We start from the raw sequence: 108185 nt of genomic DNA on the forward strand, positions 1-108185 counted from the left end.
CTGCAAAAACATATTTGAAAATGCAAGCCTCAATACATTCAGTACATCTTGGGCTGTCCGTGCTCCTCAAACTGAAATTCACTCAATCCATGAGCTGGTGTAGATTTGTTTGAAATTTCTGCGACTTTTTCGGCATAGGTTATAATAAAATTTGTCATAATTTGGGCGGCCATGTCACCTTGCATTAGGGCCTCATTCACACGAGCGTTGTTGTGCACATGCGTGTGTGTGCGCACACATTCGCGCATCCACAAAGCTGTGTGCCTATTGCCGTCAACCAGGCCGGCGCTGCTGCCAGCAGCTCCATTGAAAGCAATGGGCTTCCGGCAACCCCCGCAGTGATTTTAAATATAAACCCTTCCCTGAAAATCATTCCTAGCTGTAGTAAAAAGTAAAAAAAAATATATAAACTCACCTCTCCACCGCTGTCGGGGGTCAGGCTCGTCTTGTCGCTTGGTCCCTAGCACTGTAATGAAGTTCTTTCAATGAATGGCCGAGCGCTGCCTGTGATTGGTGAGCGCAGTGACCAATCACAGGCAGCGCTCAGCTGTCATTCATTGAATGGCTGAGCATTGCCTGTGATTGGCTAAGCAATTTAGCCAATCAGATACAGCCCTTTCAGCAGGTGGGGATTTTAAATCCCCACCTGCTGAAAGAGCTTCAGAGCAATGCAGGGAGGCAAGCGGCTAGACGCGGCTGAGAGGTTTGTATATATATATATTTTTTTTTTTACACATGCTAGGGATGATTTTTAGGGAGGACTTATATTTAAAGCCTTTCACCGAAAATCCCTGCAGGGGTTGCTGGTAGCCCATTGCTTTCAGTGCTGTCACAGTGTTGAGTGACAAGGGGACTCCCCGCGGGGGAATATTGATGCGCAGCACGGACCTATGGTGTACACAAGTCTTAGGTTTTGCAGGTGTGTAAAACGCAAACATGTAAACACACCATAGAGAACCAATGGTTCTAATAGATGCACAGTTTTGTGCGGGCGTAAACACACTCGTGTGAGCGAGGCCTAAGCCCCATAACATTCCTAAAAAAAGGGTTGAAAAAGGCAAAAAAATGAAAATACAGATAAAATAACTGCAAACTTTGGTTCAAATTTCTATTCTACAAAACTGGCACATTTCACATAATCAATATGCAATTTACAGGGGGAAACCCTTGCGTTGTGTATGTATAACTCTTCTTTATGGATGGTCTTTTTAACATCTGTATGGACCGAGGGAGCCTCTTTTTTTGAGGAGGTGTGATAAATTATGTAGGGAACAATACACACTATTTGATTTTTGTATTTGTATTTTCTGCGGACAGGGTATATTAAAAGGGAGGAATACCCCTTTAATTTCATTGGACAAGTCCTTTAAGCAGCATCACAGACTTTCCTGTACTGATAGCCAGCCCTACTAATAAATGTGTATTTCTCAATGTGTATTTCTATATGTATACCACATCACAGCCTAAATCGTGACTACATTACTCTCAGTGCTAGATACACGCTCAGCCATTTTCGTCCACATGGAGCAGGACAGTTCTGACTTTAAGCTGCTAACCTTTAGGAGAAGGTCCTTGGCCTGTAAGGACCCCGCATCGTCCTAGTTTCCTGTCCCCGACGCTGGTTTCAAAGCAGCTGTAGGAGTATATCCCACTGGTTTGAATCTTCTCGTCCTGCTCTTCCCCATGTTCCTTCAGTAATAGAAAAAGTGAGCAGGAAGAAATCTTAGCATCAAAATGGTGTCTAATAAGTATCAGACAGGAGGCTGCACTGCACTGAAGTGACTGCAATATACATAGGAGACGTCCAGAGTGTGACAGGCAATCAGGTGAGGTGTGCAAGGATGGAATAAATGTGTGGAGTGCCCTTTAAAAGGGCAGACAACTATTCACCACAAAAATAATATAGTAGTAAAGTAGCACCACGTCTCATTGTATATGGCCTAGGAGTTTAAACCAACGTTATCTTTGAATGGAGTACTGTGGAGATGACCCTGAAGGCATTATATATTAACAGCTTTGGTAACTTGTATGTAAAAACAGCCACAGAGAGATCCAGGTCTACATTTCTCATGGTGCAGAGCTCTAGTTTTACGAAGAAGAGTATTTTCTGCCAGTGATCCAGAGTCACATAAGGACAATCGATAGTCTAAATAGTCAAAAAGATGTATGTACACCAAAATTGTACTAATAAAGACTAAAGCTCGTCTCGAAAAAAAACAAGGTCACACAGCCCAATCGATGAATAAAGAAACAAAAATACCGGTATATATATATGGGTCTCAGAATATAAAGGTGGAAAACAACTGTTTCTTTTTTTTGTTGTTTTTTTTATAAAAGTTCTTTAATTTTTTTTAAAGTAGTTGTAAAATTTGGTAACAGTGCAATCGTACTGAATACAGTTCACATGTGATTTCTACTCTCCCCCAAAAATGGTGCAACTGCAATTATTTTAAAAAAACGTCTACCCTCCACAAAAAGAAGATAGGTCCCAACGGTCCCCGCATGAGTGAAGCAACGGTTGCACATACATGTCTCTGCAACCTTTCATTTCAATGACAGCACTGGAGATTACCGAGAACTCGCACTCAGCAATTTTCGGTGTAGTCATTGAAATGAATGGAGCGGGGGGCTATCATCAGGACGATGCAGGACGTTACAGCATCAAACCCCCACCATTCATAAAATTAACTGCAACCCTGTGGATAGGGGAGGTTTTATTTTTGGACAATGCCTTGAAACCATGTAAAAGAAGATTTTAAAAATGGAGGTCATTGTTCTATAGATCAGACACAGATCTCGCATATTTACAGAAGAGCGGTTAGAGCTGGTCAATCAGTAACGGCAGGAAGCTGGTCGTGGTACTTTCAGGTTGTCTTTTTATTGATTCAGGAGTCTGTTGGCTATATTGACCTTATTAGCCAATACCACAGTGCAGAAGTTGGTAATAAACTGATACAATAACTCAATTATGAAATAAAATCTCATTAAAATCAACAATTCTTAAGATTTATCCCTACATTTTTTGAGGTATACAGACTATTCCCAGTTATCCGGGATAGACTACAAAGAAGATAAAAATGGAATGTGCTTCAAGTATCTCTAGGCCTTCAGTACTCATTTCAAGCATTATTGTTTTACTTATAATTAGTATTTTCTTCATCTATCGGTAATTGTGGTTGCTGCTCATTGGTTCATATTCAAAATGCAATGAGGCACGTGAGAGACTCAACAGATTTCATGGTGGGTAAAGCTCTTACTGCATTTTCAGAACCATAGCAGGGTCTGACATACAGTGCTGTTACATCTTTCACAAGTGTACTCGAGGGTCTGTATGGGATTTGCAGAGAGGATTAGATTTAGAGGCTGAGACTGCTCTCCAACTTATCCTCCAGTTTCTGGATCTTCTCTTCGGAGCCTCGGTCCGGCAGCAGGACTTCTACGGTGTAGCTGACCTTCTTGGCATGTATGTAGCTGTATGTATTATCAAAGCGAAGTACATCTGTAGGCAAGAAGAGGGGTGTGAATAAGAAGTGATCTGTGTGGCTCATTTAGTGCATTAATTAACAAACATAATATTTAGAATCATTTCCATTGGAAAATATATAATGCAATAGATGCACCTTTATTAATCAGCTACAATGCAAAATTGTAAGAGCGCTGTCAAATCAGGGGGAACGGACTCTATAGTCGTGGGGAGAGATGACCAGCTGCTAAAAACATCTTAAGGCCCATTTATACGTAATGATTATTGCTCAAAATTCATTCAAACGACGAAACTGAGCGATAATAGTTACATGTAAAAGCAGGCATCATGCAGTTTTCATTTGAACGAGGATTTTAAGGTGAACCTAAAATCCATTGTTCTGACACTAAGAGATAAAGAGTCTCTCAAGAGACCGCAGGCTGTTCTCCTCCAGTTTACAATGTTTTCTGCCGACTCTTGCAGAGATAACAAAGCAGCTGGGCGTGTAATTAATCACACGCTGGGCTCTGCAAGCAGCTCCTGGAGGTCCTTTTACATGCAACTGAAGATTTTAAAGTGTTAATGGCCATTAACACCTTATGTAAAAAGATCGCTTAATCTTTTAGTTATTTGAAAGATTATCTTTGTGTATAAATGGGCCTTTACACAGCTACCAGGAATGATTCTACCTCTCATGTTGGGCAATAGTCTACCACCCCCGGTAGATATCAGGTTGTTAATATTAACTACTGAAATAGATATACATGGAAGGACACCTTAGGTTATCTTTACATTGGAGGACTATTGGAAGAGTAATTGCTCAAAAGAGCAAATTTAAACAATAGTCATTAAGTGTAAACACGGCCACATTATAAGGTGATGAGCGAGAAGTCACCAATTACATCTCAGGTTACTAAAAAAAATTTGCTGGTTGATCAAAAGCTGTGTGGTGTAAAGAGACAATATTTGAATGTAGATCTCCTCTATAAACTAAGTTCTCTGCGAACAACTAATGAACAATCATCGCTCTGTATAAAAGCAAATAAACGACTGTTTGTACGCTGCAAGGACTTTTCTCATTGACTCAGTGACAGCTGCTCTGTGCAAGGGTACCTTTAGGCAAAATGATATATTGTAAGCCAATACAAGAACACTAGGGGGCAGTATAAGAATGCACATTAATCTGTCAAATGAGGATTTGATTTTAGCAGGGATGGTCAGCAATCTAAGAAAGGAGCTGCTCAAAAGAAGAATTAAGCATGTTGAGTTTTAATATAACCAATCCCTTAGTTTCCTTGGCAGGTAAGTCGCTGCCTGGTAGTAGCTTATGTTCCCTATACCCAATCCTAAACTGATGTGGGAACATGTGAGAAATAGAGATGAGCGAGCATACTCGCTAAGGGCAATTGCTCGATCGAGCATTGCCCTTAGCGAGTACCTGCCTGCTCGGGAGCAAAGATTCGGCTGCCGGCGGCGGGCGGGGGAGAGCGGGGAGGAGCGGAGGGGAGATCTCTCTCTCCCTCTCTCCCCCCCCCCACTCCCCACTGCTGACTGCCACAACTCACCTGTCACCCGCGCCGGCAGCCGAACCTTCTCTCCCGAGCAGGGAGATACTCGCTAAGGACAATGCTTGATCGAATAATTGTCCTTAGTGAGTATGCTCGCTCATCTCTAGTGAGAAAGTATTTCAAAATGGTGTTAATAGTTTGATAGGTTGTAAAAAAAAAACAAAAAACTTATATTCTATTATAGTCACATAGTTTTGGCTACAAGGCTTACATTTCCTTTTGTCACTTCTATGGTTATAAGCATTTGTAAGAACAGTACATGGAAATGATTTGTCCTGTTGCACTTACATGTGCCGGCCTCAGTGCAGGTCAGGGTTCCATCCTCTGGTACCATGTGGGAATTGTATCTCTCAGTTAGCAGCACCTCATCCATCTCCCCAGCTTTTTGTCGCTCTCCTGCCTTTGTCTTCCTAAAAACTCCAAATCCAATGTCCCCGCCATCTGTCTGGAATTGCCACCTAAGTAAATAAGACAGGGTCCCTATGTGACCAGTTTGCAGTGTAATTCAGAAGTTTGGGCAAGGGCTCCAATGTAAGAAGATGTGCCTAGGGCATTATACAGAAGGAGTTTTGATCAGCCATTCATTACAGTGAGCACAAAAGGGACATACAAAGTCCGCTACTCCCTACAAGAAACCGCTAAAAAAGTGGTATCAATGAGATTCTACAAGATGAGATACCGCAGACTCTCAGAAATCCAGTGATGGCACCGGACATGGATCTGCTTTTACGAAGCAGCCAGGGCCAATTAAACACAGAACAACTGTCGTCTAAAAGAGCGCGCGGTCGGGTGACGTCACTGTTGGTTGTTGGCGCTCGTGCAGAATGTTTAGATAGACCGATCATGGCTAAGAATCGTTTACTTCTCGCTCAGTGCCTCACATTCTATGCTAAACCCTGAGCAGGAGCGTTTACACGCAGTGAGGAGTGAGCGAACCAGTGATGACTTTATGCTGGTTGAAACTGAGCGACAAACGAAAAGTAAACAAATAGCACATGTAACGATTATACTGCATTTTCGCTTAAACAAATTTTGCGTGACATTCGTTACGTGTAAATGGCCCTTAACTTATGGTGCCATCAGGCGAGGTGACAGGGAGCCGATGCTATATATATTCTATATAAAAAATGTTTTATACTCGCCCGTTTCCTGGTTCCAGCTGCTGAAGTCCGAGCACCAGATGAAAATCTTACGCTTGTCCTGTGCACGCACTTTCCTATACAAGTCTATAGAAGAGAGCGATTTTCGTCTGGCACATAGATTTTAGCTGCTTGAGCCAGGAAGTGGGTTGTATTTAAAAAAAAACAAAAAAAAAACACAGCATTCGGCTCCCTGTACCCTAACAGCACCATAAATTAGTTTAGAGTACTTTAGGCAGGTGACAGGTTCCCTTTAAGGCCGCCTGTCTATGGGCGCTTTTGCATTGCATTGCCCGTGGCGATAATCTGGCTGCGGGGAACGCAGTGCACACTTTCCATAGCGTTGCTATGGAAAGTGCAGCCCCCCTGTCCACAAGCAGAGAATCATAGAGATTCTCCACTCGCGGGCAGCAAATCGCAGCATGCTGCAAATTGCCACGATTCTCCGCAGTGAGCCTATCTGTCAGAGAGATCCATCTGCCGGCTCCTGCTCCCGCGGCGGAAATCCACCGCCGGATATTGCAACGCCCGTGGACAGGCAGCCTAAGGTGAGTCATTAGGGAGTTTGAAAGGCTTCCAGGTGAATAATTCTAGTAGGATACACTTTCTTACATAAGCAGTGGAAGAACTAATATAGTATTGATGTTCATTCTAACAGTGTGTGCGAGTTTGGGAGAAGCATTGGTGTGATGGTATTCCAGTAGTATGAATCCATTACCCTTTCTAAGGACTTGCTAAAAGTTAGGATGCGGCTCTGTTTGCTGCAAAACCAACCCGATGGTGAAGCTTATGGTTCCAACATGAAACCAATAATAATGAAACCAAAGCAAATACTTTGTTAGTCATGTGACTGAACTCTGTGTGCGCAAAAAAAAAAAAAAAAAAAATATATATATATAGCGTTACACCCATCCTGGCTGCCTAGGACAAACCCCAAAAGAGCTCAAGTGCTTACCTGAGTACACAGCCTGGGAACAGAATCTCATACTCCATTTGTTCACTGGAGCCTCTGCTGACATTTGCACTTTGCTCATAATTCTGTTGCACTTGGTCCCGCAAATAGTAGGATTTAGGGATGTCTCCGCCATAATTTATCTGAAAAACAGTTGTTAGGATCATACAACGGAGTACAAGCGGTCTGCTATCTCCAGCAGTCCCATAGAAATGAATGGAGCACACACACATGACCACCGCCCCACTCATTTAGGGACACTTAGGGCACCCGTAGTCCTGATCAATGCAGGTCCCAGTGGTCAGACCTGGCGGATCAGATGCTTATCAAGTATCCCGTAAATGGGTGTTTAATTATTTTTGCGGCACAAGCTCTTTAATAATAATTGTATCTAAAGTGTGTTGTGAACATGCACATGTGTTAAGTCCCAATGATAAAATAGACTGGGTAATGTTGTTTCTGTCAGTACCTTGGATTTACATTTTATATCACCATCTGGGTCTATTTGGGTTCCTCCATAGTATTTGGGGAGTTCTTCTGCTGGAATGTATTTCTGAAGCACTTCTTTCCAGTTGTCTAGAGAATATAAAATGTCTTAATGCTCATTCCACTAGTACAGCCAAAAGTTGACAAATACCGAGCAAAGAATGAAAAGACAAATATTCTAATACTTAACCCTTCCCAATCCAGTGTCGGACCTTGTCAGACATTGTAATTTCCCTGCATTGCCCTGCTGTTGGACAGGGTCCGACACATGTTTCTAACACTACGCAGAAGAGAGCTGCGATGTAGGAGCCCTCTTCTGTATGTATTACAGTATGCAGGAGAGGGGGCCAACGTCACAGTTCTCTTCTGTATATTACAGACGAGAGCAGCGATGATGGACCTCTCTCCTGCATAGTGTAATATACATATATAATAATACTATATATAGTGTAATATACATAATAACTCACTTTTAAGATCATTCCAGTTCATTTGTAGGTATCTGTTGAGTAATTCCAAGGAATCCACCCAAAATAAATAAGAGCTGAGGAGTGTGAGGGTGGCAGAGAAATTGGATTGGAAAGGGTTACTAAAGAGGTTGTAGAGAAATTATTATAGCCCTTGTCCATATGCCCTATTAGGAGATATGGATGTAATAGACAAGGTATTTACCGCATAGTCCCCCCTTATTAACCACAGTGGAGAGATGCTGCAAACAGCATCTCTTGCTATGGTGCACTTGGCCCATTTATTTATCACACGGACAGTTAGTCATTTAAATGGCTGCCATGATATACAACATCTCACTTGCCAGCCACGACAGGGTGAGTTTATGGGCAGTCGTACCCGTTATAGCTGGAGGTTTATGAAGCCAAGCACACAACACTCAACGTATCACGAGTTTGACTGCCACATAGAAAAGGCTTCTCATTTCGGAAACACTCCCTTTAAAATGAATGAACTTTAACAGAAAGGACCACAAAAATATTTCTCTTTTTGTCTCTCCACATTGCACTAGTCATAACTTTTATATTATTATGACTATATGGCTATTTGAAGCCATATATTTTGCAGGATGAGTTGTACATTTATAGGTGTTATTTTGGAGTACACATAAGTTGCTGGCTGTTTAACCCCTTCCTGCTCCATGACGTACCAGAACGTCATGGAGCGGCGGGGTATGTATGAAGAGAGGTTGCGTGGCAACCTCTCTTCATACAGTGCGGGCATCAGCTGTTTATAACAGCTGACACCCGTGGGCAATAGAAGCGATCGGCCGTTCGCGGCTATTAACCATTTAAATCCCACATTTAAATCCCGGCATTTAAATCCCACACGGCCCCCCCGCGGTAAGATCGGGGGAGCCGTGCAGGTGTCATGGCAGCCGGGGGCCTAACGAAAGGCCCCAGGGCTGCCTTACCAGACTGCCTATCAAGCCATCCCCGTGGGGTGGCTTGATAAACTGCCTGTTAAATTGCAGTATGACGTAATGCTACAGCATTATGTTATACTGCTGGAGCGATCAAAGCATCGCATGTTAAAGTCCCTCAGCGGGACTTCAAAGTAAAGTTAAAAAAAAATCAAAGTTTTGGTGTTGGCGTCCCCGTCTCCATGGCGCCGACCGAAGCCTTCTTCTCCCTCGATTAGACGCGCTTGCGCAGTCTGCCCTCTTCTGTCCGGCTCCGGCGTGCTCGCGCCGCAGAGGTCTTCTGCGCATGCGCAGAAGACCTGTGCGGCGCGAGCACGCCGGAGCGGCCCCATTCAACGGGACAGAAGAGCAGACTGCGCAAGCATGTCTAATCGAGGGAGAAGGCAGCTTCGGTCGGCGCCATGGAGACGGGGATGCCAACACCGGAGGGGGTAAGTGTATAACTTCTGTATGGCTCATATTTAATGCACGATGTATATTACAAAGTGCATTAATATGGCCATACAGAAGTGCATAACCCCACTTGCTTTCACGGGACAACCCCTTTAAGATTTAGATGTTTATTTCTGCCCCCACAACAAATGCACCCTGGTGACCTACCTCCTACCACAATGATCTTCCTCCTTGTATCTTCACTCAAGAAATGTTTAACAAGGTTATATGCCACTGGGAAAAGTTTGGGAGCTGCAGTGAGAAAATATAAATGTTCCATAGAATAATGTATATCGGTAACTAGTGCTAGATATATAGGATAAAATGATTTTAATGAGGAAACATATATACAACAAACATGCAGGTAATAACGATACCCCGATATAGTACTAGTGATCTCTTTAACCCATTAAGGACCAGGCATAGTAAATATACGGCACCTGGTCCTGGGCTTTAAGCCCTGCTGTATGTAAAATTACGGCGGGGATTTAAGCCTCAAGCAATCAATCAGAGACAGGACAGGTTATCAGCTGTTAGTAACAGCTGATAACCCAGAGGAGAAGACAGGAGGGGTTTTTAACCCTTTCTGCCTTCTCCTTCCCTGAGTCCCTTGTACTGAAAAGTGAAAGTGGAAGGGTTTCTTCCACTGCGGGAGCCTGGGAGCCTGGGAGCCTGGGAGCCGGGGGTGGGAGGTGGGGTCATGTGACTGCCAGGATTCTCTGTACTAGACCCTGACTAGCTCTGCCAGTGACTGTCTTGATTTCCCCTGTAACTGGGGCTCCTATGTATATGCCCCAGCTGCAATGGAAAAGTGTAAAATAAAAAAAAAAAATGTGAATGTCTTACATGACATCACGGCGGACACAGATAGTAAAAATCATAATTACATAAATATGTAAAACAAAATTACAGAATAAAACAACAATATATACATAAGAAAGAAAATAATCCCAAACTGACGCCAACCAAAACCGTCGCTATAAGCGCCCTGTAATCCCAAACCATACATATTATATATCAAAACGTCCGAAACAAAATGAGGAACCCGTTCCCATACTTTATAATAGCATAAATATAATAAATTAAGAAGAAAAAAAAACTAGAAATGTTAAAAAAAACATATACCGTATATACCGGTGTATAAGACGACTTTTGAACCCCAAAAAATCTGCTCTGAAGTCGGGGGTCGTCTTATACGCCGGTAATACAAAAAAAAGAAAGTGTCAAAAAAAAAAAAAATCATTACTCACCTCCCCCGGCGTTCTGCGGCGCTGCTGCAGGCTGTCGCTCCCTCCTGGTCCCCGGCAGAGCATTGCTTTCTGGACGCAGGGCTTGAAATCCCCGCCTCCAGAAAGCTAATACTGTGATTGGCTAACACACGCTGTCAGCCAATCACAGCCATTCAATTACATTATTGAATGACTGTGATTGGCTAACACACTGTTACCATACAGTGCGGCATGGGGTCCCGCGGTCGGCGCGCGTCGCTCCGGCGTCGGCTCCGGCGTCGGCTCCAGCAGCCTGGAGCCCTGTGTCGAGGTCATCCCAGCAGCTTGGGTTGGCCAGTGGGCGGCGGCGTGGGCGTGCCCGCCCGTAGGGTGCCGCCCGCACTCCTCTGTGCTTCTTATACAGCAGTGGGTGGAGTTGCCTCCTCCCACTCTCCGCCCCTGGGCGGAACCTTGTGGTTAAAAGACTGGCAGTGAAGTGAGCTCATTGCCAGTTATTGGTTCTGCATGCACCTAGCCAGTCTGTCTGCGGTTCGCCTCAGCCAGTCCCTAGTTGTCGGTCAGCTCCCTCTGGTCCCCTGTTACTCTGTCTGTTTTAGTTGGTTCTGTTTGCCTCTAATCTAGTCTGGCCCAGTCAGCACTAGTTGCTATCCAGCACCCTGCCAGTTTGCCTGTGAGTTCCATCTCCAGCCTTGTCAGTTTTGTTGGTCTGATTCATCTGCCTCCTCTGTCGGCACTCTGTTCCCCCCATTAGGTAGGTTCCTGCTTGTCAGTCGCCAGGTCCCTAGCCAGGGCAGGGACCGCCGTCCAGTTGTCCGCCTGGGGTTAGCCAGGGCCGAGGCAAGTAGGCAGGGACAGTGGGGGTGCGGGAGATCAGGGCACCCCCGACTGGCGCTCGGGGGGCAGAGTGCCGTAACACACACGTGCGCCTTCAGCCAATCACAGCCATTCAATGATGTAATTGAATGGCTGTGATTGGCTGAAGGCACGTGTGTTTTAGCCAATCACCGCCATTCAATGATGTCATTGAATGGCTGTGATTGGCTGTCGGCCCTGCGTCCAGAAAGCAATGCTCTGCCGGGGACCAGGAGGGAGCGACAGCCTGCAGCAGCGCCGCAGAACGCCGGGGAAGGTGAGAAATGATTTTTTTTTTTTTGCTCCACTGTATTCCTGGCGTATAAGGTGACAGTTGGGGGGTCGTCTTATACGCCCCGTCGCCTTATACGCCGGAATATACGGTATGTATATCCAATAAAACTAAAAAATGGTAAAAGAAAATAAGTGAAAGATAGTTTAAAAAAAAAAAATCACCCTATATCTCACACAGCAAAAATAATTTTGATAGCTTAAAAAAAAATAAATAAAAAAAAAAAAGGACAGTAAAAAGACCACATGGGTAAAATCCTTAAAAAGTGCCTGGTCCTTAAGGGGTTAAGGCAAAACAGAAAGTGGCATAGATACAAATTCTCTGACATTAATGGTATATCCACCTCTGGGACCTGCACATTTTCAAGAAAGGAGGTAATCTGTCCTGCCTGGTTGAGGTGGCCTCTGGCTGCTGCGCTTGAATGCAGAGGTGGCCGGGATTACACAAGTAGGCAACCCCATTGTGCTACGCCATTTCTGTAACTCCCATAGAGGTGAAGGTAAGGTATGGAAACCGTGTATCTGGTTTGAGGAAAGACTCGGTGTCTGTTTATTGCTCTCACAATACAGGCAGCAATAGACTGAATGAGCCTACTGACAGAGCTGGAAGGGAGTGTAAGAAATCTAGGTTTCCACTGCAGCCAGTTACACAAATAGTAGGAAATTGCCATTTTAGCAAATATATAGGTCCGGGGACGTAGTGGAGACCACCAAGTTGGGGTGAGGAGACTTATAGGACATGCAATGTTCCACTGCGAAATAAGGTTATGCAAATTGAGATGGTACAATATCTCTGTAGTGCCACCTATTGGAAGGTAGCTTCCCTACAAGTCAATGTCTGACCATCTAACAAGCCATACAACATGACTAAAGATGTAAACCAAACCAAAGTCTTCACAAGAAAAAGCCCCCCATGTACAGACAGCGGTTTCAGGGTTCTTGCCCCTCCTCGGTGCACAGTAGAGTGCTGCTTCTGGGTGAGAAGCCAACTCCATTTGCATAGAAAAAGAATGGCGCAGTATATGATATTTTTAATAAATTAGCTGGTGTTACATATAATAAACATGAAGAACTCACCTTTAATGACAAAGAGCCTTTTCAAAGCCTCGGGATAATTATCTTCAAACATTTGTAATACCTGGAGAAAAAAAATTTCTTTCATTACTTTACAATGTATGAGCAAATAAAACAGTTTGCCTTTCAGCGAGTATGCCACTAACACATCCGTTTACTGCGATAACCGTGGCGTTTTTAATACTGCGGTAATTACGTTACAAGGCTCCCAATGATTTCAATGGAGCCTTGCAGACTTGCGCTCGATCGTGGCGTTTTGTAAAACCGCAATTTTTGTGCGCTGCCTGCTCTATTTTGCCGCGATTAATGCACCACCTCATCACCTGTCAGAATGATGGGGTGCGTTAAAACTTATTGCTGAAGGCAGGAAGCTGTGTCTGAAAACTAAAGTAAAATCGCGGCAAAATGTGGACATGGCATGTGTGAGAGTGGCCTAAGGGTGGCTTAACACGAGCGTGTGCGTACATAGGTGCGCATCCTTGTATGCGCAAAAACACGCGTGTATGCAGGTGCACATTGTCTGCCACATGCGGCAGATGTTTTCTTCATCCCCGCGGGGAATGAAGAATTCCCTGCTACACTTGTCACAGTTGTGAAAGATGTGGCAAAGGAATTCTTCATCCTTGCGGGGAATAAAGAATTCCCTACCACAGCTGTCACAGATGACAGCTGCGGTAGGGGATTCAGCTGCCGGAATCCTTTAATTCCTTAATTGTTTTTCAGGGAAGGGCTTTAAATATAACCCCTTCCCTGAAAAACAAGGCAAACTAGTGTAAAAAATAAAAATAAAACCCCATACTCACCTTTCTTCAGCTGCCGGGGTTCAGCTGCGTCCTGTCTGTACCGTCCCCGGCTCTGCAATGCAGTTCTTTGAGCAGGCGGGGAATTAAACTCTCCACCTGCTGAAAGAGCTGCTTCTGATTGGCTGAGCACCTCAGCCAATCACAGGCAGCTCTCGCCTATCATTCATTCAGCGCAAAATGTCCTCAGTGGAAATTCCGTCACAAATTCCACATCCAAAATAGAGTTAAAATCCGCACTGTTGATGGGTATCTTGACTCGAAATCTGCTGCATACCCGCAGCCGATTTCAGAAGATACAGCGCTCACCTCTGAAGTCTTCAGCTTTCGGCGCTTACTTCACCTGGCACTCGGCAGCCTGTAGTGAGTGCCCTTCCCTGACCAGCGGCACTGCGCTCAGTACAGGCGCCCTAAGGTTGCGTTCACATGTCGCTGGTTTGCTGCAGATGATTTCACCTTTTCAATCTGCACCAAAACCCACACCCAAATCTGCAGCAAATCAGCAATGTGTAACACTGCAAGCAGCATTGTATCTTACCTCACAATATAAATCTACAGCTGGTTTCCACAGATGCTTTAATCCCAAACCTTCAACATCATAGATCATCACAACCTCTTCAACCCTTCTGCCCAGCTGCAAAAAAAACAAGGAGCTGAAAACATAATTTACTTAAATAATATGTATTTTCACCATTTTTGTATCAGGCCATTTGACTGTTTATCACAGCATGTAACAGCTGCTGCACCATAAAGAGGTACTGCCAAGATCAACTCATCTGTTCAAGTCGGATTCCCAGAGAACGGTCGCCCTGTGTCCCCCTCTCTGCAACCCCTGCAGTGAGGACATGCTTCAATCGCGGCAGGAGGATCACGGAGTTCTCCTATCACTTTGAAAACAATGGGCGCTGCGATGCAAGATCACGCAGAAGGATAGAGCATGCTGTGATTTGTTTCCTGCATAGTATCACGATGCCATGCAGGAAAACATCGCTTATGTGTATGACCACATTCAAAAGAATCGGGTTCATATTTGTGCGTCTCAAAACGCACAAATCTTGCGCAATTTTAGTGTCCGTGTGAAGGCAGCTTAAGTGGGTACGTTTTCTTATTTTGAAGATACAGTCTTATTTAAAAGCACTGTTTAGCGCCCCTTTTTATTTAGCGGCACGGCATGGAGCATACTTTATTCATGGGGTACCATATGTACCATTTTTTTACAAGGAAACGGTGTGAAAATGTGCTGCGAAATCAAATAGCAGAAGACACCTGAACGCTAAACTCTGCAGAGACGAGACGTGACTGGAAGACGTGGTCATGGCGGATGAAGGAAGAAAAAGGATTCCACTCAGAGAAGGTGAGACCCTTCAATTTAAATGTTTAGTCTCCCTCTGCGTCTGATCAGTGCTGTAGTCACCTGTATGGCCAGGATACCCTTACCATTGATAAGGTTCTGTTGGGAGTTTTAAATGTAAGAACTTACATGCCAGGGATTAACCTGATTTTGCAATTGCTCCCTGCACTGTGGTTGGTTCTGGTGCTACATTTATGTTATGAGCTTGGTTCTGTATTTGTGTACCGAGGTTATTTTTGCTGCTGCATTTATGTTACAGAAGGTGGTCGTAAACAGATGCTGGGTGCTTGCCCCTGTTGGCAGTCCTATTGAAAATGAATGGAGTGGCATTGCACATGCTCAGCCGCTGTTCCAATCAAGTGCTACTCACTGTAGGGGAATTCTCGCAGCGGGATGCAAGCTGTACCCCTGCAGTGACTCGGCACTCACCTCCTCCCAGCGTCTCACTCTGCTCTGCGATGGGTATCGCACAGCCGTGCATGCGCAGACCACAGACCAGAGCTATCGCGTCACTAATGATGTTTCTGTGCGGGCCTCTGCGAGGCTCGCACAGAGATAGGACACACTGCAATTTGCGTACCGTGCGAGTTTTCATGTGGTCAAATTGCGGCTGTCTGCATAGGATTACATTATCTAATACAATCCTATGGCAGCGGGCAAGGGCGGAAATTCTGTGGGAAATCCTGGTGCGGAATTTCCGCCATGTGCATTCGGCCTTATCGTGTATCATTCACCTAATAAAAAGTATGAGAGATTTAAACAAACAAACAGAATTAAGGTAGAACTACAAATCAGTAGCAAAGCCAGGCTTCAAATCCATAACCAAGCATGCTGTACTAGGTTGACAAAAGTATTGGGGCATACATACAAGGTGATGAAATTTGATTTTATTCACATTTTTCAATACAGTTTTGGGTCGCGTTTGGGTTCAATGACTGGAGTAACCCTTCTAGACAGGCTTTCCATCAAATTCCGAAAGAGATGTCGAGGGATTTGTCTCCATTCCTCCAGGAGAGCTTCAGATAGCAATACAGGGGGTGATGGGCATTTTGAACAGACATATATACAGTGTTATAGTTCATCCCAAAGATACTTAATGGGGTTGACATCCAGACTTTGGGTGGACCAATGAAGTTTGCAAATGTTTTGCTCCTCAAACCAAGCCTCAACATTGTGTGCTGTATGACATGATGCTCAACCATGTTGGTAGGGATATGGAGCTGTACCAAAATAATGAGATAGTAAGGAATGCCACATTGTCCGGAATGTGTCGGTATCGATTGGTGTCAGCAGTGGACTTCACAATAACCAATGGCCCTATTCCTTACTCCCAGAAACACCCCACACCATAACAGAACCTCCTCCAAACTTCACTGTTTGCGAGATGCCTTAGCAGCGCATACAATATTCACTGTCTGTATTCTGTCAGTTTACAAGGTCCCCGAATATGGCTGCACTGCACAAACACCAGATGTTTTCGGTTTCCGAACAACATTGCCAACAGTGGACTTTGGAATGTCCAAAAGCGCTGCGATCTTCCATATCGATTGGTTGTTCAGGTGACATCCCACCCTCATACCTCGTTAGAAGTTTGTCAACTAGAGATGAGCGAGCCACTCCCCCCGCCGCCCCTCCGAGCCAGCTCGGACCCGTAAGCAGTTACTCGAGAAGAGCGATGCTTGCTCGAGTAACTGCTTTATCCGAGCGTGCTCGCTCATCTCGATTGTCAACACTACACCTGGTGGCATTCTGATGTTCTCTGTACTGGGATATGCCTGGTGATACTCTCCTTTATACCTAATGTTCACATGTCCAATTTGGATATTCCCTTCACCTGACAGCAGAGGATTGGTGGAAGGCCAATACTTTTGTCAACATAGTGTATGATAAACAAAAATCTTCAAGTCTTTTTGTGACCCTTATGGAACAATTAGTTGTGCCTTAAATTTTCCCAAACAGCAAGTTAAATCACTGTTAGGTAATGCAAAGAAAATGACAACCTGCAACCTAACCAGTGGTGCAGAATTCCCCAACTGGATTAAGGCAAAGTGCTAAACATTAAAGCATGTACAATAAACCCCTGGAGGAGGGCCTATTCAGGTACTACCTATGGTATTGCAAATGTGAACTGCTATTATGCTTGGTCCCGGATTTTGCAACCCCTGTAAAGAGGTAAGAGGACCCTCATTAAAGGTCAGTCCCCGACCCATGCCTCCCCAGCCTTCTACCTAAACCCAACCCACCCCATGTACCCTCTATATTCCTCTATTCTCGTGATAGTGACGGAGAACCTCCTAATTTTAAACAGCTGACTGTGGTGTAACATTAGGACTGCGTAAGATGGAAAAACAAACCATAGGAAAGGAGGAAGAAAGGGAAAAAAAAGGGGAAATCAAAATCTAAAAAGGAATGGAATAGAAGGGAGAAAGAGTACATCGTAAAGCATAGTCTTACATTTGTCCCCATATTATTTGGCAGGACCTTGGAGCACTGCAGCATCCCTATCTGAACTGTACTAAGGGCATAATTCTTCTCTCTAGTGCTCTTATGAGTTGTATATGTTACGGAATTCCCATTAAGTTTTTTATCTCTTCTGCCTTAGGGCCCTTTTACATGGACTAATTATCGTTCAAAAAAAAGGAGTACAAGAGTTCTGATTATTAAAATTTACAAAACACTGCTGATATCTCTTCCTATACATGTTTGTATTACACTGTATGAGAATGCCCAATAAAGGTTTCTTTAAAAAACAGGCCAACAGTTGGATGACAAAAACGATTCATTAGCTCGCCATTCACTTTATGCAAACATTACAAAAAAACATTGTTGAGTCATTCACAAGTCATTACATATAAAAAGCGATCGTTTAGTCGTTCCCATTCACTGTTACAGCCCCTGGAAGATCAACGATCGAGTGAACAAGCAAATGATGAAAAAAGGTTGATGATTTTCTGTGCATAAACGAATAGCATTTTAAAGCAAACGACTCTTTCATCATTTGTTTGCTCAAATGATTTCTCACTTCGTGTAAAAGGACCCTTCGTTATTTACAATCCTAGAAACCTTAGTAAATCAGGCGGTCACCTTCTCACTCTGCTTACGGCATTCCTGATGCATTCTCTCACAGTCTCGCATTTTGGTCTTCATGAGGTCCTGCTTGGAAGCAGAGAAGAGCAAACCCTTTGGGTCTAAAGGCCCGATTACATCGTACCAGATAGGGCAGCCTTCCCGGTCATAACCGCACAGCCCTCCGGACAAATACTTCTGGACTACCTGGAGAGGACACAAAGATGGTCAACAACAGCATCATGTAGAGTGGAGAAGCAAATCACAGGATGTGGAAAAGAATGTGCACCATCTGTAAGGAAACAAGTGTACAATTATATCATTACAGGATTCATACACAGGCTACTAACATGGTATGGTAGGACGAAGAAAGACAATGGCCAACCAGTTTAGCCTGTTTCCGCCTCCCATGTTGATCCAGAAGAAGGCAAAAAACCCAAAAGCAAATGAGGCAGAAGTCAATTACCCCACCCCGGGGGAAAAAATTCCTTCCCTACTACATAAAGTTAATAATAATATCCTTCTTTGCCTTTAGAATTTTTGTTCTTTTTCACCCATTTAGAGTTTCAATAAGCATAAACAAGAAAATAGAGAGGTCCAAATTAATAATCAACACTAGCGCTTTTCAACCCATAATACTATCTGAATTCCCTGACACCTGCAATAGAGTTAAAGGGGCTGCGCCAAGATATAATGTTATTTCTTAACCACAGGGGATAACTTTATGATCTGTGGGGTCAGATTGCTGGGACCCCCACCAATCCTGAGTACAGGGGTCCTGAAGGTCCCTGTATGAATGGAGCAGAAGACACGCATGCATGCAGCTGTTCCATTAATTTCAATGGAAGCACTGGAAATTGCTGAATCTCCGTTTCGGCCATCTCCAATCTCCCACAAGCCATTGGACGATGTGACCATGTGATGTAATGTTAGTACACCCTGGGGAATTTTGACAGCAAGTACAACACATACTTTAATTCTAATATTTACTTAATAGCCTAATCAAATTTTAAAAATGCTGCAAGATTTTGACATTTAATGGGCAAAGGCCATTATTTACCATATGCACAAGTTATATTTATTTAGATAATAAATGTATACTAAAGTTTCTAGGTTTGACAATATATTAATGGTGTAGTTAGTTCATTGTCAAAGCCCGATGTCGCATAGGCGTAAGCACATTTACGAATGCATGCGTGTTTTACTGTACTTCTTGCGCATGCAAATCGTGCGCATTTGCAAAAAACACGAAAGCATGCGTCTAATTAGTTCAATATGCGCCCTTTCCCTGCGCAAATGTTGAGCCCCGCACCTATCCTGGTTCTGTGTCCACCCTCCTCCTCTCTGTACTCCCCACAGTAAGGAGGAAACTGAATGTGAATGGGGTGGCAGTTGCACATGCATGGTGCTGCTCCATTCATTTTCAATGGGACCGCCACAGATAGTCGAGCACTGGTACTCACCTACTTTTGTCAGCACCACTGAAATGAATGGAGCCGCATCACACGTGCCACCACTGCTGCCTTCAATCTGACATCACTACAGGGAGGCAGGCAGCCGGCAGTGATAGAAGAGGGGGACATGTGACCCAAATTCTTGCGATCGTGGTGCGAGACTCTCACTGATCAAACTTTTATCACCTATCATATAGATAGGTGATAAAAGTATTTTCTGCTACAACCCCTTTAAACAGCAGTGGTGTTGTTGGGCTATTGTGTCACTCGCCTTATGGATGCTATATTGCATGGCGGTCTCCATGCAGTGCTGCACCAGGGATCCACTCAATACAGGTCACCGTGAAGTGGCTAATGGGGTTATACAATTTGATCAAAATGTATATAAGACCCTCATGTTCGTGTTTCTGATTACTACTGAGAAGCCATATATCAATGTGTAATATGTCTCCAGGTTCATGGAGCTCAAACCACAGGCAGCGTGAATCTGGGACAGACATGTCCATTCAGCCCATGTAGGTTTTATTCTGAAACACTACAGCATTACAGAAGAAACATACTTAGAAGGCGAACGTATGGCACACGTGCCAGAGGGGGCACTCAAAGCCCTCTCTCTAGGCAGGCGTGCCAACTTTTGGCCACAATTAAAGGGATTACCAGTCAGGGTGCCACAGTTCTCAGGCTGGTAGTCACTCAACGGCACTGTTATGGGTGCACAAACAAAGGGCAGTGTGTGCATCCAGTTTCCTGCTCCCCTGACCTCTCTTTCTTGGTTCCGCAGGAGGAAAGGAGAAGGGAGGATGAGTCCAGGCGCACACACTTCCGCCCACAGCAGCGACGAGCAGAGGAGCTTTGAAGAGATAAGTATATGGGTTCTAGGGGAGCGCTATTACTACTGAAGCCACGGTGGTGGTCACTATTACTACTGAGGCCAATATTGCTACTGAGGCCACTGTGGGGGACACTATTACTACTGAGGCCAATATTGCTACTGAGGCCACTGTGGGGGACACTATTACTACTGAGGCCAATATTGCTACTGAGGCCACTGTGGGGGACACTATTATTACTGAGGCTAATATTACTACTGAGGCCACTGTGGGAGACACTATTAATACTGAGGCCACTGTGGAGACACTATTACTACTGAGGCCAATACTACTGAGGCCACTGTGGGAGACACTATTACTACTGGGGCTAATATTACTACTGAGGCCACTGTGGAGACACTATTACTACTGAGGCCAATACTACTGAGGCCACTGTGGAGACACTATTACTACTGAGGCCAATACTACTGAGGCCACTGTGGGAGACACTATTACTACTGGGGCTAATATTACTACTGAGGCCACTGTGGAGACACTATTACTACTGAGGCCAATACTACTGAGGCCACTGTGGGAGACACTATTACTACTGGGGCTAATATAAGGGACACTATTACTACTGGGGCCACTCTGCCCGTGGCAGCATACCTCAAGCTGACTTAGGGTATGCTTACATGTGGCGGAAATGCTGCGGAATGTCTACAGCTGAAATTTCCGCTGCAAATTACACAGCATTTCTGCATCCAAATAACAGTCAAGATCTGCACCATTGGTGGAGATTTCGACTGCAAAACCACAGCTGATTTCATGCTATGCGGCGCTCCCCCTCACCTCCTCTCTTCCTCTCTCTTCCCCTCTCAGTGGGTTGCAATGGGAGAGGGCGGAACTGGGGCGGAGCTAAGTCCAGCCCCCTACCCATGTCCATAGCCGGCAATGGACGTGGGCGGGACAAAGCAGAGCTTAGCTCCGCCCCACCCCCTCCCGTTGCAAACGCCAGACTGGAGGAGAGAGGCAGAGACCTGCTGTAAATAAGCTTTTAAACTCACATTTGATCAGAATTTTTTTTTTTTTTTTTAAAGCAGCGAAAAACACCGCTGGAAGTGCAGCAGTGTAAAATCAGCCTAATCAAGGCAAAGGATACATATACCAAATACTAAAAAAAAAAATAAAATCTACTTGCTATATTTGGTTGTTGATGCTTCTGTGTAATTTTCTGGTGTTCACGAGACTGAAGAATGGATAAAATTGTACTAATTGCTTTGATAGTTAATTAAATAAAGGGCGCCTTTTGCACTGAGCTGTACATCATATGCTACCATCAGGGGTGCAAACCTAAATTTTCTTTATTTTCTGTGGTAATTTATCCAAAAGGTTAACGGACAGCCAACATTTTTTACGGACACATTGGTGAGACCCTCCCGAACGATAAAGATTGTAAGTGATACATGTTTATTGGTGAGATGCAGATATTAACTCATTACTGGTGTTTACAGGATGATAAATACAGTCATAATAACCTGCTCAAGTACCATCAGCCTTTAAACAACTTCATGGACGCATTTAATAATCCCCTTGTATTTACGGACCGTGTAGGAATTTCTGGACGGTTGGCGACCCTGGTTACCGTGTATTTTATAAACACACGCCTATAAATGAGGCATGTCCATTACACATATTTGCTTCTTGGCACATACAAACAAGGGTATCACTAAGGGTTATCACTAATCTGACACCTTTCTATATCCAGAACAGGTTTTACTAGCGGATCAGTGTAAAGGATTTTGCAGGTCTGGGTTTCAGCCAGATAAACTGCTCAGCTAATGAGGTCTATTAGATAAACAACCTTTTACTTGTATTTGCATATATTCCCACGAATGAAAAGAATATAGAATGTATCCATAATTAACCATTTCTACTCCGTATGTTACACTAGAATGAATTCTAAGTATTTAATAACCTAGAGATCAATCCGCTGTAGAGCGTGTAGTGACAGATTAGTGTGCCAAGCTCAGACTCTTCCCATATGTCTATGTGGGATAAGTGGTGTTACATCCTTATTGTTTGCATTAATTGGCAACCATGGTCGTTTTTTTTTAGTCGGTGATCTATATTGTCCTCATTCCACCTTTCTCACGTGCTGCAGAACAGAAGTGTGCTTTAGCCTCTAGCCGCATAGAGCATTGCACACGCTCTACATGTTATATGTAATTGCAGATACATTGGTCCAATGTTATTATGTTATAGCACATTTGTAGTGATGTACCACAGATACTCTTCATAGAGGAGGCTCGCCGTATGCTGCTGACAATATATGTACCCAGTACAATTGTTAGCAGGTAACTGAAGTACTTGAAAAGGTTAATGAATAAATATTTTCACCAGAAATGATAAAAAATAAACAAAAAAAAAAACACACAGTAAATACTCGAATTGGTATGTTACATTTCTAATGTCTACGGTTCAACCAAAAACATGCAGAATGGAGGAAAACGAGCATGCTCTCCGTTCTACTCACTTCTGGTGGCTGCCACTTCTCCAGCACGTTGTCCGAATCTATGTGCTTCCGAAACTCCAAATGCTATAGGAAATAAAAAATTGAGAGAATTAATAAACAGCATTTCTTATTAATGTGAATAGTAGTGATTTAAAGGGCCACGCCGATAATTTTTTTTTTTTGTCATTTATTCATTATGTAGCTATCCCCCATTATATATAAGTGCACTAGTGTTACCTTGGTTAGTTATTTCTTTCTGTCTGAAACTCCTGGCCTTTTCCCCTCAGATGGTCATGTAATCTCAGTTCTGACCAGCTCAGATCTCTTTGGGGGTTATGGGTCCATTTTCTATTCAGTTTCTCAGACTGTGGGATGCGGTTGCATGGATCTATCACTGAATCTGTGTTGAGGGGCAGACAGGCATTCCTGTCACAGTTACTGATGATGATCACACAGGTATAATAGAGGAGATCACAGCTTATTTTCCTGTCTGCATACTTATGGTTGGTAGCTTATTTAGGGGGAATATAAAAAGTAAAGATAATTAAACTGTGCTTCCAGCAGACAAAGATGGTATAGCCTTAGCTAATGTTAGGCAGAAGCATCATGGGACTGATTGAAAAGTAAAAAGGTAAAATTAAATCTTACTATCAATATGGTGGCTGACAGGGGGCAGCAATGCAGGAAAGGGACTGGAATACATAGAGACTCTCACAGTGCGACAGGCAATCAAGTTAGAGGGGCAAGCATGGAAAAATGTATTTTAGCCAGAGTGGCTCTTTATGGAATGGAAGAATTGCCATTGTTTGAGATTGTGATTAAAAGGCGTTGCCATGCTTTCTTTAGTGTATAATTTTGTTTCTAGGAGGGGCTTGGAGGACAATATCTGTTTTTAGACTATCTATTTTTTCTATTGCATATGTTGTGGGGATAGCTCCAGATTGTTGGGGAGTTTGACGGTGACTGGCACAAACTTTGAGAGCACAGGGGCGTGAATACACCCAGCGGCTCACGTGGGTCCATTGCTAGCCTACATAGAGTGGAAGATTCCTACCAATAAGTCTATTAGGTTATGAGCATTGTGTTAATAAGAGAGTATCCAGCTGTCAAGATGGAAATGATGCAGTTACCCAGGAGCACTGCCCTAACTATAGGGGATGCGTCTGAACCCGGGCCCAGGAGCTTTAGGAGGTTCATAAGGCCTCTCCTTTCCATATAGGGATCCCAGTACTAAGAATAAAGCATTGTAATTGGGGGCCTTGTTACAGGTTTTGCATTAGGGCCCAGGAGCTTCAAGTTATGCCTCTGTATTAAGGGGTTAAGAGAAGTTGGGGGGCCCATGAGCCTTTAGCTAAGCCCCTGCCCAGTAGGGTTAGCTGCTGCCAAAGCAATCGTGGGCATACACCCTTGCTCGCGCACCTTCACTATGGGGTTGCTGGTGCAGGAGAGAAAGAGGAATGTACACAGATTATGACCAAGTGTGGGTTTGAGGAAGTTGAAAGGCTGAACATTGTTGGGACTGTAACCAGGACTGTGGGCAAAGAGTCTGGGACAGTACAGACAAAAGTAACCACCGACCAGGCACCAAGAACTGCGTTTAGCTGAAGAGGAAGAGATTGGGTCAGACAATAACCCTGAAGACTAGAGATGAGCGAGCGTACTCGGAAAAGCACTACTCGCTCGAGTAATTTGCTTTATCCGAGTATCGCTGTGCTCGTCCCTGAAGATTCGGGTGCTGGCACGGAGCGGGGAGCTGCAGGAGAGAGCGGGGAGGAACGGAGGGGAGATCTTTCTCTCCCTCTCTCCTGCCCGCTCTCCCCTGCTCCCCGCTGCGACTCACCTGTCAGCCGCAGCGGCACCCGAATCTTCATGGACGAGCACAGCGATACTCGGATAAAGCACATTACTCGAGCGAGTAGTGCTTTTCCGAGTACGCTCGCTCATCTCTACTGAAGACCATTGCACTGTGCAACCTGTGTAGCAACTATTGTGCCTCTACTACCGAGGAAGAATGTGATCTGACTGCACTGAACTCAAGTGACCGCTCCCGAATGGCGAAGTATAACAATGAGAGAATATGCCCAAAGGGCTAAAACAGGCTTGTACTCTCCCAAGGGTTGGTCGATTTATGTTGCCATTAGTTTGCATTGCATGCTACTGCGGGCACCCACGTGGGAGACAAGTGTCTCTAAAGTGTCTGATAATGTGTACACACAGACATCACCGAAAACGTGAGACGTGCAGTTTGCAGTTTGCTCACAATGTTTAGAGTTTTAGTACAGTTGCAGAGGTTATCATTTTTACTTGCAGGTATAAAGTCCTCACCTTTCGAAGCATACTCTCTGATTTCTGCAGGTTAAAGCATCGGGCTAGGAGATGGGGCAGAGGGGAGAAGAGATTAGACAGAGATTATAGGGATATTACATTACAGACACATAATCCATAATCCTTAACTCTATGGTGACCAGAGTGCGTGCAGCGAGGAGGAAAATAACTGCAGGCTTATCCGGCTGCAAAAAAAATAACCAGTCAAGTATATCAGCCATTCATGCATTACAGCGACTCCGAGACGGACACTCTCACTGTAACCTGTAGCATTGTTCCCGACCTTTAAAAACTGTTTAGATTAAATACAATCAAATCAAATTTTGGCATACAAATATAGATTTACTGTATGGCTGGGTTCACAAGATTTAAAATAGTTTTTGATACTTTTTTTGCCTTTTGAAGAATGACGGCAAAAAGTTTATTATTTCCTGCCATTAGGAAAACTTTTTTTTTAAAAGGATCAAATACTACATGAATGAAATGCTATGTGTATACAGTGAACACAGCCTCAGGCTACAAGGCACACGGCTATAGTTTACAGATCCGTAGATTTCACATAATCTACGGATAGCGCGCGGCCCCACTATAGCCTATGAGGCTGTACACATGAGCAGTTTTTCATATGGACCAATGATCTATAGGAAAAAAACAAAATTCATGGTATGTAGTATTCCCATCCGTTTCCATAGATGAAAATAGGACTGTGCATTTCGGGGAACACGCAGACACCGATGAGTTGTACCAGAGTTTCTTAGTTGCAACTCGCATTTCCGGCCGTATGCCTCTAATACCAGATAATACATTATCAGCAGAAATTTGTTGTGACAACTTTTATAAAAACTCAGTCTGGAATTGACCTCTGCCCGCAAAATTCAGAATCAATGGTCCTGTGCCATTGTAGAGGGAAATAATGACGTTGGTATCTAACATTAGTATCAGAGCTCAGACTGAGCTGTCATCAGGGAGACGCCGAACCCCATCATACCGAAATTGATTTAGCCAACCTTGTGTGCCCTTGTATCAGACAGCTGAACAGAGCCGAGAGCAGGCTGTGCAGGCATAGACAAGCCAGCTGCTCATTACTGCTGCCGATTGTCTACATTTTACATCTGTTTATGGAAAAACATGCGATTTATGTCCCTGTGTTTTGGCTGTGTACACATCTGTGTTGTAGGCCCCATTCTGCAACACGCTGAACTCTTGTGTATGGGGAAATGTTGTGTGGCACGATGGAAGCCCGAGGGACCGCAGTCAATTAGGTCCGTGGGTGACTATTCATTTCCGTCATAGCTCGGATCTGTCCCCGGCTGGAATTCCATTTTCCTTTCCCCGTGATGAAACGAGTAAACAGAATGTCACAACGTAGATGTAAACGAAGCCTAACACTTCACTTGTTCTATCTGTAGTTGGGATTATATATATTATATTTAATATATATTAAATTTAAAGGGGTTGTCTCGCGAAAGCAAGTGGGGTTAAGTACTTCTGTATGGCCATATTAATGCACTTTGTAATGTACATCGTGCATTAAATATGAGCCATACAGAAGTTATTCATTTACCTGCTCCGTTGCTGGCGTCCCCGTCTCCATCTAATTTCGGTGTCTTCTTGCATTTTTAGACGCGCTTGCGCAGATGGGTCTTCTCCCTTCGGCTCAGCTCGTCAGCATCGGCGTTTTGGCTCCGCCCCCTTGTACGCGTCATCACGTAGCTCCGCCCCCGACACATGTGCCGATTCCAGCCTACTGATTGGCTGGAATCGGCACATGTGACGGGGCAGAGCCACGCGATGATGCGTACAAGGGGGCGGAGCCAACACACCGATGCTGACGAGCTGAGCCGAAGGGAGAAGACCCATCTGCGCAAGCGCGTCTAAAAATGCAAGAAGATACCGAAATTAGACGGAGCCATGGAGACGGGGACGCCAGCAACGGAGCAGGTAAATGAATAACTTCTGTATGGCTCATATTTAATGCACGATGTATATTACAAAGTGCATTAATATGGCCATACAGAAGTGTATACCCCCACTTGCTTTCGCGAGACAACCCCTTTAAGTTAATTTATAATGATCTAAATCAATAATCCCAAAACAAAATTAAGGCTTATCATAGGGCACCAAGTTTCAAGGCTGCTAATAAAGTATGATGACAATCATTGTACTGCAATTTCCATATAAATCTCATTTACAGGTCAGATAGTTTATCTTTCAGCTCACTTATCAATAACTGTCGGTTTGAAGTCTTTATATCATTAGACTAGTAATGATATGGGTATCTGACTCTGGCATATCTGACTTTAATGTTACCAATCTGATATCCACATTCAAAGTGGAAGGTCCAGAGATGATTGATAGTGAAGTGCCAGCTCGACTATCACGTGGAGACAAGAATCCACTCTCCAGCACCTCCTGGTTTTAATCTAGTCTATCCTCCAACTAAAGGGCTTTGCTGATAACAGTTATTACCACCGAAAGATACAAAATTTATTATTCTAAACCTTGGTGCCCTATCACATTATTGGGATTTCCCTGGTAATTATTTCATATCTTTCTTACCTCGAAGAAAGCGCAGCAGCATGTAGTCATCCTGACTGTACGAAGGGAACTGGGGCAAAATGTCTTTGACATTCTCACGGAACTGCAGACAAGGAAAAGGAGCCTTAAAATACTTGTTACAGTAAGGATCTTCTGAAAATAACAAATGGACATTTCATATAATAGTGACTAAAATGTATCAAAGACTTGAGTATATTAGTAATCCTGGTGGTAGATATGAGATAATGGGTAGGATCAGTTCAATGGTTCTCAACGCTTGGATTTTTACCTTTCCGGTCCTTTGTTTAGCCAACACAAGCACCCTCTACTATAGGAACAATCATTAGGCTGAGGTGAACAGGCATGCCAGGGAAGATAACGGTCATCCTACTATCTTAAGCCTGTGGTCAGCTTAGAATGGTTAGGGTCCTCTCCTCTTTTATATCACCAGTAACAGATATTTTAAAAGGATTATCCAAAATTGATTTTTATCACAAATCCATAGATTAGGTGATAAAAGTCTGATTAGTGGTGGGCTCACCACTGAGATACCCAGCAATTCTGAGAACGGGTGTCCTGTGTCCCCCTGTCCTCCTCACTGCACCCCCTACATTGAGGAGGAGATTGAAAAGAGCAGTGGTTGAACAGTCATCTCTAATGGGACTGCTGGAAACAGCTGACCACTTCTACTTGTCTATTTCAGTCAGCCCATTGAAATGAATATGTAAGCACCATGTATGCTAAAGCTGCTCCATTTAAATTCCAACTCATTGTTGGGGGTGCAGTGAGTTCACAGTGAGGTGGAGAGCGAGACATGAGATCCCCATTATCGGGATCAGTGGTGGTCTCAGCAGCAAGATCCTCACTGATCAGACTTTTAGCCCTTATCCTGACTGCTCTCACATATGGTCTCGGCAAAGAGCTGCAATTTCATTTTCGTTTTTGGAAGCAGATTCCTGCTCCGACAGCAACTTTTATCACACCCCATCATTGATGAGGTGCGCTATAATGAAGAAAATAGAGTAGACAGCTCTGCATTCGAGCACGTCTGCGAGGATCCATTGAAATTAATGGGAACGATATACCGCAATTACTGCGGCATTCAAAACGCTGCAGTGATCATGGGGGAAATAAATGGATGTGTGAGAGTGGCCTAAGGATAGGTGATAAAAGCTGTTTTTATGAGAGTATCTTTTAGGCTTTAAATTGTTTTTATTGCTATTAAGGGCTCTTTGACATGGCTGTTGGCGTTTTTACGTGTGCCTGCTGGTGCCTTAAAAACACGTGAAGGGGCAGACAAATGTAACGTTTGTTCGCCCGCTCAGACGACAGGGGCACAGCACATATTCTCCAAGCCTACAATGCCATTGGGTGGGGGGAGACAGTTTAGCTCTGCTAAGCTGTTCTCCCCTTACTCTCCCCCTCACCATCTCTCTGTAAGAGAAGGAGGCGGGACAGGGCGGGAGCCTAGCACACTAGCTCCCACCTCTTGCCACTCCGCCCCTTGTCAGCAGCCAGCAATGGGAGGGGGCGCCCTGTCCCACACCCTCCCATTACAAGCAGCCGGCAAGGGGCGGAGAAAGGGAGAGAGTTTAGTAATCATGCTAAACTCTCTCCCACCTCCCCTCTCCGACAGCTGTTATAGGCTCCCATAGGAGTTTATGGTAGCGGCCATATTCTGGCCGGGAAAGATAGTTCCAGGACTATCTTTCCTGCCCGGCGTAAAAGCGTCCGGTGCTATATTGTTTGAATGGGTATACGGACACTTAGTGCTTCTAGCTACGAGAGAATACAACTAGCTACAAAGTGCCAGAACAGATAAATAAGTTTCTCTGCACAACTTGCTAGATCACACAACTGATTATCTGATCCCTTCACATTATTATAGACATGTTAACCATTCCCCTTCCTGGGGAGTACAAAGAACACTCTGATACATTTGTCATTGTCCTGAAGAATATATTTGGTGGAGGCGATTGGTGCTAAAGAGGATCTACAGCCTGTTAACCCCTTAAAGACCAGAGTGCTTCAGTCATAAAAAGGACCAGACACTTTTTAGCGATTTTTTTAAATTTTTATTCTGTAATTTATTTTTGTAACTTTTTTTATCATCATCTATATTCCACATGACATCATATAAGACTTCTGGGAGACGGTCACATAATATTCCTTTTTTAATTTCACACTTTTCCACTGTAACTGGATCATCCATAGGAGCTCAAGTTGCAGGTGAAAAAATCCCCCTAGTGTGACAGTAGTCACTGTCAGAGCTGGTCAGATGTCTGCTAGCCCAGAACCCAACCAGGTCCTGCTAGATTGCAGGAGCTTTAACCTTGCAGCGTATATTTACTATCAGCTGGGATTAAAGCCCAGGACCAAGTGCTGTATAATCATGGTACTTGATTTTAATTGGCTAAATTCAGGGGTTCCCTTACTTTTTCTCCCTGCACTGTGGATATTTACTGAACATGCTCAATAAAAGGGCTTCTGCAATTAAGCGGATTTCTGACATGTTTTACACGGCGGAATTCTACGGCGTGCCCCGCCGTTATTAGGTTCTATTGAACCTAATAGCTCAATGTTCATGCTGTGGAATTCAGCGGCGTGAAAGAAAACGCAGCATGTTCTAAATGCCGCGGGGATATGTGCAGCCGCTTTCTATTGTAGTCAATGGAAGCCGGCTATCACACTAGATTTCCGCTGTAGCACTGCATCATCTGACACTGCTGGCGCATCATGCGCTGTACTGCGCATGCGAGCCGGCACTTCATGCGGGACGTGTACACCAGATCCGGAGTGTAAAGTATGGTGGTTTTGGTTGGCGCTGTGGCAGGTGCCGTGGCGGACTCCACTGCGGTATTCCACTGGCGGAGTCAGTCATGGCCGTGGGCATGAGGCTAAAGACATGAATGGTGGGTCTGTTTAGAAGTAATTACTTAGATTGTGTTGTCTGTAATTGTGATCTATAGCAATCTGACCACATTTTATTAATGTAGCATGCAGGTCATTCCAGAGGACTCACTTATGTTTCCTTGCAACTATATATGTACATCAGTAACTTTATGGAGTAGAGTAATGATACGAATTCCCAGGAATTTAGATTGTACACCATTTGGGTACTTATTAAATGATTTAACCCTTTTTTGTCTGCGTTTTCTAAATCTAATAAAAACCTAAGGGCTTATTCTCACAAGTGTATATCGGCCGCCATTTTCAAGGCCGGCCGATATACACTACCATCTGAGCTGTCTTCCCCTAACCTCCCCCTCGCCAGCTCACCTCCTCTCTCCTCACCTCCGGCTGTTTGCAATGGGAGGGGTGAAGCTAAGCTTAGCCCCGTTCCCTCGCATTGCTGGCTACGGACGAGTGGCGGGAAGGGATCTTAGCTCCACTTGTAATGGCCGTATTTCGCTGCGTGCCACCCACTGGAGACATGTGCGTAGCACGCAGGAAGTATGCAATAAGATTGCGTATTTGCTGCACACCACTATTTTTCTTTCCTGAATGTTTTGCGCAATTCATGTGAACGGCAACATGGCTACCTCTGGAAGATTAGTATAGCATATTTCGTGCACAAAAACCCAAACGCAGAATATGCTATACCAACACGCTCGTATGAGACAACCCGAAATATTTTTCTAAAAAAAGGTCTTTAGTATTTTCCCCGAGTGCATAAACTGCATTTTTGCAAACCACCTTTTCTTCCTATAATGCTGAAAGTGAGATTTCAATAAAATGAGAAAAGCAATCAAATGAAAGAAGCCTTGTAAAAGCCGCATATTATCTTTTGGTTTATATTAGAGCAATTCCGGCCACAAATTGTATTACAGCGAAGCTCTGACAGCAAGAGCTAGATCTGTGCTGGATCCCCATCTGCCCGGCTCTGGGGCGGCTGCTATCTAGCCCTGTGCATTAGTATTCCCCACCACCACCTCTAGTGAATGGAAGTGACAAATACGGTCTTCAACATATTTCAGCCCAAGCAGCAAACAGGCGGAAAACGACTACTTGTTAGGGAGCCTTTGAATTGCTCTTCTTGCCATAGGATCCAATTCTTTAGGAGGGACGGCGTAGTATCTGTTAGTTCTGTCAAGGAGAGCGGGAGTTGCACTTTTACTGTGACACAAAAGCCAATGTGCCTAGATATTGTCTTATGGTGCCCATCTTTCTGGGTTGGTTTTCCTTGAGGTGTAATGAAATTTCTTTAGCTGGGCCACTCCAATGTCAGGATTCTTCTGGAAGGGTTTTGGCCATTTGTACATGCCTGGAAGATACAGCTTGATATATTACAATGGAGAAAGTACTGGGATAGATGGAAGCCCTGACATAGCAGCACAACAGCTAAGCTGTAGCAAGTGCAGCATAGCTGTTATAGCCATCTGTTCATTGGAATAGATACAGGCAGATACAATGTTTCCAGAGCGCCACTCACTTGCTGCTGTCATTTTCAATCATTCTGGTGTAAGGTATCACATTCTGTGATAGGTCTACATTGATGACCTCAGAGACATTGAAGGAGTACTTAAAGGGGTTGTCTCGCGCCGAAACGTTTTTTTGTTTTTTTTCAATAGGCCCCCCGTTCGGCGCGAGACAAACCCAAGGGATGGGTTAAAAAAAAAATTATATATATATTACTTACCCGAATCCCCGCTCTGCGACGACTTCTTTCTTCCTTCTCCAAGATGGCCGCCGGGATCTTCACCCACGATGCACCGTGGGTCTTCTCCCATGGTGCACCGTGAGCTCTGTGCGGTCCATTGCTGATTCCAGCCTCCTGATTGGCTGGAATCGGCACACGTGACGGGGCGGAGCTACGATGACGACGCGGGACCAGCTCTCCGGCACGAGCGGCCCCATTCACCAGGCAGAAGACCGGACTGCGCAAGCGCGTCTAAAAACGCCAGAAGACAGCGAATTTAGACGGATCCATGGCGACGGGGACGCTAGCAACGGAGCAGGTAAGTGAATAACTTCTGTATGGCTCATAATTAATGCACAATGTATATTACAAAGTACATTAATATGGCCATACAGAAGTGTATGACCCCACTTACTGCCGCGAGACAACCCCTTTAAGGCTGAGCTCACACAGGCAGATTTGGATTGCCATCCACTGTAAAAAGCAGCCTCCCACTGCGGATAGTGCGGACTCTGCTTCTAAGCCTGCGCCATCCATAGGGCGTAAATGTACACACATTTGCAAGAAGTGCTTCCCACCCCATTTACGGCCTGGGGCAGGAAGGGGTTAATTTAGTTGCAGTTTGAAAGTGCTCAATCTCCGATATGTCCTATCATAAGCACTCAGGCAAAATGAGAGAGCAAAAAGTACCCGCACTAAGCTGGTGCAATAGTAAAAGACACTCATGGGTGTGTAGGAAGAAAAACCAGTATGAGAATGTTAGTAGTAGAAGATGTTGTGTCTTATAGGAGGTGCAGCGGGGGCTTAGAATGAGCAGCACACGGCCACACTAAGTGGATGCGGATTATTCATCATTGTTTTATATGCAACATCTGGCGGATCCAGCATTTTCTGTGTAATAAAACTCATCAAATGCCAGAAGTGGACCGGCCTCAGAAGCTCAGAGCTTGGAAGCTCGTTTTCTATTAATCCTCAAAACACGAAAAATTCCATCATCTTAAGTATATGTAAAAGAGTTCTGAAGCACTTAGGAAAGTCAGACAAGTGGCAATTGTACCTCTCTATCAAGAGCCACGTGACGAATGTCCCTGTATCAGGTGAACGATGGCACTCCGGTCATAAACTCTATGGCTTACGCAGTCAAGGTCTCTACTTTGCTCTATGAACCTGATTAGATAAATCAGTTGCACTAACTCTTGGATGTCGGCCAGCTTATGCATATAATAACTGTACTGGTTGTTACTCTCTGCCAAGGCATGCATTATATTATATATTTACACACACTCTTTGTAAAAAGAAACACTCAAAAATCAAGCCCCTAGAAGAAGTTGTCGTTTTGGTGCAAAACTTGGCATACAGTTACATCTCAGGCAGATGTGCAAATGATTAGAGTTGTGTGATTAGATGAACAGTCTTGCCAGCTGAGGCCCTAAAAGTGGTTCTACCCTTGGCCTATAAAGGCTCTCAGAGGCTCCTTGTGTGTAGGGACCTCTTCTTCTGCTTGTGTAGAACTTGCTGACCATTAGACATGCGTCTATGATGGAATCAATGAGATTTTGCCCAGTTAACAGAGTTTGGGAGGGGAGCATTATTGGGTTGTGACAAGCTGGATGGTCATATCGATGAATTGCCCACCACCTGGGCTGTTTTCACCAGACTATTAGGAAATGTTGGGACCAGTGGATGCACAAGGCCACGCACAGAAGGCGACCGGGCTCGGGACACCCTCGACAGACCACCAGTAGAGAGGATTGTCTGTTCTACTGAAAGCACAAGCAGCTCCAATAGTTTCATTTCCCACCATCCAGAGACAGGTGGCATCATTGTTACAGGCCCCTGTGTCTGTTGGACCCATTTTCAGACCCTTGGCTGAAGGATATTTTGTCTCACAGCGCCCATTACAATCCTGCCTTTGCTGTGGAGCGGCACACTGCCCCGCACTGCCGGTTTAATGGTCAGGGGGGCCATCGTATACAACAGTCGGTCACCCCCTAGTAGTGGTTCGTGGGACAATGGCTGCTCAGTGATATGTTCAGGACATCCTGCAGCCACTTGTGTTCCTCTCATGGCGGCTTCCGAGAGGCATTTTTTCAGCAGGATAATGCTCAGCTGCATTCAGAGAGGACGTCACAGGAATGTCTCCACAATATTACCACACTTCCGTGGCTGCCTGGTCACTAGATTTATCACCAATAGAACATGTATGGGACCATCTGGGACGCCAACTTCAACAGCCAATGAGTTTACATGATCTAGAGGCTCAGTTACAGCAAATGTGGACCGATATGCTGCAGGATACTATACAGAACCTGTATGCCTCAATGTCTGCCTGTATCACATCTTGTATCCAAGCTAGAGGCAATACAACAGGGTACTAGAGCCTCCATGTGGGCCTGTATCACATCTTGTATCCAAGCTAGAGGTGGTACAACAGGGTACTGGAGCCTCCATGCCCACCTGTATCACATCTTGTATCCAAGATAGAGGCGGTACAACAGGGTACGAGAGCCTCCATGCCCATCCATATCACATCTTGTATCAAATCTAGAGGCAGTACAGCAGGGTACTAGAGCCTCCATGCCTGTCCATATCACATCTTGTATCCAAGCTAGAGGTGGTACAACAGGGTACTAGAGCCTCCATGCCTCCCCGTATCACATCTTGTATCCAAGCTAGAGGTGGTACAACAGGGTACTAGAGCCTCCATGCCCGCCCGTATCACATCTTGTATCCAAGCTAGAGGTGGTACAACAGGGTACTAGAGCCTCCATGGCCACCCATATCACATCTTGTATCAAATCTAGAGGCAGTACAACAGGGTACTAGAGCCTCCCTTCAAGTGTATCAGTTTTACACAATCCTTTTGCTCTGATACTGTAATCACTTATATTAATGTTACAGTCACACAGAGAAAGTTTCATCTGATTCCGACAATTCCTTCTAGATGATTGATTTTTTTGTCAGTGATTGTATTTTCCTGTCCTGTAGGGAGCCGTAGAGAAACTGCAGTACAAGATTGCATCTAGTGTTACATCTGAATAGCACATTCAGCGTGTATTATCTAACACCTGCTAAGGGATAGGATATAGTAGTTGAAGTTAATATGTAATAGTTGAGTGTGAGGCCGGTGATACACTGATGTATTCCAGCCGCATTTGTGTGTCTGTAATACGGATAAGTGTCCCGGCCTGACCACAGGTCTCTAGACCCCGAGCATCATAGGAGTCTAAGACGCTCTGAGTTTGGGTCAGGAGACCGGTGGTAAGACCAGGACACTTGTCTGTATTAAGGGCACATAAAGGTACGCAGAATGTGCTGCTGTATCACCGGCTAACAGCGAGTTCACACACAGAGGAATCACAGCAGAAATTGGGCTGCTGCATGCACACCAGAACCCCACTACAATGTAAGTCAATGGGGTTTTTAAGAAACCTCCTTCACTCACAGTGGAAGAAACCTGCATTGTAGCCCAGCCATACTACAGATGTAACACGTTCTGCATTGTAGCCCAGCCATACTACAGATGTAACACGTTCTGCATTGTAGCCCAGCCATACTACAGATGTAACACGTTCTGCATTGTAGTCCAGCCATACTACAGATGTAACACGTTCTGCATTGTAGCCCAGCCATACTACAGATGTAACACGTTCTGCATTGTAGTCCAGCCATACTACAGATGTAACACGTTCTGCATTGTAGCCCAGCCATACTACAGATGTAACACGTTCTGCATTGTAGCCCAGCCATACTACAGATGTAACATGTTCTGCATTGTAGCCCAGCCATACTACAGATGTAACACGTTCTGCATTGTAGCCCAGCCATACTACAGATGTAACACGTTCTGCATTGTAGCCCAGCCATACTACAGATGTAACACGTTCTGCATTGTAGCCCAGCCATACTACAGATGTAACAAGTTCTGCATTGTAGCCCAGCCATACTACAGATGTAACACGTTCTGCATTGTAGCCCAGCCATACTACAGATGTAACACGTTCTGCATTGTAGCCCAGCCATACTACAGATGTAACACGTTCTGCATTGTAGCCCAGCCATACTACAGATGTAACACGTTCTGCATTGTAGCCCAGCCATACTACAGATGTAACACGTTCTGCATTGTAGTCCAGCCATACTACAGATGTAACACGTTCTGCATTGTAGTCCAGCCATACTACAGATGTAACACGTTCTGCATTGTAGTCCAGCCATACTACAGATGTAACACGTTCTGCATTGTAGCCCAGCCATACTACAGATGTAACATGTTCTGCATTGTAGCCCAGCCATACTACAGATGTAACACGTTCTGCATTGTAGCCCAGCCATACTACAGATGTAACACGTTCTGCATTGTAGCCCAGCCATACTACAGATGTAACACGTTCTGCATTGTAGCCCAGCCATACTACAGATGTAACAAGTTCTGCATTGTAGCCCAGCCATACTACAGATGTAACACGTTCTGCATTGTAGCCCAGCCATACTACAGATGTAACACGTTCTGCATTGTAGCCCAGCCATACTACAGATGTAACACGTTCTGCATTGTAGCCCAGCCATACTACAGATGTAACACGTTCTGCATTGTAGCCCAGCCATACTACAGATGTAACACGTTCTGCATTGTAGCCCAGCCATACTACAGATGTAACACGTTCTGCATTGTAGCCCAGCCATACTACAGATGTAACACGTTCTGCATTGTAGCCCAGCCATACTACAGATGTAACATGTTCTAGCCGTTTGGGAAAAGCAACAGATTTTTGTCACACATTTCAGTCTCTACAATGTGAAACCCACAATAACATCATGTGCGGAAAATTTCTGTTTTGTGTGAATTCACCCTAAAAGACTGAGCAACTTTAACAAGGGCCAAATTGTGATGGCTAGATGATTGGGTCAGAGCGTCTTCCAAGGTGTTCCTGGCATGCAAGGGTCAGTAACCTACCAAGTTTGGTCCTGGGGAAGACCACCATCACAGAGATATGGCTGCACAAGACTCACTCAGGTGTTTGGGTATCACGGTCTGATCATTGGATGTCCAACCGTAGGAACCAACGGTGATCAGAACAACAGGGGTCCCGTGTCCCCTCAGAAGAATGTCAGTCCCCTTCATCCCTAGGGGACCGCCAGAGATAGCTGAGCGCTTGTACTTGGCCATCTCCAGCAGTGGCTAAGAAGACAGTCGGGTAGGGATACCATATGAAGTAGAGAGCAAAGTAGTCTCCGATTCACACATGAAATCCTATTCTTCTGTCCTGGTTTCTGACTCAGTGCCATTTTCGGCATAAAAGACATAAGCCCAAGATGGAGAGCGGTAGAGCAGCGAAAACTGTGGTGTGAAGGAAGCCTAACAGTAATTCCTATAAAAAAAGGAATTAATAAATTGACAACTGGGTGTTACCATTCCCATTGTCAAAGGGGTGTGCCGTTTCAGATCAGTACTAATCGGGCAGTGTCAAGACTGTGGGAACACCCCTAAATGGTGACACTGAGTCGTCCATTCATTCATACCTGGCTGGTAGCAACAGTATAAGGCCTGCTTCACACAGGCTACAAAATTGGGCAATTTTGTAGCAATGTGACTTCACTACAAAACGCATGTATGTGAAGCCCATGGTTTCCAATGGGTTCTTTCACATGAGAGATGTTTTGTAACCTGAAAGAACCCATTGGAAACCATGGGCTTCACATACGTGTGTTTTGTAGCGAAGTCACATTGCTACAAAATTGCCCAATTTTGTAGCCCGTGTGAAGCAGGCCTTATGCAGAGCTATAAAACAAGATGATCCAGAATGGTGGCATTATAAGGAATACAAGAATTTACTACGACAATGTCTGCAGAGCTGACAGATCCCCTCAGGCCACTATCACACATGCTGCCGGTAAAACGCCTCGATGTTACCGCCATTTTCAGACACAGGTTACTGCCAGCAACAGCGGATTTTAACGCACCCCATCATTCTGATGAGTGAGCAGGTGCGTTAATTGCGACAAAATAGAGCAAACAGTGCTAGAAAGTCGCGGTGCTAGAAAGTCGCGGTGCTAGAAAGCGCTGTGTTCGAGAGCATGTCTGCAAGGCCCCAAGGGAGCGTTATACCATGGCAGGAAATTGCATGTATGAGAGCGGCCTTGGGGCCCATCCAGCAAACTTTACCTTACCAATCCTCTGCCACTCCGCGCCGACACTTCCAGGCTCCCTGCTCCAGCAATGACAAGTCACTGGCGGCAGCGGGGACTGCAGTGGCACTGTGACATCACCAGTGATTGGCTGTCCTCACTGGGGCAGGAAGGACCAAGACTGATGGGAAGTGTCGGCACGGGGATCGGAAGGTAAGTATTACTACTTTTGTTAGTTCATAGCATTGTAAACTGTTGTGGCCGGACCAGTCCGTAAAAGGGAAAAGAACACATCTGGAACTCATTAGATGATTTAGTTATTTCAATTGGGGCATGTTTGTGTCTTGCATGCGAAAAAAAAAAACACGTCCTGTGAGTAGAAACAGTACGACACGCCGACACGCATGCAAATAAGCCTTGTTCATGGCACAGAGAAGTTGCGATCCGGCACATGCAAAGGAAGGAGGCCGGACCAGCTCACCTCTCTGCACTTCATGTAAGCTACAGTACTAAGGCCTCCCTCACACGGGCATGTTTGTACAGCGATTAGCGCTGCCTTTTCAGCACTGCACTGAACACTGTACAAGGCTCCCATTCATGTCAACGGGGCTGATCACAGCAGCATCAAAACGCTGCGCTTTGACAGCGATGCATGTTCTATCTTCAGCTGTTTTCGGCCATGCGTCGCCCATTGAAATGAATGGGCAGCGGTTTCCGCGCTGCTGAAAACATGACACAACTTGGTGCCCCTTTTTTGGATGCACTACCTACAAAAAAAAAGGGAATAGTCACCTAGCTGGTGCTGTCTGGGTACACGCTGCTGAGCTCCGGGCAGGCTGACAAAGCATCTATTGCTAGTGACAGCGATTGAAATCCCTGCCTCCCAGCGAGAGATTGCTCTGATTGGTTCAGGAGCACCAACTCCGCCAATCAGAGCCGGCGCTGGATGCACCAATCACAGCCATTCAAAGAATGGCTGTGATTGGTGCATCCAGCGCCAGCTGTGATTGGCTGAGCCTACTGACACTCAGCCAATCAGAGCAATCTCTTGCTGGATGTGGGGTCTTCAAACCCGTCACTAGCAGAAGATCCTCTGTTGGTGATGACAAGTGCCCGGAGCTCCGGAGAAGAACTGATTTTTTTTTCCAGCATACTTGGCTGCTGGAAAATGCATGCCTTGTGCTGAAACCGCAGTAAACGCAGTGCTGAAACACGCTGCGTTTCGGCAAACGCCTGTGAGGGAGGCCTTAAGGTGCGTTTACACGGAATGAGCATTCAAGGGGAAAAAAATAATTAAAAAATAAATTAAAAAAAAATTTTAAAAAATTGCTGGATCGTTCGAATGAAATGCTAATCGTTCAGTGTAAACACAACCAACAATCAAGCTATGAATGATAATTCATTTGTTCCTTTTATACAAGCATGAAAACCATCGTCGGCTCGTTCGCTAATCAGGCGTTCTCACTTACCGTAAATGTGATTTAACGAGCGCGGCATTCATCGGCCAGTATGAACAGCGGCATGAAGCAGCGGTCGGTGACATTACATCGCTGGAGTGTAGAAGAGACAGCAGAGGGCTGCACAGACTGCTGGGATGCTGCTCTCCCAGGATTACTGCTAGGGGGACAGCCAGCAGCACTCCGCAGGCTCCTGCTCCTGCCAGTGGGGGGCACACTGCTGTCCTACCAGCAGGCTAGTGACCAGCTACTGCAGTTAGATGCTCAGAGTCGCAGCGCCATGTGAACGAGCACATATTTCAGCGAGCTCACCTTGGCCAAGGCCTCCTCCTGCTTCGGACTCAGATCCCCAACCCGTCCGCTCATCCTGGCACCTGGCTGCCCTCTTCTGCTTGCCGGATGGGTGTGCCGCTGTCACACGCAGTCACCGCTGCCCCGTGTATTATATTAGTCGCACGGGCTCCGCCTATAAGCCGGCCTCTCTTAAAGGCACAGTGAGCCCTTTATTCCCGGCCGCGGTGGGTGGCAGGAGAGGCAGCGCCACTACTAGCAGCTCTTTATCTGGACAGACTTGTCTGGGGGTGATAGCCTCTACCCTGCACCGTCCATTATATACTGCCCATTACATACCATCTATTATATACTGTCCGTTATATACTGCCCGTTATACATTGCTTCAGACTGCATGCAGGCAGCTCTCTTCATCTATGAGCCTTCACTTTGTCACCAGTGATTGGTCCTGGCAGCCACAAGGAACCAACGGCTCCTGGTGACTGATCTTAGGGGGCTTTACACGGGACACTGAATAGTGGCAAAAACGAGTGGTTTAGGGTCTGCTTACACGGGCGGACGTTCCGCAGCATTTCCGCTTCCGAAACAGTCAAAATCCACCGCCAACGATCGTTCGCTTTTTATTCAGCGTTTTTTCCTGCAGGCGTAAATATAATCATCGGCTCGATCACTAATTCCTGATTTACATACGGATCGTTCCGTCGTTCTCACTTATACAGTGACTGCGAACAACTGGCCGATCCCACGTCTGAGCGAGCCAGCGCTGTATAAACAGGCCGCCCAGCGATCTCCGCCATTGTTCGCCTGTTCCAGGGATAAATCACTGCTGTAAACGGACATTTAGCGGGAAGGAGGGGAATAGTCAATTCACTACAAACAACGCATTTTTTTCTGTGAGATTTTCCTTTGCTCGTCTTGAGATTTTCTCTTTTCTTTTCTGCCTTTTTTTCCCCTAAACTCTACGTCTAGTGTTTTTTTAGTCACTTTTTGGCATTTTTCTCCCACAGACATCCTCATGGGGAAAAAAACGTATAAATGTGCGCGTATAGTGTTGTTGCATTTCTTCCACTATAAAAACTTTTAATGTGAAAAAAGCCACAAATAAATAAATAACCAAGTAGGTGCTAAAGAAAACTATTTTGCAAAAATACCATAAAAACGCCAGAGAAAATGCATTGTTCTGTCGCCCATATAGTGCAATGGCAAAACAGATTCTCGCATCGCAACGCAAAAGCTTGCGATTTTTTGCAGCGTTGCGATGCGATTTTAACATCGCGATTTTCTCGCAGCAATATTACTATCGCCAGTGGAAAGGAGCCCTTAGGGTACCCTCACACTTGTGATAAAATCCCGCAATGCGAGAGGGAGTGAAAACGCAGAATGATGAAACCAATGATTTTCAATGGCTTCCTTCCCATCTGCGATAAATAGATCACGCTGTGTCCTCTCTTTCTGCATTTGGTGATTTCTTTCTAGCCCACGTTTTCCTATGGAGCCTCATTTTTCTCGCATTGCAGCGCACAAACTTGTGATTTTCGTGTGATGCGATGCGGTTTTAACATCAGAAACTCCTATTGTCTATCACACTCAAATATCACAAGCGGCGGCGTTGGATGCGCGACTTTTCACAAGACAAAGCATTGCAGATGCTCACAAATTGCCTGAACACATTTGCGATTTTGCCGCAATTTTCTCGCCAGTGTGAAGGAGCTCTTAAAAAGAATAAAACGGAGTGTTTTGGCAGAGAAGGCGTGCCCACTTTCGGCACATCCTTCGCTAGTGTTGATCAGTGTGCTGTCCCTACAGTACATGGTACGTCACTTTAGTGCTGAGCCGGCTTTGAGGAACCCGAGTTGAGAAACCGCGCACAGCAGTAACGTATTCCTTCACGGCGTTTCCTGCTTTGCAGCTCAGCCAACTGTTTACTCAGTGAAGCTTGGAGGGTCTTATAAGGGGCTACTGAGACCATGACATAAGTCGGGCATATATGACACAACAAAAAGCACCTAATATTAGGTTTATTACTACGGTTTACAGCACATTTCTTATCTGACGTTATTACATAACGTCTGCTAAAGCTCAAGTAGATATAAAGTGATAACGATATCAGCTCCACCTTTGGAGTCACTATGAAGATTGTTATAAAGTTCCAGTTATTGCATCAGACCACACAGGGACACCGGCCCATTTACTGTCTGATTTCTGGTCCAGAAAACCCACAGCATTTACATTACAAGGCTTGTGGGGATTTCTAAAACGAATCCGCAGCGTTTTGCAAACCACTTCGGATTCAAAATCCACAGCATGTGTTGTTTATGTTGTGGATTTCACTAATGAAATACTAAATTTAAAATCCACCCCATTTCTGCAATTAACCCTTTCCAATCCAATTTGTATTATGGTTTTCCTAGGGGGCTTACTCTTTTTCTACCTTATACAACGGCGCTATCTGCTGGCTAAAGCCAGTACTGCATGAGGTGACACGTTGGATAGGCTCCGACAGCAGAGAGGCTGGCAATATACAGTAAGAGAACCCCAACGGATGTCTTCCAATATCGGAGCTGTACATCCTTAAATCATAATGTCTTCAGACGTCAGACAGTGGATTGGAAAGGGTTATAGCATAGCTAAATCTGCAACATTTAGGTTCCCGTCTGGCCACTACAGATTTAAAGCCTCTTTCACACGGGCTACAATATCTCGCTACAAAACATCGCTCATGTGAAAGAACCCATTGGAAACCACGGGCTTCACATTGTAGCGATGATTTTGTAGCCTGTGTGAAAGAGGCCGAAAGCATATAGGTCATTGGTTTTTCGCTACGAAGGCCCGTAGCGGATTCACTTAGGGCTCCTTCACATGGGCTTTTTTGTATCAGTGTTTTGCGAGCCAAAACCAGGAGTGGAACTTACAGAGAGAAAGTATCATAGGGAGATTTGCATTTTTTCCGTATTTTGGACTTCCTTCTGGTTGTGGCTCACAAAACACTGATACAAAAATAGCCCATGTCAGGGAGCCCTAGGCTTTAACATGCAATTAAAAACTGCATTAAAAAAACGTATTAATAAAAAATGTATTGTTAAAAGCTGTTTCTTAAACGCATCTATTTTTTAACAGCGCAGGCGATTTTTAAAAAACACACGGTTTCATTTCTGACCCTTCACTCACAAAGCCAGGAGTCTGGCTTTGCTAGTGAGAGGCCTGGGATGGGGGTCAGAAATGCTTTCTTTTCTCCTTAGGGAGAGCACCTAGACGGTGAGTGAGGAGACTGAAAAGGCCATTCATGCTCCTCTGGGTAATATGCAAATTCTGACCCCCTGTCCCAGGCTTCTCACTAGCAAAGCCAGGCGCCTACTGATGAAGGGCAAATACCCTGAAACAGCTATCTGTACATGGAGTCTGGCTTTGCTTTTAACCCTTACCAATCCAATTTGTATCCTGGTGGTTTTCCTAGAGGGCTTACTCTTTTTCTGCCGTTATACAACGGCGCTATCTGCTGGCTAAAGCCAGTACTGCATGAGGTGACACGTTGGATAGGCTCCGACAGCAGAGAGGCTGGCAATATACAGTAAGAGAACCCTGACGGACGTCTTCCAAGATCAGAGCTGTTCAGCCTTAAATTATAATGTCTTTAGACGTCAGACAGTGGATTGGAAAGGATTAATTCCCAGCCATTGTTACAAGGCTTGTATAAAGAGTCTAACTTTGGCTTAAAGGAATGCTGCCTTCCAATAGATGGCACTGTGGATGTATTATTCCATCTCCCTTATTTGCATATTACCCAGAGGAGCATGAATGGCCTTTTGAGTCCCCTCACTCACCATCTAGGTGTTCTCCCTAAAGAGGAAAGGTAGTGTTTTGATATAAAAATGCCTCACATCAGCAGGGATATCGCATGTTGGCGAGCACGATATCTGGCCATGATTCACGGCCCAATTTCGCACTCGTCCATCTGAAGTTAGCCTTATATGTGTGCTGAGAAAACCTAAGGTTGTCCATAGGACTATTCACTCAGCAGAGGCTAAAAGAGCGTCCTTTTGGTCTCTGCTGGGCCGGTATGTCCCTATACAGCAAAAAAAACACTAGAAGTGCTTTGGATTTTTTTTTTACTGTGGGTCCCTATGGTTGACCCACTGTAATGAACACACAGTAAGCTACGTCTGAGACAATATAAAATCCAAAGAAACCTATTTTCTGTGGAGTTACCTGGTAGGTGGTTACTTTATTGGTTTACACATTATCTGGTGTATTTATAACATATCTCATTCATTGTTCACTCTTCTCATTGTAATCTTCAATATTTAAATAAAAACAAATGTAAAAAAAGAATTTTAAAGAGTCTCAGGCTTGTGTCAGGCTTTATATACTGGGTTTGTAGAAGAGGCTGAAATTAGGGTGTGAACCCAGTCTTCTAATTTTAAATTAAAGGGGTTGTCCCGCGCCGAAACAGGTTGTTTTTTTTTCAATAGCCCCCCCGTTCGGCGCGAGACAAACCCGATGCAGGGGTTTAAAAAAAAAACGGATAGTACTTACCCGAATCCCCGCGCTCCGGTGACTTCTTACTTACCTTGCGAAGATGGTCGCCGGGATCTTCACCCACGGTGGACCGCAGGTCTTCTCCCATGGTGCACCGTGGGCTCTGTGCGTTCCATTGCCGATTCCAGCCTCCTGATTGGCTGGAATCGGCACACGTGACGGGGCGGAGCTACGAGGAGCAGCTCTCCGGCACGAGCGGCCCCATTCAGAAGGGAGAAGACCGGACTGCGCAAGCGCGTCTAATCGGTAGATTAGACGCTGAAATTAGACGGCACCATGGAAACGAGGATGCTAGCAACGGAACAGGTAAGTGAATAACTTCTGTATGGCTCATATTTAATGCACAATGTATATTACAAAGTGCATTAATATGGCCATACAGAAGTGTATACCCCCACTTGCTGCCGCGAGACAACCCCTTTAAAGGCAGCGACTGTCATCTTGGCTCTGCCTGCCATGGAATAACATAACCAGACTATATACTTTGCAGTATGTGTATAATTATTTGCATATAACTTGAGTAAAATGAGTGCCAAGGATCTCCTACTTATCTAGTAAGTGAATTAGATCATTATTAAGCATTGGAGAATATGGACCGGGCTGATGGGATTATGAATATCCTTTGGTTTGGACAATTATCAACACAAGATAGGACTCCCTGACAACGAGCTGACCATGAGGGCAAGGGCACTGCTTAGACCACCTAAACCACTGTCGAGTCCCCTTATCACTGGGACACAGAAGGGCATATAGATATGGAATAACTCAATTATTTTAACCAGATTTTTCTAACCATTAAGATATAATCATTGACAGACCCCTTTAAACGTCACCTTCATCTCCTTTGTACTTATGCCGTGTTACTTTGTCATCTTTAGTGTGAGGCTTATATTGGTTACGGCGATATTCTGCACCTGTCCTTCCAATGAATATATTCTCTTGATAAGACGCTGTGGGAAAACCCTGATAGTGCCGTCTCAGTTGCACTAATGCTATTAAGAACATATCAAGCTTCTGATTACTCAATTGCCCAAATCCAGTTTAACAGATAGAAAATCAAACAAGTGCGAGAAATTGTGCCCGGTCAGGACTTTCTTTGCCAGAATCCAGTAGAATCGAGCAGCAGTGAGCAGGGAGTGGCCTACAGGATTTGGCTCAATCGTGATGTTGAACTGAGTGGTAGCTGTTAGTGATGTGTAGTAATAGAGCCATCCACAGACCATCTGACTGAGTTACTAAGGTCAGTCTTTCTGGGCACTTTCTTTTATTGCAGAACTTTCTAGCCATACACAGGAGTTTCACGCTCAACTATATTTTACAAACCCCCCACCCCCTATGTGATAAAGCAATTTTAGTGAGGCTCTGTTGTGGAATCACTTTTATCACTTGCATTACAGGCAATTATTTTAAATATTATTAGAATTGTTCTTATTATCAAAAGGAAGCATTTCAGATTGTTAACTGTTTAATACACAACTTGTATAATTATGGACAAACTCCAAATTAGAGCTTCGGTTTTAAAGTGATTTTATATAAATAAAGCTTAATCCATGTATAGATGATTGAGTGCTAAGAGTCCAACTGTTGGGGCTGCAGAGGGGGCGCTGGTACTGCAGGGAGTACTGAGAGGGACACTGGGATAGCAGCAGGCAGGGGAGAGTGTACAGAGGCAACTCATTGCTGGAAGAAGTCTTCAGGGTGGTCTGGGCCTAGAAAGAGAAGAAAAAACACACACCTCTATTGATTCCAGGTGATGTATCCTGGTTGGAGTTAACTGTACTGTAATCAGTATCACTGTGTAGAGTTGGTATTTGACTACTACGGTAAGTGCGCTACTTAGAGAAATACTACAGTGAGCTGCTGTATCAGAGCTCACCATGTTATAAAACCAATTTTATGGGTATGCAGTCCCTTATATAGGGCAACACTAATGTTTCTGGCAGCATAATGTTTACCACAGCGTCTCCAGACTCTGTTACGCCTGTCACATGTGCTCTCTTCTGTTAACAGAACAGGGTGCCAATGGTGGACCTGCCAATTCTAGTGTTCTATGGCAAATGCAGTCATGATACATGGTGCTGGGCTGTGAGCAGAGGTCCCACTACAGGTCACTAGGCTCCCATGCCACCTGCATGGAGCGGTTTATGCCAGTTTGGTGGAAAATATGCAGGTCAGTAGCCCACTGGAGGTTATTTTGTAGCGTTTTGGCAGTGCGGTTCCTGTTCTTCCTTATACAGAAGAGCATATACTGTTCCTGACATTGGGTTGATGCCCTTCTATGGCCCAGTTCAGCTCTTATAGTGTATTAGCCCATGTCCTGGTACATGCTCTTGAGACTGGGCAGGCGGACACAGTAAACTATTCTGCGACGCTACATGTGGATGTGCCATGCTGGAGGAGCAGGACTAACCTGTGCAACCTGACTGGGCTGCAAGTACCACATCATGATACCAAGTAGTGATAAGGACACTAGCAAAACTAATCAATCAGGAAGGACAAGGTGAGAGTAATTGTTTGTGGCCACCACCTGCCAAACCATTCCCTTATAGGGGACTGTCTTGTCGCCTCTCCATCACTTATTCTCATTTGCAGTAAAACAGGTGAAATTGATTTATAATAATAATCTTTATTTGTATAGCGCTAACTTATTCCGCAGCGCTTGTAAAACAGGTGAAATTGATTTTCAATCACTTATGCTTTCTAAACATACAGATTGATACGCCTGAAATTTGAGTGACTTGTGGTTATACCGTGATGCTTAAAGGGGTCATCCAGTTATATGACAACTTCCTTTTTATAGGAATTTCAGTATTAACCCCTTAAGGGCTTATTCACACGTCCGTATATCGGCCGGGTTTTACACCTGGACGATATACGGTGTCCCTTTCTCCAGGGGAGGAGGCGGGCCGGGAGCAGTGCACTGAGCTCCTGCCCCCACTCCGCCCCTCACCACTATTTGCAATGGGAGGGGTGGAATTTAGCTCCGCCCTTTCCCACCCCTCCCACTGCAAACCGTGGCGAGGGGTGGAGAGCGGGTACCAGCTCAGTGCACTGCTCCTGGCCCTGCCCCCTCCTCCATATATTGGCCAGGCGTGAAAACCAGGCTGATATACGGACGTGTAAATAAGCCCTAAGGACCAGGATGTTTTGGTTCAAAAGGACCAGACACTTTTTAGGGATTTTACTCATGTGGTGGTTTTACTGCCCTATTTATTTTTTGTTCTTCAGCTAGCAAAATTATTTTTGCAGCTTTTTTTCCCCATGACATATAGGGCTATTTTTAAATATTTTTTTCACTGACTTTTCCTTCTGTTTTTTTAGCTTTATTGGGGGGTAAAAAGCTTTAAAAAAGGGTTTTTAAAATTTATAGCTTGACAAGGAGAAGGCAGAAGCGGTTAAAAACCACTTCCCCTTTCCCCTATGGGTCCTCAGCTGTGTTTGACAGCTGAGGACCCGACCTGCTCCTGCTTGATTGCAGGAGCAGAGGCTTTAATTTTGCACTGGGATTAAAGCCCAGAGCCAAGCACTTGGTCCTTAAGGGATTAAAATAACAAACAGAGCAGTACTTACCTCTCCAAAGCCACCTACATCCTGCGCTGCACTCCCACTGTGGTCCTGGTGTTTGTTTTGACAGCAGCTGTCAGAGGAAGTCAGGTGACCGCTGCTGCCAGAAGCTGAAGCATCATGTTCTCAAACTCCTGGCATCACGATGCTCAGGATGTGAGTGCTGATGCCAGGGGAACGGGCAGTGACGCTGTAGGACCGCTGTCAAAACAAAGGACAAGACCACAGCAGGAGTGCAGCGCTGGAATCCGATGGCAGAGAGGTAATGCTCTCTGTTATTTTAATAGTGAAAGTCCAATTAAAGGGACATTGTTATGTAACCGGATAACCCCTTTAAGTGTGCGCTCCCATGTAACAGCCCTACATAATGACCTCCAGTGGTCTACTGTGGCTGCCAATGGAAGCACAATCTTGCCGATACGTTTGGCAAGATTGGGTGGCTATTGGAAGCCGCAGCTGGGCGGAGTCTCAGCCGCAAGTGGTACCCGTTATGTGGGAACGCACCCCAAGTGTTCCCTTAAGCAATGCATATTTTTTTGAGCAGTGCACATATTTGTAAAAGAAACCTGAAATAACAAGACTTTTCCAGTTCAGAAAAAAGATGTGTGTATACACTTTTTTTTACTTGGTTTTGCTGCTAAACATTCCCATTAACAGCAGTCACAGATGTCAGTCGGATTATTCCAGCTTGGTTATAATCAGGCGGACCCTTTCAGGCGATTGTCTTTTATTTACTTGCGATCTGAACTGGAGGTTTGGTTTCTTCCCTTCACATGTTTGACACGTGCATAAGCCGCTATGGGCGAGTTCTCCGGGGGTAGGGTAACAAGGTTTAGAGAATGGTGTGAGCCTTTTCTTTCTGGTTGACCAGGAATTGGTGATTTCATTGTGTCCTTCAGGAGAGTCACTGTGTTTAGTTTGGGACTTGGAGGCCTACAGACAGCAAAAAATACAACAAAACACAATTGCAAAAATTAAAACAAAAACACACAATAATAAGTCAATTCTGTAAAAACGTCAACTCAGTAAATCCTAAACAGGTCTAACTGGGCAAAGCCGAAGTGATGTAAGACATTCTAGAGAGCACATACATTGCATCACTATGGGGTTTTGTCTTTTGGGACACAGTAGGTAAATACTGCAACAGCCAACATAGTAAACCATAGTAATGGACAGTGCAAAGTGTGAAGTTAGGTCACAAAAAAGTAGGTAAAAAGTGACAGGTCAAATGTGATACAGTCAACTCTACTAACGCTAAGGGCTTTACCTGTACACACCAGTGATCTTTATAGTAACCCGATCTATTTTGACTGATGATCTATCCCCTGGTCATCGGTATTTGATAGATAAGGGTCGGTTTGAAGGGGTCACGGCAGTTGGGTGAGCACCGAGGTCTCTTCTCAGACATGCGACATCACATCCATTTGTCACATTGCCTATGTCCAGCTCAGTCCCATTCAAGTGAATGGTAGTGAGCTGCAATATCAGTCACTACTGCTACAAAATGAGCATCGCTGTCTCGGGTATACAGTGAAAAGCCTGTAGTGCTCGCCTGAATGCTGTGGTCTCTTCAAGCAGTTGATTGCTAGGGGGTGTTGCGAGTCTAATCCTCACCCATCTGATATTTATGACTAGTTCTGAGGAAAGCTCATCAATATTTTAGTCCCAGAAAATCTCTATAATAATTAGGGAAAATTGATTGTACATACATGAAATCTGCCGCCATCATTTATTAAATCCTTACATGTAAATAGTCATCTTCTGTCTTGTCTTAAGATATAGTATTGCTAGTGAAAAAGCACATACAGAATTGAAGGAAGTGGGCTAAGCAGCAGCATACGTGAAAAAGACTTGGGTATACTAATAGATCATAGACTGAACATGAGTCAACAGTGTGATGCAGCAGCCAAAAAGGCAAACACAATTCTGGGATGTATTAAGAGTAGCATAGAGTCTAGATCATGTGAGGTAATTATCCCCCTCTACTCTTCCTTAGTCAGACCTGATCTGGAATACTGTGTCCAGTTCTGAGCACCCCAATTTAAAAAAAGACCGACAAACTGGAGCAAATTCAGAGAAGAATTACCAAGATGATGAGTGGTCTGCAAATCATGTCCTATAAAGAACAGTTAAAGGATCTAGGAATGTGTAGTTTGCAAAAAGAAGGCTGATGAGACTTAATAGCTGTCTACAAATATCTGAAGGGCTGTCACAGTGCAGAGGGATCAGCCCTATTCCCATCTGCACAAGGAAAGACAAGAAGCAATGTGATGAAACTGAAAGGGAGGAGACACAGATTAGATATTAGAAAAAAAACTTTCTGACAGTGAGGGTGATCAATGAGTGGAACAGGTTACCACAGGAGGTGGTGAGTTCTCCTTCAATGGAAGCCTTCAAATAGAAGCTGGACAGATATCTGTCTGGGATGATTTAGTGATCCTGCATTGAGCAGGGGGTTGGACCCGATGACCCTGGAGGTCCCTTCCAACTCTACCATTTTATGATTAGTTTTATCAAAATGCTAAACATTATACATATTAGTACAATTTTAAAAATTGGAATAAGAAACTTATAAATGGGACTTAAGCACTACTGTATATTTCATGCTCTGCCTCTCAACAAGCCACGGCATTGCAGTAATAGGAGATCAGGTCAGCTCCCTTAGATCTAATTGTAGTTTGAATTCTGACTTCCATTGCAAAGTCATTCATAATCCAATACACAAAGCTGAAGGACTGCCCACATCCTCTTTACAATGGAGTCAGGTATGTGGCATGACTAATTCTGTCATCACATGATGATATATTATTTTCTTTACAGAACTAAATATATGTCTTTATTTTTGACACCTGTCTAGCTACAAACACCTATGTATGTTTCTCTTGTGTGGTATTCTACACATACATGCATATCTTGCGTTAGGGCTCCTTCTTTGGGGTGCAATATGTAGAGAATAGAACCCATTGATTTCAATGGAGTCATTCACATTTTTGTATTATGTGGGCACATTTCAGTTGCGCGACCCCTCCCTTCCCCAAAAATGGAGGATTCTCTACTTTTCTATGGTTCCCATAGAAGTCAATAAGGATGAGTGAGCAAGTGCATGTGCAATAATTCCACTGGAAGAAGAAATCTGCTGCAGATCTGCAACAAGATCAGCAACAAAATCTGCAGTAAATCAGCGACGTGTGAACGTACCCCTACTACTGAAAGTGAAAACAATAATAACATGCTCACTTTGAGGAACTACGTGGCTAATGAATCAGCAGTGGAACATTTGCTGAGCTGTATGGCATTTTCCAGAAGGCTAGTGAATACTCACTTTGTTGTGCTACTTCTGCCACTGCTTTGCCTTTGGGGTTCAGGAGACAAAGGTTCTACTGTGGTAGGAAGAGTCCAGAGCTGAGCCTGAGGAACCACCTGTGATACAACAACCAAGTGATAACATTGGTTTCATAGGGTGTGCAAAGTACTTCTATCATCCCCAGAACTAAGGGTGACCTTACAAATAGCAGTTAGCACAAGACGACTGTAAAAGGCTGTCGTTGCACACAAGTTTGATTAGAACTGAGTGAGAAATATTTTTTTTTAATCTCTTGGTTTGTGTAACTGCTACCTGAATGAGTGATTATTAGTGATTCAAAAACAAGAAAAGTGTATAGGATGAATACGTGGCTTGATGACTTCAATCCCTAACATGGTTAGGACTGTTTATCATGCTGATGCCCGACAGGATGCCTGACAATCACCTGTCTGCCGGGGCACCATAATGCAGGCAAACTCTGTGGAAGTACGCTCTTTGTTAGAAAAATAATCAAGCCCCTAGACGGAGTTATAGTTTTGTTGCAAAACTCGGCATGCAGTTACATCTCATGCAGATATGCAAATGATTAGAGATGTGGTGTGATTAGATGAACGGTCTTGCCACCTGAGGCCTTAAGGCCCCCTGTCCACGGCAGTGATTTCGCCGGCGAATCACCCTGGCTGAAGCTTTCCATAGCATTGCTATGCAAAGTGCCGGCCCCGTGTCCACGAGCGGAGATTCATTGCGATTCTCCGCTCTTGGACGGCAATTCGCATCTGCCAGATAGGCTGACCTGCGGAGAACTGTCTGCCGCTCTTGCTCCCAGGTGGTGGCTCCCGCGGCTGAGATGTGCCACGGGATACCGCAATGCCCATGGACAGGGGCCCTAAAGTGGTTCCACCCTTGGCCTATAAAGGCTCTCAGAGGCTCCTTGTGTGTAGTGACCTCTTCTTCTGCTTGTGTAGAGCTTGTTGACCACTTGATGCCTCTATAATACAAAGAGATTTTGCCCGTTTGAGAGGGGTGCATTATTGGAATATGAGGAGCTGGATGGTCTAATAGACAAACTGTTCACTACATGGGCCGTTCTGACCAGACTATTGGGAGGTGTTGAGAAAAGTGGATGTGGGAAAAGATTGTCTGATTGTCTGTTTTATTATCTTCCACCCAAAGACAGGCGATACCATCGTTACACCCCTGTGTCTGTCGGAACCATTACCAGGCCCTTGTCTGATGGACATTTGATTTCATGGTGCCCATTACATGTACTGCCTTTGACACCCACTATCTCCTCCATGTGAAGTGGTGTCATGAATGACAAAATTGTACTGCTATGGAGTGGAGCTGGGTTGTCTGCAGCGACGAATCCAAGTTAAGTTTGGGCACTAAGGATGGCTGTGTTTGTGCCTGGAGACCTAGGCGTTGAACTCTTCAATCCGGCCTTTGTTGTGGAGCAGCACACTGACCTCACTGCTGGTTTGGTGGTCTGGGGGGCCATTGCATAATACAGTTGGTCACCCCTAGTAGAGCAAACAGGGACAATGACAACTAAGTAATATGTTCAGGACATCCTGCAGCCACCTGTGTTCCTCTCATGGCAGGACTTCTAAGAGGTATTTTCCAGCAGGATAATGCTCGGCCGCACACACAAGGGTGTCACAGGAACGTCCACACAACATTGTCACACTTCCGTTGGCCGCCTGGTTGCCAGATTTATCGTCAAAAGAACATGTATGGGACCATCTGGGATGCAAACTTTGGGAGCCTACGAGTTTGCGTGATCTAGAGGCTCAGGTACTGCAAATGTGGACAGACATACTGTAGGATACCATAAGGAACCTGTATGCCTCCATGCCTGCTCGTATCACATCTTGAATCCAAGCTAGAGGCGGTACAACAGGGTACTAGAGCCTCGATGCCCGCCAGTATCACATCTTGTATATAAACTAGAGGCAGTACAACAGGGTACTAGAGCCTCCCTTCAAGGGGTCAGTTTACAGCAATAAATTCTCCTTTTGCTCTAATATTGCAATCACTTATATCAACCTTACAATCACACAGAGAAAGTTTCATTCGATTCCGACAACTTCTTCTAGATGATTGATTTTTTTTGTCAGTGATTGTATCTTCCTGTCCTGTAGGGAGCCGTAGAGAAACTGCAGTACAAGATTGCATCTAGTGTTACATCTGAATAGCACATTCAGCGTGTATTTTGTAAAAAGAGATTATCTAACACCTTAAAGACCTTCCTATTATGGGCTTTAAGGACCTGGCAATATTCTATGGCACTATTCTGTATACTATTTATTAGCTTTTATATGCTACAGCTCGTTAATTTGAATGAACCACTCTAATTGTTGATGCTTTGGAAATGAACAAGAGAAGCTAGTTTGTAATGAACATAGATTTAGGCAAATAAGAAATATTGTAATCACTCCTAAGGGCTTTTACCCATTAGCGGTTTTTTTAACGCTGCAGTATTGCTGAGTTTTTTTTTCAAAGGGACTTTCTAATGTTAAAATTGCATCGCACAAAAATTTTGTGTATTTGCGATATTTGTGCGATTTTAACATTATAAAGTCCCATTGAAAAAAATGCAACGATATCACAGCGTTAAAAAAACACTAAAGCCCTTAGGGTGATGAGCGAAAAATTTCAAGAAATCAAGGCTCAATTCATTTGTAAACAATGTCTATGAGTACAAACCATGTTTTTGCCTTATTTTTGGTGTACTGAAATTAATGAGCTGTAGTGTTATTTTGTAGGATGAATTCACAGTTTCCATTGGTACCATTTTGGGGTATATTGGACTTTTGATCATGTTGCATTCTATATAATTGAGAGGCAAGGTGACCAAAACATATCAATACTGGCATTGTTCTTTATGTATCTATGATATTCACCATTCAGGTGAAATAATATCATAAGGCTGTGTGCACACGGGTAGCTTTGCATTGCGGAGTTCGGTGTGGGCGTCCACATTCTAAATCCGCAGCAAATACCATCCATAACATGGCATGGCGGTTTCTGCTTGTGGAGGAAAAATCACAGCATGCTTTTTTTTGCGCGGATGGCTTCTATTGAAGTCAATGGAAGCCGTCTGATCCGCAATTGACATTGTGGAAAGGTCATCACCTAGCGATGACGTGGGAAAAACAGGATTTAAAAAAAATATATCTGTACTGCGCATGTCCGACAGCGAACCGTACGGACCAAAAAAAAGAAAACCGCGGACGTCGCTGCTGCCAGGGCCGGATTCTGCAGGCGGACTAACTCAGGTCATTTTGGTCTCAAATGTGGGTTTTTTTGGGCTGTTTTAAAAAAAATTGTTTTACAGACGACATTTATGATGAAAGGATTTTTCATGTTTTACATTTTTTTAGTTTCTAGTTTAGTCCCACTTGGGGACTTGACCGCCTTTGAGCTTGAGCATTCTTAATTGTAATGTATTATGCATCTCATCCTAATAGGTTCCCAGATGCCATAGCAACTGACTGGCACCCCGCGATTACATTGCATGGAGATAATGGAAGAAGTCTCTGTCTAAATCGTTTCACTACTGAGTGTGGCATCCAAGAGGATAAACTGCAGGGCATCTTTCCGTGTCCCCACTGACACACAGCATTTCCATAAGTTCACTAAAAGTATATAAAAGTAGTAGTAAGTCGAACCATGATCAAATTTACAAAACTTACTATGCACATTTTTAGAGTCTGAAGTATTTCATGATATCACTCTATTAGGCTCTTCATCAGTAGCATGTTATTATCTAAATAAATTACTCAGTCTATGGTTAGTTGAAGAATATGTATATAGTTAAAAGGGTTTTGTCATTAAAAAAAAAAATTATCTAAACGTACCTATTCCTTCCCTGTCTGTCTCCTTATCACATCTTCTCCTGGTTGAGCTTCTCCAGTTCCCCAGGTCAGCTCACTGCAGGCTGGGCCCAGCTTGTTATGAAGGCTGCTTTATCACAAACTCCTTCCTGCTGGGTCAGTGAAAGTCACATCCCTGTGCTGTAGCTTCACTGCCTAGGAAGGAATTGTAATCTATTTCAGAGACAGCTCGCATGAGCAATCTCTGAAGAAGATAGACAGTCCTCCTGCTGGCCTGTGAGCTGTGACGTAATGTACATTGGCAGACTGCCAACCTAATGTACATAACCTCAGAGGAAGGAGAAGAATCAGGCAGCTGGAGGTGATGTGAGCCCCTGGACTGCAGGAGACAGGAGAAGATAAGGGAGGTGAAGATCTGGTAAGTAGACTGATGGGGGAGGAATAGATAAGTATAGCATTTTTCTTTTTTAGTGACAGAACCCCTTTAAACATTTTAATTTATTTGCTTCAATACATTGAAAATTAAAAAAGGAAAAATAAACAAAAAACTTTACAAAATTGTCCCATTTTGTGTGTACAGATCCTGGACAGACCAATGTGTCTCCATAGCTACAGGCTACAAACAAACCAGTCTGCAGTCATGTGTTACATCTTTCCTCTTCTTGCTAATAGACAATACAATAGGGCCCGGGTGACAGGAGCAAAAATGCAACTTTTTTTTTAGATGCACTGAGGCAATAAAAAAAAGAAAGTTGATTGTAAAACGCATACATCTTCTTTTAAAGGGATATTCCCAGCTTAGATATTTATGGGGGCAAGCTTGCCTGTTTTCGGGACTCCCTCAGAAGTGAACTTATTTGTGTGGATGACAAATAGGCAGACTTCCGATCCTGAGATAGGTGTGGGTCCCACAGGTACACCCACATGTATCCCGTGGATATACAATAAATGACCGAGGTAGGAATACCCCTTTAAGCAAACTCACACAAAAATTAAATAGGATTCATACTGTATTTCTGTAGTTAGTCGTTTTCCCCATTTCTTGTTTGTCCTTACACTCACCTTCAGTGCCCTTTGTTTGCTTCTCTCTCCAAGTCTATGCAGGCTTACTCGCAGTTTTGAATTCTCCTCCTCAAGAATACATATACGGACACTGTTAGCTTGAATCTGTTTTTCCATATCTTCTGTAATGTCCCCAGAGCCTATGATGTGGAACAGCAGAGCCTGTATTTATTGTGTACAAGCTAAAGGACACAAACTTTGGAGTGTTTCCCCATTTACCTATTAAAAAGTGATTTAGGTGTTGAGCAATTTTATTTTAACCATACTGTGGGCAGAAAGTTATTTAAAGGGGTATCCTGGGTGCAGGCAAACATTTTAACCCCTTAAGGACCAGGTTGTTTTGTACCTTAAGACCAGACACTTTTTAGGGATTTTACCCATGTGGTGGTTTTACTGCCGTATTTTTTTTCCTTTAGCTACCAAAATTATTTTTTCTGCGTTTTTTTTCCAGGACATATAGGGCGATTTTTTTAATATCTTTTTTTTTCACTGCCTTTTTTTTCCATAAAAAGCTAAAACAATGATTTTTTAAACACTTATAGTTGTTTTTTTTTTTAAATTAGTATATTTATGCTAAAATAAAGTATGGGAACGGGTTCCTCATTTTGTTTCGGACATTTTGATATATAATTCCTATAGTTTTGGATTACAGGGCGCATACGGCGACAGTTTTGGTTGACGTCGGTAGTGGGTCCTTTTCTTTTTTATGTATTTTTATTTTATTGTATTCTGTAATTTTTTTATTTATTCCTGTAACTTTTTTTTACCATCTATGTCCCCCAGGAAGTAATATAAGACCTTAGGGCAGTGATGGGCAACCTTTTAAACTTGGTGTGTCCAAATTCCCAAAAAACAGAGCATAAGGGCTCCTTCCCACGGACGGATTTCCGCCACGTAATTCGCGGCGGAAATCCGCTGCGTTGTCCGCAGCTATTAGGTTCTATTGAACCTAATAGCTCAGTGCTCATGGTGCGGAATTCCACCACAGAATTCCGCACCGTGAAATCACCCGACCTCACCCGTGGCATGCTCTATTTGCCGCAGGTGTACGCACGGACGGCTTCCATTGCAGTCAATGTAGCACAGCGGAAGATAGCATGAAACCGCTTCCCCGCCTACCGCCGCCGCGTCATATGACGCGGCCCGCGCGTCATGTGACACGGCGGGCGTGTCATGTGACGTGGCCGGCGTGTCACATGATGCTGCGGCGCGTCACGCCGAAGCATCATGCGGGAGCAAGGACGCCGGATCCGCAGGTAAGTTTGGGGGTCTCTGGGGGGCACCGTGACGGGCTTCGCCGCGGAATACCGCGGCGGAGCCCGTCACGGCCGTGTGCAGTCGGCCTATCTTGGCCGGTGTGTCACTTCGAGAGAAAAAAAACATAAATTCGCGATATTTATAGTTTAAATAACAAAAATGTATAATTGTAATATATAAATGTATTTAATAAACCCCAAATAACCATAGCACAGGCCCTCACCTCTCCAAGCCACCCTCTCACTTATCTCAGTAATGATGAGCCCCCAGCAGTGACAGTGCCCCCCACAGCAGCCCCCAACAGTGACAGTGCCCCCCACAGCAGCCCCCAGCAGTGACAGTGTCCCCCACAGCGGCCCCAGCAGTGAAGGCGACCCCCACAGCGGCCCCAGCAGTGACGGCGACCCCCACAGCGGCCCCAGCAGTGACGGCTGCCCCCAGCAGTGACGGCTGCCCCCAGCAGTGACAGTGCCCCCCACAGCGGCCCCCCTGCAGTGACAGTGCCCCTCACAGCGGCCCCCCCTGCAGTGACAGCGGCCCCCCTGCAGTGACAGTGCCCCCCACAGCGGCCCCCCCTGCAGTGACAGCGGCCCCCCTGCAGTGACAGTGCCCCCACAGCGGCCCCCCTGCAGTGACAGTGCCCCCCACAGCAGCCCCCCTGCAGTGACAGTGCCCCCCACAGCAGATCTCCAGCAGTGACAGTGCCCCCCACAGCGGCCCTCCAGCAGTGACAGTGCTCCCCACAGCGGCCCTCCAGCAGTGACAGTGCCCCCTCCAGCAGCCCTCCAGCAGTAACAGTGCCCCTCGAGATCCATATACTTACTCCCTCCAGCTCGTGAAGCTCCGCTCTTCCTCTGCCCTCCACGCCACTAGCAGCGATGAGCTCCGGCGCACACTGTGACGTTAGTGTGCTGCCGGACGCCTCCTCCCCCGGACGCTCTCGCGGACCCAAGCAGTAGGAGACGTCAGGGGACGAGGGGAGGATCCTGGCTGCGCACTGACATCACGGTGTGCGTCGGGATCAGCGCTGCTTAGTGAATACCGGCAGGGGAGCCGCGGCTTGTGCCGGTATTCACCACTAACGGGGTGAACGTCCGACAGCGGCCGTGTCCCAGCGATTATGACTACGCGTGTCAGTGCTGACACGCATGTAATAGGTTCGCCATCACATCCTTAGGAGGTCATTCACTTTTTTTATTACACACTTTTCCACTGTAGCTGGGGCATCCATGGGATCCGTAGTTAAAGGGGGAAAAAAAACCCTGTTGTGACAATAGTCACTAATAGAGTTGATCAGGATCTGTTAGGACCCTGCAGCTCTCCTGTGCCAAGGGATCGTGGCGGTCACGTGATCGCTAGGTCGCGTACTGAAAGAAACACTTCCACTTTCACTTCTAGATACATAGCACACACTGTGACTAACAGCTGAGAACCTGACATGCTCCTGCTTGATTGCAGAGGCTTTAATCCCGCGCCGTATTTCAGCTGTCAGGTGGGATTAAAGCCCAGGACCAAGCGCCGTAAATTTACGTTGCTTGGTCCTTAAGGGGTTAAAATCTAATGTACATCATCAAAAATAGTCATTTTGTAATACGTTCACTGTACCTGGCCTAGCTACTTTCTTCATTTTCTAGGTCATGTAACCCTCCGCTTGAAAAATATTTTCACTTCCTGACATTTTGTCCACATTGCTACTTCCTCCCCTGCCCATCCCCTCCAGCATCCTGTGAGCAGTGCATGATGGAAGGACAGGAGCGGCAGCACTGTGCTGTACTGCTCATGTGCAGCTTTTGACTGTCTGCTTCAGCACTGAGTGAGAGGGAGGTTGGTGCTGGTAAGTTGTAGGACCTGTGAGCTGTGGGCGGAGCTACAGCGCTGACCAGTAAACAAGCTCTATGCATGCCGGGAGCTGTAGGTAACAGTCTGTTGCTGGGTTTACTGTGGAAGTGATGTATATAAACAGCAGCAGCTGCACACGATGAAGAAGAGGGTCCAGAGCGGCAGATAAAAGGAACAGGTTTGGGTGGTTTCACATCTGCGTTGCAACTTCCGATAGGAGGTTCTGTTGCAGATCTGGCTCAAAATGCCAGAAGAAAAAGCGCTGTATGCAGCACTTTTTATCCTCCCATCTAAAAGCCGAGCCGCTGAGCGAAAACTGAATGGACCCTATTATAGTCATTGGGGTAAGTTCGGCGCTGTTTGTTTCTGTCCTACGACTGAGCCGTTTGGCCATGGGGATTCGCCTTTCCTGCTCCCAAATAGCTGTACCTCCCAGAGTTCAGCATTTTCAAACTTTCCCTTTTGTGCCCAGAAACCCCTTTAAGGGTATGTTTACGTGGGGTAGAAATGCTGAGGAATGTCCACGTCGGAAATTCCCTGGCAATTTCCGCATCCAAAACACAGTCAAAATCCACACAATTGGTGCGGATTTGACTCAAAAATCAGCTGTGTACCCACAGTGGATTTCAGAAGATACAGCGCTCCCCTCCGATGTCTGCAGCTGTCAGCGTTTCCTTCACCTGCTACCTGGCAGCCTGTATTGAGCGCAGTGCCGCTGGTCCGCTGATGGCACTTTCGCATCACCTGACCAGCAGCGCTCACTAGAGACCGCTGGTTACCGGATGAAGAAAGCACTGCATGGGGGAAAAGATTTCCCCCCAATCTGACCTGTGTTCAAAGGTTTTCCTCACAAGATTCTTGTTGGTCACTCCTAATGAGTCTCTTTGTTCGTTAGCTGATTAAACTCCAGCACTGTGGAGACGGTAATGTGCATGGAGCCTGTGCTGGGAGCACAGAGTACCTCCAGTACCTGATGGTGCAAGACATAGGTTCAGCGAGTTTCAGTACAGCCCAAAGTCCATGGATGGTGTATAACAACTATATACATCAGTGGCCGTACGGATCCATATTACAGCAGAGCACATCAGCTCTAGTGCTGTATTCACATATGCTGTTTATGGCTCTGGTCGTCCTGCTGGTTTTGCTGCTATTAGACAAGGACCATCAGAACCAAAATGGTAGGAAAACAAACATCTAACCAGTTAGGCAACATATCATTTAGTAGTTTGTATAAATTACCCTAAATATCTTTTTACTTCTCTAAATTATAGTGCGTCGCTGTGGCAACTTGCAATTCAAGGCAATTTTACGCGTTAGGATTATGCGCCATCTACATTACACAGCTTTTATTCTCAGTTAAATGGACCTAATGAAGGCTTAATAGTATAAAATAACAGCGGCTTAGGGTGAGAGCGCATTCATCAGCCGCCTGCAGCTGAAACCATGCCACATGCAGGGGCTGGGATGTTCAAACAGCTTGTTAATTGGCAGCATACAAATGCTACTATAGATTTACCTGCAAAACTGTGAGACCAGTAACATGATTACTACTGTGGTTGGTCAATTTAACTTCATTTCCCCAAATCTGCTGTAAACAGCAAAATAAACCACTTAAAGCTCTTCTACATAGGAGTGAGCATCACTCAGTAAATAGAGGTAGAGTGGGCGAGAGTTCGTTCCGGTCCGCCTCCATTCACAATAAACAGGCAGCCGTTCATTAGTGAGCGACTGCCTGTTTACACGGACCGATTCGTCGTTCAGTTTTCTGCATGCATAAACTCTACGGAGAGCGAGAAGCAAACTAATTCTCATTTGTCATTCAGTTGGGGCATGCATTTACACTGAACGATAATCCTTCAGATTTCTGCTGGATGTGAAGGACCCTTTATTCCAATTTCAGTCCAAATATTCCCCACTATGTAGCGCTGCCCCTTGTTTATTACAGTCCAATGCCCGGTGTTCACTGTGCTTTGGTTCTAAATATGGCTGCTCGTAGAGGGGCACATGACCAAGTCTACCATGCTGTAGGGTTATTGAATAGAAGCTGCTGATGGATGGGTCTGGTCATGTGCCCCTACATCAGTGGCCATATTGGGACTGAAGCACATTGGAGTTACTAGTTGTGCCCCAGGTAATTCACATTGTCCTTTCAGTGCTGACAGTGCAAGAACAAAAACCTTTAACAAGGAGAATGGTAACATCCAGTTGTAAATGTATTTTATATTTCTAGAAGGAATACCTGAAGAACACCACAATGCAGAGTTCTAAGAAAAGATGCCCCAGAACGGTTATTTCATGGGGAACATGGCCTAACCTTTCATGCGAAGTGACGCAGGGTGCTGGAGCTCCAGCTGAATAGCCCTTAATTCTTCTCCACCCTACATTCTTCTGTCCTGGGACTCCTTGGAAACCTGGTATATTGTCCCCCTCTGCCCTCAAGGATTTGACTGGGGGACACTCTTGACCCGCTGCTACAGCCCGCGGGCTCCCTGTGGCTTATGCATCCCCAGCCTCGATTCCTGCGGCTGCCTGATCTACCACCTGTGGAGTGGCTTACTCGCCACGGTGACTCCGTCACCCGCGCTCTCATAGTCAGCTGCGGGTCTTGCCAGCCTCTGGAGGCACACGATATCCTGCCAGGGCATGCTGTTTCCCGAGGTTCCAGCACATGAAGGGATACTCCACGGCCACCATCTTCTTGCAGCTAAAGAGGCTGCAGCACACCATTGGCTACGGCAGTAGCCGCCTGTGGCCTCCGCTGGCTTCAATGTGGGTTTCCACCCTGTGCACCTCAATACTTCGCTGCAGCCCCTCTCATCAAGCTGCCATGGGGCAGACAGTCTCGACAGCCTCTCTGTCCGGCGGGCCTGAAGGTAAGATGAGTACAGAGGGCTCCCAGTGCTTAGACAGACCCCTAAAGACCCTGCTGGCTCCTCTCTCCTTAGTGCTGTGCAGGTTAGACACCTTGTCCCTTTTGTCCGTCTGGATTTATTACATGGGAGGTCATGAGGCTCCCTCATCGGGATCCTCTCCACCAAAACTATTAATATACAGTAAGAGACTTTACAATTAACTCTTTTTTTATGTCACCGACATTTATGCCAGATCTTTATAATTACTGAGCTGTGTGTCATAACTTTGCTGTACGAATTGCTCCCGGAGTTGTACTCGGGTTGTTGACTGCTGCTGCCACCAGGTGGCCACTATGGGTTGCTCACCACGGTCTGATATTTATAGGTTTTTTATGATGTGGTGAACACCCAACTCTTTCTCTGAGTACTCTCCTGTGATACCATAATAGCTCCGGCTTGGCGTTATATCTGCTCCAGATCACACTTCTTCCTGTTTTGTGTACCTCTTCAGTTTGCATGGCTCCCAACAAGCAGACCAAGCTCACTAATAAGATACAGCAGTTTGTGCTATGGCGGATCCTCAACCTACGAGTCTCTACAGAGTCTCAGGGGCTTTTCTCTGGAACGACTACCCCAGCTACGGCTCCAATTACTGGCCCGACTACTGAGGATATTATCAAGTCAACAACAGAGTGTCGGTCTGTGCTGACGGAGAAGATATATGCTTAATAACCTGATTTCAGCTTGCTAGGAGCGGATGTGCAAAATCTGTGAGAACACCCTACTGCAGTGGAGACCAGGGTTTCTGATTTGGAGGACATGGTCGCACCATTTAGAGCTCAGGCTCTTGAGTCTACTTCTTCTGCACAACAACAGAAATTCAATGACTTGGAAAACTGCTCCCGCCGATGCAGCATTAGATTTATAGGGCTACTGGAGGGAGTGAAGGGGAGACAACCCTGTAAATATCTTGAGTCACTCCTTAAGGACGTCTATTCCTCGGACTCATTCTCGTCTCTCTATTGTGCGGAGCGTGCACATCATATCCCAACTAGAGCTCCACCCCCAGGGACTCCTCCTCATACATTTACTGCTAAACTTTTAGTCTATTGGGACAGACATAAAGTGCTCTAGTTGAATTGTCGGCTGGACCCTTTAAAGATTGGAGGACACTTTATAAGGATTTTCCTGAGACTATTCCTTGGAAGTGCAGAAGAAGTGTCAAAAATTTCCTGCGGTCTAAGCAGCTTGTCTACACTATGTTGTACCTGTGGATGGATGGGCCTCTGCTGACAATAGGCTTCTCTACAATTGGCTTTGTAATTGTGTTTGCCTCGGCCTGCACATCCACACTGGGTGTTTGTTGCAATTGTTATTTTATGCTAACCGTACCCTTTTTCAGGTGTATATCTAGTCAGCCCCAAGTTTATACTTATATGCACCATATTGTCCCGATTGTTGCATCTTATTGTGGGTGGAGGCCCCTCCATGACTGGGCAGGCTTTCTTTCAGGATCTTGTACAGGGCATCTGTTTCTGTTTTCTTTGAAAGTTTATTGCTGTGAATTATTGTACCTCCTTACTTAAAGGGGAGTTCACTTTCTTCCCCTTTATGGGTTGTCTTTTTTCCCTTCTTTTCTCTCCTTTTGATGTCTTATTGGTGGGCCTTTTTCTCCCCCTTTGGTTTGATTGTTCAGGGATTCAAACCTGTGCTTGGTTGGGTAGGACGGGAAGGGTTATTGTTTACTGCCATTAACAGTTTAGTCTTCATATTTACTTCATGGCGCTACTGTTTTTATGCAATAATGAGGGTGTCTTGTGCCTACATGATTTCTTATATCTCAGTAGCTGCTTTAAGCTTAAATTAGTACCTTAAAATGTTAGAGGACTTAATTCCAAGATTAGGGAGGCCTTGGTATTTAACCTTCTTAAAAATTATTTCCCCCTTGTCTTTTTTTTTTTTTTATACAAGAAACGCACCTGCCGGGTCTAAGGTGATGGCGCTTAAACATGCGTTTATCGGCTGTGTTTATCGTGCTACGTATTCCAATTATGCTGGAGGTGTAACTATTTTAGTGGCCAAGTCAATTATGTTTGCTTTTAAGCAGTTTCATGTTGTCTCAGGGGTCAATTTCTTGTACTCCAAGGTATTTGCAATGGATGCCTTCTCACTATAGTTAATAACTATTTACCACCCTCTGCTGATATTCATGTTCTACATGATAAAATGGCCAAGGTGGTACTCTTGGATCCAGCACTGATGATATTAAGGAGTGACTTTAATGGTATTATGAACCCAGCACATGACTGTCTAACAGTTGACTCCTATAGGATCTCAATTGTCTGTCTGGGCACCCCCATGATACCACTTACTCTCATCTTCTTCCCCGGATAGATTTAGGTTTCAGGTCTCCGAAGTGTCTTTCCCTGGAGTGTGATACTTTTTATTTGCCCCAGGGCGTCTTGGATTTACACGGGACGAATGTCGGGCAAACGATGCCCGACACTTATTCCTGTGTGTACTTGCTCCTGCACTGATGCGCAGGAGCGAGTATCGCTGGCTCGCTCACAGAGCTAGAGAAGATTTCACTCCTTGCTCTCCCCTGCCCCTCTCCATTCACCATATACACCAGTTTTTTTGCACAAATGTATCCATAATTCTGGCACATTTAGCTTAGTAAATCGCCCCTAATGTATTTTTCTTTGTTCTTTGTTTACATTTCTTAGGAGTCACTGCTATTTTTTCTTCAAAATGCAGCATGATCTGGGTAGGGCATTTTTCTATTAAGCTTACCTGCAAGATATGAAAATGCCTGAAAAAAATGTCACATAGGATAACCTCTAGCGAGCTGATTTTTGTGGAACCCTTGTAATGAACAGGAATTGTAAAAATGAAGAAAACCTTATTAACCCTTTCCAATCCACTGTCTGACGTCTAAAGACATTCTGATTGAAGGCTGTACAGCTCCGATGTCAGAAGACGTCCGGCAGGGTATTTTTACTGTAGATTACTGGCCGCTCTGTTGTCGGGGGCTTCTCCAGCATGTCAAATACCGTAGTACTGGCTCTAGCCAGCAGATGGTGCCATTATATAATGATAGAAAGAGAAAGCCCCCTAGGAAACCCTGAATCCAAAATTGGATTGCAAAGGGTTAAGATGTAAGCTTTTTATACATGAACCAAATGTAATATATTTAATTGAAGGGGTATTCTAGCAATTCAAAGTGAAAGTTATAAGCTTTGTAAGGCAATAAGATGTAATTTTGTAATATGATGTTATAACTTGTGTCACAGAGATATTACTTGTGGTTTCCTCCCCTGCTTAGCCCTCCATTGGTATCCAATGGTTACGTCCTGTAAGCTCCGCTACTGATCAGGCATGCTCAGTGCCTTCACATTCTGTAATAACGATGCAGTTTGTAGAGTTGTGAATGTGCACTCGGCAGTAACTGGCAATGGGGCATTGTGGGAAATTTTCGTTTTTGCACCCCGGTGGCTATTTTAAGAAACAATGCGGAAATCTGAAGCTGGCAGGAACGCAGCGGTAGCACACGTCAGCAAAAAAAAGGTACTGAAGTTCAGTTTGATGATTTAGATGGCTGGATGATAAAAAGGATTACATAATACCTGAAAGCATACTGAATATAAAAAGAGGTATCTGGCAAATCTAATCTAAATTATAGGTCTGTCGTAGGAAAAGTCAATAAGGGTTTTCTGCACTTACTCTCAAATTCTGGGAGTGGATGCAAGTCGGGGTAACACACCAGTAACTTCTCTCTTTCCTTTTGCTCCTGAAGGCATCCTTGTAGTTCTGTAAGTTGTTTCGTTACATCTGCAACAGATTCCTCCAATGTTACCTTCTCCTTCAGAAGTATCTTTATTGTGTCCTGTGTGTGGTAAAGTGGAAGGAAATAGTAAAAAAGACATCAGTGAATGCCGGTCTTTTAATCATATTTGATTACTGAAATGGTGATGCACCAAGTGAAACCTATTGCCACAAAAATAAATCATTTATTTTGCAGTACCTGTTGTTCCTTCATTTGGTGCTTTAAAGTTTCTTCCTCTCTTTTCATTTGCTCTATTTGCTCCTCTATTTTGGCTCTTTCTTCATCCGAATCACCCAGGGCACCACGCAAATTTTCACACTCTTGGGATAATCGATCCAACTGCTGTAACAGTGACTTCTGCTTTGCCTGTAATGACTGGGTTCAGCAGCAGAAATTAATTTATTAAAATTATATACAAATTATCCTGTAAAGGAATAGGAACATAAAAAAACCCAAAACATAAAAATACCAAGTGGTTATGTCAAAAGTTGAGCTACACTCAAGGGGGTCATGCCAAGATGGCGTCCCCTGATGAGATGACCTATAAAGGCATATAAATGTTATAGAGCAGGGTTCCCCCATTTAGGACCCTCTATGACCCAGGACGGAGAGCAGCTCAGCATGAGAGCCTTCCATCATGGCACACATTCTAACATCTTGTGAACGGCCGTCACAATACTGTAGGGGAAATGTTAGGCTATCTTTGGCTTTCCCGGTAAGGCAGCTCTTTGCCAGAGGTGCTGAAGGCTTCCCACACTCTTAAAGAGACTGAGCATCCTGGCATAACCCCTCTTTACAGAGAGCTTCCCCAGGGAATTATACTGAATCAGAATGCCACTCTGCTGCCTGACGGCTTTGACATTTTCAGGGCTTACCTCTTTGTGGTTCTGAAGATTCTCCCGGCGAGCTCTCTCTTTATATACGGCCTCCTCGGATTCTTGAAGTCTCTGTAATGTATTTTCTAGGTGGACTGTCAAGTCACTAACTTTTTTCTCCAGTACAGACACTTCTTCCTTGTGCACCATGCTCTGCATCTCTGCTAAATGTTTCTGTCTTGCCAGTTCTAAGTAGGTTAAATGTACAGAACACTACATTTTCCAGTCTTTAAAAGTCTGTTCTTACATTAGGTTTCAGTTAAACAGTTAGGACTCCTGCCCACTTGAGTTTTTTTAACGCTGCATTTTTTTAATGTGAATGTCAATGGGACTTTCTAACATCGCAAGTTCGTGCTCTGCGATTTTTGTGCGATGCGCTTTTAACATTAGAAAGTCCCATTGACATTTGCGTTAAAAAAAAAACAAACAGTGTTAACGCAGCGTTAAAAAACGGACGTAGGTAGGAGCGCTAATAGAAGCTCTGCAACTTCTCAAACATAACCAAGTTGTTTCCGGATAACATGCTTATGGAGATAGCAATGAGCCTTAGGGCTCTTGTCCACAGTCCCGCAGCGGACTTCGACTCGGTGTCCGTCTGGTGACCCCATCATACCTGTCTAGTGTCTCTTCTCTGTGCTGCGGATGTGCCGGCTTGTGCTCCAACACGCATGCACAGTACAGAAGACGCTGCGCTGTTGCTATGGCGATGATTGCAGAATGGCCGCAGGACGAATGGCTTCCATTGACTTCAATGGAAGCCGTCAGTGAGTAGCGCACATAGAATCGCAGCATGCTGAGACGTCTGCTGCTTCCGATCCGACCTTTTTATATTTGCGGCTGTAATTTCTTCTCCGCAAGTGGAAAAAAACGCAATGGATTTCCGCGAGTCGGCAGGAAATCGCATTTTTACATTGCATGCTAAGGGGCTGAATTTGCTGCGGAGTGCAGAGGTGGAATCCTGCTCCGGATTCCGCCATGCAAATCCGTCCGTGGACAGGAGCCATTTTGCATTAAATCTGTTCTAGCGAAAAGTACTGTATCCTTGTTGCATACCCTAACCATAGATTGTACCCTTGACCCACATACTCCCAATTTACCATATTCTACTATATTTCTACGGCAAGTACACACATTCTTCCTAAACCGTTAGTGAGAGAAGTCCATCCAGCGTTCTTTACGAAATTTTCTGTCCAGCTTATACTACTATCTTAACCCCCCTTAAGGATGAAGAACTTTTGTTCTTCCATTTTTGTTTTTTCCGCCTCATTTTAAAAAATCATAACCCTTTTATTTATCCATCAACATAACTATCTGAAGGCTTGTTTTTTGCGGGACGAATTGTGTTTTTCAATGGTTCTATGTAGTGCGCCATATAATGTACTGAAAAACTTTAAGTGGAGTAAAAAGGAAAAAATCTTTGGAGAGTGTCTTGTTTCTACAGCATACACACTGCAGCAAAAATAACGTGATAACTTCTATGGGTCAGTATGATACCAAATTTATAGCGTTTTTTTAATGCTGTACTACTTTTAAAAATAATAACATGATTTTCTGCCGCCATATTCTCACAGCCATAACTTTTTTACTTTTCCATTAACATAGTTGTGCAAGGGCGAATTTTTTGCGGGACGACTTGTAGTTTCTGCAGGTACCATTTTGGAGTACAAGTGACTTTTTGATCGCTTTTTATTACATTTGTTCTTGGAGAAGGCATTTATTTTTTTTCTAATGACATTTACTGTGCAGTGTAAATAATGTGTTACTTTGACAGGTCAGACTTTTATGGACGCGGCAATATTAAATACGCTTTTAGGGAATTTTTTTCAGATTTTTTGACTATAAATATTGCAAAAGGTGTTAAAAACTCATATAACCTTCTATTTTTTTAATAATTAGTAAAACTTTTTTAAACTGCTGTTTACTTTTTTTTTTTAAGTCCCCATAGAGAACATGAACTTTCAATGGTAGGTGGTATTGATGAGCGGGGGTCTCAGCAGTGGGAACCCCACTGATTTATATTCAAATCAAGCTCTGAGAAGTTCAGGACTGAAAAACAGACAGACACTCCAAGTGCCCAAGCTGGGGGAGGAGGAACAAATACTCCAAGTAAAGGACACTGAGCACCGAAAGGAAAGCAAATATTCACTATACATGTCTGAACAACAAAGAGGAAGCGAAGCAAGATCATAGCAACCAAAGGCTGAAAATGCCTCGCTCTGTATATTAACCCCTTAACACCACATTGCATACATTTACATCCTGGGTGTGGGGGGTTTACATGGAGTGGGATGGTAAGCCGATCCCGCTCCATACAAGGTGGGTGCCAGCTGCTGTCTGTGATAGCAGACACCTGCCTACAACAGCCCCAATCAGCGCTGCTGTCAATTCATTTAAATGCCCCGATCATTATTCAGAGGTCCCCGATGCCCCCCGAATCTAATCAGTGCCTTAGGATAGAAACTGTCAAAGCGCAATCATTGCAAGTCTGTCCCCTGGTTGGACACCATGACATCCAAAAACTGGTCATAAGAGAAAAACATAGTAAATGTATGGATTTCAAATGCATTTTCTTCTTCATACATAATGTACAGAGTGCGACATTTTTAGCAACTGGTCGCCATGTGAACTTGTTTTAGACATACAATATATAGGCAAGAGTGAAAGTGTATTTTCTGCTGTCACACAGCCAATATGGATTACTATGGAGTGTAATATACAGAGAGCGCCATTTTCAGATCTTAGTCGCCATGTGAACTTGTTTCAGACATGCAGTAAATACGTAAGAGTGAACGTGATTTTTTTTGCTGTCATGCAGCTTCTATGTATTACTCTGGAATGTATTAATATACAGAGCGAGGCATTTCCAGCCTTTGTTTGCTATGAGAACTGGTTTTGCTTCCTCTTTTATAGTTCGGACATATATACTGAATATTTGTTTTTCTCTTTCAGTGTCTGTTTCTCGGAGTATTGTTCCTCCTCCCCCCAGTTTTGACACTTGGTGTGTCTGATTTTCAGTCCTGAGCTTCTAAGAGCTTCATTAAGGGCCCTTTTACATAAAACGATTATTGTTCAAAAAAAACAAATCGAGGGATTCTGTGACTTTGAATGATACTCGTTCAGTGTAAACACGGCTAACGATTGAATGACGAATGAGAATTCATTTACTTCTTGTTTGGCATTCATTTTATGCAGGCATAAAAATAATCAGTCACTCATTGTGCGTGAACAGGTGTCTGGATAAACGGTCTGCACAAGCGAAAGAGTGAACTCTGTCATCGTTCCTACGTGCTAACGATTTATCACTCCGTGTAAAAGGAGCCTTAAGGCCCATTTAGACCAAACGATTCTCGCTCAAAATTCGCTCAAAGCTGTCTTTTGAGCGAGAATCCTTGGGTCTAAATGCATGAACACCGTGCAGTTTTCATGCACTAGTCGTTCTTCGCTCAATTCTAGTTTTCTTGAATTGAGCGATGAACTCTCATCAGTGGCGCAGGCTGTTATCACAGTTGGCAATGCTGATAAGCTTTTTTTTCAGCTTGTGTGCTGCTGATTGTTCACAGTGGGATGTGAGCTGTAATCGCGTGAAACAATACAGCTGTTTGCTTATGCAAACAGCTGTATTGTTCGCCGAGAGATAGTGGCGGTGTCCTGCTCCGCCTGCATAGCTCTTAAGTAGCTACTTAGCTACTATAGACTATGCAAAGGTGATCACTCAAAACTATCACTCAAACTGTGGTTTGAGCGACCTTTGAGCGATCTGTCAGTGTAAATGGAGTCTAAGTGTGCAGATGACCACAGCGTTCTGTCTCCATGCAACTCTCTCTCCTACAGCATCTAGCTTTGACAGCTTCATTGAATATGCAGCTGCAAGAAATCTTCTACACATGTGTTGTTGAATGTAATGCTGATACAATGTGAACTTATAGTTCTCTGCTATATCTATTCATTGGATCTTGTGACATGCAGTACATTACCAGGCGATTTATGTTTGTATAAACATTTATTTAGTTTTTTAAATGTGATTGTTCTCAGCAAGAGAAACCAAGTAATCCTGTAGATATGATACCTTGTAATGGCTAACAAAAATACATGATGTTAATGTGAGTTTCCAAACCTACCCAGGGTTCTTAAATTAACTAGATCCGAAGAGGCATGCATAGTTATACACACATACTTATGACAAGGCACAGACATGGATGTGATTAATTTGCACTGAAAACAATACTGCAACAGAAATACAAACATCCTTAAAAAGTCACTGATAGGTACATCTATAAAAGAAAAAAAAAACTTATGTACATTGCCATGATGTCACTAATTGAAGCACATGTTGATGATGTCAGCGGGTGTATAAATGAGTGCATATGCAGTGTTTGTATACGCTCACACCTGCTTTAATAGAATAAAAAGACCCTTTTTTGACACTGCACTTCAGAAGCTGCCTTCTACTTCTTTTGATGATCATATTTGATTTGATTTGCACCTTTTTATGAAGTAATTTTCACTATGGATTTTCTTTAGGTGATATCAAAAGATTTCCTTGTTCATTATTACCTGTATCTAATTATTCATACTGTAGTATGATGATTTTCAACATGTAAAGATATTCAAAATTTTATAATTAGTTTTAGTTGTAAATCCCATTAACTAGTTAGTTGTATTGTTGTGTTGTTACCTGTGTATGAATGCAGCCATAGTGCCACCTATCTGCAGCCAACAGAACAGCTTTGTTAAAGGGGTTTTTTGTGTTAATATTTTTTAACCAGCTGGCCATACGAAAAAATAATAAAACAGCCTTAAAGGGGTTCTGTCACTAAAAAAGAAAAATGCTCTACTTATCTATTCCTCCCCCATCAGTCTACTTACCAGATCTTCACCTCCCTTATCTTCTCCTGTCTCCTGCAGTCCGGGGGCTCACTTCAGCTCCAGCTGCCTGATTCTTCTCCTTCCTCTGATGTTACGTACATTAGGTTGGCAGTCTGCCAAGTCTGCCAATGTACTTTACGTCACAGCTCACAGGCCAGCAGGAGGACTGCCTATCTACTTCAGAGATTGCTCATGCGAGCTGTCTCTGAAATAGATTACAATTCCTTCCTAGGCAGTGAAGCTACAGCACAGGGATGTGACCTTCACTGACCCAGCAGGAAGGAGTTTGTGATAAAGCAGCCTTCATAACAAGCTGGGCCCAGTCTGCAGTGAGCTGACCTGGGGCAGTGGAGAAGCTCAACCAGGAGAAAATGTGATAAGGAGACAGACAGGGAAGGGATAGGTATGTTTAGATAATTTTTTTTAATGACAAAACCCCTTTAACCTACCAGTCTTGGATCCCTACAGCTCCAGTACAATTTCTGCTATATTCCCTGCTGGTGCCTCTGTTTACAGGATGCAGTAAGCCTGCAAATGGAATATCACAAACTGACTGCAGCTATATGGGGCATATGATCATTAATCCCCCCATACACTCTGAATCGGTCTGTGTGAAGGCCAGGTAAGTAATCACTCAATTGGCACTTGTCATTGAGATATAAAACATGGTAAAAGCACCCTATCTTGTAATTGGCCCTTACCCAGATCTCGAATAGTGCAGTGCTGCAGTTTCAACTCTTCTTTCAGGATAGAAACTCTTTCCTCTAGAATTGCAGATCCTAAATGAAGCACACACATTTGTTTATGTATACAAACAATGGGTGTCTAAACAGAAGTTATTTGCAAGACAACATTTACCTTTCCTCAGCTCATCTTTGTCCCTCTCTAGTCGGTCCACCACATCCTGGTTCTTTTGGCCATTCACTTGTAGCCTCTCTTGTAGCTTCTTCTCGTGGTCATTGACCTGTCGCTGCAGCTCTTCTTTCTGTAGCCTTAGTTGGTTCTTGTAATCTTCTATGTTTCGTTGCAGCTGCTGATTCTGTACATTGGCAGCCTCACACTGATTCCTCAGAGGCTCAACGAGCTGTGTGAGCTCCGTCAGATGTTTGCCAATCCGAACCAAATCCTTGCTTTCTTCATTGGCCCAGTACCGCATTTCTGAAGGAGACAGGATTCCCTCAGATGGAAAGACTTCTTGAACTTTTATAAGAGAGGATGGCAAGTTCTGACTCTTGCATACACCAACTATGGTGTCACTAACCTCTCTTAAGCTGCTCTGAGCAATGGCACATGCGTCACAGGGAATAAGGGCAGACTCCAACGTCTGGGAGCCGGTGGTGCGCATGTCCCTTGCAATGGGAAGTTCTGATTCCTGTGGGCCATAGGTAGGATGGCGACTTTCTGTGCGGGACATGGCCGATTGGGCCCTGTGTGAAGACAGGCAAGAACGTTCTTTTGGGGTCTTGAGCTCCCTTGTCGTAATTACATTTTCAGGAAACGATGATCTCTGGAGAAAGAAAATAACTGAATTCAGAAGTATGCAAATTTATCAAAATCTTCATGAAGATGACAAATTAATTACAAAATGCAAACTAATGTAGTTCCGTCACACACTGAATAGTATATATTACACACACACGCATACATATAATATTGAACATGCGTAATGAATGTTTACATTCACTGCCTTTTGGTAAACTGTCTCCAACTTCAGCATGTTGCGCCAATACTTCCGTACTGCCAATCCAATTGACATTGAGGGTCCAGGGTCTTGAGGCGGCATGACGTTGCCATCGTTGCTTATTAGCTCTATGTAAACTTCAAAGCTCTGAAGAAGAAGCAGCAGCCTATACAGAGAAGCACAACGTGATCAAGCAATGGTGCGAGGTACATGCTGTGTTATGAATTACACATATAAGATACACAAAACACAAAACAGTGCTTGTTCCTACTATTAGGCCGCCTGCAGACGAGCGGGTCGGATCCAGCAGCGAGAATTCTCGCCGCGGGACCCGACCCGAGAGCCTGCAGGGACGAGCGCGTACTCACCCGCGCCTGGCAGCCCCGGCTCTTTCATGTGCCGGCTGCCACGCAGCCGGCGCATGCGCAGACCGGAGCCGGCGGCCGGGTGAGTGCGAGCCCCGCACAAAAATAGGACATGCCGCGGTTTGTTTGCCGCGCGAGATTTCACGCGGCCAAACCGCGGCCGTCTGCATAGGAGTGCGTATTGTAATGCACTCCTATGCAAACTTTCAGTGGCGGAAATCCCGCGGGAAATCCCGCCGCGGGATTTCCGCCCGTGTGCAGGCGGCCTTAAGGCTAGTTTTACATGATCAGATTTGAATACGGGATTCCACGATCGGCGCCCGCTCAGATGATACACGGTAAAACACGGGCATTGAAAGGCATGTACTTTTGAAATTTTCTTCACAACGAGCGGATGAAAAATCGCAGCATGCTGCATTTTAACGCGGATTCTGTGTGGACGGCCTCCATTGAGGTCAATGGATACGTGTGACCCGCAGCCCATACGCAATGAACATTGCAAGTGACCGGCAGAATCATTTGCAGACCAAATAGAAAAGTCGGAATTCTGGCTGGAGGAACGAGCGAGAGGATTTCACCTGAGCGACGTTCTACTTTCTGGTGTCATTCCCTCCCTGCGATCTTTCTTACACATAGACAATACATTGTCAATACATGTGCGTGAAAACTCGCACACATCCGTGACTAAGCAAGTTCATACGCAATTTCTTTCCACAATGGACCGCAAGTCTTCCACTACGGATTTCGCATGTGGAATCCGACCTGTTCGTGTGGGCCCGGTCTAATACACTGCACTGCTTAGTAGCATAGATTGCTATAGTAATAAATTCAACTTTATTTTTTTCAATTTATCGTAATAAAGGGACTGTGCCAAGATGGCATTCCCTGTTCATATTAGCCATTAGGGCATATAAATGTCATAGAGGTCGGGGCCCCGCTCTATGTACCAGAAGAGAGAACGGCCATTCTGTCATACTACATTTCTCCTACAGTGAAAGGTCAAACTGGCTGCAGCCTTCCCTGATGGAAGAAGAACCGTTTGTCAGGGGTGCCGAGAGCGGGATTTAGGGGGCTCAGCTGATGACTATGATATGTACACGGTTGTGCCTGCAGTACAGATGATGATATAAAGAAGTTTGATGATGTGCGTTAGATTTTAACCCCTTAAGGACCAAGCGCCGTAAATTTACAGCACTTGGTCCTGGGCTTTAATCCCGCCCGATAGCAGAAATACGGCGTGGGATTAAAGACTATGCTCCTGCAATTAAGCAGAAGCAGGTCGGGTTCTTGGCTGTTAGTCACAGCTGACAACCCGGAGGAGAAGAATGAAGCATTTTTTAACTGCTTCTGCCTTCTCCTTTTCCGAGTACATAGCACTCAATGAGCACTGTGTACTAAGAAGTGAAATTGGAAGTGTTTCTTCCACTACGTGACCTGGCGATCACGTGACTGCTGGGACTCCCTGTTACAGCAGAGCTGCAGAGTACTAGCACACCCTGATCAGCTCTGTTAATGACTATCGTGTCACTACAGGGGGATGTTTATTTCTGTGTAACTGATGCTCCTATGGAGGATTCCCAAGCTACAGTGGAAAAGTTTCAAATAAAAAAATAAAAAATTAATTTTATATATATATGTATATATATATGAATGTCCCCAGAGGTCTTTAATGACATCATGGGGGACATAGATGGTAAAACAATTAGATAAATAAGTTAAAAAAAAATTACAGAATAAAATTAAAATATATACATAAAAAAGAAAATAACCCAAAGCCAACCAAAACCATCGCCGTATGCACCCTGTAATCCAAAACCAGACATACTATATATCAAACCAACTGAAACAAAATGAGGAACCCATCCCTATACTTTATTTTATCGTTTATTACCTCAAATAAAACTAGCTTTTTACCTCTAATAAAACTAAAAAACTTTTAAAAAGTCAGTGAAAAAGGTATTAAAAAAATAGCCCTATATGTCACGGAAAAAAAACGCAGCAAAAATAATTTTGTTAGCTAAAGGAAAAAAAAAATAGGGCAGTAAAACCACCACATGGGTAAAATCCCCGAAAAGTGTCTTGTTCTTATGGTGCGAAAGGGGTTAAAAATTCAAAGTGGAGTGAATTGGGGAAAAAAAAACACGAAATTCTGCCATCTTTGGGGAGGCTGGGGTCTTGTGTCTACGGTGTACACACTGCAGCAAAGCTGACATGATAACTTTATTCTATGGGTCAGTACAATTACTGCAATACCAAATTTATGGAGGGGAGGTTTGCTGTACTACTTTTATTTTTTTTAACTAACTTCTGCCACCATCTTCTGACAGCCATAACACTTTTATTCTTTCATCAATATAGTTGTGGGGGGGCTAGTTTTTTTGTGGGGCTCTTTGTAATTTTGGTACAATTGGTACCATTTTGGAGCACATGACTTTTTGATCGCTTTTTATTATGGGCACGGTGTGACCAAAACAGTGCAGGTTTTTTCCTGACAACATTCGCTGTGCGGGGTAATTAATGCATTACTTTGATAGATCTGACTTTTATGGACGCGGCGATACCAAATATGTTTTGTTTTTTTTTTAAAGTTTTTTATTCTAATTATGGAAAAAGTTTTGTTTTTTTTTAAACTTTCATTACCTTTTATTTTTTTAATAATTAATAAAACATTTTTAAACTAATGTTTACATTTTTTTTAGTCCACATAGGCAACTGCACGGCACCCTGTGATTTCATCGTGGGGATGCCTTTGGGACCACCAAACATCAATTGGAGCTTTTAATTGCCGCTGTCAGAATTGACGGGGGCATTTAAAAGCCTAACAGCTGGGATCAGGAGTGCGGCTGATCAGAGCTGTTGTAGGCAGGTGTCGGTTGTAAAAAACAGGCAGCACCCATATTGTATGGAGCAAGATCCACCCCCGATACCCCTCCATACAAACTACGAACGCACAGGATATAAGTGTACTTCCTGTAGCGTTTAGGGGTTAAATATAGCAATGAAGACCTGGTATATAATTACTCATCACCAGCACAGAAGGAGGTTCTTTACTTTAAGAGCGACGAGACTGTGGAACTCTCGCCTGAGGAAGTGGTGATGGCAAAATCCATAGAGGAATTTAGGAGGGGACTAGATGTCTTTCTAGAACGCTATGATATTACAGGATATAGACCTTAGGTGACCAGCGGGCTTGAAGATCTCAAATGTTGACCCAGGGATTACTCTGGCTGCCATTATCGAGTCAGGAAGGAACTTTTTTTCCTCCAAATGAGCACAATGGCTGCCTGGGTTTTTTTTTGCCTTCCTCTGGACCAACAAGGAAGGGGGTTGAAACAGGCTGAACTAGATGGAGATTGTCTTCATTCAGCCTAACATACTATGTTATTATGTATTAGGCTGGTTTCACACGAACATATATCGGCTCAGTTTTCACGCCGAGCCGATATACGGTGTCCTCATCTGCAGGGGGGGGGGGGCGGATGGAAGAGCCAGGAGCAGGAACTGAGCTCCCGCCCCCTCTCTGCCTCCTCTCCGCCCCTCTGGACTATTTGCAATAAAAAGGAGGTGGGACGGGGGCGGGGCTAAGTTCCAAGAATTAGCCCCATCCTGCCTCTCCTCATTGCAAATAGTGCAGGGGGGCGGAGAGGAGGCAGAGAGGGGGCGGGTACTCAGAGCACTGCTCCTGGCTCTTCCAGGCTCCCCTCCTGCAGAGAGAGACGACGTATATCGGCTCGACGTAAAAACCAAGCCGATATACGTTCGTGTGAATCCAGCCTTAAGTTACTAAAGATTGACACATTGAGGAGTTGACATACCTGTCGATTACAAGCTCCAACAAAACCATGTGTGAAAGCTGCGTGTAGTCTGTCTCATCCTCCGTATAATCGTATCTGTCCAACAACTGCACTAAGTCTAGATCACAGGCCATCTTATCAGGAAACTTCCAGGACGGGGACCGCACAGCGCCAACTCTGGAGAACACATCAATCAGAGTACCCTGGAGATCAGTAATGTCCTTCCTGAGACTCTCCATACACGTACGATCGCCCAACAGGCACATCATGTTCCTAGAAGTAGAGCAGACACATAGGGTACAAGACAATTACGGGAACGCAAACTTCATGTGATACAACTCATTAAGGGGGGGCAAACTGCCAAAGTCTTATTTTTAGATTATCAGACAGCAATGAACTCCGGCACGGTACTTGCATTGAAGCAAATACAGCAGACAATTACTTTAAAGGGGATCTGTCCCTACTTTTAGCCCTATGAGCTAAGCTTATGGGCTGAAAGTAGGTGATCCGTGGAGTCCAGAGATGTAAGTGTTATACTTACCTTTCCTGTTCCTGTCAGGGCTGGAAGCCACCAATCAATGCAATGAGCGTCTGCTAAGTAGTCCGACCCATTATAAAATTAGAATGGGCGGACTAATTAGCGCTTCCAACACTGACAGCGGGGGAATGACGGGGGAGGTAAGTATAACACTCACATCCCAGACTCAGTGGTCACCTACCTCCAGCCCATAAGCTTATCTTATAGGGCTAAAACCAGGTGACAGAGTCTCTTTAAAACTGTATTACTAACATAAAAGTGATTTAATGGATGCTATGAGGCTATACCATTTTACAAGAATTCCTTCCGGTCTGTAGAGGAGTAAAGAAAACACTTTACCAACCACTCAGCACACAGATCACCAACATGTAGGCACTTTATCTGCAGATTTGTTGCCCCAGTTTTGGATACTGGGGTGATAATGACGCTTAGATCCCAGTTCACACTATGTACATTTGCGGCATTCAGGCAGCCCGTGTCACCTTCTAATGGCTGAATAATAAAACATATGCTTTGACTATGGGATAAACCATCAATCTAGTACACCGCTCGATGATGGGACTAAATGTATTCATATCATATTTTCTTCTCTTTCCTTCTTTATTCTTCAGGGATCTTTGTGACGGTCATGGACCCGCCGATGACTTCATGGTGCGATTTATAAAAGGGTAATGCTTTCATACACTAACCTACCAAAAGTAATGGGACACCTCAGCAAGGATCAAAAGTAGTGTTTATTTACATGTTACTACTCAGTGGCCCTAATGACATCGGATACCCTGCCTGACATACTTTGTACTAACATCTGCTACACTGCAGCTGCAAACGTCTGGAGAAGAATCACTGAAAGGGAGATATAAAAACAGACAAATGATCCCTGAAAACAGCCATATACTTACTAATACAGGGGGGCAGACATGTGCAACACCTAAGCATGCAGGCAGCCATACTGCCGAATGAGGGAGTCGGTTACCCCTGTGTAGGACACCGATGAGACAGCCACTCACATAACCTCCTAATATAGAGTGGGGTGGCTGCTTAGTGCATACTCGTACTCAGTGTAGTCAATACAGGGTGTCAGACCTTCTGGTACATGTGGTGCACTTACAGGCCAGCAACCTATTAGTGATGCCATATATAAATCCGGTGGGCTGCCCTGCACGCCAAAGGTGAACCACATTAGTACTGGCACCCCAGGCTCCCTTGGCATTTAAAAGCCGCACTGCATGTGAATAATAAATGCGGGGTATTAGATGATATTTTGGCCAAAATACTTGAGCTGACAAGCCAACGTCAATATTTACTACTCTGTGTAAGGCCTCCTTCACACGGGCGACAAAGTCGCGCGATTTTGTAGCATTGCTACGATGCTACAAAAATCACATGTATGAGAAGCCCATGGTTTCCTTCACACATGAGATGTTTTGTAGCATGCTACAAAACGACACACAAACCTCGCAGGTCCGGTGATATGCCCGCGACACGCTAGGTTTTGCAGCCTGGTTTCCCTATGGAACCTTCCTCTCTGTTGCATCGCATCGCACGAAAACACGGTTTGCTTGCAATGCGATGCAACTTTGACAGTAGCAGATGCTACAAAGTCGCATGATTTTGTAGCATCACATGCGACTTTGTAGCGCTACAAAATCGCGGTATTGCTGCGAAAAAATCGCAGCGATATCGTACTGTGCAGCGATGCGATATCACTGCGATTTTCTCTCAGCGATGCAGTGTCGCCCATGTGAAGAAGGCCTAAGAGTATACACTAGGCAGCCACCCCCCTCTATATAGGAGGTTGTGTAAGTGGCTGTCTCATCGGTGTCCTCCACAGGTGTGAATTGCTCCCTTATTTGGCATTTGGCTACCTGCATGCTGAGGTGGTGCAGACATCTACAAAAGTCTGGTGAGATGCATCGGCCATCTATAATGGTGCAAGGAGTGTCGGCACCGTACAGTTGAGTAATGGAAGAACGTTCTATGGAGTAATGAATCACGCTTCTCCATCTTCACATCAGATGGATGCACCTGTGGAGGAGCCTTGGGAAGACTTTTGCCTGAGTGTGTTGTGCCAACAATTAAAGGGGTTGTCCCGTGAAATCAAGTGGGGTTATACACTTCTGTATGGCCATATTAATGCACTTTGTAATATACATCGTGCATTAAATATGAGCCATACAGAAGTTATTCACTTACCTGCTCCGTTGCTAGCGTCCCCGTCTCCATGGCTCCGACTAATTTCTGCATCTTCTGGCTTCTTTAGACGCGCTTGCGCTGTCCGGTCTTCTGCTGTGTTGACTGGGGCCGCTCCGGCGTGCTCGCGCCGGACAGCTGGTCTGCGCATAGTCATCGTAGCTCTGCTCCGTCACGTGGTGCCGATCAGCCAATTAGGTGGCTGTAATGGCAGTGGAACGCAAGACAGGAGAAGATAATCCACGGTGCACCATGGGAGAAGACCCGCGGTGCACCTTGGGAAAGGAGCGGCGGCCATCTTTAAAAGAAGAAAAGAAGAAACTGCCCGAACGGGGATGCAGGTAAGCGATTTTTTTTTTAAATAACAAAGGGATTGTTTTTAACGGGGCACAATGTGGGGGTATGTAGAAATTTTTTTTTTTTATTTCGCCGCGGGACAACCCCTTTAATTACGGCGAAGGTTCATTTACTTCCTGGGGATGTTTTACTTGGCATGATCTCCATCCATTGGTTGTAGTAGCAAGAACCATGAACATGGAGGCGTATCTTGATACCTTTCACAATAATGTGCTGCTGACAATGTGGCAATACTCTGGGAATGATCAGCAATACTTCCAACAGTACCTTGTCACAAATCCAACACTGGTTTATGTTGGTTTGAGGATATGGATGTTCCACGACTGGACTGGCCTGCACAGACCTGAACCCTACTGAACATCTCTGGGACGTTGGATCAGGAAATATGAACAGCATCCATCTTCTTTAATAGAAAACACTAGACATTTGCAGGATGAATGGAGGGCAATACCATATCAAATGTATCACATGTTAGGAGAAAGTAGATCATGAAGAATATATGCCATTAGGACCAAAGGAGCCCCGCGAATTATTAAAATATTGAAATAAATACAACTTGTGATTCTTGCTCAGCTGCCCAATTACTTTCAGTAGGATAGTGTGTTTATGACATGCCATGATGCAGGTTACGCGCGGGACATTAGGCAAAGAAACTTGGGCCAATAACGTGCTTGCCAATACGCGTGTAAAATTACAATCCTCAGGCGTCACGAGGGTCGCAAGCGTTTGCCATTGATTTCATTGATAGGAAATTTCCATCCCACCCGCCTGCACATCATGCGAGCGCCATGTCCTTTAAGATTCCATTGAATAGAATGGGTGAGGCATTCCGAGGAAACATCCAAAGACAGAACACGCTATTATCATCCTCACTGCGAGGAAATAATCCCTCATGTGAATAACTTCACTCAAAAGAATGCTGCTCCTATTGGTGTGAGTTCTATGGGTCCCACAACACAGAAAACCTGCGTGGGAGTCTCCCTGTGTGAATAAGCTCTAAAACTAAAGACTATTTGTAGCACATTAAGCACTTCCAGAGGACATCTGGTTATGGCTAGAGATGAGCGAGCGTACTCGTTAAGGCACATGTGTCAAACACAAGGCCCGCGGGCAGAATCCGGCCCGCTGCCTCATGTTATGTGGCCCGTGGCGTGCCGACGCCACACACCACTGCAGCGATTACCAGCTGGGGTGCCCCGCTGGTAATCGAGCTGTTAACGCTTATCCCAGGGCACACTGACGTCAGTGTGCACCTGGGCTCAGAGCGAGCAGAGGGGGGAGCTTATTATTATTACTGAGGGAGGGTTAATGTTGCTCTGGGGGTATTACTACTGAAGGGGTTAATATTACTAATTGGGCCACTTTGGGGGTCGTTATTTTTACTGGGGCCACTATTCTACTGCGACCACTATAGGGGTCATTATTAGAGCTCGTTCACACGGGCGTAATCGTATTTTGGTCGCACAAATACACTGTGTATTTCCGCAATCGAAAACCGCGTATGCCTGCATATTTGGGCATGCACAAAAAGAACGCAGATGGGCCCACTGAAATGGTGCGCAAATATGCAGTGAATACATAGGTTTCCTGCGCATTCACCACGTATTTGCGCGGCCCATTCACTTCAATGGCCTATTGGGGTGCGTAGTACGCAAAAAAAATAGGTGAAAATATACATCATGTGAATGAACTCATTGAAATCAATGGCTTCTATTCACTGCATATAATGTACGCAAATACGCTTGTGTGAACGAGCCCTTAATATACTGTCTTACAGTTGGCCATTTGAAGGTCACCATAAAGCCTGATGTGGCCCTCGGCGAAAATGAGTATGACACCCCTGCGTTAAGGCAAATTACTCGAGTGAGTATCACCATTTTCGAGTACATGCCCGCTTGTCCGAAAATATTTGAGGGCCGGCTGGGGGTGAGCGGTGAGGAGAGAGATCCCCCCCCCCCCCCCCCCGTTCTCCCCTGAATCTTTTCGAACACGCGGGCATGTACTCGAGAATGGCAATACTCGCCCGAGTAGTTTGCCTTAATGAGTACACTCGCTCATCTCTAGTTGTGGTGTTTTTTGGTGAGAAAAAAAATGCAAAGAAACACCAGGAAAATCCATTAAAAAAGTGTCAGTTTCCTCAAACCGCTGTGTGTGACCCCGCAAGCATCTCACAGTCTAATGAAAATCACTTGGAGTAAGAAATGCACTAAAAATTGATTAAATGAATCATTTATTTTAAAATACCGTAATCACAATTCTGTTCTGGGCCAATAAATCATTAATATGTCTGCAATTACCCCCCCCCCCCCCCCCCCACACGTGACAGCCCCCCCACCAGCTCCCCTCCCTGCTTGGGGCTCAGCCAGTCTGAACTTACAATTCTTTATAAGCTCCCTATTATATTAGTCGTTCAGAGCGGCGGCTCAGCGGCGTGTCCCGTGCGGAGAAGTATCAGCCAGTCCTATGGAACGTTGGAAGCGAGGCTCTAATTCCATCTGTAAACATTCATTGCCATGACAACGACGCGCCGTGCGTCTGACGACAGACGTCATCGTGCGTGCTCTTGGTAGCCCGTAAATTGTGTTATGTTTTAGAATGTACCATGTGCAAGCAGTGCGGCGGGCTGTGTGTGTGTGTGTTGTGCTGGTTGTTCACAATCATGTGAATGGCAGCACTAACCCCGCTACTTGTAATAGGTGACTCCGGCCGCTACGTGGCAGTGGTATGCTCCACTTCCGCTTCCGCCCGGCCGCTACCAACTCCTAACGCGCATGCGCAGTCGCCATTTTGCTGTCCTGCGTCTGTGGTTTCCCTCTACGCACCGGGAGAGGCGGACAATATGCCGGCGGGGCCAGTACAGCTGCTGGCGCCTCAGGCGCCCGACGGAGGACAGGTAGATGCGCAGCAGATGTGTGGGCAGTGTGAAGCTGTAGTCCCCGGTGACCTGAGAGACGGCGGCCTGCACACCCGTATAGAGGCGCGTTCACACGGCGCATGCGTGTTTTACATCTGTAGCTGACCACTGGCTATTCCCCGCAGCTCTTGTGCAGCGTCTCTGCATGGGTGATCTGCTCCCCACTCCCCGTGGCGGCTCTTGTGGATCACTAGTAGATTCTGCAGTGCATTTCCTGTATTTTCCATGTGCAAAACCTGCTGTTGAAAATCCGCACCAAATTCGCAGCTGCGGTTACAGATTTGGCGCGGATTTACTGCGGAGTTCAGCCTTTCTGTTACAGTTTGCCGACCGAGATTCGCAGCACAGTAATTATAATGTGATCACCATCCGCTCGGCCGGGTGCTTCCGGTCTGATTTTTTTGGCAATTTTTTTTTTTCCCCCCTACGTTTTTGATTGAAATTTATAAAGTCCGTTTGCTCCTAAATGTGGAGGATTTCCCCCGTGGCCATGATGAACGTGGCCTAGATCCGCAGCACATCCATCAGAACTGCAGAGATTTGGGGCAAACTCCACATCAGGGGGTGATCGCTGCGCCAAAATCATCTCCATATGTGGTTTCTGATGCGGATCTTTTGCCGCTGGCAGCCGACTCCACCCCGTATGAACGCAGCCGTGGCGCTCCTTCCCGTGGACGCAGTTACTCCACCAGGTCGCCTTGGAATCTGTCGCTGCAGATATTCTGCATTAAAGTCTGCGTCCAGCTGCGCAATCACCGCCTGTTTTGTGGCATTCACAGGATTAATGACATTTCCACCTTCAGGATTCACGTTTGTGTTTTTGCGCCTCAGCCTAAGGCCCACGGACGGATTATCGCTGCAGAATTGTCGGTCAGACACCCGCCGCGAATTCCGCAGCCACGTCCCTTTATACGCATGCTGTGGTAAATGATTCTCCCCTGCCCACGCACGGGAATTGACTGCAATTTTCCGCTCGCAGGGGAGAAGCGCAACATGTTCTATTCTGTGTGGAAAGTTGCAGTCAATGGAAGCCGTCCGTCCTGCGATACTGCTGTGAGCACTGTGGAAGTACCACAAGAATCCACGTAAGCGCATCATACCCTGCGTTGCGCATGCGCGTCGGCTCGCCGGGCAAGAAACGGCGAATCCGAAGAGGGGAGTATGGTGTCTCTGGGGGGCGTCGGGTCTGATTCCACTGCGAATCTGACCCGGGCGTGGGCATGAGCCCTAATGGAGGTAAACAAATGAGGGATTTTTTAAAAAAATCTATATTAAATATATTCTAACTGTTTAATATAGAATGCCCATATGAATATTCCTATGTATAAAATCACTTACCTCCCTGGCTCGTGGTGTTTGGGACACCCTGACGTACATTTCACTACAATGCCTTCATCAGGAGGAGATGTGGCATGCATCATGATGACTGCCTCAATCAGACATTCACATGTTCCACAGCATCACATGACCGGCGCAAAGATGATGCCGTGTGCTATCGCCATGACAATGAAAGAATATATGGCCCAGTCTGATATGGGACGGGCAGCTCATCAGTCCTAGGAGTACTTACCAACAAGGAATCCCTGGGGGTTGTCCGCATGTATCCCTTATTAATCACTATATATATATATATATAATATTTTTTTTTTTTTGTAAAATCCCTTTTTATTCAGATTTTCACACTTCAGTTTCCAGTCAAGAATTCTGCACAACCATAGTCCCTCTGCAGAATGCAGCAGGGCAGAGCCTTCACTTAACGTTCCAATCCCCAGTCGCTGAAGCAGAGGCAGCACATATGTAGATATTAGCCAGTTGTAACTGCATTCTTAACCTGAGGGTAGTGGCTAGACGATGCCTGCAGTAAAGTATTTGTGGAAGTAGGGTTCCTGAAAACCTTTGTAGATACAAGGTTCCCTCTCATGGAGAATATCGGGGGGGGGGGGGGGGGGGGCTCAGTTCTCACCGGACTATAATGCTACGTCCATCTACTATTCAAATCACTCTGATATAACAAAGGAAGAAAATGCTCCAACTGCGACATGGAGCCCCGACAAATAATGTCCTCTACTAACCTAGACCGTGAGCGGACGGATTCATATCCCTCAATGTTACAAACCACTTCTCTCTCCCACAGCTCCAAACACAGATCTGCATCTGAGCGCGCACAAGTCGCTCTACGCCGCGTCCTACACGCAGCGGAGAAGTGGATGCAAGCGTGTTGTGCCCGGCAGCTTACTGCAGCATCATTTGAAACTTCGAATACCACCTCATGTCCGCGGGCGGATTTAATTAGCAGAATCCATGCTAAAGATCCGCAGTTCAAGATGCCCATAGGGAAGCATGGGCGTCCGCACTTCAACTTACACATGCAGATTTGCTTTCCATATTCCACATGCGGAAAACAAATCGCAGCATGCTCCATTTCAGTGCGGCTTCCATGGAAGTCATTGGAAGCTTTCCAATATGCGGCCTGTCTGCAATTGATATTGTGGATGGGCCGCAGAAAGGCAATAGTTAAAAAAAAACTACTGCGCATGTGTGCCCACGCGCCGTCTGCCACTTCTGCAGTACAGAAAAAAAACAGGCGCAGGGTTGCCGCGGGGAATGTCAGATTCCTTTGCGGGCTCCCGCATGCAGAAACTGACCTACCTGCGGACATGAGGCCTAAATGGGTCTTTTTCAAGCTTGATAAAGAGCTGTAGTAAAGATGGAACCATTGCTCCTACATTCGCACCGCCCCTCCGTTTACTTCATATGGACTGCCAAAGATGGCTGAATTCATGCATTCAGCAGCCTAATTAGAGGGAATTGTGCGTGCGCACCCGCCACTCAATAATCCACTTCGGATCGATGGCGGGGGTCAGACTGCAGGGACCACCAAGCAGCTGCTTATCCCCCTATCCTATGCATTGGGGATAACTTTTTTTTTTTTGTTGTTGGACAACCCCTTTAATAACAGCTCTATGGTGCTGCTGGAGATCTTAACCCTTTTAGGACCAATGGTGCTTAATGTGTTTTAAAGGTGAATGTTTTTCGCCTTTGTTACATAATCTACGAATACTTTTTATTTACTTTGCTTGGCATATTGGCCTTTCTTCTAACATTGGGAATTAACCTCTATTGTGTCACTTAGAATAATATATAGAGAAACATGGACACTGTTTTTGTAAAAAAAAAACGTACAGGGGTATTCCCATCTCGGTGAGTCGCAGCTGAGCTGAGAATACCCGCCTGCGTACCGTGAATGGCTGTGCTAGATCGCTGTCACTCCTATAGAAGAGAATGGAAGTTATAAAATCGGCATGGCACAGTGAGCTCCGCTGTCACTGTAATTCCCATTTACGAGCGGCCTTGTCCAGGCAGTAGTTCTCAGTGTCAAGTTTTCATTAAACTAGTTACATTTAGTTCTCTCTATAATAAATTCTATATTTCATACCATGTGTTTATTCCAATATGCTATGGAAAAGGCGGGTAATTGCTCTTGTTAACTATGTGCACTCATTTTATTTTTTTTTTACTCTTTTCACAGCAACAGATGGAGGAGGAAAAGAAAGAAGATGTTGTTCCATCGAAGCCCATTGTGGGAATTATCTACCCCCCACCAGAGGTGCGGAATATTGTGGACAAGACGGCAAGCTTTGTGGCAAGGTAGATGTTGGTTTTTGTCTGTGCCACCTGCATTATTACATTTACAATTTACCTACTTGAAATCTACACGATGGTTAAAGGGAGTGTGATCTTTGTCTAAAGACGTCTGGGTCTTTGTGTTTTCTCTACTTCGTATGGACTCTTCACAGGATTCATTGATATTGCAACCAAGTGATTATATTGAGTCTCCAACCCTGACGCCCCAAAAACATGGCTGTTGCTCACAGACCCCGACAGTTTCTCCTCATACATGCTGACTGATCTTTTATGATCAAAATGCTTTTTCGTGTCCGAAAAACAATTACTAAACTCTGGCTAGCACCCAGATTGTTACAAATCACCGATCCTGAGAGTTCTTTTAAGCAAACTACATTTATTCCAAGACGAGGAGCAATGAGACAAGTTCTAACAAGTCAGAATTCAAACAGCAAGCGGTCATCTTGCATAGAGCATATACACATCTTATACATTCCCTCCATACTTATATGATTACATCACCTTGAGACTACACATCTCACACCTCCCCCTCTATGTGAGACCCAGTCTTAGTTTGAGATTCAAGGTGTCTGTGAGTGCCTCGGACTAGAGAAATTAACCTTGTCAAGCTTCTTTCTGTGCTCTCCTGGTGAAATAAATCTATCACAGTAGGTTAGATCTATATTTGTGTAACTTTAGTGTCTAGGATGGATGGTAAGACTATTCTGGGTTAACACAATCAAATACAGAAAAAAGAAAAGGCATGTATCATGTACAAATGACATTGGAAGATACGGCTTTTCTGCAATAGTAGAATGTCGGCGTGAGTCCTCGCCGCCACCCCCCCCCCCCCCCCCCCACCTGAGCAATAAGAAAATAGAATCTTAGTACATGTCACGCATATGCATACATTCCTGCACCTGGCCCCAGCCAGGTCAAATATAATATCATGTAAGTAGGGCTGGTATCACATGACCAGATTTGGATTGCAGAATCCGCAATCCTCACCCGCATAGGCGATCCACAGTATTCCGCATTTATTACAAGAATAGAGCATTCGCATGTCCACTCACAAGAGCGGACAGCGATTGCGATTTCCGCTCATGGAAATAAAATCGCAGCATGTTCTATTCTTGTGCAGATTTAGCACGGACGGCTTCCATTGAAGTCAATGGAAGTCGTCTGACGTACGGCCCATCCGCAATTCACATTTCGGATAGGTCGTGGGTACCCATGTCATTGGCTAGTGACAGTGTGAGGAAAAAAATCTATTGCGCGTGTCTGACGGCGAGCCCCCGAGCTCATTCACAATACAGATTTAAACAGGTATGCCCAGACACGGTCGGAGCCCGATTTCACCGTGGGCTCCGCATGCGGAATCCGACCCGTCCGTCTGAGACTGGCCTTAGTCTGTATTAATTACAATACACTAGTAAGATGATGGTCTGAGAGCAACATGGCTGACTGTGGTAAAGCCTGATTCTCCTACACCAAGCACCTTTCTCTCCGACTTGATAACATCGGTTAATCTTTCAACTTTTTTTAATTGATATATAAATGCCAAGATCAAGAGATTAAAAAATGCGGTGGATGGATACACTAGAGTCTAATTTCTGTTCCTGAAACTCTAAGTATAGGCAACCAAGACTTGTAGACTCTCCACTACATACCCGAGTTCACAAACTCCCCAGACAAGAGTCTTTTAGTAAATGTTTATTGCTTTACTAGGTCCTTTCTCTTCTCTCTTTTTTTTTTTTTTTTTTAAAGTAATTGTATAATCTTTTTCTGCAGAAATGGTCCAGAGTTTGAAGCAAGAATTCGCCAGAATGAAATAAACAATCCTAAATTTAACTTCTTAAATCCAAATGATCCTTACCATGCCTACTACCGTCACAAAGTCAATGAATTCAAGGAGGGAAAAGCCCAGGAACCATCTGCAGCCATTCCAAAGGTCATGCAGCAACAACAGTCGGTACAGCAACTTCCTCAAAAGGTAAGCAATCTCAACTGATGGGTCAAGTCCTTGTACCTTGGCCGGAAACAAAGGATTTGGCATTTAGCATACACATTTTCCAAAAAGTAGTTTGCAGAATGGTTGGTAAAGTTTGGCAGCTTAGCAATATGTAACTGTATTCTGACCAGAAATCTTGGAGGGGTTTTCCTGCATTAAACTGTTGTTGATCTATCTTGGCACCCTCCCACTCCGCTGTTTGTTGGAGCTGCTGTGCTTCTTCCCAGAGCTGCTATCTGCTGAAAAGACACAGTTGTGTACAGTGTGCAGCACTGGGCCTGCAGTACCATTCCAGGCCGCAGCACAGCGTATGGAGCTGTGTGTATTTGGCGGACAGCAGCCCTGGGCACTATCACAGCGGCTCAGATGAACTCCACAACGGACCACTGACAATCTGCTATTGATTATCTATCCTTAAGATAATCATCAAAGCTTAATCCTGAAAACCCTGTTTAAGGACAAGCTGTCACAACCTCTGAAGACTGCATAAGGCAGTGACAGGCACACTGACTGCAACAATATGTCTGTCTTATGTATGTGGGTAGTAGTTTGTCAGAAACTTCCATTTTATTAGTAGCAGCCACACAGAGGACTACAGGAATTAATCCTAAATATTCATGAGCTGCAGCTAGCCCCGTCCCCACGACAGCCATAGATTGACAGCTGTCTGCTTAATGTTGTGCATATAGAATCATTGGCTGGTGGGCGGGGCTAGTGTGTAGCTCATGAATATCAACAACTACTTCCTGTAGTCCTGTGCATGCTGCTACTGATAATATGTACCTTTCTGATAAACTGCTTCACAGATACATTCGACCTAGTGCAACCCGTGTGCCTGTCACTACCTTATGTTGTCCTCCAGAGAGGGGGCGACAGATTCCCTTTAACCCTTTCCAATCCACTGTCTCATGTCTAAAGACCTGATTGAAGCCTGTACAGCTCCGATGTCAGAAGACGTCTGGCAGGGTATCCATACTGGAGATTACTGGCCGCCCTGTTGTTGAGGGCCTCTCCGCCATGTCACATACTGCAGTACTGGCTCTAGCCAGCAGATGGCACCATTGTATAATGGCAGAAAGAGAAAGCCCCCTAGGAAACCCTGAATCCAAAATTAGATTGCAAAGGGTTAATGTCATCTCCACAGAAAAGATAAGGGTGTGATAGATTGAATTCCACCTCAGATTCCTTCACACCTAATGGGAAAAAAAGCCTGTTTCTTAATCCTGTGTTGTTCACTGACTGAAAATGGGAGAAAACTAGAAGAGCTGAACACCCCTATGTTTGGGTGGCACTCTTCATTGAAGTTTATGGATAAGATGGCACTTAATTCAATTAAATCTTAAACCTTTCAATCAAAAGGAAAGAGTCTCCAATTTCGAATATGTTGGAAAAGAAATGGAAATGAAGTTCGAAATGTTCCATGCTTATTTTCTGACCAATTTGTTTTGTTAGGTCCAGGCTCAAGTGGTCCAAGAGACCATCATTCCAAAGGAACCTCCTCCAGAGTTTGAGTTTGTGGCTGATCCGCCTTCTATATCGGCCTTTGATCTTGATGTGGTGAAACTGACTGCTCAATTTGTGGCTCGTAATGGTCGCCAGTTTCTCACACAACTGATGCAAAAGGAACAGAGAAATTACCAGTTTGACTTCCTTCGGCCCCAGCACAGCCTCTTTAATTACTTTACCAAGCTTGTGGAGCAGTACACCAAGGTATTCATTTAAGTAGTTCGTTTCTTACACTTTCTGATTCTTTTTATTTTTTATGATTTGTTCCATTTGAACCAATCCCTTTTCAAACGAAATGGTAGGTATTTTTTGTATTTCATGGCATCCATTCAATAGTTCAGCAACTGTATAAAACATTTTTGTGCCAAGTCCTTCAGAGCAGTGTTCCCCAAATCCAGTCCTCAGGGACCGCCAACAGGTCATGTTTTCAGGGTTTCCTCAGTATTGTGCAGGTGACGTAATTCTTGCCCGTGTCTCAGACATTACCACAGGTGTTCTTACTATAGGATATCCTGAAAATTGACCTGTTGGTGGTCCCTGAGGACTGGAGTTGGGGACCCCTGCTTCAGAGTATCTCTTCGTCCTGGCTGATAAAAGCGGTCTGACCTCTATATGCTACAGTAGGCAATACAGAATGGGGTGGACCTCTCTGAATATACTCCTTTAAGATTGATCTCAGAAACTGATTATATACCATAAACTAATATTTTTGATACTATAAATTCTTTTATAAAGTAGTCCAAATGCCTTAACCTTGTGCCATTTTTTTATGTTGTGTTTGAATTTGTTAACTCAATGAGGCTGCTGAATATTTGGTGGTATTGCCAGCGAATAAATATTTTCAGTATTACATTTTTTCCGTAAGTGTGCTTCAAGAGGCAGCTGGTGAAACTGGCATGAGTCCGTTAGCTGTTCTGCAAATGATTGGCTTTATTACAAAGTTATAAATAAAGATGACTCCGCATGCTCTCCTGCTACGACACTAGATAGCACTTTGTAAGTGATCCTATTCGTCTGTTTCAGATCCTGATTCCTCCAAAGGGATTACTCGTCAAGCTGAAGAAAGAGGCTGAGAACCCCACCGAGGTTTTAGATCAGGTAACTGTAAAACGCCGTTTCTTTCTTGGAATTTTTCCATGCTTTCAGTTTGCTTAATTTTTCAGCAAATAGATTACTCAATGTAGCAACTGTATTCATGCCACCATTCATGCTTCTGCATCCTAGTTACTCAATACCGCACATTGACCCTTGCTACATTATGTTTTTGTAAACCCAAGAGCTGAGTAAATATTTTTATAAAAACGTGACTGTCGTGTTCAGCATTCTCTAATAAAATAGTGTGTGTTTTATATATAGAATTTTTTTGGCCAAATTTTTATTGATGCTTTGTCTCACAAATGGTGGATTTGTTTATGAGCTCTCATTTTGTAATTGTGTATTATTTAGGTTCGTTACCGTGTAGAGTGGGCAAAATTTCAGGAGCGGGAGAGGAAGAAAGAAGAGGAGGAAAAGGAGAGAGAGCGTGTGGCTTATGCACAGATAGATTGGCATGATTTTGTTGTAGTAGAGATTGTTGACTTCCAACCTAATGAACAAGGTAAGGGAGAAACTGAATATTACAGGCGCTGAAGCATTTGGGAGAGGAGTACTTAAAGGAGTTCAAATTAATTTATTTTTTGAATTCCTGCTCCTCCTATTCAAAAATAATTTACTCTGTTCTCACGGGTGGTTGCATCTTCTGAGCATTGAGGTCTGATTGGCTGCAGCAGCCTCTGATGTCCCATAAACAGGCGGGCTGCAGCCCTGTCAACACAGACCCTGTGCAGAGGACAGAGCTGTGGTGACCCACAAGAGGGGAGTATACGTTCTCTTATTTTTAGGTGTGAGGTGCAGGAATTAAAAAGTAATTTATATAAACTTTGACAACCCTTTAAAAGTGGTATGTTACACACTTGGCACAACGTCCTATAGCAATCAGCGCAACAAATATGTTCTATTAACCTCTTCTCTGAGTCCATAGAGCTTTTTGATTTTCTTTTTTTTTTTCTCATCGAAATAAAACTTGCTGTCTACTAAGCTGAGATATTAAATGAACTCCTGCTTGTCCAGGATCTCTTAGTGGTCTATAGGTATTTGCAATGTATCTTCTTACATTATGTATTTGTAAGTAGATAGATGGCAAAAGAGGAGCTGTTGCCTGTAAAGTATTGGCATATGGTGTGGATTTTGATACAGATCAACAGTAGATTTCACCCTTTCAACTGAAATGGTTAAATCTGCTGTGGATCCATGTCAAAATCCAGCATGTGTGAATGCACTGTAAAAGTTGTCAATTTTTGGCTGGCCTCTTTAAAAAAAAAACAAAAAAAAAACAGTTGCAAGCTCCCTTTAAACTAGAGCGTTTTATAGTGGTTAATAGCGTGAATTAACAGGATTGTTAATAGCTTGACATTGTCTTTTGAAAGGTAACTTTCCTCCACCCACAACACCTGAAGAACTGGGTGCTCGTATTTTAATCCAAGAACGATACGAGAAATTTGGAGAAAGTGAGGAAGTGGAGATGGAAGTTGAATCTGATGATGAGGAAGAGGTGAAGGATGGCAAGAATGAGGATTCTTCTCAAATGGATCAGGATACTCAAGTTCAAGATATGGATGAAGTAAGATTTGATTGTGTTTATTTTATGGAGATTTTTTTTTTTCTTTTTGACCAAAGTATGAGGATCCAAATTTAAAAAATCCAAACTTGCATTAGAGAGATTTGTGCTCTTGGTATGTTTTCTTACACAACTTGCTGGAACATTGTACTGCCAATTCTCATGGATCTTTGACTACTCAGCTCTTTCCCTTCGTGTGTGATGAACGTTTGCTCTGTGTAATACTGTAGTGTGCCTATACCTAGTTTGAACCATAGACAATAAAAACTAGTCACCTCTGCCTATGAGGCAGCCTTCTGCTTAACTCGCTAGATAAATCATCATCTCGTCTCCTGATCCTTTTACCTGGAGGGGAGAAATGTTTACAATAATGGATCTTCAACAGAGTGTAGCGTTCTCCTGAGCAATTACTGTTACTAATCCCACTACATGTCCCAGCTGTTGTACAGATGAGACAGAAATGATGGCTGTCTAGTGTAAGGCCACATGTAGCAGCAAAGATTCCAAGCATTTGTGGCAGCCTTGGTGGTGTTGCATGTGGGGTTACCACGAACCTGTGCAATTTTGTTTTTGCCTTGTGGATTTTGAGGGTGTTTGACATATTTTACTGCAGCTACATGTGATTGAACGGATTCAGGCTGGATTTAGGGATTGCTTTACCATTTGCAGCAAAATATTAAAGTCTGCATGCAAAGCATATGTGTTTTGTTTGCATTTTTGGGGTCAATGACATGTATGTGGTTGCCACTCCCATTCCCCATAGGCTCCTTTATTGAACTTTAATGTGTAAGTAAACTTTTTTCAAACTTTGAATCAGTGGGGGTATGGATGCTGACACTCCCACCGGTCGCTTAAATGAGCTGGCAGAAATGCTCATCTAAGCACTGTGCTCGTTCAGCTGTTTCAGTCATTCCTTGAGGCGGTGTACGAGTTGCATGGAAAATCTTTGGCGTTCATACATCGCTCGCGGTTACAGCTGGATGGGCACAGTGCTCAGCTGAGTGCTTCTGTCCATTCATTTTAACTATCAGTGGAGGTCTCGGCACCCGTACCTTCAGCGATCAAAACTTTTAACATGTCATTGCATGTCAGAATTTTGAAAAAGGTTTAGTTATATTTTAAAAACATAATAAAATCACAGACAAATTAATAAAATGGCAACAAAACTGTTTAATAGAGGCGTTCAAAAATGGCAGGAGCCCTTACTTTCAATTGTTTTGCTGTGCTGACTAGTGTTCTGATTTTCTTTCAGGGCTCCGATGATGAGGATTATGCTCAAAAGGCTCCTCTTCCTCCTGAGTCACCAATGCCACCACCTTTACCTCCAACTCCAGACCAAGTGATTGTCCGTAAAGATTATGATCCCAAAGGTTAGCATAATTGTTGTTGTTGGCTTATGGAAGGCAAATGTTTTTTTGAATCTTCTACCTTATTTATGGTCCAAAACTTTTCTTGTACTTCCAGCTTCTAAGCCGCAGCCGCCTGCTCCTGCACCAGATGAATATCTAGTTTCGCCAATCACTGGTGAGAAGATTCCTGCCAGCAAGATGCAGGAGCACATGCGTATTGGCCTTTTGGATCCACGTTGGCTGGAGCAGAGAGATCGATCCATTCGTGAAAAACAAGGGGATGATGAAGTATATGCCCCAGGTGAGGAGATTTACCTATGCTATTAAAAAAAAGGGTGAAATCTGTCTGTGACAGGTCGACACCATTTGGGGTGGATTCACTGCAGGTTTTTCCTCCGCCATGTGTATGCCCCCCTTAATTTTTTATTTTTTTTTACATACATGGTATTGACTTTTGAACATGAACTACCTAATACTGGCTTATTTTATGCACAGCCACTATTAATTTAATTTGTACACAGCCTTATTTCTGTGGCTCTGTTATTAAGTAAGCATAAAGTTGGTGATTGGAATTGCGCTCTCTCTGTTGTTACCTTAAGTATTTTTTGTTCCTCTACTTAGGATTGGATATCGAAAGCAGCTTGAAGCAGCTGGCTGAACGCCGTACTGATATTTTCGGTGTTGAGGAAACTGCCATTGGTAAAAAGATTGGAGAAGAAGAGATCCAGAAGCCAGAGGAGAAGGTATGGCGCTTGTCCCTCGTGCTTCCTTTTTAAGCTAGATACAATTATAACAATATGCTTTAGACCACTTAACCCCAATTAACATTTTTTTTTTTTTTAATCCTCTGGTAGGTCACATGGGATGGGCATTCTGGTAGCATGGCTCGTACTCAACAGGCGGCACAAGCAAATATAACTCTGCAAGAGCAAATTGAAGCTATCCATAAGGCTAAAGGCTTGGTACCAGAGGAAGATGGCAAAGATAAGATTGGACCTAGCAAGCCTAATGAAATCAACCAACCCCCACCTCCTTCTGCACCTTCTATGCCTAATTCTGCACCACCAATGAATTCTGCTCCAAGGCCACCTCCACCTGTGTCACTTCACCAACTCAACCCTCCAGTGTCCCGGCCACCAACGGTAATTACTACAATTTCATGTTGTTTAGAAATATGTTTCAAGAACTTTCTATCACCTAAGAGTTAAACTTCTTATTGTATTAAAATCATTTTCAAATGGAATTAAAGGGGATATTCCCTTCTCAAACTTGGCATATCCACAAGATATGCCATAAGTCTGATAGGTGCACTAATCTTAAGTTATGGCCCTCGCTGCCTCTAGCCACCCAGAAGGCAGTCAAAAGGATAGAAATAAACTTTCTGTATCACCCATAGAGGTTAATGGGAGTTGTGCCATCAGCATAGCACAGTAAGCTACTCTGTTCCCTTTTATTCTTGTTCTGCAAAAACTCTTTAAACTGAAAGTGGTTAAAGATTAATAATTGATATTCTACCTTTTAGATGCCACCTCCTATACGTACTACTATGGTATCTGCTGTTCCTGTAATGCAGAGGCCCCCAATGGCATCTGTGGTCCGTCTTCCTCCTGGTTCTGTGTTGGCTGCTCCCATGCCACCAATTTTACATACACCTAGGATTAATGTGGTGCAAATGCCACCAAACCCACCTCCAATGATGGCACAGAGAGCACCACATATGATTGTTCCTGCTGGTGAGTATGGCTTTTCAGAGGTGGTTTGTGTATTGTCTTTTTCATTAGGCTTTTGTATGTTAACCAGAGCCCTAAACGTATCACCACTAACTATAGAAACTGCTTAGCTCCTGGATTGAACCTTTATCTGCAACTCCTAATTAAAATTCTATAACTTTCAGCATTTGTTCCTGCTCCACCTGTTGCCCCTGTACCCGCTCCTGCGCCAATGCCCCCAGTTCATCCCCCTCCTCCACTTGACGATGAACCATCTGCCAAGAAAATGAAGAGTGAAGATTCACTGATTCCAGAAGAGGAATTCTTGCGTAGGAACAAGGTATGTAGGGTTTTGTACATTCTTTTTGCAAATCATGGCTTTTGAACTAATCTTATTATTGGAAAATGTTGACTTTTATAGTATAATATACTATAGTTTTTCCAATTGTGTTGCAGGGCCCTGTCACGGTCAAAGTACAGGTTCCCAACATGCAAGATAAGACTGAATGGAAGCTGAGCGGTCAGGTGCTGGCTTTCACTCTGCCGCTGCCTGATCAGGTAAAACATTACACACATTGCAACTTTTCTAACATCTGGCAATGCATATGACATGGCGGCAAACTATCTATGGTTAAGATGCCAATCAAGAGCATTTTTTGTTATACAGGTCTCTGTAATAAAGGTTAAAATTCATGAGGCGACTGGCATGCCAGCCGGGAAACAGAAACTTCAGTATGACGTAAGTAGAATTAACTAAATTTGCATTTACTAATGTTTCTGAATTGGTTTTTTTGTTTTGTTTTTTTATACTCAATGCTTGTTATTTTGTTTAAAACGGGTAATGTCAGATTACTAATTGTTTCCTTTGCCCTTCTGCAGGGTATCTTTATTAAGGACTCAAACTCCCTTGCTTTCTACAACATGCAGAATGGAGCAACAATTCACTTGGCTTTGAAAGAGAGAGGAGGCCGAAAGAAATAGGCTCTAAAATAGTATTTTGGTTATTTTTCGACCAATGTCTGTTCTCTAATACAAGTACACTGGTTGTGCTGTTAAGTTACTTCGTGTAGTTCGGCTTGTAGTATACACATTTAGTCTATATTGAGTAGTTTTACATGTTGGCTGTAACAGAATCATCATTTCATTTTGATTACCGAGCGCGACGCCATGCAGACTGTTGCACTTTAAGGTTGACATGCGTATGCTGAGATGTAAGGTATGACTGATCTGAAAGAGTCAACATTTGTATCAATAAAGTCTCTGAGAACGAAAATGTTTTGCCTTTTCATTACGTTTGTTTTATGCTGCAAATACCATAAAATGCTGGTTTTAAACAATATTCCATAGTAAACCATCTGCATGAAAAGTTGATCAGTGTTATAAATACCATGTTTTTCGGACTATGGAATGCACTAGGGCTTTAGACAACAGGTATTTTAGACTAATTAGTCTAGGGTTTCTTTTCTTGGTGTTCTAATGTAGAAAAAAGGCTAATATTTTATTAGATTAAAATGTCCAATGGTAAAGTGGTGGGTGGGGGGAAGTACAGCAACCAGTACTGGGATATTACACTAGTCCCTAATCTCTGGCATGGTCCTGAGAACAAGTAACAGCCTCTTGTAGGAAGTGAAGTGTCTGCTGCCCTGTATCGCCAAGATTGGCTTTTTAAATGTAGCTGACATTACAGGAATCAAGCTACAGAAAATCTGATATATGGGTCTCCAGCACCAATGAAGCGTCCTATATAAATTACTATCCTGTGGTTTTTACAAGATGAGTGCCTTTCACAATTGCGTCAGCTTTTCCGTTGTTTGGCTTTGTCCTTGGAGCCTAACGACAAGCATTGAAACTGGTGGATCTGGCACATGCTGGTCCCAAACAGCGACAAGCAGACCCCATTAGTGGGGGTCCTTCCAGCATGCCATCTGAAATTTTCCCAGAGGTTTGTGCTGTATCTATGCCGGAGACACCAAACCAAATCTCTGGCGCAGATGTCTAATGCTTGTTTCTAAAGTTCTTTGGCTGAAGAGCCCCATACTGATCTTTCTGCAGTCCTATATGATCACTCACGTTCCAAATTGGTGCCTTGACTCTGTGTATTGATCAAAATTGGACACCTGTATTGCTGACAGTGGTGATGTTCTCTCCCCTTGCTCATCAGTAGCTGCTTTACTCTTGCCCCTTTTTCAGTGCTGCATAACTGCCTATGGCGCATTATTAAAGAGGTTGTCCCACTTCTAGCTGTTTTGCCACAGGAAGCAGATAGCTCTGTACTATATGCAGTGGGCCAGGTTGCTGTTATAATCTGACTCTTATTCACTTTAATAGGACTTAGCCTGTAATACCAACCAAGTCAACTGTCCAATGTACGAAGCTGTCTGCCTCCTGCAGCAAAATGGCTAGAAGTCGGAAAACCCCTTTAAGCCGCCCCAGGAGTTCGGCCTCATGTCTCTGCTCCAGACTTGCCTGTATGCCAGGGAATGTAGCGATGTGATAAGGGCAGCAAGTACACCTAGGGTAGGTTTGGTCACTTAAAGGGGTTTTTCGGGCATTTACTATTGACCTATTTTCAGAATAGGCCGTCAGTAGTTGATCGGCAGGGGTCTGCCACTCGGGATCCCCACCGATCAGCTGGTCCTCTGGCTTGCTGTCAATTCACCATTATTTCCGTTTGCAAAGGTGTCGTGAATGACAAAACTGTACTGCTACAGAGTGGAACTGGGTTGTCTTCAGCGACAAATCCAGGTTTAGTTTGGAAACTGATGACGGCCGAGATCATGTCTTGAGACCTAGGGGCGAGTTCCTCAATCTTGCCTTTGTTGTCTAGAGGTACTTTCTCCCCCTCTTTGGGGGTGTGATGGTCAGTCGGTCACCCCCTAGTAGTAGTACAAGGAATAATGACAGCTCAACGATATGTTCAGGACATCCTGCAGCCACATGTCTTGCCTCTCCTGTCGGCTTCCAAGAGGCATTTTCCAGTATGATAATGCTCGGCCGCACACAACAAGGATGTCATAGGAAGCCTCCACAACATTACCACACTTCCATGGCTGCTGCCTGGTCATCAGATTTATTGTCAACAGAACATGCGTGGGGCTATCAGGGATGCCAACTTTTGACAGCCTACAAGTTTGCATGATCTAAACACTCAGTTACAGCAAATATAGACTAATATACGACAGTAAACCATATGGAACCTGTATGTCTCCATGCCCATCCGTATCTCATCTTGTATACAAGCTAGAGGCGGTACAACAGGGTACAAGAGCCTTCATGCCCACCCATATCACATATTGAGAGTAGCCAGTAGGGGAATGGTGGGGAAGGTGAATAAAAAATGTCACATGCTCAGACTCGGTGCTTCAGCTTCTATCAGCCGATAAGTTTTGTTTAGGAAGCTGACCGATTCCCTTAAAAATTACTCCACAATTGCACTTCCATCGCGTTTATTTTCAAGTAAAGTTGACCCTGATGTCCCACTGTCGGGGACCTCCTCCTGCCCTCATAGCCCTCCTTCCTCTCAGTGACCTCCTCGTGCCCTCATAGCCCTCCTTCCTCTTAGTGACCTCCTCCTGCCCTCATAGCCCTTCTTCCTCTCAGTGATCTCCTCCTGCCCTCATAGCCCTCCTTCCTCTCAGTGATCTCCTCCTGCCCTCATAGCCCTCCTTCCTCTCAGTGACCTCCTCCTGCCCTCACAGCCCTCCTTCCTCTCAGTGACCTCCTCCTGCCCTCATAGCCCTCCTTCCTCTCAGTGATCTCTTCCTGCCCTCATAGCCCTCCTTCCTCTCAGTGATCTCCTCCTGCCCTCATAGCCCTCCTTCCTCTCAGTGATCTCCTCCTGCCCTCATAGCCCTCCTTCCTCTCAGTGATCTCCTCCTGCCCTCATAGCCCTCCTTCCTCTCAGTGATCTCCTCCTGCCCTCATAGCCCTCCTTCCTCTCAGTGATCTCCTCCTGCCCTCATAGCCCTCCTTCCTCTCAGTGATCTCCTCCTGCCCTCATAGCCCTCCTTCCTCTCAGTGATCTCCTCCTGCCCTCATAGCCCTCCTTCCTCTCAGTGACCTCCTCCTGCCCTCATAGCCCTCCTTCCTCTCAGTGACCTCCTCCTGCCCTCATAGCCCTCCTTCCTCTCAGTGACCTCCTCCTGCCCTCATAGCCCTCCTTCCTCTCAGTGACCTCCTCCTGCCCTCATAGCCCTCCTTCCTCTCAGTGACCTCCTCCTGCCCTCATAGCCCTCCTTCCTCTCAGTGACCTCCTCCTGCCCTCATAGCCCTCCTTCCTCTCAGTGACCTCCTCCTGCCCTCATAGCCCTCCTTCCTCTCAGTGACCTCCTCCTGCCCTCATAGCCCTCCTTCCTCTGTGACCTCCTCCTGCCCTCATAGCCCTCCTTCCTCTCAGTGACCTCCTCCTGCCCTCATAGCCCTCCTTCCTCTCAGTGATCTCCTCCTGCCCTCATAGCCCTCCTTCCTCTCAGTGATCTCCTCCTGCCCTCATAGCCCTCCTTCCTCTCAGTGATCTCCTCCTGCCCTCATAGCCCTCCTTCCTCTCAGTGATCTCCTCCTGCCCTCATAGCCCTCCTTCCTCTCAGTGATCTCCTCCTGCCCTCATAGCCCTCCTTCCTCTCAGTGATCTCCTCCTGCCCTCATAACCATGGGGTTGCACAATCATTGCTGGGTGAGAGTGTTACTTCCCTTTTTGCTCAAAGATTTATAGCAAGTAAATCTCATTAATAACAGCAGGCATTTCTGATTGTCAACTACTGTATATAAACACTCGGAAAAACAAAAAGAATGCACCCAGATAGAAATGTCAGATTGCTGCAGAACTCTGCATACAGTTATGTCTCACCATATCTATGTAAATGGTGACCGTTGTGGTCTGATTAGACACTGGGTCTTGCCACCAGAGCCCTATAAAAAGACTACTTTTGTGTAGTGTGCCTCATGTTCAGAGATCATTGACCACTAGACATGCCTCTACGCCACACTCAAATCCATTTTGCCAAGTTAATAGACTTTGAGAGGAGGCTTAGAGAAGCACGATCGTTAATTTGTCTGCCATTTACGCCATTCTGACCAAGCTGTTATGAGGTGTTGAGAATAGACGTAGTGCTCGGATTGGCCCAGACAGACCACCAGTAGAGGGATCGTTTGATCCACCAGCGAGCACTAGAAGACCCAACAGTTCCATTGTCCACTATCTTGACACAGGTGGCAGCTTCATTACAGAGCCCAGTCTCTGCCTAGATCATTTCCAGGCACTTAGCAGGAAATGTTCTGGGCAGGAAATTTGGTGTCACACTGCCCTATATGTGTGCTGCCATTGACACCCCAACACCTACGGCTTTGTTTGAAGTGATGTCGTTAATGAGAAACTTCCACTGCTGCAGACTGGAATCCTATCATCATCGACCAATCCAGGTTCTGTTTGAGAGTCAATGACAGTCATGGAGGCCTCATGGTGAGCGCTTCAATCATATCTTTGCTGTGAAGTGACACACTACCCCAACTGCTGGTGTGATGATCTAGGGAGCCAGCGCATACAACAGTTGGTCAACCCTAGTAGTGTTGATGGAGACAACACAGCAATGTGTACCGGAAATCCACATATGTTGCCTCCAAGGGCTTCCAACTGGCATTTATCAGCAAGGCAATGCTTGCCCACATACATCAAGGGCTTCTTAGGAATGCCGCCGCCAGGTTGCAGAACTTTCTTGGCCTGCCTGGTTGGCAGATTTATAACGGATTGAGCATTTATGGGGCCAGCCAGGACACCAGCTTTGGCAGCCCACAGGATCTAGATCCTGGAAGCCCAAATGCAACGTCTATGGGCAAGCGTACCGCAGGATAACATACGGAGCCTGTATGCTTCCATGCCCGACCTCATCTCATCATGTATCCAGACTAAAGGTGGCCCAACAGGATACTAAGGTCTCCTTTGAATTGTTCAGGTTTTCCCAATAAACTTCTCCTTTCATTCTAATATTGTAATCATTACATCATCATTACATTCTGACATATGAAATTCAATTCCAACAACTCCTCCTTGGTGCATTATTTTTTGTCAATTTTTTCTTTTCTGGAGAATAATAAGCATCTTCTGTGTTTCTGACATATTAGCTACAGAATGGGAACACACAAGGCTCCAACCTACCCTGATGGGTCCAAGTTGCCCACCCAGCACTTTCAGTATAATTGTCACAGACATTACTAGTTTTAGCTGCCAGCAGGGGGCAACATCGCAGTACACAGTCTAGCATATGTAGCCGAAGCACTAGGTGGCAATAATCTGCCCTTTGTTTTTTTTGTTGCTTTTTGGTCACAGTATTAATGACGTGGACATCTTTTAGCGTTATGTGGGCATCATACTGGTTCCATGTATGCAATGTACTATATAATTCCATCTAGCCATTGACACTATCACAGTACTGCTCTGTGTTTGCACACTATGGCACTATGTGGCTGTAATATGGGTGGGGTAACCCTATAACTGGTTATAAAGCTCCTGTGCCTTTAAGTGTTGACGGTGCCGATTCCCATTCTAGAGGGGAGTCACATGTTGGAGGGGTTGTAGCTGTACCGCGGGTATATGGGGAGGTGACGTAAGAGGCTTAGGGAGAGACAGTACACTAAGAACAATGCTTCAGCCATTAGGCGTCTGATGAGATTACTTGGCTCGTACGAAATAAAAGCAAACTCTATAATGTTAGGTCTGTCAGACAACTAAGTGAGAGCACTTATTCCCCGCGACCCCTCTCAGACAATAGAGCAGAGGTGGGTACCACTGAATCCTGAAAAGTTCCAGCTACTGTTCATTATTGTTGGCGTTCCAGCAGCAACATGTGGCAGGTTCACGAGGCCTGCGAATTATGTGGATCCAGAGTACCCTGAGCTTCAGACAGAGACTGCCCTGCCTTCCTCTGAACCATCATTCTGGAGCTACCTAATGACTCATTCACATCAGTGGAAGACCGATCCACCAACCCTGTGGCCCCCGTATATGGGCACTGTGAGGCTGTTTGTATTCAAAAAGAATCCCCAGACATGGTTTAGCTCCATGGGGTAAAGTATGGCACTATTTGGGCACTGCTTGCTCTGGATAAAATGTCCTTAATTATTTTGGGGGCTATATGTCACTATAACAGTGTATTTCAGGATGTATATACACCCTGTCAAAAAAATGAAGCACTTAGGACAAGTTGTCGGTAATCAAATGAAACTTGCGTGATTGTAACGCTGATATAAGTGATCATAGTACCAGGGCAAAAGAATACTTTATTGCAGAAAATTGACCCCTTGAAGGGAGGCTCTAGTACCCTGTTGTACCGCCTCTAGCTTGGATACAAGATGTGATACAGGGGGGCATGGAGGCTCTAGTACCATGTTGTACCGCCTCTAGCTTGGATACAAGATGTGATACGGACAGGCATGGAGGATCTAGTACCCCGTTGTACCGCCTCTAGCTTGTATACAAGATGTGATACGGGCGGGCATGGAGGCTCTAGTACCCTGTTGTACCGTCTCTAGCTTGTATACAAGATGTGATATGGGCGGGCATGGAGGCTCTAGTACCATGTTGTACCGCCTCTAGCTTGGATGCAAGATGTGATACGGGAGGCATGGAGGCACTAGTACCCTGTTGTACCACCTCTAGCTTGGTTGCAAGATGTGATACTGGTGGGCATGGAGGCTCTAGTACCCTGTTGTACTGTCTCTAGCTTGGACGCAAGATGTGATATGGGCAGGTATGGAGGCTCTAGTAGCCTGTTGTACCGCACTAGCTTGGGTACAAGATGTGATACGGACAAGCATGGAGGCTCTAGTACCATGTTGTACCGCCTCTAGCTTGGACACAAGATGTGACATGGGCGGGTATGGAGGCACTAATACCCTGTTGTACCGCACTAGCTTGGATACAAGATGTAATACAGGCGGGCATAGAGGCTCTAGTTCCCTGTTGTACCTTTTCTAGCTTGGATGTAAGATGTGATACGGGCAGGGATGGAGGATCTAGTACCCTGCTGTACTGCCTCTAGCTTGGATACAAGATGTGATACGGACAGGCATGGAGGCTCTAGTACCATGTTGTACCGCCTCTAGCTTGGACAAGAGATGTGATATGGGCAGGCATGGAGGATCTAGTACCCCGTTGTACCGCCTCTAGCTTGTATACAATATGTGATACAGGCAGGCATGGAGGCTCTAGTACCCTGTTGTACCGCCTCTAGCTTGTATACAAGATGTGATACGGGCAGACATGGAGGCTCTAGTACCCTGTTGTACCGCCTCTAGCTTGTATAGAAGATGTGATATAGGCGGGCATGTTGATTCTACTACCCCATTGGGATGCCTCTAGCTTGGATGCAAGATGTGATACGGGAGGCATGGAGGCACTAGTACCCTGTTGTACCACCTCTAGCTTGGTTGCAAAATGTGATACTGGTGGGCATGGAGGCTCTAGTACCCTGTTGTACTGTCTCTAGCTTGGACGCAAGATGTGATATGGGCATGTATGGAGGCTCTAGTAGCCTGTTGTACTGCACTAGCTTGGATACAAGATGTGATACGGACAGGCATGGAGGCTCTAGTATTATGTTGTACCGCCTCTAGCTTGAACACAAGATGTGACATGGCCGGGTATGGAGGTACTAATACCCTGTTGTACCGTACTAGCTTGGATACAAGATGTAATACAGGCGGGCATAGAGGCTCTAGTTCCCTGTTGTACCTTTTCTAGCTTGGATGTAAGATGTGATACGGGCAGGCATGGAGGATCTAGTACCCTGTTGTACTGCCTCTAGCTTGTATACAAGATGTGATACGGACAGGCATGGAAGCTCTAGTACCCTGCTGTACCACCTCTAGCCTTTATTCAAGATGTGATATGGGCGGGCATGGAGGTTCTAGTACCCCTTTGGGATGCCTCTAGCTTGGATGATGTGATATGGGTGGGCATGGAGGCATACAGGTTCTGTATGGTATCCTGTGACATATTGGTGCACATTTGCTGTAACTGAGCCTCTACATCATGAAAACTCGTAGGTTGTTGAAGTTGGTATCCCAAATAGCTACATGTTCTGTTGGTGATAAACCTGGTAACCGAGTAGGCCATGGAAGTGTGGTAATATTGTGGAGACATTCCTGTGACCCCCTTGTGTGTGCGGCTGAACAATATCCTGCTGGAAAATGCCTCTTGGAAGCCGCCATGAAAGGAATACAAGTGGCTGCAGGATGTCCTGAACATATCGCTGAGCTGTCATGGTCCCTCGTACTACTACTAGGGGTGACCGACTGTTGTATGCGATGGCCCCCAGACCTTCACACCAGCAACGGGGGCAGTGTGTCGCTCCACGGCAAAGGCAGGATCAAGGCGCTCATCCCTAGGTCTCCAGACACAAACATGGCCATTGTCAACGCCCGAACTAAACCTGGATTCATCACTGAAGACAACCCATTTCCACTCCGTAGCATCCAGTTTTGTTGTTCATGACACCACTGCAAACGGAGGAGACAGTGGGTGTCAAAGACAGTACATGTAATGGGCGCTGTGAGATCAAATGTTCTACAGCCAAGCATCTGGAAATGGTTCCGTCAGACACAGGGGCTTGTAATAATGGTGCCACCTGTCTCTGGATGACAGATAATGAAACAGTTGGACCTGCTTGTGCTTGTCGAACGGTCAGACGATCCTCTCTACTTGTGGTCTGTCGAGGGCGTTCTGAGCCTGCTTGCCTTATGTGTGTGCCCTCACACATCCACTGGTCCCAACACCTCCTAACAGTCTAGTCAGAATGACCCAGGTAGGGGGCAAGTCATTGTTACGACCATCCGGCTTTACAGTCCAATAATGCGCCCCTCTCAGACTCTGGTAACGGGGTGACATCTCTTCTCTGCGTCGTGGAGGCGTCTAGTGGTCAATAAACTCTACACAAGTGAAAAAGGTTACTACTGTGGCCACTATTGGGTAACTATGGGGGTCACTTACTACTGGGGCCACTATAGGGGTTACTATGGGGGTCACTTACTACTGGGGCCACTATGGGGTTACTATGGGGGTCACTTACTACTGGGGCCACTATGGGGTTACTATGGGGGTCACTTACTACTGGGGCCACTATGGGGGTCACTTACTACTGGGGCCACTATTGGGTTACTATGGGGGTCACTTACTACTGGGGCCACTATGGGGTTACTATGGGGGTCACTTACTACTGGGGCCACTATGGGGTTACTATGGGGGTCATTTACTACTGTGGCCACTATTGGGTTACTATGGGGGTCACTTACTACTGTGGCCACTATGGGGTTACTATGGAGGTCACTTACTACTGGGGCCACTATGGGGTTACTATGGGGGTCACTTACTACTGGGGCCACTATTGGGTTACTATGGGGGTCACTTACTACTGGGGCCACTATGGGGTTACTATGGGGGTCACTTACTACTGGGGCCACTATGGGGTTACTATGGGGGTCACTTACTACTGGGGCCACTACTGGGTTACTATGGGGGTCACTTACTACTGGGGCCACTATTGGGTTACTATGGGGGTCACTTACTATTGGGGCCACTATTGGGTTACTATGGGGGTCACTTACTACTGGGGCCACTATGGGGTTACTATGGGGGTCACTTACTACTGGGGCCACTATGGGGTTACTATGGGGGTCACTTACTACTGGGGCCACTACGGGGGTCACTTACTACTGTGGCCACTATTGGGGTACTATGGGGGTCACTTACTACTGGGGCCACTATGGGGGTCACTTACTACTGAGGCCACTATGGGGTTACTATGGGGGTCACTTACTACTGGGGCCACTATGGGGGTTACCTTATTACTGTGGACACTATTGGGTTACTATGGGGGTCACTTACTACTGGGGCCACTATGGGGGTCACTTACTACTGAGGCCACTATGGGGTTACTATGGGGGTCACTTACTACTGGGGCCACTATGGGGTTACCTTATTACTGTGGACACTATTGGGTTACTATGGGGGTCACTTACTACTGGGGCCACTATGTGGACCCTATTACTACTGCGGACACTATGGGGGTCACTATTAGTATACTGTCTTACAATTACAATGGGCCTTTGAAGGCACCATAAAGCTGATGTGGCACTTGGTGAAAATGAGTTTGACGCCCCTGCTCTAGGGGGATGATTTTTGGGGCAATAAGTGTATAATTCTGGCTCTTACTAGAGTGGAGCTGAAGTTTTATAAAGTGCCCTTAAGTACAGGTTTCACACGGAGCAGTACAGGTAAGGGTTACATGAACACTGCTGTGCCCACTACATGCCAAGGGCTCTGTGCTGGTGTGACTCCTCATGCCCACACCGTCACGTATAGTAAGATATAGGGCCCCGCCTGCAGTGCTGCTG

The 108185-nt window shown here is 44.8% G+C and overlaps 3 protein-coding genes across 8 annotated transcripts; 1 reads left to right on the plus strand and 2 right to left on the minus strand.

The window, feature by feature from the left end:
• Positions 1–2859: 2859 nt before the first annotated feature.
• On the minus strand, positions 2860–40456 carry SEC14L2 (SEC14 like lipid binding 2). The gene is made up of 12 exons (XM_066603768.1): positions 40311–40456; positions 27795–27876; positions 25236–25279; positions 22932–22994; positions 18151–18339; positions 14254–14349; positions 12919–12979; positions 9638–9721; positions 7592–7698; positions 7126–7265; positions 5320–5489; positions 2860–3499 (listed from the first exon to the last, which is right to left on the minus strand). The coding sequence occupies exons 1-12, from the start codon at positions 40362–40364 to the stop codon at positions 3357–3359; spliced, it is 1233 nt and encodes a 410-aa protein (XP_066459865.1). The 5' UTR covers positions 40365–40456; the 3' UTR covers positions 2860–3356.
• A 5915-nt stretch (positions 40457–46371) lies between these two features.
• CCDC157 (coiled-coil domain containing 157) lies at positions 46372–83732 on the minus strand. 6 transcript variants are annotated; one of them, XR_010792855.1, is made up of 11 exons: positions 83409–83732; positions 77968–78219; positions 73785–73953; positions 72965–73613; positions 72808–72885; positions 67241–67428; positions 66564–66740; positions 66263–66425; positions 56592–56731; positions 49015–49322; positions 46372–46534 (listed from the first exon to the last, which is right to left on the minus strand). XR_010792855.1 is itself a non-coding variant. In XM_066603770.1 (11 exons), the coding sequence occupies exons 2-11, from the start codon at positions 78213–78215 to the stop codon at positions 49121–49123; spliced, it is 2103 nt and encodes a 700-aa protein (XP_066459867.1). In that variant the 5' UTR covers positions 78216–78219; positions 83409–83732; the 3' UTR covers positions 47432–49120. The 6 variants fall into 6 exon arrangements, 5 of the variants coding, with proteins under 5 accessions (XP_066459867.1, XP_066459866.1, XP_066459868.1 ...); XM_066603770.1 differs by lacking the exon at positions 46372–46534 and adding an exon at positions 51712–51809 and having other exon boundaries at positions 47432–49322; positions 73794–73953; XM_066603769.1 differs by lacking the exon at positions 46372–46534 and adding an exon at positions 51712–51809 and having other exon boundaries at positions 47432–49322.
• Positions 83733–83784: 52 nt separating this feature from the next.
• On the plus strand, positions 83785–98073 carry SF3A1 (splicing factor 3a subunit 1). The gene is made up of 16 exons (XM_066603775.1): positions 83785–83924; positions 87475–87593; positions 89361–89562; positions 91033–91290; positions 92110–92184; positions 92533–92683; positions 93552–93745; positions 94995–95112; positions 95207–95392; positions 95713–95834; positions 95946–96233; positions 96614–96824; positions 96986–97140; positions 97257–97358; positions 97468–97539; positions 97680–98073. Exons 1-16 carry the CDS (start codon positions 83871–83873, stop codon positions 97779–97781), a joined length of 2409 nt encoding a protein of 802 aa, XP_066459872.1. The 5' UTR covers positions 83785–83870; the 3' UTR covers positions 97782–98073.
• The last annotated feature ends 10112 nt before the right edge of the window (positions 98074–108185 follow it).

The sequence above is a fragment of the Eleutherodactylus coqui genome, chromosome 5, assembly GCF_035609145.1.
Source record: "Eleutherodactylus coqui strain aEleCoq1 chromosome 5, aEleCoq1.hap1, whole genome shotgun sequence".
Classification (NCBI taxonomy): Eukaryota; Metazoa; Chordata; class Amphibia; order Anura; family Eleutherodactylidae; genus Eleutherodactylus; species Eleutherodactylus coqui.

What these genes read in the sequence shown, in the direction of transcription:
- SEC14L2 (XM_066603768.1), bottom strand. Translation starts at nt 40,364, where the DNA reads ATGAGCGGACGGGTTGGGGATCTGAGTCCGAAGCAGGAGGAGGCCTTG. An exon ending in CTGTAGATTTATATTGTGAG is followed by an intron (nt 12,980 to 14,253) that starts GTAAGATACAAT and finishes TTTTTTCTCCAG; the next exon opens with GTATTACAAATGTTTGAAGA. An exon ending in TTCCCAGGCTGTGTACTCAG is followed by an intron (nt 5,490 to 7,125) that starts GTAAGCACTTGA and finishes TTATTTACTTAG; the next exon opens with GTGGCAATTCCAGACAGATG.
- SF3A1 (XM_066603775.1), top strand. Translation starts at nt 83,871, where the DNA reads ATGCCGGCGGGGCCAGTACAGCTGCTGGCGCCTCAGGCGCCCGACGGA. An exon ending in TCCAGAAGCCAGAGGAGAAG is followed by an intron (nt 95,835 to 95,945) that starts GTATGGCGCTTG and finishes ATCCTCTGGTAG; the next exon opens with GTCACATGGGATGGGCATTC. An exon ending in CAGTGTCCCGGCCACCAACG is followed by an intron (nt 96,234 to 96,613) that starts GTAATTACTACA and finishes TCTACCTTTTAG; the next exon opens with ATGCCACCTCCTATACGTAC.
- CCDC157 (XM_066603769.1), bottom strand. Translation starts at nt 78,215, where the DNA reads ATGATGTGCCTGTTGGGCGATCGTACGTGTATGGAGAGTCTCAGGAAG. An exon ending in CAAAGATGAGCTGAGGAAAG is followed by an intron (nt 72,886 to 72,964) that starts GTAAATGTTGTC and finishes TGCTTCATTTAG; the next exon opens with GATCTGCAATTCTAGAGGAA. An exon ending in ATCTTCAGAACCACAAAGAG is followed by an intron (nt 66,741 to 67,240) that starts GTAAGCCCTGAA and finishes TGCTGAACCCAG; the next exon opens with TCATTACAGGCAAAGCAGAA.